The following is a 135,835-nucleotide window of genomic DNA, read 5'->3' on the forward strand; positions in this document are numbered from 1 at the left end:
AAAAAAAAAAAAAAAAAGTCATCCTCAGTCACTCAACCATTCAGTCAATCACTCCGGCCAACACTACAACTCCCTACTACGAAACTTTCAAACCATTCTAAAAATGCATTTCACTCAGGCTCTCGCTCCTCTGGCTTTCGCCACCGCCGCCTTCGGCCAAACCCTCAACATTCCCGCCCGAAACGGTGCTATTCAAGTCCTCAAAGGACCTAGAACTCTGTCCGGTGCCAACAATGACTTCAAGAACCAGGAGTTCGAGCTTAACCGCCCTTGCGACACTGATGAGGACCTCGGCAGTGAAGGTGCCGTTTTCATTCTCAACGACGGTGCTACTCTCAGCAACGTCATCATTGGAGTGAACCAACTTGAAGGTGTTCACTGTAAAGGAAAATGTACTCTCAAGAACGTTTGGTTCCGAGATGTATGCGAAGGTAAGCTTGCTATTGACGTTCCACTGTCGTTCCATAACTGATTGATATCTCAGATGCTATTTCCATCCTTGGCAACGGTGATGCCCTGATCGAGGGTGGTGGTGCTCAGGAGGCTAAGGACAAGGTCATCCAGCACAATGGCAAGGGCACTGTTACTATCAAGGGCTTTACTGTCGTCAACGCTGGCAAGCTCTACCGAGGATGTGGCGACTGCACCAACAACGGTGGCCCTCGAAACGTCATTGTTCAGAACGTCAAAGCCAGGGGTGTTTCTAACCTTGTTGGTATTAACTCCAACTACGGCGATACTGCCAATATCTCCGGTACCTGCGGAAGTGGCGTCAAGAAGGTCTGCCAGGAGTTCAAGGGTGTCAAGAAGGGTGACGGTAAGAGTGAAGAGGTTAGCACCACTGCCAACTGCAAGGGCCAGAGTTCTCTACCTGCTTGCTAGATACTTGACTACATCGGGGCATAAACCTGTATATTGATGGTAAAAAGAGAGGAGCGCTTATCGCATAGGCTCTCGACTACCTTTTTGAGAATAAGGTATTATCTAGAAAGTTTAAAAAACATAGCGGAGTATAGAATCAGTGAAATATCAAATACGAAGTTCATGCTCTCTGCCCTCAGGGCATCAGAAGAATTATCCCCAAGAGCAGAAGGGACGAAATAATTTAGTCATTTTATGTCAGCTTAAGACTAGCACTGAGGCTATTCTATTCTAGCAGCCTAAGCCTTGAGGACAATTCTTCATAAAGAATTTGAATAGGTGGCAGATTTTCGCTTCCACCTTCTAATGTAAATGCATCATTCTAACAGCATGCTCCGTCTGCTTGCCCAGATGATATCCCTCGAATGAGCACCGATAGCTCTCAAGGACCTCTGCAGGTAAACTCGATCCAGTGTTCTCCCACTTCGAAACCTGTCCAATGACCCTGCAATTATTCCCATGATCCGATCTTATTAAAAGCGGGACGGAAAGACCTTGAAACACACAGATCGCATCTCCAACAGCCGCAACACTCCCGTCGTGAAGAAGACTCCCTCCTGTTCCATCCTGCAGAACAAAACTACTGCACCCAATGAGGTTATGTTGAATAATAGGATCTGTAACCATTCCAAATGCCCCATGAAGTTGTTGCTTACTGCCATATCTTGTACCAAGCGCTGAAATCGGTTGGTCGTGCACCATGCATGTATACGCAAGCATAATCCTCTGCAAGATAGAGGGATCCTGGACTAACCGCTCCTCAGTATATATGTCTGCAAAATGGTGTTTGAGCCACTCAATCATAACCTCCATGCGCGTCACCTGTCTTATCGCTGCGACAGGGCTGATGATGTCCTGATCATATTTTAAAAAGGCTGAAGGCGGCATGATACCAGTTTCGGGGTCCGGCTTGACGGTGCTGCTGACAGAAACACACTGACCAAGGATAATAGCCGGCAGTGTAAGAGTATATCCATCTGGTGATAAGTGAAAATGTCCGCCAAGATTGTTCCCAAGATTAGACCTTGCCGTCCAACTATTGCGAATATCTGGAGTCCAAGAAGGCACACCCGTGAAACTGCCCACTGTACCCAAGTTCAAAGCTCGGATGTCGTTCGTTTGCTTGAGGATAAAGACAGTGAGGTCGTGGCACAAGTTCTCTAGAGGCTTGGTATAGTCGGGCTGTATAGCCTTTGGTAGAGCATCGCAAGCCAAGAGGCCAATCAGGGCGTACAGACGGTCGTGTGCAACGGTAGCTTCGAGTTCAGTCGCTTCGCTCAGTAGCTTGAAGATGTCAAGTGCGGACTGTTTTTTCTGGCTAATTTCACCTTGGCCGTTTGCACCTCTTTCTCGCAATATCTTTTTGTACGTGACCTCAATTGCTTTGAACCTGACAGGATTCTTCGCCATGAACGAGTAAAGAAGTTGCCCATCCTCAGAGGGATTCAGCATTAGAACCCAAGTTTTGAAGAAGATATCATATCCAAGCTCATACTGTCCACAGAGTAAAATGGGCGACTTTTGGGCTAGGACGGCTTCTTGAAGGATCCAGATGCGTCGGAACCAAGGACGATGACCGATGCTTTTCAGCGCTTTGCGAACCAGCTCGACTTCTGCTGCAGTTTCTTGATCTGCTTTTCCAAGCTTCATAAATGCCTTGATTCGCTCATCTTCTTCAAGATCTTCACCACCCGGTGACTTGAAGTCCTTCAATTTCTCAGACAACTTGGATATCGTGTCTTCATCCTTATTCTCAACGGGGCCCAGCCAAGCCAAGACGTGCTGACATTTCCCGTAGATATCCGACATGCGGGGAACCTGGACAGATTTCTCAACATTATCATTCTGATTGATGCAAATAGCATCGACCCATATCAATGCCTTTTCTTCAGTACCATTCTCGAACGTGTGACGCCTGTACTCAATCAGAGCATTGTACAAATTCCTCGTGATGCTGAACGGTTGTCCATTGAGGAGAATTACGGCGGGGTTTTCTCGAGCGCCCCAGACGTAGGATAACGCCCAGAAGGTTTGGTTTGCGGAGGTCTCGACAGTGTGAATATCAACGCTAATTGAATTGGATGTACCGGGATGGACGTGGAGGAGACGAATCGCGTCGGATTTGAGTGGCTGGTATGGAATGGGTTGTATGTTCATCGTGGTTGATGTTGAGGTTGCGTTTCCCCTGTTAACCCTATCTTCAGCCACTAAAATTGGTGCTGGTCAAACAATTCTCCACTGTGGGCTGCTGTCTACTGTAATCAGCCGAAATAATGCAAAATCTAGAACTTAGACCTCAGAAAAATCCATATTCTATTTGACGTGCCCAAGTCTGCTATCTACTTGCGATTCAATCTTATGTAAGTCCAAGTCAATTTCTCTTTGCGTCCTAGAGCGATGCGAACTTGAGTCCATGCTTACCACTGTCCGATAGACGGATATGGAGGATTACGCACACTTATCAGCACCAATGTCCAGTAATCCAATCCTCGCGCTCTACTTCCCATTCTTCTCGGCGATCTTTGATCTTGTCCATAAGGGCATCGACTGCATCAAAAGCTTCATCCCGTCTGAAGACGTTAGGCCATCCACAGTCCCGATATAGCTGTCTGATGTACTGAATATCCAGATCCGTTCCCCATTCGTCGTCCTGTGCAACGACTTCTCCCTCTGTGACCCTTTGTCCTTCGGGTAGCTCGTTGACGTCTATCACCTCGATCGTAAGTCTTCCTCGGCAGGGAATGAGGTCAAGGTTAATATAGGCTTGTTTCAACGCCTCCAGGTACTCTTTGAGATCAACTGGCTCAGAGTCGCCCTCCCTGTGAGCCTCCTCGATGATCTCTCCATCTCGAGCATTGAACCAAATATGACGGCTCCAGGTTTCATGACCAAGGGCAAGAGGGAAAAAGTCATAGAAGTCCACGATGGTATCTCGTCGGTTTGACCATGCCTCGTTGCTCCATTGAACTCTCCAATCCATTACACTTTTGAAGTAACGCTCAGGTAGTGTTGGAAAGTCGATGAAGCGAGATTTGAAGTGGATATACGATTTACAATCGTTGTCGAAGTAAGGAATGCGCTTCATAACTTCACGGACATGGTCTGACCTAGCTAGATAGTCCAGCAATGGATCCAGGCCGGGCCAGCCCTCAGGTGGCGGGGTCTTGAGATACTGTGCATCGTAGTGCAATGTTGTCAGAAATTGGTAAAAGTCCAGAAGGATCTCAGACACCTCTGTAGGGGAGTATGCCTCAGGTGAAACAGGCATTGTTGTTCCTGATTCCTTTGTTGCGCTTGCTGGTGTTCGTGGTTGAAACTAGGACAGATGGCCAATACCAAAAGGTGGGCAATGGCGGGGTTTTTATAGATGGTAAATTCTACCATTGCGGCCTCAGGTGTAAGTCGAGCAGAGTACTAGTGTATTGGCTTGTAGGGTAATGAGAGTCAAATGGAACTGGTAATTTTAATGGGATATTTCTTGCCACGCTGTCAAGTTGGATTGAGTTGAACTTTGCAACAGTGAAATTATGTCAAAGCGAACAATTATGCTTATTGTAGTCTTATGGGTGGCAGCGTGTGAAAAGCCAATCAATATGATAAGCACAATACGACTGCACAATTCCAACAGGCAGAATTTCTTAATGCACGGCGAAGCTGAATGTATTACATGGTACACAGTCCAAGTCTACTAGCGAAGGTCGACACAAAATGTCTAAAGTACCCAGCTAAGTGTGATCAAGGGTCACCGTTCTTGGTTTCCCCAGGGCCCGGTTTGGGTAAGTACTTCTGAGTATAGTCCCAAACCTTCGCCTTCGGATTCTTAATGTACCACTCGTCCAAAGACAACAGGGCGAATCCAGGGTCAGACTTGGCAGCCTTCTTTGGCCAACAACCATTGTCCCAAATGCCATCGTCCCTGAGTTTGTTACCGACAAATCCAGGCTGGTCGAACTCGTAGACCAAGTTGAACTGTGGCCGTATGTCGATCTCGACCTGTACATTTGTTTTCTTGTGGTTTCCGTTCGTCGCCCACTTTCCCTTCTTGCCTGCCATCACCATATCATGAAATTCCTTCTGAGTCAATCCTTTAATGGCGTCAACAAAGCAAAGACCTCTCCAATAAGAAGCAGCTCCTCTGTTGTGTCCTGCGTCCAGGAAACGCATTCGCTGTCCCTTCCTGTCCTTACCAGCTTGTTGATAAGTGTCCGAATCCTTTTCTATCAGATAAGCAGGGGGCCATTCGTCCATATCGCAGTCTTTGGTATCCCGAAGGCTTTCATCTTTCCAGCCTTCGCCTTTATGCTCCGCAACCCACGTTGAAGTTGCCTTAGGGCCCTTTCGGACCCTTGATGGTTTCGCTGCGCTCTGTGGGCATAGCAATGTTGACCAGTGTGGATTATTGCTGTTGGCGGAGCTGTAGTGGTAGCAGGCCTGCTCGTGCTCATTCCTACAGGTTCTCGTAATATCAGTGGTTTTGGCGTTTGCCACGTATGTCATGGTAGTGATAACCATGTCCGTAATCACTGTATTGTCGTTTTTATCGCATGAGACGAACCGAAGGGTGTTACATGGTACACCGATTTGTTGCGTTTCCAAGGCCTGAGGGACGGTGCACAACGGCTTGGGCTTGGGCGTCGGAGTTGGATTCGGTTTCCCACCGCCAGGAGGTTTATTACCGCCGATAGGTCGAGGAGCAGAGCGATCGGTTGGGTTCCCGTCGTCACCCTTTTTGCCGCTACCCTTCTTGATGTTCTTGGGAGTTCTATAACTGGAACGACCGGTCGGGACCAGACTGAGGATATCAAAGACTTGCTTGAACTCGTCAGGTACAAGGTCAGAACCTCCACAAGGACTCAGCCACCACTCAAAAGCTCCAGCAGGATCTTCGCCCTCAGGATAGACATAGTTGATTAACTCTGCCGCAGTAAGCAACATATCTGCTATCTGTCAGTACCTAGTTTGCCATTGAGGAGAGATAAAGACAGACCTGTTCCAGCGGTAAAAGCCCGACCAGCAGGAAAGAATTCCAGCCCGATGTCAAGAATCAACTTGACAGACGACATCAAGAGAAAACATCCAATCTACATCGCTGAGTGAGTTGCGCGTCCAGACACAGATATCATGACCCACCTGTCCAATAGCCGGAAGTGCTTCGACGATCATGTCCATACCCAGATTCAACAAATAGTTATCGCAACTGCATTGCCCACCGATGATATCCAAACCAGTTGCTGGTTGCCTCTGCCAGACGACGGGCTCATCCAAAGGCCTCCAAGAAACACAGCCGTAGTTAGAAGTCCGCCCTTCTTCTTTGGCTTTGTCGAGGGTCGGTTGGCACTGTCTCTTGCACGAATCCAAACCTTCTTCCCTGTCGTTTGGAACTCGATAAATGTAGCACATCCGGTCGTTCTCGTCTCGGGTCTTGACAGAATCCTCATCGTAGTCAGGTGGGACAGTGATCACTCCATTCGTTTCATCAACATCAACATCGACACTTCCGGAATTTGATGACTTCCTCTTGCAGACTTCGGAGGGGCAGTAACCGTATTTGCATGCAAACTTGCACAGCCGGTTCAGATCAACATTGAAAGGATCATCAGCCCACACCTCATCCTTATTCTTGACCTTGGGCAACTTCCGGATTTTGCCTTCTTCCTGGCACGAGCAGATCGACTCAGGACAGAAGCCATACCTACAAGTGAAGTAGCAAAGATCAAGAGAGTCGTCCAGCATATCATCGCCGCGTACGCATCCATACCCAGACTCTGGAATAGATGGGGCCGCATTGAAGTCCTCATTTCCGAACCTCTGCAGGTCTACCGCCCAATCGATAGTGCCAGCAAAATTGAAGTCGGTCCAGATTACTCGTCGCTCCAATTTGTCATTGTCTGTCATATAACTGACGTAGTCACCTGTAACTCGTTAGACCTTGGACAAAATCTTCATGGTGAGCTTCATACCTTTGTAGAGTAGGATATTCGACTCAGACGTCCGATCGTACATGGTCTCAACACCTTCGCCAGAAAGGAGGATCTCTTGGATCTCAGCGTTGGAAATGTAACCTCCTTCCTTAGTGCACCTGCCCGGAGTTGCGTCTGAGAGTGCCTTAGAACCAGTGAACTCGCATGTCGGCTTCCAACAGCCGGCCTTGGCCATGTGAAATGACCTTCCGTAGCTCGACTCGCCGACAAAGATCTTGTTGTTTGGCACACCAGCCTTCGTGACTGTACCGCCTTGTTAGCAAAATCTTCTCATAGTAAGAGCGATCATCATACTCATTGAGAGGGCGTTTCGGGTTTCGGTCATGTTAACTATCGAATGTTAGCCCCGGCCACTGAAACAGCAACTGGGAAGAGCTTACCATGGCTTCTTATACATTTGCCTGATGGACATTCATCAAAGGCGTTTGGATTGCCGTAGTCCCACTGTCCATGTAAATCATACGTCATATAGACGATGTAATCCACAACGCTAGAGATACGGTCAATCGGAAACGCCTTGAGATACCAATAGGATGCTGGAGCTGCAATGGACAGTGACATATCCGGATCAAGCTTCTGACGCAGGGTGGTAAGAAATCTCAGGTAGTTCAGGCCATCTGTCTTGGCCCCAATTGGCGACCCTCCGACCATAATATCCTCAGCCTGTTTTCGCCATTACATTAGACACCGTAGAGGATAGTAAGGGAAAAAGGAAAGAAGAATGAAGAAGCGAAAGTGTAGAGGGTGCAGACTTAACATGAGCAAACATAAGAGAGACTGAAATACTCACGCCTGGGTACTCCCAGTCAATGTCAACACCATCAATGCCCTCATCCTTGGCGAATTTGGCAAGGTTGGTAGCAAATGTCTCCCGGTTGGTGATGATAGCATTGCGAATAATAGCGTACTTGTCGGGGGCTGTTGAGTCAGCCCAACCGCCGAAGGAAATAATACGCTTCACTGGAAGCTTCTTGAAATCGGCCCACTGGTCTTTGCCCTGTTTAATCACAGGTTTCCAGGTCTGTGGGTCAATAGAAGCAAAGGCCCAATGAATATGCGTATAAGACCCGTCTGTGTTAGCGTTCCTTGCCTTTAGCCACAAACACTCACGATCAAAATTGAAGGCTTCATAATAACCAATCCTACCGAACTGCTTCGGGCGACCAGAGTTCTCCTTGATGTTGTGCCCGCAGTTGGAAACGCACGTGTTCTGAGACCCTTTGGCCTTACTTCCAGGGCCGCCCTTTTCGGGCTCATTGATAGTACAATGACCAGGAAAGACGCCGCAAAAGCCCCAGTTGCTACAACAGGCTTTCAAAGGACAGGGATTTAGATCAGCGAGCGATACTGAACTGTCGGTCGGTCGCTTTGTACCCGGAACCAAAGGACCACATGCAGCGCCTTCCTGAGGCAGAGGCATGGGAGGCAATCCTGAGCTAAGGCACATGTTGTAACCGACAAGGAGGTCGGTGCAGTCCGTCCAAGCCCAAGTGTTCTTGTTCCATTTCTCAAGGTCCTTGACAGAAACGCTGTGCTTCTTGGCCAAGGCAGCACAAGTATCCCGTTCTTTGATGAGGTGAGTAGCACAAGTTCCATCAGGATCAGGTTTGGGCCCAGAAGGTTTGTACGGATCACCGGCAGAGCAGCATACGTGATCCCCTTCTTCAAGAGAAGAACACAAGTCGGACTTGGGATTGAATTTTACAAAATCGGCTCCGCGGATACCGCAACGTCGTGTGAGTGCTGCGCAACTGTCCCCTGCTTCAACGGGAATGTGTTTACAGACAGCACGCTTTTGCAGGATGTTGGCATTGACGAAACTTGCAAGTCTCCTCGTGAGGCCTGTAGGCTCTTTTGAGACCGAGGTTGAGGGCATAGGTGTTGGTGTTGGTGTTGGCTCACCAGCAGCTGGGAAGTCCGTGATACCAGATATATCGTAGACCTTAGCATTTGACAGTGATCGAGAAAGGTCAAAGCCACTGCCGACAGCAGAAGATCCCTGACTCCATCGCAAGGTGGCCTTCTGAACAGCGGGAAGGTCACCAGTGGTATCCACAAAGATACCAAAGACACGATCAGGCTTGCGCCCAGAGTCATGGAGTTGGACCAACGTTTGATTGGAGATAGAGCCGATGCTTCCAAGATGCTGCGAAAGAGAGTCAAGCGCCAAGGAAGCCGTCCGTTTGCCAAGTCCGGCCCCAATATATAAGCCGGCGACAACTTCTTGATGATAAGCGAACAAGAAGTTCTCATCACAGTTGTCCTTCTCATCAAAGTACGCCTTCATACCCTGGAGAACACCCATGGTGTTGGCAATCAAAGTCTTATTGCCACTGGAGGTTCGGGTGGTACCAAGACTGAGCTTGTCTTTGACCAAGGTGCCACCGACAATGCAAGCTGCAGAGGTCTTCAGACTACCTCCCTCATAAAGGGTGGTGTCCTTTTTGGGGTTCTCAACAGTTGTGGTGATGTTCTTCCTGGTAGAACGCGACTTGGATTCGATGGTGCAGCTACGAATCAAGATGGTCGAATCCGCCCGGTCCAGTGGCTGCGAAACAGAGAGCTTAAGCAGCATTGGATCTGGGCAACGGTGAAGGCGTTCCACAGACAGATAAGGGATCCAACTGTGAATGTTGGAATAGTCTGCACAGACCAGAGGGCAGTCGTGTTGATCAGGATGATAGGTGTTGATGTCACTAATAGGTGACGGATCATCTTCGCCTGCTGGATCAACAGCCTGTGTGCCATCCAAGTTAATGGCACATTCGATCACCGTGGCAGCCCAAAGGAGCCACGCGAGAAACAATGAAGATCTTGCCCAACTCATGTTGTTAAAGGTAGCATCTATATGCAATGAAAAATAAAAGAATGACAGTAAATAACAGAAGCAAAGTCTGATAGAATAAGAGAGAATGATACAGTAAAAGAGTGTGTTACTATGACACAGTAAGAGATCGTGTTGAGAGTCGCAAAGAGTGACAGTTGTAAAGAGTGTATGCAAACATTGGTTAACACAAGACTAAGTTCTATGAAGGGGGATTTCGTCTGAGTTTAATACCGGATTGACAGTTCAGGATTAGCTGCAGAACATCTTTTGACTACAAGTCGATAGGTGGCAACCCGGAACTCCGCGACACAAAGCGGACGGCAATGAACGTGGAACTACCAACAGCTGCATCAATGTGGACCAGAAAGTATAATTTTGATAGCAAGCACACAATTTCATGTCGCTTAGGTTCAAGAGTCTAGAGAGAAGCCTATGCTCAGGCCTGCTTAACCGCTCGGCCTAGAACCCGTAGCTGTAGTATGTCGCGTGAAAGAGCATCGAGCGAATCCCGATGCCTCATAGCACAACGGAGTTCGATAATGCATCCCAGAATCATTATCCTCTCACTTACAACTATTCCCCCATGCAGGGTCGAGGAACAGAGCGTGACATTGATAGTGGCGTTAGCTTGGTGACTGTTGGTCCAGGGTGCTATATCCCTGGCCATGTCGTCCGGGCCCCATCTGTGCAGAGTCACACCAGAGTCAAAATGATGACCCGGAGTGTTAAAAACGGAAGTTTCTGCTCGGAGTGCTTATGCGAGTGAAATTCTGGACCATCCCGGTGACACATGGTACGTTACATTAAAGGGTAATTGGCTCTATGCTCCACTACTGTGGAGGAAACCCATGAACCAACAACATACTGCTGGCCAACATGTACCAAGAGGACCCTGACGGGTCTGAAGAATTGCATCTTTTGGTCTTTCTGTAAATGCCGCTTTACAGGAACTACTGGATAGGCTACTTGTGGAGGTGGAGACGCATTTAACTTGTTGGCGATTGGATACTAGGTGTGGATCAACCCTCGGAGTCGTGAATAAGAGCGAGTAGTTACTCGCGAGTAATTTTCACATGACAACGTGAGTAGACTCCTCGCATCTTCTCAATTTCTTTGTCAGGAGAACCTCTCAAGAAATTACTTCACTGCCCCTTTATCCTCAGCTCTCTATTCACATCAAGCACGGAATCTGCTACAAGCCAAGTCTACCAAACTTGAACACAATGAAGCTTTCTCTTGCTATCTTTCTCTTGCAAGGCTCGGCCACCAATGCCGCCATCTATGAGACCCTCTTCCCTTCGGCAAAGCCAACTACCTCGGACAACGACATCGATTGCATGTTCGAAGACTTTTATCCAATCTTCTCCGCTTTGACTCCCAACGGGAGCCTATCGACGGCTCTCCTGTCCTATGGCGATGAGTTACTCAAAGACTGTCCATTGACTGATGTGGACGTTATGGGCCTACCGACGTGCCCATATCCAGCACTGTCGGAGTGGTGCTCTTTTAGCAACCACGCACCCAAAACCCTATTGCCAGCTTGGTCATCCTATGGCAGCTCAGCTTCGTCGTGGTGGTCGGAACACAGTTCATACGCTGTGAAATATGCCCACGTCTGCAAAAAGAAGTGGTTCAATGCCATGATTGGGGTTGTCTATGGCTCGGCTCGCCTGAACAACACCATCCATTGGGGTGAATGTTACGCACAAGCCCATGCCACCGTGGACAGAGTTGCTGCTACACCAGCTTCAACTACAAAAGCAACGACTGGCATGAAGGTCACCCCAACAGCACCCAAAGAGACTCAGGTCTCATCGGATGTTACTGAAGGCAATTCAGAAGAGACTCAGGGAACCGCAAAGGAAGATCGCAGGGAAGAATCGAAGGGTACACAGATCCAAGCTCGAGGAGCTGATGTTTGGCTCATGGCTGGCGGTGGACTCGCCGCTGCTGTCGTCAACGACGCTATGTGAGGATCTTATTGAAGTCACATTCTAGCTTAATTACAATATCTCTTGCTTGCATGACACGTATACATCCATGAATAATGCCACTTAGATGGGTCTTTGGCACAATAACTCCCAATACTACGAGTGAAGCGAACGTTTGACTTAAATCTTACTTTCGGCGTGTGCCTTGCGCGCCTGCCGCATGGGGGAGTTTACGGTAAATCATAGCATTGTTCGAAAAGTCGTCGGAGCAGAAAATCCCCTGAATGTGCGTCCTGTTTGGGGACAAACAGGCTTGCCGAAATTCGCCATCGTAGCATGTGCTGAACCAGGTTTCAAGAAATCCCTGCACCTCGATTTTGCCGTACGGCCAGGGTACCGATTTTTACCTGTTAAATAGGTGGATCATCGGAACGACCAAGCGAGTGATGTACAAGACCTTTACAGGCCTTCAGAGTCGATAGTACAAGTTGAAATCTGCTGCCGAGATTGGAATTCAGTGCCAAGCCCGTCTAGCCGTTCGTTGCTCTGCCAAGACGGAGTTCACGACGTTGTTTCTCCTTCTTAAAAAGGTAAAAAGACTTAGAGCCAACACAAAAAAAAAAAGAAAACCCTGCAGTTCACAACCAACAACCACGATTTTTAAGCTTCTCCGGACTCTCCACTCATTGTAGATGATGATTGGTGTAACACGGACTTTTTTTTGAGGAGAAGGTTTTGCCCCTGATCAGTGGATCTCAAAACGAACCAATCGGAACTTTGGAGACGGATGAAGCCGACGCCACCTGAAGGGTGACATCTCTCGTAGACTAACAACCAACAGATTTGAAAAGAACCATCCTACGGTTCGATGAAACACCTGCCATTATGAGTAAGAGTCTCTCGTAAAGACTTCGGCGTGGAGATGTAATCTCCCACTGCAGCCCTCAGGCAACTTGGTGACATAGGCTAAATGAACTGTTGGTTGAACCACGAGGACCATGTACATGGTTCGTTGAAGCGGAGAGCAAGATTGCACGGGATCTTGTGATGTTTGCATCCACAAAGGTCCTTCAAACCACAGAGATTGCGAGATATATCGCTCAGTGGTCAAACTATCAGCAGACGCGCCAAGAAATGGCCAAAGAAAGATACGAAGTTACTTCTGTTCTGTGAAAGTTCATGTATTCAAAAGGTCGCTGAGATGCTTCAAACTCACTGATTTGTATCACAGACGCATCTTCAGTATCTCAGCTTAGACCATGAGAAGCCTCGCCCACCTCTTAACTTTCACTGCGTTTTTGCAGACAGGCACCAGTGCAGTGATCGACCGCCATTCTCGTCGGGACACTGCACCAGCCAACCCCTACGATGCGAACACTTCAGCAGACTGCACTTGGTGGTTTGATATGAATGGACCCATAAGTTGCGACGATCTGCTGGAAAACAACATGATCACCATTGATCAGTTCCGTCGATGGGTCAGTTAATTTCTTTTCTGCTGTCCGTAAACACACTATGTCTGACATATAGCGATTGTAGAATCCTTCCATCACGGCCAAGTGTGGCGGAATGACGGTGGGCAAGTCCTACTGTGTCGAAGCAATGTTTGAAAACGTTCCAGATCCTCAACCTGGAACTCCCACCAAGCCGAGCACTACGAAGCCTACCCAGAACACACCGGTCAAACCCTCCAATGGTAGGTCATAACACGGATACGAAACGACACCCAGAGCTGATGATTATAACAGGCGTCCAGACTCCACAGCCCCTGCAGCTTGAGGTTGTTGATAACTGCAAAACATTCCACCTGGTTGCAAAAGGCGAGACTTGCGCTGCAATCGCTGTGAAGTACAAGATTCCTGTTGAAAAAATCGTCGAATGGAATCCCAGCGTTCAAGACGGCTGCTCGGGTCTTTGGGCTGACGCATGGGCATGTGTCATGGCACTTGACTACGTCCCAGGTGGCGACTCACCTGCACCTTCACCCACCAAACCTTCCAACAGGTAGGCCACGGCCAGCTATTTTGACTTGATTCCCGGTCGCTAATTTGTAATACGCAGCATCAATACACCCGAACCGACACAGCTTATCATCGTTAATAACTGCAACAAATTCCACTTTGTCAAGTCAGGCGAAGGCTGTGCCTATATCGCCTCCAAGTATTCAATCACGGGCGCTGAGTTCCTGAAATGGAATCCGTCGATCGAAACCGGTTGTACTGGACTATGGGCCAACGCGTGGGCCTGTGTCTCCACAATCGACCATAAACCAAGCACACCTACCAAGCCTACAACCACCGCGAAGCCTTCAGCAACAGGCAACGTACCTTCACCGATCCAGGGTGGCATCGTCAAGAATTGCAACAAGTACCATCTTGTCTCGAAAACAACAACTTGCAATTCGATCGAGAAGTACTACAGCCTTCCTTTTACCACTTTCTACAAGTGGAATCCATCTGTTGGAGATAAGTGCCAATACCTTATGGCTGGATACCACGTTTGCGTAAGTGTCCCTGGCTGGACACCCACCCCTACGACTGGAAATAATGGCGTTGAGACACCTCTGCCTATCCAGAGTGGCATGACCAGCTCATGCAACAAATTCCACCTTGTTTCTAAAACGACGACCTGTTCCTCAATTGAGTCTTACTATAAGCTCGATATGTCGGACTTTCTGAAGTGGAACACTGCTATTGACAAGTCTTGCAACGGCCTCTGGGCTGGCTACAATGTGTGCATCGGGGTCATAGGCCAGAAGCCTAAACCGAGCCCAACCACGCCTGGTGGTGTGCAAACACCTTCGCCTATCCAGACAAACATGGTCAAGGGTTGCAAGAAGTTCCACCTTGTCCAATCAACTACTACGTGTGCTTCTATTCAGAATTACTACAAGATTTCCTGGGCTAACCTGTATAAATGGAATCCATCTATTGGGTCAGGCTGTAAAGCATTGTGGGCGAAGTACTGGGTCTGTGTAGCTGTTTGAAGAGAAGGAGTACCTATCATGGCGATGACTTGGCTGAGAGATATCTGAGAGATATGTGATTCTTAGAAACACATTCCTGGAAATCATAGATGTGCCAAAGCCTTGGAATAATGTATGCATATCTCTTCCAACAGTGTCCTCCGAGTGTCGTCGTCAGTAGTTTTCACTTATAAGTGTCGAATCGGATCCTTTATTTGTAGCGGTAACTCGGAATAGCCCCATCTGTTATGACTTACCACATTCTTTACGCTTGTAGGAAGCAATGTTTCTGGTGACTTGAACTACGCGCTTGCATGGGTGCCGACGACATTGTAACGACAACTCAAATGCTACCCCTCGCCGCACCCTTTGAAGAACATCGCTAGACTGGTGATCATAGCAACAAGGTGATCGTCAAGTACACCATCCCCCTTTATGATTATTTCCCCTTAACCAGGACTCTGTAGTCTTTAGCATAAGTCTAGTCCGGGCATGGCAACTTATGACTTACCTGTATTAAAAATCTTCGGGATGTAGGGTAGCTTCTGGGTGTCGGATATAGACTGTATCAATAGACGCGTCAGCCAATCATAAGCTTGATGTAAGCAGAACGCGTCATGCTACTCCAGCAAAAACAATCTTGACAACATAGCTGATAGGATGGTGGTCGATAACCGCGAAGACTGCATCAATGGTGAGAACATAGAGGAAGCGCCAGTGCATAACGACGGAGAGTTAAGGAACAGAGCTTAGTATACTCAATTAAAAGATGTGTTTGTGGATGTCGAACTGGACATCATCATCATGAAGCGAACCTTGAACAACCAATGAGTAACTAGAAGAATCCCCCGACGCCTCACCTCTCAGTGAAATGACGTACTCCGAGCTAACAGCTGCTGTTGAAGGCTTTACAGGTTTCATGGCTAGTAATCTTTGAAAACCACATGCCTGCCGGGCTGACTCGCTGAGGCTGACAGTATCCTGAAGCCCAAATTGTTCGAAAGCGACCATTTCCGACGCTTGAGGTTGAATATCTTTTGATAAGTCCTCGACTGATTTGCCCTTGTGAAAAAAAGATGTACCCTCACGACGACTAGGGCTATAGCGATCGCTGTCGTAGTGTCTAAACCTAGGACGGGGGCGTTGCGACCAGAGACAGAAGTTCTGAAGCACACGTCGTCTGTGTCGCGATGTCGAGCCATGAGAATTGTCCAGGCGGCTCGGATGATGGTGGCCATAGTGATGGGAGTCCCTGATGCCTGGGGAAAAGGAGAATCTTGAGACGCTGACTCACTGAAAGGATTGGTCTTCACCCTCTAAGATTCATGCTGTAGTCGGGGCGGTGGAAAGGTTGTCTAATTGAATTCTAAGAGCTGTTTGTTTCAGTACTTTTCACAGCTTCTCGTTCTACGGATGCAACGTATTTGGATAATCGGTTGTATAGTTTTAAGTTGAGGAGCTGTTCTATATAGAGAATGCAAATGCTATACACACAAGCTCAATAGCTTGTCCAGCCCAGAATAGTGGGAATTGTCATCCTAAGAATCAAGGGCTACCTTATCAGATTGGCGATTAGCCTACTCGCCGATAAGGTCATCGACACAAGTGTAAGCAAGCTTGAGAGGATCCTTCGCCTCAATCCGAGCAATTGGAAGCATCGGGCTGACTGCTTGGCATTGCCAGTCTCGGTCTCGGCACGGTAGCTTCCGAATAAGGGTCCGTGTTTTAGACTTCCATTCCGTGTTTTATCAGTATGGAGTAGATCCGTGCCCAATAAGCCTCCTCCCAAAGTACAATGCATCTAGCCATCTTCTTTACATTTTGCGAATCACATCTTTTAAAAGAGATCTTACACTATTAGTGTTTTGAAGTCAATATGCCAAGTGCTACATTTCTTTAGTTTAAACAGCTGTGTTTTGTAATGTTTTGCCCATCTGTAAGCTGCATTTTTAACCTGAAACGCATGATTCACAATCGCGCTATTCGCAATCATTTCCCCAATTGTTCCAGTCTGTTATTACCAATCGTCTTGATACACTTGAGGGTTTAGTTTCACTTGGCAGGGAAATGACAAGAGATGTTTCAGCTACCTGGATCTACCTGTGCCATATCTGGTGTTAAAATGCCCGGCAATGACTATTCAATGAATAACACTTTTGATCACGCGAACACAAACGATGCTTAAGAAGAAGACGAATAGTGGGAGCGCAATTATGACCAGCGAGCCGAGGCCCGTTTCAAAAAGACAGCGGTCAAGAATCCCCAGCTTTCAGCTCTCGGACGTGATGAAACTGCCGAGGTGACCGCCATGTTATCTTTATTGTCATTTATGATCAATAAGCTTATTTTACATATTCGTAAACTTTTCCACATTGGGACTAAGCGCCAAAGCGCTAGACGTTCTGAATACTGTCAGTAGTTACTGGTATTTATATAAGCCTGTCTCTACGTGTTCACAAATCTCGATACACAGGCATTATCATCAGGTTACATTTTCACTTCTATCTATATCGTCTGGCACGATATCCTTCATTCACTCTTTACTTCGTCATTCGCTTTTCTTCCGGAGCAGGTCTCCTTCTACGAACTATCAGAAGAACTTCCTGTTACTCATCTTTACACCAACTAAGAACCACTCAATCTCTGTTGCAACTATGAAGCATTTCCTTCAATTCTTCACTCTCGCCTCTCTGGCCCTGGCCTTTGACCACTCTGCGAGGGAGAGTAAACGTCAACTTGGCGACAGAGTCCGCAGCACGGCCAACGAGTTCAAGGACGATGGCTGCAACGACATCATTTTCGTCTGGGCTCGTGGCTCTACCGAGATCGGCAACATGGTACGTTTGATATTGATACGGAATGTACGACTCTCTTACAATGAAACAGGGAACTATTGTCGGTCCTGATGTCGCCAACAATCTCAAGGATGCGTTCCCAGGCCAGGTAGCCGTACAGGGTGTTGACTATGCTGCTCTTCTCTCAACCAACTTCGTCCCCGGAGGTGCTGATCCTGTCGGTATCCGCGAGATGAAATCAATTCTCGATGATGCTATGAGCCAATGTCCTGACTCCGTGATTGTCACTGGTGGCTACTCGTAAGTCACTCTGCTTTTATCGCTTTAGCAGCTTTTGCTAACCTCCCAAATAGCCAGGGCGCTGCCGTCAATCACCGTGTCATCGAGGATCTCCCTCAAGACCAACAGGATCGTATCGCTGGCGTCATCATGTTTGGCGACACACAAGATCGCGCTGATGGGGGCCAGATCCCCAACTTCGACCCAGCCAAAACGGAGATTATTTGTGCCTCTCTACCCCGGGACACGGTATGCGACGGTGTTCTCACTGCCGCTGTCCTACCGCCTCATCTTTCCTACGGTCGAAATGCTGACGAGGGTGCTGATTTCCTCATTGGTCAGGCTAGGGGCGTCTTGGGTGCCGGAGCGAAGTAAAGAGAGTCGCAAATGACACAAGCTTCTCTCATCGCTGGATTATGACCTTGTAGTTTCTTGTGAGCACTCAAACTACATTAGTTATGCAGATAGAGCACACTGAATTCAGCAATACCCAGCATAATATGAGCGTTTATTCTTTCAAAAGCCATTGCTGGTTTTCTCAGATTCTACGCGTTGAACCATTCCGTGATCAACCCCTGCTCTGCCTGTGGATTTGTGTGTATCGACGTCTCCTCCATCCTCATTGGCCTTCTCCCCGTGTCAGAGTCCTGAGTCTGAATTGGCCGATCTGAGTTTGCTTCTGGTAGTTCCTTCAAGCTCTCAGGAGGCGTTTCTGGTCGCAATGGAAGTTTGATCCCATGTCTCTCCGTACAATGCTGCAAAACAATCAATCACTGACGTCCTTACCAATAGCGACATACTTACAGTTCTCAAATCCCAATAGGTCTTTGCAAGATGCCCGCAAATTCCACACTTGCCATGGACTTTGGCATCATGCTTTGACAAGTCTTCCGTGTTGTTGTATGTAACTGCGCATACTGCACAAGTGGAATGCTCTTTCCAGCAGTGATTGTAGAACTCCCGATCGCTTCCAAATATAGCATCAGGGCCACAATCCTTGCATGCTAATGATTTTGGTTCGCGTTTGCCATGCCAGGATTCTTCCTCGGGGCATGCTTCTTGTAAATATCCGAAATGTGTTGACCAGGTCCTTTGGGAGAAATCGTCTTTACACAAGAAGCAATATCGCTCTTGATGCTCTTTCCACATGTGCTCATTCCATGTCCTCTGATCCTTAAAAACGTTGTCGCATGTGACGCACTCGATATGTGCGAGGATAGCTCTTTTCAACCTCAAGTAAAACATCTGCTTCACCGGCGTAAGCTTCTGCCATCCGTGTGTCCAGCACTTGCGCGACTCGTAGTGCTGTAGAAGAAGGCTTAAGCGTGGGAGTTCCTTTGAGCATACAGGGCAGAAGGAGAAGTATTCGGACAGCTTCTTGTAGTCTGTACTAAAACCTTTGGGATCCTTGAATGGATCTTTGATGGATTGTTTGATAAATTCGTGAGTTGCGCCTGAGTTGCAATTTCCGCTTTCCAAACGCTCCATCATGAGTGAATAGCTTCCGAAGGTCTTACTGCAACTAAGGCAGTCGATTGGCTCTGCAGGGTGAGTTGTTTTATGCTGTTGGACAGAATCAGATCAGCCAAACAGGAAACAAGACGGAGAAAAACACTTACCTCTTCAAGGGACCTGGTATCTGGGAACGTCAAGTCGCATGCTGTGCATGGTTCCGACCAATGATGAATCTCATTGTGTTCTTTAAGCTGTTCCCTGTCGGAGAGCGCGAGGTGGCTAACAAACCATCGATTACATGAAATACATGCGGCATGGCTTTCTCTCATATGAGTAGCCAAAGCCTCCCACGACACATATTGCAAAGTGTACGAGTTATGTTCCACCTCTCGTCGACCTTTTGTTGACATTTTCTCCACGCAAAGGTCACATGTGAAGTGTTTTGGCGAGTCTCTAACGTGCTGCAAGTAACATCTGGCGGAGCTGTATCGTTTTTTGCAAAGGTCACACCATGTGCGCTTCGTCTCAGAGTTGCAAAAGATGTTATGGATCCTCAACTGATCCTCATCGTCAGTCGTCCAGCTGCAGTAGAAGGATTGCAGATCCGGGTTCTTCTCGTTCTCCTGCGGATGTTGCTTCATCTGTTCTTTCGTAATTTGCACTGGAGGTGCTACAGCTGGAGGAGTTGAAAGTTCTGATTAGGACCGCATGTTCTATATGAGACTTGCCTGTGGTCATTGTCGTCTATCATTGACCGGCAATTCAAGCAATGGAAATGTTGCTTGTTGGCAGTACCTCGATGAACGGCGTTGTGTTCTCTGTCACCTGTCATCTCGAAAACTTCCAAGCAGCCAAAGCATTGGGTGAGTTTATGTTTGACCCGCAGATGCTGTTCGAGCGCATGGGCGTTGATGAATGTCATATGGCATACAGTACATCCGTTGATGTCCGCCTTTTGTTCCGCGATACGTTGCTGAAGAGCCTCGAACAAGGGTTTGTAATCATCTAGCCAGGCTCGCACTGAACACGTCCTGTTTTCCAAATGAGCAATGACTTGACTCATGGTGTTAGAAATAACCCCGCAACCTGAACAGGTAGGGTCCAATGTTGAACTGGAAGGCTTTTCCGACTTGAAGATGCGCTGGTTCATATAATCATCTGATGCTTTGGCGAGTAATTCGGCGTTCGCGCCCGAGGTGCATTTGCTACTTTCAAGGTGTTCCACCATCGCTGAGTGGACCTTGAACTTTTCCTTACAGCCCAAACACTTGATTGAGAAGCGGGGATGCGTCTTTCTATGCTATAAAAAGGCTTCAGCCAATGGGTCTTGTAACTCCAGAGTGGATACTCACGGCATCGAAGCTATGACGATCAGGGAATCCCTTGTCGCAGGCTTTACAAAGATGTGTATAGTGCCAATTTGAAATGTGAAATGCATGCTCGGCGTCGCTGTGGAAAATCAAGTTGCACTGGGAGCAGTGCGGTTTTAACTCTGCTTTCACCTCGAAAGACAGGTCCGCCTCGCAATTGCTGTTCGCAGATATGTCTACTGTGGGTAACGCTGACAGAGTGGGCTCAATGTCCGCTTCGAGCTTGATACGTTTAGCAGGAGGTTCCATGATGCCGATAATCTTGTGATGAAAAAGGTCACAATCTTATTGGATTGTAAGAAATGAGATGAGCTAAAACCCGGGTCCGGAGTCAACATTAGAATTGCTTTTGTTTCAGTAGTGTAGCGCGTACAGGCTGTATTTGGCTCTTGATTGGCCCACGCGTTAACTAATTTTGTTGAGCGGGCAATCTTGACGCGCTTGAGTTACCCTATACGTCGAAAATTACTTTAGAACGGATTCCGCAACTGACTTTTGATCAACTCAATTAAAAAATACGTTATCACAACAAAAACCTTGTTTGAAACATTAGTACAGGGCTAACCGGAGTTCTATGCTACGGACTGTTTCCATCTACAGGTTGTAGGATTGTGGAAGTATCGAATCGGGGTTCTCCATCATACTCACAGAATACAGTAATATTCCGATCCGATTACCACGCTGTCCATCCGAGTGACATAGCTATATTTTTGGCTTCTATCGCTCCCCTCCACAGCCGGCTGTCTCTCCGGTTTTCAAACCACCACCAAACCGCTTCATCCTCAGACCCTCTTTGCACTGGATCACTATCATAATCCAATCTTTCTCGCCTAGCTTTCTTAGCTCGGACCCGTGTTGTTTTGACAGGTTCTAGTATTGGAATCCTTTCTCCTGGCCCGAACTCCTCCAATATGAGCTTCGGATCAAACTGAACCATGTCCAACTTTTTGTCGTCTTCTTTGAGGTTCCAAGTTGCCTTCTTGAATACAAAGATCAGGCCGTGATAACCTGTACTTTCGCCCAGGCGAGACGTAAACAGGCCGGGAAGCTTTCCTTTCTTTCTTTCCTCGTGTACATATCCGTGATTGTTGTAGAAGTCCTTGTAAGCCTCCTGGACTTCCCGAATTTGCTCAAGGACGTCGCCGCGAGACTTAACCTCCTTGTGGTAATGCTCCACACACTCGGCGTCAGTGCCCCCAGGGATGAAGAATATGTTGACCCGAAGTTGAAGCGAATCCTCCGCGTTGTGTAGTACATCATTCCTGAATTTCCAAAAGTCGAAATCATTCACATCCAGATTTGGATGAACGAAGTAGAAGCAGATGCTTGCAAGAGGGAGAAGGACTTCGGTCGGGCTGCGTAACCAAAGGATCCTTGCTGTTCGGCCTGCATGGTCTGTGACGTGAAAAATTTCCCGTCTGCAAGCGTCTACTTTCCTTCGCACCATGACTTGAATTGAGTGGGTTGGTCAAGCTTTTCTCCTGGTCTCTAGTAGAAGGGCGTTGGTTAGATCTTTATAGAAGCCGCTGGTCACATGACAAGGTCAACAGTGGCGCTATGGCCTGTTGCAGCCTTGAGACGTTGCTGCTGCCTGGGATGGACCATAGAATTGTGTCCACAATTGCAGATCCGAAAATAGGGCGATATGGTAGTTTCCAGCACAGGATAGAGGAAAAATAAATTCGACTGTACATAGAATGATGGTTCCAAATTATACAAGTATTTCGAATCCGCGGGCATATAAATCGTTGCCTGCTCAAACTGCATGCGGTACACAATGCCTCAGGACCATTACCGTGAACTCCAACCAAGGTCCCTGGCATCAGTAGTAGCATACAGGACGTCATACCACCAGTTGCTAGGCTTATGATTCATGAATTGTGACCCGAACCCTTGATCCTCGGACCGTTCAATATCTTCCTTTGATGTTGCTAGCACCCGCGTTGTCGACAAAGGCTCTTGTACAATTTTCTTATCCCCGGGCTCAAAGTCCTCCGATGTCAGAGCGGGACCGAATTGAACAACATCAAATGTTTTTTTAATGTTCCCGATTCCAAGTCGCATCCTTGTATACAATAACAAGCCCGTGATAGGCCATGGCTCCCGGGTACCTGTGGGATGATACCAAGCCGGGAAGCTTGCCCTGAGCCTTTCGCGCGGCTGCATATTCGGGTTCTCTCTTGGCCCTGTCAACCTCTCGGACTTGTTCAAACACATCGCCACGAGCCTCAAGCTCTTCGCGATAATGCTGAGCACAGTCGGCGTTACTTCCCCCGAGGAATAGAGAATATTTCAAATCGAAAGGCCTCGTGGAGACACTCTCTTACATCCTGCCAGAAGAACCCAAGGTTAAGCTTTTCTAGATTGAAATCCGGATGAACGAAATAGAAGCATAAGCTTGGAAGAGGCGGTAAGACTTGATATTTGCGGCCAAACCAAGTTGCCTTCGCTGGTCGACCTGTGTGATCTTTAAAGTCGATGGTGTGCTGTATACCAGCATCCGCTTTCAGTCTGGGCATTTTGGATACGATTGAGCGGGTAGTTGGTAACGGTAAATTTCGTTGATCGCGGTCCGCTGGTGGGTTGTTGAGCCGTTGAGCACGTTTTATACGGATACTGAGTCACATGACGATGGAAACAGAAAACGCTTTGGCCACTGTTCATAAGAGAATGTGTCATTAAAGTTTCCAACTTGCGCATGCTCTGCCCGTTCGTTCAATTGCATCTATTATGTTGTCTACCGCCTCCACTGCGCTATCCTTGCGGAATGCATCCGGCCAACCGTGTTCTCGAAACAACTGTCTGAGATATTGTTTATCAAGATTCGTTAGAAACTGCTCGCTTTCTTTACAAACTTCTTCAAGGCTGATTGTATGTTCTGGTTCTGGAGCACCCTACGTGTCGATAATACGTCTGTTCGGAAGTCTAATAAGCTCTAACCTCCGGTATATGTCCTTCAATGAGTTGAAATAATGCTGTATGGGATGATTGCCTTCGTAGACGCTAATTTGTTTATAGATGATTTCTCCATCTCTAGTATTTAGGAATAGGTTATAAGTGCCTTGCTTACCGCTAAGAGATATAAGAAAGATATGCTTTGGATTAATCTCGCCTTTTGTGCCCCAATACTTGTTATTAAGCTCGTATGTAGCTACAGCGTTCTTGAACTCCTTATGGGTAAAAGCCGTATAGTCCAGCAAGGTTGATCTACGATGAATATGGACCTTCGTTCGCTGGTCAAAGTACGGTAGATGTCGCAGGACTTCAATTGTGTGATTGGCTTTAAAGTGAGCACAGAACTCTGGTGTTAAATGAGGCTAACCACCAGGAGGAGGCACTTTTAAGTTATTCTTGTCGAAATGCAAGGTAGTCAGAAAGTTGTAGAAGTCCAGAAATTGTTGCTTGATCTCCTGCGGATCACATGGTGTAGGCTCTTCGACACTCTCACAATCAGAGTCTGATGTCTCGTTTGAGTTGATGGACATTCCAAATTGTTTCGAAAGGTATTTATGCCAGTGATCTCTTAAAAGCGGGAAACGAAAACAAAGTATGAGAGTGATAACTCGGGACGCTGGTGACTAAAAGCGAAAGTCGCTCGGAAGTGTTCGAGTTGTGGGTAAAAGACTGCCACCTGTCAATTCGCGCATCGCCGGACCCGAAAGAGAAGGTAATTTCAAAGTGGGCGAGGGATAAAACGAGTGGTGGAGTATAACCCGACCGGGGTGAACCAACAGTTGAGCACGATTGGTACTTAGCGGTGATGTCTTTTTGGATGCTTTGTTGGTTGACAGGTCTCTTTCGGTTGCTTCGCCACACTCAGCCTTAGTCTGTGGGGATTTCAAGACAATTCCTACCGCTGCGAAGGATGTGGCTTTTGACTATAATCATCCGACTTGTCCTCACTCATGTTATCGAGATTATCATGAACCTGAAGTTGCCGACTTCGAACAGCAAAGAACACTAATTAAATCTGTGACACATTTCTAGACATATTCCTACTGATACAGTAACATGTAGCCTGGCTTTGGCTAGAAGATCAAGTCAATATCTAGCCGGTTCAACAGTGCCTGGATCCATCAGAGCAACTACAATCTGGCTGATTTCCAAACCTAACAGACACATGGACACGAAGCTCCGGATACTCAGTGTGTAAGACATATGTAAAGAGCCAGGGAACACAGTATGATACCCAAAACTACTCTGACATATTCCAGTATCTACTCCTCACATGCTTGAGCGGTAGCAAAGGCACAGGCTGCAACCAAAGGGCCTCTTCTTCTGAGTGTATTTGAACATACAGTTTCCTCGTACGTTGACCTTGCACTGTTTACTTCCAGGGCACTGCGAGTAGTAGCAGTTTTTGCCAGGGCGACCTTTGGTCAAGCACTTGACACGAGCTCGGTACTCCAGCTGAGCCAACAAAGTGACGCCGTAATTGCCTGTCAAGCCCTCATCGTCGTCGTCGTATTCAGCGTCGTCGTCCTGAGGCTGGAACGCTTGTAGTGGCTGTACATCGGCGCCTGATGGTGTTAGTGTGAATGGACCAGCATGGCATGTGGAGTAATATAGGAAACATATCGTTCGACTGAGCGACCTCAACTCCAGAGCTCTCAATACATGATGCAGCTGCAAGAACAGCAGGGGCTGCTCCCAGGACGCTGATCAGGAGGACCATATTTTGAAGGTAGCGCATATCGAATTATTGATCGATGAGTGAATGAGACAGTGGTGCTTGATTTTAAAACTGCTGGAATTGTAGCGGAACGTCAACATCTTATATGTATACAGCTTCCACCGATTTTACGTCCTTACATTCTCATTCTTCTCCTTCCTAAATCAATTCTGACAGCTTCATCATAAGAATCATTACTATAACGGGATCTGCAAGAGACCCAAGTGCTCAGGATACCACACTGCAAGCTACAAATGCGCTGAGGTAGAGACAGAGGAGCGTAGCTACGAAGCAAGTATCATCTGATGCTGACATTCACACGGTATCCCTTGCCGGCAAGATGCTATCCCAGCGTTGCGAAGCAAATTTTCTCAATTCAACCCAAGACTTTACAACACAAACTACATTTACACGAGACCGAATAAACAGAAAGTACCTTTTGGAACTGAACGGTGCTGGGTCCGTGAGCTTGCCTTCTCTTTCCTCCACTGTGTTTTCGACTTCGTTGAAGTTGTTGCTTCCAAGGAATACGCACTGATAGTCGCTGATATGCAGTACTACGAAGAACAAGGGTATCTCTAAATAGCAAGGCTAGGATAAGTTTTCTCTCTAAAGTATCATCAATAGCAACCTCCAGTAGGTCAAGTCTTAGTAAGGTTAGGTGTGCAAGGTTGCACTAGCCACTAAACTCTAATGATAATGAACACATGACTCAGTAAGGTTTGGTGGAAGGAATACGTGTTCAAAGTTAGAGTCGAGGTGGGCCGAAGCCAGAGGCTGACTTCGGTCGGCGTGTTCAATTGAATCAGATCACGTGATGTAATCTTCCTCTCAATTACACGTGCCGTGACACAACCCAATAGTATCATCAATAGTATCATCAATAGTATCATCTGTGGACGCAGTACTACGCAGTGATATGGAGCGTATCTGTGGCGTATCCTCGAAATAATCGTAATGTAAGTGGTTTCGTCGTAAAGACCCCTGTTGATTTAGCTGAGAGCTTACGTCAAGTACGTTTAGTTAGCTCGAACCTTATGCCAAGGCGGTTATATTGTCTCGGCTTTCCGGCATTGCTGACTACTGACTGTGTTGTTAACATGTCGAAATGGTCCGGCAACTACTGAAAGTAGATAGATTTGCGGCAACGATCTGCAGGTCCACAAAGGTCTAGCCTAGGCCCCTGGTTATGTAGAAATGCTCACGGGTACTTCCACCGCTACTCAGCCTCGGCATCGTCTTACCATACCATCATTCTGTCGGCTTTGATTGAATATGAGGGGTTGAGCAAGGTTCTTCAACTTGATCTCGCCAGCCCCGAAGGAAAATAGGATTGTTCTTTACTGCAAAATCACTGGTTCAAAATAGCGGGTTGCTGACAAACCTAGCGTTTTTGACCCTTCCTTGACTGCCCAGCCCCACCGTGAATGCGGTATATTACGATACCGCTCAACCAAGGATAGGGCCAGGGACGAGCACCAGCCATTAAAACCAGGTGCGTTTGTTTCTCTGCCATACCACCGAAGCCAAGACAAACTTCTCTATTCTCATAGCGATAGGAGAGTCGAGATGTCCATTAGCGAAAGAGATCAGTTACTCAGGAGACTCTGTCCCGGCGATCGATCAGAGAGCTGGCACAAACATCTCGAGCGCGCACGCATTCCAGAATCAGGCCAATGGATTCTCGATAACCCGAAGACAAAGGAGTGGCTTCACAACAACTCCCCGTCTCTGCTTTGGCTTCATGGACCATGTGAGCACAATGAGAAATCGAGTAATTGCCTTTGCTAATAAATTTTCAGCGGCGACTGGCAAGACGTTTCTGTGGTTAGTCTATCCTTCACACGCTGGAAGCTCCCTGCTAATTGAAAGTGCAGCTCCCGCCTCATCAAATACGTTCAAGAAACCAAGGGTTATGCAGTTGCTTGTGTCAAGTTCCAACAGAACCATAAACAGTACAACAAGGTCGATTTCAACCATGCGTTAGCCTCTGTTTTGAGACAGCTGGTATCGCAGCTCCCCACCACGTCAATCATTTGGGAACAACTAAAAGCTCTAGATGATACTCCATATCCAGACGATGACGAGTTCAATCAACTCCTTCACCTTGTTGCATCCGAGTTTGACAAGGCCTTCATCTTTTTTGATAATGCCAATAGTGTTACTGAGGCAGCTCTGAGGGATTTAATGCTTTCGTTAAATCCGAGTGAGTCTGACGCCGTCTTTCGGGTTATGTTCGCTGGCCGCAATGCGTGTACTGGTGCTTTCTCGATGCGGCCTGAAGTTCTTGAGATAATCTCTAGAGCGAGTGATAAGGACCTGGAAATGTACATTATTGAATTACTTCGAGATGTGTCAGGCAAGGACCTGTCCTCGGGTCATGATGAGTTAATCCACAACATGGTTAAGCTCTTTGATGGCCGGTAAGTATCTCGTGTACAAGGCGAAATGGGGTACTGACGAGCGACAGATTTCTCCCCATTCCGGCTTGGTCTACCGAATCACCCACGCCAGAGCTCCTAGCCAGTCTCGACCAACTTGTAACTTCCTGTGATGGAGCCTCTGTCTCGGATAAGATAGACGTCTTTTGCAAAGAGGCTATAAGGCAAATCACGACCTCACAGTGGAAAGACATGATCTTTTGCATTCTCTACCATATCATCAAAGCTTCTGAAGCAGGCTACAGCTTTACAATACCCATGGCACTCGAAGCCTTGAGCGCTTGGCAAATCAGTCACGATGAGAAGGACTTCAACAATTCTGAAGTTCTTCTAGGTTGCCGCGGCCTCATATACTATAGCGAAGAAGATAAGTCGATGCGGATCGCATCACCACTTCTTGGCGACTACCTGAGGCGTGTGATTTTCGATGTTGAATACGACAAGCGAAGCATCGTCGGCTTCATGCGATATCTATCGTCTGACGCCTTCGCGCAAGGTGCTTGCAAATCGTCAACCTCCCTCAAAGAGCGACTAGACAAGAACAGATATCTGTGGTTCGCGGCCAGACGGCTAAGCCCCAGTCTGACAACGGCCACCCCAGACACCTTCGTCGATGACTTTATTCGCCTCTCTTCCCGAAGAGGGTCAATCGAGTCGTACCTCCAAGCAGCTGAATCATGGCCGTACGAGAGCGCAGCCAGCTATGACGAGCTCGAAGAAGATCAAGAGCGTTGGCAATGTTTCACGACAGGTTATGGTCCACTGCATCTTGCTGCGCATGTAGTAGCCCCAAAGATGCTTATCGACTCACTAATAGCTAGTGGTGAAGATCTCAAAGCTCGGGACGACCACGGTCGCACAGCCTTGCATCTAGCTGCAGAGATTGACATGGAGAATTCGACACTGCAAGCTCTTGTTGATGCTGGTAGCAATGTACTGGCCGAGGATACAATGGGTAATACGCCTTTATCTAATGCTGTGGTCGACGGGAGCCTTGAGTCTGTCAAGATACTGCTAGCTAATGGAGCTGATGCAACTGTGCTTGATGAAGACATTCTGGAGCAATGCGGGCAGGAGAAACCAGAGATTGCAGAGTATCTGAGGGAGCTTGGCATCGATGTACCAGTTGAGAATGATAGTGATATGGAGGACTGAGCTTATCGTATTGAATTACAAGATCATATGTTAAAATACAAGTTCCTTTATTTGAGTCGTTGAGTATAGAATTTCTGAAGCTGAAAACGTGGTGACAGTACCAAGTTGTTTGCGTATCTCAAGACAATAGCATGCCCAAACCAGCAAGAACTCCCAATACCAAGCCGAGTTTACTAACAGTATTTTGTTTTGTAATAGTAGAAGCGGCACTCTCGGCAGTCGTTGGGTCAGTGAGAGACTCGGTCCCGGTGGCAGACGCAGTCTCAGTAGTGGACGCGGTCTCAGTTTCACCATCATCACCTTTCTTATCCATATCCGATTTCTTGTAGATCAAAGGCACCGCTTGGACCCAAGTAGCAACCGCAATATCAGCAAAGCCATTCGAAGTTTCTCCCAGATATTCTCCCAAGTCCATGGATGAGGTGATGCCTTCCTGGGTCCCAGTCGGGGTGAGGTACGACCATACACCGTGTGAATAGGACAGGCCGGAGACGGATGAAACTGAGGTGTAGAAATCGCGATTAGTGAACCATACCGCACACTGCTGAGAGTACGAGTAAGAGCTGACTGGGCCGAGCGTGGATACGCATGCTCCATTTGCATGGCCAACATAATCACTATCTCTATTAGTTTGACCACTTTATAGCTTATGAGGATATGTAGGATAGCCATACCTTGGACAGCAATATGCAAGAGTCTCAGATTTATGCAACATGTTCCTCCAAACGTCTGTAACCCAGACAGCTCGTGGAAATTCAAGATCAGCATCCGGCGGCTCTTGTGCAAGCGCACCAGATGCGCTCATCTTCCCACTCTCGGCATGTGCCAATGCTCCGACGGTCTTCCAACCCGCGGGACAAGCGAGGCCGGGGGAGAAGTAAAGAGAAGTGGTTCGAAAGAGAGTGGGGGAGGTTTGACTGATGAAAGAGTCCAGCTCGTCACCGCTGGGAAAGCAATCGGCATAAGTCGCAGAACCACATCGAGGACGACCTTCTTGATAATAAGGTGAAGTTGCGTTGACAAAGAGGACATGATTATCGTTGATACTGGTTGCGCATGATGATGGAGCGGTGAAGGTAGTTGTTAGAGGACCGAGATTATGGGCAGTGATGCCAAAGAATTCCGTAGCGGTAGGCATATTCTGCTGTAGGTAATTCTGTCAATGAGGTTTACGTTGATGGAACGAGAGTAGAGTGCTAGGAATAAACGATGAAAGTTGCCAACCTGACCTTTTTATCAGTTTATCGTGAAAGACACAGCCCTGAACAATTACAGTTGGGGAGAGGCACAGCTCATTTCGCTATGAAAAGAATGTGCTTGGCGCGCTTGGCGTCGCCTGTTGTCGCCTGGGCATTGTTGCATGATTCGTCACAGCGCTTAGTCGGAAGACAAGACTGACCCTTTGCGTAGCACTGAGCGTCGGTGATTTCTAGAAGCGGAAAAGCTTAATAAAACCCCTGTCAGGCGCAAAGAACGGAGTCGACAATTTAGGGTAACCTGTTCCTGAGGCATATTCTCAGCCCTGCGAGACGAGCAAGCAAGCAAAGAAAAGCCGTGAATATTTCAGAAGACTTACTAGCAATGGAAAAGGCTATATACAACATTGACCTGAATAGCTTCTAGGTATATAGTAGTTATTGTGGGAAATGAAAGAGACCATGGACTTCCCAGGCAGACTTTTCAACACTTCAGACGAGTCATTGGTTCCCAGCCGCAGTGAAACCGTGAAGAATTCTTTTCAGCTGCACCTTTGTGGTAACACAGATACGCCATTAACAGCGAACCGGCCAGTCAAGATAAAGCACGTAGAATGACTTTGCATATATTGATACGCCTTATGGTTCGCCTCTGCACTCATGCCTTTTAATTTCCCTAAGAGTAAGACCACATGATACCCCTTCCAGCTCAAATAGCTAAAGAAACGTGTTAGAGCCTCTTCGGAATGAATGTAAATGTACTCGAGAACAATCCTGATTGGCGCTGATATCTTCTTTTGTTAGGTACCCTGTTGCTACTCACCGTTGCTGTATGGCTACTGTTCAGATATGTCAAGGTATGTCGCCCCACAAATAATGGGGAACTACCTAATAAGACATTAGGTGGAGGAAAAGGTGAGAATATATTCCAACCAGTGGAAGACGGAAGTTAGTAAGAGGAAAGTGGAACAGAGAAATAAATCTATGGAAAGGCCTCCGGTCTAGAGCAGTTCTAGCCGTTCTCACCAAGCTCCATAGGAATTGAATGTGTTATCAAATAATATCTTGGGGTCTCATTAGAGTAAGCTGCTAGATATCAAGGGACCTTGTAGCGTAATATGTCAAGTTTCGTACAAATTGACTCCCAAAGAACTCTTCAGTCAACCAAGAATCGTAGCCACAGTGGAAGTAATAGGTGCGAGCCATAGCATAACCAGTGGCGAATACATCTTGAGCTTCCAGTAAGGTCATCCTGCGTAAAACCCAGCGACCATTGACAACCCCAGAATCATCTTATCTACGATCAATGCAGGTGGGCCGTACTTGGCCCATTTGTAGTTCAAAAGACCTATTACAAAATCAGACACCCCAGAGTACTGCACGAAAGAAGACGCTGGAAGGCATACCAAGGATAAGAACATCGGCATTCCCATGGTCCCAAACCGTTTTGAGGATGGATTTTGCAACAGTGTAGCAAGGTTGACCAGGAATGGTTGCGACGGCTTCTGTTATTGCAGTAGCTCCAACATAGATGTGCTTAGGAACAATGACTACGTGAGCAAGGGCGGCTGAATAGAACAGCGCAGCTTGGAAGGAGGGAAGGGATGACATTTTAGTGGCAAAAAGGTTTGACAGAATTGGACAAAGGAATAGATGAACTAGCCTCGAGAGCCGTCGGTTGTTCGAGTTATATAGATGTTCCAGGTCACCTTGTTTAGTCAAGGAAGGAAGAAACACTACGAGGTTACCCCACTGAAGATTCGGACCAAGTGGGAGGCTAGGGGGTTTGTCAGCAGACCGCGACTCAGGGAGCTTATACCTGCAGCAATGCTAGTCGACCTTTGAGCTTGGCTGCTTCACAAACCAACGCATCTCTTACTAGAATAAGTCTAGTCTCATGCTATATGGCTGCGTGATTGCATGAGCTAGGCGATCTAGAAAGACGTGGGGTCCGACACAGCCGCATACTCGTACAGAATGATGATGTTATGGATCCAAACAAGGATTCAGCTAACCAGGTCATAGGAATCGAGTTATGATTGTATCGATAACATTTGATTATCTTTAAACAGCACATGTAGGTGATAGTCTAAATGACCTGTACCTTTGAGCCTGAAGTCAACCACTTGACCTTATCAGAAATACCTCCAGCATCAAAAACCTCCTTCAAAGCTTTGCCATCCTGGGTGAAATGCGTCCACGACTCAAAATGCATCGGGACTACCAGGTCAGCCTCCAAAATCTCACACAACCGCACAGCGTCAGTTCCTCCCATGGTGATCTGGCTGAACCCAGTCAGGCTCTCGGGATTGGGCGACATGGCCTGTCCAAGGTTGACGAGGGCAACCACAACGTGATACTTCTCTCGCAGCTTCTTGAACTCATCCTCAAGAAGCACGGTGTCACCAGAGAAGTAAAAGACATTAGGTCGTCCATCAGGGCTTATGCCGAATGATTCCTTGTGCAAGAGGAAGCCTGTCACTTCTCCACCGGGTACGTGGACACAGGGAACGCCAGTGATGCTCCACTCCTCGCCGGCCAAGCGGAACTTCAATGTCTGCCATGGCTGAAGGGCAGATACACCGGGATAATCGGAGAGATTCTTGGCGCCATCCGGGGTAGTAATTACTCGGCGGCCAAGAAGCAGTTGGCGACCAGTATCATCGAGATTATCAACATGATCCTCGTGACTAAGCAAGATGCAGTCGATGATAGGGAGCTGTTTGATACTCAGATGAGGGCCGTCCTTGACAGTCAAGACGACCTCTCCAGGTTCCATACCGGCCAAGTGGGATAGGTCATAGTCGCGGGGGGCTTCGTCGAAAATGGGATCGGTGATGAACTTCACGTCATCAATTTCCACCACTGCAGTCGCCGTGGTGACATGAGTGATAGAGATTTTACTCTTGAATTCTTTGGGGAGAGAAGACATGTTGTGAGGCTTGTGTCTATCGGAGAGACAGGGTAGGTGATGCGAGAGGTGATTGGTTGAGTTTGAAGATGCTTATTTTCCAAGTGTCAAACAGCACAAGACGTCCTTGGAGCTGTTTAAGTATCTCTAGAACGCGGCTAACTAACATCTGATTTATCAGCAATTTAAACTTGAGAGATCTTAAAATAAATAAAAAAAGCCTTAATCCAGTAAGAAGATTCCTTTGCAATTGTTGGCGATTAATAAAGCAGTGGGATAGATCACAAAGCTGTAGGTGGCAAGTCCCGATCAAGTGGAGCAGCCTGGCAGAGTTACAGAGTAGTCTAGTCACAATTGGGAAACTCATTCCGCCAAGACGCTAGAGCAAGGTGTGTAAGCAAGGGATCGTGACGTAAAAACGACCTTACCCCCCGTGTTTTTCAGGACCCTTCTATAAACAGCAGTGTATTCCGCCAAGACTTCCCAACAACGTTGATCAACCTTTTCCTGACGAAATTACTTACCAATAATCAGGAAATGAAGCTGAAGCAAAAGAATGTTTGCCAGACGTGCCGGGAACACAAGATCGGTGTAGGTTTTACCTTTGCCATGCATCGATTTAGTCATTCTGGCTTCTGACTGGTGACGCCTAGTGTGACGGCAAGCGACCATCCTGTTCCCAGTGTCGACATACCGGTCGAGCATGCGCTGGATATCCATCCCATTTTGAGTTTATCATGACCGACGGGAATGGTCGGAAACGTCCCAGACACAAAGAATGCCATTCAAACAGCCAAGACATACGCTTGACAAGGACACCCGCACCGGCTGTCCAGGATGCGGCAAATCTCATTATCCGTAGCTATGTGCCAGAGGATGAGATAGCCTGGCTGGGCCAAGTCCAAGACGTGCAACCTCGTGTTTGCGGCGGTTGGGTGGCAACGCTCCCGGAGTTACTCACTTTCAGTGGCAGCAGTCGGATCCTGCCAGCTTCCGTCAAAACTCTCGCGTTGGCGATAGCCTCCAAATTTCCTTACCAGAGATCAACAAACCCGACAATATGGCAGTCCTATGGGTCCACAGTTAGGCTTCTGCAAGAAAGTCTTGGCAATCGTGTTGGTGTTTGTAATGGCCAATATCTAGCATCACTCATGTGCCTCACCTTGACTGAAGTAAGCTCAATTATCTTTTACCTAAACTGCTAGCGCTTGCTAACTCAATAAGTAAAGTTGATTCTCAGTGCCAGGAAGAATGACTGGATGCCCCATATCGATGGCATAAGCGCCATGTTCCAACATCTTCGCCCTGCATTCTTTAGTCAGGGTGTTCCACACAGGCTGTTCATTGGTTTTAGACCTCTTTTGGTATGTCCCTATCACATGCAAAAGTCTTTCGTCTGGTGACATACACTGATACTTAGGTAGGTGTTCAAGGCCATCATCAGTAGAACTTCTTCCTTCCTTTCGGATGAACAGTGGAGAGTTAGTCCTTTCCAAGATATCCCTGCTTCTCCAATGCAGCAGCTTCTAAGTGAAGCTATCTCCATTCCCTCTATCCTACAGCGATTTGATCTGTTGCAGTCCCGCACATCCCCCCTTGAAAACGAAAGCGAAGCCCTGGAGAATGCACTGAAAACAACCCTCCACCGACTTCTGGCGTGGGAAGAAGGGTACAGGAGCTCGCTGATTCAGCCGTTATACTGGGCCCACACAGTGGGCATCTCTGATTGTCAACAGACTTGCCTGTGGTTCAGAGATGTAACTGTGGCCAATGCCCTTACACACTACTGGGCATTAACTGCTATCTGTTTCATTCACGTCCAGGAACTAAGATTGGGGACTGAGGACCATGTCCTTGATGATACCCAGCGGCAGCAATATCTAGAACCCATTACCAAGATAAGTCAGAGCATTCCATATCTGTTCCAGGAAAACCTGAACTTGTACGGGCCATCTTCAGCAGCATTTCTCCTATCAACTGTTCGAGATATATCCAGATGGGATCAGCAGCATGACGGTGCAGAAATTACTTTACACAAAGATATGGTCGATTTTGCTATTTATCACGGGTTTTGCTTCAACTCTTGATGTCAATTATGCTTTTAAGAACCGAATGTTAGTTTGGATTCTGTCAGCAAACGTCTCGATGTGAGACATTCGCATTTCTGAAAGATCAAAATGAGACAAAGTCCGCGGAGGGAGAGGTCTTTGCTTATCGCATGCGGGGGATCTGTCATCTTTCTGGGAAACATTCCAAGATGAAGGAGAATTACAAAATGGGGAATGTTGCTACTTTGTGAAAGCGAAAGCTACCGTGCGAGGCTATATACAAGAGAAATATACACCAATAAACCAAAGCACCAGAACTACTCAGAACAAACATCGCTCTAAATACACAGTTTATCAGAAGATAGATTACAGAAAAATGGTTCTAGAGTCACTTACACCGAATCCATTGGGACACTTATATGGGATCCATTCGTCATTGTACCCATCACTCTCAATGCATCCCCATTCGCAATCACAGCCGTATGGATTACAAAATGTGCCACTGATAAGATAGGTACTGATCTTATCACAGCCTGCGGCTTTCGCATCCTTTATCGCATCGAATCGATCGTAACAGGTGGCGGATTGTTGTCGGATCTTGGAGCTGCGCGCAGAGACTAGACCCACAGAACAGGCGAGAAGGATGGTTGTGAATTTCATGATTGGGAAGTGAATGGGGAAAAGAATTGGAAGACGGGTTTCTGAATTTCGAGGTGCAATTGTTTATATGGGGACGGGAAATAAATATATCACCATGATCAAGGGAGAGGTGATATTACAGTGAGTCAACACGGCAAAAGCATTCCAACTCACGAGATCTTGAGACACATCTTGATTCCGATTGGGTTTGTACGAGTGAGGTATTGTGTGCCACAATGACTGTCGTGTTCTTGGCTGATGAAGCTACCCTAAATCCCATGACCGATTTAATGGGAATGTCGCGGATTAGCATGCTGAGGCACTGTCGGGTTTAATGTGGAAAAAATGGTACTTGACCCAAAATATCGTCAGCATCGTCAGATAAAATTCAGTTAACTATCTCAATTGCGCGCTATGAGTCGACAGTTCCAAGCGTTGCTGAGTGCAGTAACGGAAAAATGCAAACTGCTTCGATTGTATCTTCCGGCCTGCTGCCAATTCAACCCGCAGGTGGAAACAAACCGAGTATGGATAGCAAAAAATCGATGCTATTTCCAGACTCAGATTTCTCATTTGCTCTTAATCTGCTCTTCGCGAAATGAAGTTTATTAATCGCAAAATCTCAAGTACGGAGTGCAAGCTTAATAGTGACAAGCTCATGAGAAAATCTAATAGTCTGTGGCGCTTATACGCGCTATTGGCTTCCAGGCTCTTCTGAAGTTGGTAAGATCAGGGGTCAAGTGGTAGTGTCGCGCTGGAGCTAGCGCAATTGAGCACAGGCACCTATCCAAATGTCGGGATTACTGAGATTCCACGATGGGATGAGATTCACCATGGAACATAAAATTGAACGTATAAGACTTGGGAAAGTCGCGACAAAAGGCGATCAGATTACGATGATGTGCAGGCCATTTAATCGATGAGAAAAATTAAGCATACGCTTTTGGCTTCTCCGTTAGTGTAAGCTGTAATTACTTTCAGCTCGTAAAGAAACGAGGCGTTCACTAGTCAGGGCGAATTGAGTCTAAGGGTCCCACCTCCCATAGTATGAAGCTTCATAAACACCAGGACACCGCTTCCCAGAAATTTGATCATTGTCTTCTTTCCTATCTCTCAGCACCTTCCAGGCTACCGCACTCAGAGTCTTCAGCATGCGGTCGTTCGTCGCATTGGCAGCATTTGCTGCTTTGGGTAACTTCAATAGTGTTGAAGCCAGTCGATGCAAGCCTCATCCTAACCTTACCACGACCACTGCACTGCCATCTACTACCGAGACAGAGGCGCCATTCGCTGTCAAGAATGTCCTGAGCAATGGAAACTTCGCCACGAGAGACCCCAACGTACCAGTTCCTGGCTTCGTCGTCGAAGGTCAAGCTCAGATCGTTACCAACAAGGGCTATACCGGTGATGGAAGCAAGGAGCAAGGCTGCGTCGAGATGTCAGCTCGCAATGACCCATCCAAGCGCAAGCGAGGCATTGGAAACGTTGCGAGTATCTCACAGCAGCTGTTGGACCTGGACACGAAGAAGAAGTACACTGTTCGGTTCTTCTACGCCGTCGTCACTGCGAGCAGCGGCGTCAATATCTGTACTCTGAGCGCTTCCATCGGTGGCCTTCAATTCTTTACTTCGACCATTCTCAGCTTGGGACTGGCCATCGAGTGGAACACTGTTCTCGCACAGACCGACGTTCCCAATACTGAAGGTGCTTTTGCGGTGTCAATTAACTGTCCCATTGGTGGAGTGGCGGCTATTTATCTTGACTCGATCTTCATGTCCAACCAGGTCACGCCCGACACGATCGACACCGTCAAGCTTGACTTTGGCGACGGGGGTGATGTACCTCTTCCTACAACTACCAGCAAACTGCTGGTGGGAACGACATCTGCCGCGCTAGACACCACCGAGACCGCTCATGAACCATCAACACTTTCTGAGCGACTCTCGAGCACCGAAGACGCGGCAACGATCGTCTCTACGGCCTCTGACATTGATAGCTCCAGTCCGTCAACAGAGTCTCGGTCCTCTGATGAGGCTGTCACCCGTGATTCCACGACTGCTCAAACATCGCAATCCACTGGTGTCACCACCCTGTCGACCGTCTCAGGCGCTCCCACTCTTGACTCATCTACAGAATCAGAGGTGAAGACTGGAGTTCCTACTTCCGAGCCACCCACAAACATCTTGGACGCTCCTTCGACCGCTACATACAACCCTGCCTCAACGGAAAGCCCTTCATCCTCTAGGGACGCATCTACGAAGTCTCAGAGCAACACTGAAGTGCCCACTCTAGACCCGACCACAGCCACCATGGATGCTCCCACGACCGTAACACATGATCCTGCCTCATCTGCAACATCCTCACCCTCTGGCTCACGAGTCTGCCCCGCTGGATCACCCCCACCCGGATACTGCACACCAGTTCAACCCCAAGTAACCCAAATCGAGTCCATCCCTGGAATCCCAATCTTCTCAGACAACGACCAGCCCAACGCACCAAGAGCATGCTGGGCCACCGGAGTCCCAAAGAGTGGTACATGGGGTCGTTCAATAGAAAGCAATCCCCGACAGAACTCCATCGAAGACTGCGCCTTGCTATGCAAGCGAGAAGGTTCAGCGTGCAAGGCCTTTGCGCTGAACCCTCTTGGACAAGAGACTTCTTGTCGGATGCTTGGGGATAGACTGGGTGTTGTTGGTATTGATCTTGGCAAGCAAATGTCTTTGGTTTGGAATGACTTTGACTGTTTCGAGTGCCATGATTGCGACACCAAGAACCCGTTGGGTGTTGAGACCAGTACCTCCCAGATCGTGCCATCATCAACCGTCATTGCTTCAGCGTCTTCTGATATCACGACTCCTGCTGTGCCCTCAACTACAGTACCCAGCGATGTGACCACTAGCCAAGGCCCTACCTCTGACGGAACCACTTCTGAGCAAACGACCGAGCCTCCAACACGAACTGAGCTTACTACCTTCTCCTCCTCTTACCTCCCAACAACAACCGAGTCAATCATGGCTCAATGTACTCTCGCCCTCTCAGATGGTTGTCTCATTGATCCCAACGCCGACTACTCCGACTGCAACAAATCCGGCAAGTTCAAAAACACATTCACACTCCGTGACGAAGAGTATCCTTGGCAAATTGATACCCAGAACTGCGCTGCCCTCTGCTATCACATGCCAAGTCGCTGCAAGGCATCTGCCTATGACAACGACCAGCAAAAATGTGTCTTTTCGTCCCGCTCGATATATGATTCCTCTTTCACTCCTGGACAAGAAGAAGGCAGCATGTACTGGAGTGAGCAGAGCTGCAATAAGTGTTTCTGCCACGACTATGACCGTGATGACTACTATGCCTCGCTTGCGACTGCACTTCCTCAAGCAACCTGCGCCCCTAGCATTGCTAGCGCCGAAGCTGTTTGTCAGATCAAGAGCAGCCCTTCTAGTGACCTAGTCTGCCAACACAGTGGCTACTTTCCCTGGGCTTATGATACGGCGCCATCCAAGTTCCCCTACCAGGATTCTGAGGAGCGCTGTGCAGCGCTTTGCAACTCGAACCCGAATTGTGCTGCGTCGGCTTGGTCGGCAGAGTCTGGATGCGCTATTGGCTACCACCAGCTGGAATCCATACAATGGAGTCAGTTCGGTAACAACAAGATGAGTTGGAGCGATAAGGGGTGTTGGGATTGTTCTGATTGTATCAAGAGCCAGAAGTGGCGTATCATCAATTTCTAATCCAATAGGGATGCCTTACTGGCTCAAATTGGGCGATAGCTATGGGCGGTTGTGAACGAATTGCTCTTTGTACATATGTATTTATTTCTAAGAGGTACATAATAGATAAACAATGCAAGTGATCGGCGTAAGGTCCTAGCACTTATTCACTGTACCCCGTGTCTTTTGTGTCTACAAACTTGCATTTCCTTTGTCCTTTTAATCATACCTGGCGCGAAACTGTCTGTGAGGAAGGGCCAACCGAGCCATTCTGCTGATGGCGGTTCAATGGCGAGAAGCTTTGGTGAGATATGAAAGAGATTTCACCGAAACTAGTGAATCATTTATCAGTCAGATATAAAGCAAGCACTTGCGTCAGTGAGGGAAATAGGTGCAGAGTGCGGAAGCATACACACATTAATTACCGGTAATCAGCACCTGGTGGGTGGCACCCTGTACGACTTGGAAGAGATATCGGTGGAACGAAAGATATATCACGACGGACCTCAGCTTCTTGGTGAATCTCAAATCCTCAAAGTCATGAGCGAGGAGTTCCCTAATGATGATGGACCGACCAACGCGTCTGACGTTTGATGTTTATCGATGGAGTACCGTCCAAGCCAGGGGCTACTGCGATGGCAAGGAAGAAAAGTCTACTTTAATCTGGATCGCAGTTGTAACCAGACTAATAGAAATCAAAACAAATCTTGTAAAGCCTGAGTATACCAAACAGCCCGAAAGGAATCAAAATATCAATTAACCTAGCCGTTCATTTAGAAGTACGCTTTCAATGACTATCTGATATGTCGTTTGTTTTATATAGTTCCGTGCTCGGGGATACTTTATCTCGGTCCAAATGCTTTCATCATACATATGTCATAATAAAAGAATGTTATAGAAACAGCTTTAAGTGCTATAGCTCACGAACTTGAGAGCATATTTGTACAAGAAAGAGAAGAAAAAAAGAAAAAGAGTGACCAGGGATACAGATACAATTGTCGAAGTCATGAAAAGAAGGAAAACCGATATACGAAACGTCCATCCCATCAGCGATCTTCCGTTGGATCGCCACAAGCTTGTCCTCAGGCTCTGCCCTCACATGCGGTGTCTCGAAGCAAAGAGAGTCACTTAAGCCACCAGTAGCAATTTTTGTTACCTTCACTATTGCCCGGGCGTCGATCCTTTATATCTCATCAGTACCAGTGGCACCTGGCGCGGTCACACCATTCATGAGAGACATCATCGTCGCGAGCCCGATCAGGAGTCGTTGAGATTGAACAGAGTCTTGTACCTGGGCAAACCTCAATACATTTACAAACAAGCCTGCGTGTTGGATGGTATTCCAGGCGTAGAAACGCAGCAATGCTCTTCGTTCTCGGGTAGGTCAGAGGATTCATGCCATGAGCATCATCTCCAATCTGAAACAATCCTCCTGCATCTCTTATTGTGCTGCTCTCAGTCCCCACAGCAAACAGTGATAGATCTTGGTCACCAAAGCAAGTAGCTGGGTCAATTACATGCAACATGTAAATGTGAACAAGTCTATAAAACTCGATAGGGTATTGTTCGTCTCGCTTCACGCGGACCTGAATATCATAACTATCAACTTCATCCTGGAAGTCAGAGTTATTCCACATCTTGAACTCGTTAACGCCGTCTGTAACGGCCATGGATCCGTCCAACACCAACAGTAAATGATAATGCGACGTAGCATCCGCAGGTTTCTCCTTCCCTCCGAATACCTTGTACTTTCCTCTTACTCGAAGGGACTCGTAAAATTCCTGAGGATCATCGACCCGACTCCTCAAGAAAGATATAAAGTAAGCTTTTGTACCAGCGTTTGCGTCGGGACAATCTGCGTTCAGAAGTCGGCCAATGTTTGTACGACATAATTCCAACGAACTCATTATATCAGTGGGAATGGGAACAACAAAGTTAAGGTATGTATAGAGTGTGAAGTCGAAGCCAGAGTTGCTCTTCCACCATTTTCAACGCATTCATGCGCGTTTTATACCCAGAAGCGCGTCCTAGCTCGGTACGTCTTGGCATGGCCACAACGTTCGTAAATCGTGTGATCAGAAGACTTTTTAATTAAGTACGTATTGTCGGGCCTCCTACCTCCAGGAAACAAATAATAGTGTTTTGATTGGGGAACCATGAAATAGATGCCCGAGGTATCCATAGAGACGACCACAACGTTCCTAGGCAGCAACACGAAAGATACTCCTGCACAATTGCTGGCTAGTTGGATTTTGTGATTTGGATAAAGACTTGGATTTATACAGTCACAAATCGAAATCAGTGCGTGTGACCAGTCTGACCCCGCATTCGTGGGCACATCGTAAACTCTGTTTCAGCACGCGTTATTGAGATACGTGGGAATAAGGCCGGAGATACCGATTTCGGCCTAACTATTTCCCGCCCAGCTCTCGCGGTATGCGGCATACAGAGGCACAAACGGCGCAAACCCACGAATCTAGCTATTTTCCCCGAATAGAGCGTGCAGAAGAGCATTTCAAGCGCAATATGTCTTCTAACTAGAGGGGAAAGATGCGCAGTTTTGATCACATCGCGCGGGTTATCCACGTGATATCGGCTCAACCAATCACCGGACCGCATTTGCTGACACAAACTCCTGTGATTTAGTCTAGACCTTATCTAGAAAGCAAGGCTTTTTGAACACTCATTCGGCGCAACAAAACTAATCGTCACAAGGTACGAGCAAATGAATACAGGATTAAAGTCTTGATGAGCCAGAACAGGACTTCCTCCCATCTTACTCTATCTGTTAATCCTACCTTAAACCGTTTTTTTCTTCTTTTAATTAGAAAGAAAAGCATACTCAGATTAAACCTTCAAGGGGAAAGTAGATATAGCACAGTATCGAGCTAATGGAATTGAGCACTGTAATACGACCCCATTCACCCATGCTCAGAAGTGCGTCTTCACCAAGTCCCTCGCAGCACGAATCGTATACTCCACAAGTTCAAAACTGTTGAGCCCCGACGTGAAATAAGTGTGGTCCTTCCCTTGAAGACTATTAAACTTCTTATACCAACCATCTGCCAATGACTCCGGACTGACGTGAGGAAAATATGGGATCTCCCCACTGAATGCACGGATGTCTGCAGCATCTAATGCCTGAAATTTCGAATTAGGCTTTTGCAAGTCTCTGTTGATCTTGCTCAAATCCTGTACAAGAAGTTTCTTGACGCGGGCGGCATTAGGATGAGCGGGATTGTCTACAGAGTAAACGTTGACGATGTCGGAGTTTGCGTGAAGTGGAGTCAGATAGACGGGTTGACCTTCGGGCTTGAAAGGGACGAGTGGGTTTGGAAGTTCTTGGGAGACGCTGAGATTGTGGCCGAGATGACTCATGCGAACGGCTGACGAGAAGTAGCCATTGACGTCGACTTGAGAAAAGAGCGATTTCTCAGCGCCGGAAAGTGCTAGTCCTGACTGTTTGAGAGCTTCGGAAGTGGGAGGGAATGCGATGATGACGTCGGAGCAGAGCTGCGTCTTGCTTTGCTTTCCTCCAGCAGTACGGTATTGGATGCTTGGCTTCGATTTTCGTTCTATATGTATTAGCTCGGACCTCACGCAGGCGATAAATGACATACCGATGTGCTCAATTCTCGTCTTTAGATGCACTGGTCCTTTGAGATTACGAGATAATCGCTTCAGGACCTTATAAAAGTCTTGAGGGTGTTAGCCATCACCACAACAGATAACTTCGGATGTGGAGTTACCTGTTTTGTAGGGTTGAATCGCGCCGATAAAACTTCCAACGATATCCGGCGCGTAGAATTGTAAGTAGTAAAGCTAACGTAGCGTGAGCTTTGCAGATGAAGAAGTGAGGATGATGTTTGTAGCTTACTGCTGGAACTTGAGAATAGTCGCCGTATCCGTAGTTCCCGGCGCTTCGATTGATGACGGAAGCTATAATCGGAAACTTGTTTGCTAGAAGCCAGTCCTTTCCAGGAACCATAAACTCCTTCGGCACGCCATTCTAGAAGCCAAGGTCAATACTACATTATAACATGAGACCAATACTGAACACACCTTGTATCCTGGCACAGCATAAGGAGCAAATTTCTGCTGCCAAACTTGAGTATATCGCGACAACTCTTCCTGCAAGGCCTGAGCAGTAGCAGGAGAGGGAGGCTGCATCAAGGTTGCAGCTCCAGTTTTCGGGTTGTAGTTATAGCCAAATGCAGGATCGAACTCATCGAATGCGACACCAGAAGCCTTGACAAATGCGTAAGTTTGCGCGTAACTTGGACTTCCAGTAAAGAGCACAGCGCCAAGAGGAAAGTACTGGCCGCTACGCGGGTCAACGGAGGGTCTCGGAATTATGACTGACGAGGGAAATTTGACTTACTCTTCATAATGAGACTGACATTTCCCACCAATAGTATCGCGCTTCTCAAAAATAACAATCTTGTATCCCTTGTCTTCTAGTGCCTTTGCAGCCGTAAGGCCACTTACACCAGCGCCGACAATGCAAACCGGGGATTTGGACTTGGGTGTAGCCGCTGCGTTGGCCAGCGACGCCACAATCGATATCACAAAACAAACCTTCATGATTATTGTGTCAAATAATTAAAGAAGGATAAGCGGTCATGCAGTGTCGTGCACGCCTTGGGCTTTTATTGTATTGAGATCGTCCGCCAAAATTCGGAAGTAGCGGCTTTGGCCCGTCGGAGTAAACAAGCCACCACGGTCCAGAATTAGAACTATTGAACTAATGTCTCACTAGTCAGCATCACATGTCACAATTGTACCACCGTACGAGATACTATTGAATTCTATCTCCCTTGTTTACTCAGCCTCAAATTGGAGGCTTATCATGATATGTCAGTGGCGTCTCACAGGATCAGAGGCTGGCGCAGTTTGTCTCAGATTACGCCGTCAGCACGATGTCGTAACTCAACGAAGCATGGATGACCATGTATCAGAAAGCTGAAGTCTCAAGTCTCGCCGGCCCTCGTTTCTATCAAGTAGGCTGAGCTAATAAATTGGATTGGTATATGAGTAGATCATCACTTAGCGGTCCAGGGTACAATCTAGCTCTTGCTAACCCCTGCAAACCTAGTCGCCCTACCACAGTGGGCAGTGTCTCTCTCGCGATGTTTGTTACAACCGTCTATATTTCAGAAAGGCTCAACCAATATGGGCTGAGAAGCTATCCGTTGGGTACTGTGCAATATGATCTATTAGTGTCTATCTATATCTTATTTGCTCTTCACCCAAGCGCTTATCCCAACAGCCTCTCTTTAAGTGTTCTGGTTTGCTTAATCAGATCATCAAACCTGACAAGCTCGACAGCATCCTTTTTCGATACCTTAAAAGGTTTCGTTGCGATCCAAGCCCTATAAAGGAATTTATAATCCTCATAGTTGTGGTCGTTAACATAGCCCATATCTATGATACAGGTGGCATCCAATATCCTTTGAATCGCTTTGGTCCAATGACTAAAGTGATCATAGTTGTCGTTTCTACCTGCGTGTCGTGTCACTACTGTTTGAATTGGAACGTCTGCCGGGATGATATCCGATCTCGATCGACGAGTGCGATCCGTATCCGCACGAAGCTGTACTGTATACTATGTCCTTATCAGTTCTGCATTACAGTCAAAGATGGACAAGCGTTGACATACCTCCTGCATAGTGCCTTGGACCTTTCTACCCCCAACCTCCATTGTATCTTGCGTTAGCGCGGCGTCCATTCCCTGTTTCGTTACTACTGGGTTAGGAGGAATGCTGAAATCCTGGATTGCCCCAATTTTCTCCAGAAAGTCCAACTCATTCTTGGTTGTATAACGTCTAGAGTGAATGTGTACACGGAATTGTCTCCACGTATCCGGTCCAATCTTTCTTTCGGCATAGGCGATTGCATCATGTATGAGCTTCCATGTCTGTTTGATATGCATACTAACAGCAAAACTCATTTCCAGAGCTAGGATAAACTTTGTTACTGGTTTTGAAGTATAGAATGTGGGCCTTAGGCAGTACCTGTTGCCAGCCATGAAGTACGGCGAGCATGTGACAAAGGTAAATCTTGTCTCAGTGTATTCATCATGGTCGGTACGGGGTACAGCTTTCAGCATCGCTTCTGGGACAGGTAGTTTGAGAACGTAGTTGTCGAAAGACGTGCGGATACCGTACGCGATCATATACACTTCCTCTGGTGTGAGATCTTTGATTTGAACTGTTGGTCGGTCTTCTTCAGGCTGTTCACGAAGTAGGTTGGGCGAGTTGGCAGAATTGTTATCGCTGCTTGAATTGCTGTTTCCCAGACCTTGGTTTTCTTCAATTTCATGATTATGATTGAGGGATGTTGGCGTCGTAGGAAGCAAAGACTCTCTTCGTATCTTTTGAAGCTCCGGACTTGGTTTCGAATCGAGCTGCAAATTCTCAACGGTGACATCGGGGCAGGATAAGGTTTCCACACCCGATGCTTGTCTAGCCTTTTTATCATCCCCCTGAGGTTCCGGCAGCCGTTTCCAGACTGGCTGTTTTGGGAGGAAGTCATAAGGAAGACTAAGAGGATCTGAATTTATGGATATGGCTTCCACATGTGTGGATAATCGGTTGGAAACTTGGCTGACCTCGACTGGCTGCTCCGTCTCGGACTTCGAGATAGAAAGGTCAGACTGAATTCGGGCGTGCGAACTCTCCTCTCCCTCATCGATAAATGAAAGTGCCTTTGAGCTTGCGCGGTCACTGAAACCCCCATCGACATCGAGCGTCGATTCTGTGTAGGCTGCCATATCCTCAAGAAACCTTTGCAAGATATAATCATTGGATGCAGCGGCTGTTGCAGGTAGTCGTTCTTGCAGCCGCGCAATTTCTTCAAGAATCTGAGTCGTATCGTCTTTGATAGTAGCTGTATTATTGCGGATTTCTGTAGTATCTGCCTTGATGTCTTTGGTAGCAGATAAAGTGAGCATATCGAGTGCCAGTTCCAGCGCCGACTTATGAGCTTCTAGGCTGGATCTCAATTTCTGCATGTCACCTTGCCCATTGAGCGCCCACGCGGCCTTGCTTCTGGCCTTTCCGTCGCCATATTTCGTAATACACGTCTGGATTTCGACAACAACCGAATTGCAGTTTGTCACGATGTCAGAGACGTGGCGTTGAATTATGTCGGGAAACGGCTTTGTGTCATCTTTCGCGTCCTCTTGGATCAGCTCAAGCGCCGTTTGGAGGGAATGTAGCTCGCGCGATACGCGGTCTAAATCCGTGCGGGCTTCTCTACAGCCTCGGACAAATGAAGTGATGGATAAGGATAAGCTTCCGATGGTCGTTATGAGACTGGCGCATCCAGTAGCGATTGAGAGAGGGTCCATGATGAAGATTGAGAGGGGGGAAATGCAAGGTTAGCCCCGAAATGAAAGAAATCACGTTAATGAAGCCACATTCGACTAGTCTGCCTTACTGGTCATGTTGTTTGCGGCTGAGTCTAGACCTAACATCATTGGTTGTTGCTGTCACTCAACATTATTGGCTGTGGTCGAGGCTTAGCAACATGGGACGTCTATCTTGGAAGACAAAATATTGAAAATAGCACGTAGTATAAGTGCGATTGAAGTCAATGACGTAGGTTGAGCACCGGCTGACGTTCAATAACGTTAATGAAGATAAAGGTAGAATTTTCAACTCTAATCAATACGCGTATCTGCGCCAATTACTCAGCGCCCCGCGTAGAATATATTAGCGCACTCCCACTTCATACATATAAAGGTTGTTTTGTCGCACATCAATATGTACGTATGCCATCTATAAGAATTCAATCAAGGCTGCAAAAATGCCATTTACCTCGATTACCATCATTGTGGCGCCCTACCATGTTGGCATTTACGATCATCGCGTCGGCGGCGGCCCTCTTCGCATTCTCTCTCACGGCATAGATAGAGATCTCAGCAAACTAGCTCCAGTCTCATACATCAACATTGGTCCCGTCGACGAGTTTGAGGGGGAAATTGGAAGGACGTTCGAGATTCTTCGTCGTATATCAAATGCTGTGTCAACCGCCACCAAGAACAACTCGTTTCCTTTGGTACTCTCTGGCAATTGCTACGCTAGCGTCGGAACTATAGCCGGCCTGAATCAAGAAAATTTGATTGGCTCTAAGCACGGAGTTCTGTGGCTTGATGCTCATGACGACCTCGACACTCCCTCGACTCATGAGAATGGATATCTCGACGCTATGGCTGCCTCGATGTTGGTCGGTACCAGTTGGCATCAGCTGATGAAGACCGTCCCTGGTCATCGGCCCGTAAATGTCAAACAGGTTATATACTGTGGACTGCGGGATGTATCTGAATTACAGGCGCAAACTATCGAGAAAGCCGAAGTTGACGTTGTTTGGGGCAAGACAGATAAGAAAGTAAATTTTACCACTGATCTTGCTCAAATTCTGGATCGACGAAGAGGCGAGATTGAAGATGTCCATGTTCATCTCGATTTAGACGTTCTCGACGAGAGCCTAGGCCGTGCCAATGAATTCCCGTCGCCCGGTGGCTATCTCCCTGAGGACTTGCTTGGTGTGATGCAGATGATACCTACAAAAGTGAACCCGACTTCGCTTGTTGTTTGCTCCTTCAACCCTCGCCTAGAAGGAGGCGACACAGTGGCTAGACTTGCTTGTCAGGGAATCCTTAAGTTTATGAATAGGCTTAAAGAAAAGGGAATTCTCATTGCAGGAACTGAGGAAGAACCTCGATAGTCATTAAGAATACAAGAGTCTTGCATCAATATTACTACTTGATTGAATGCCATGTATGTAAACCTATGCACCAGAACAACTCAACCAGCACGGCGTTACAATCACTCAACTGTCAATTTGGTCCAGTACCTAAAACCTACTTCAACGTGAAATATCACAGCCAATTATTCAATCGCCTTCTTCCTTGTTTTATCATTCAATCATTCATCCTTGTCATTCTCATCCTCTTCCTCAGACTTCCCCTCGTCGTCTCGCGCTTCAATCTGAATCGTCTTCAACTCTGCCTGCTCCTCTTCCACGACACCATTCATTCTATCAGCCCCATAGAGCAACAACTCCTGCTCCAAAAGGGACCGAATCACGATCTGGGGCTTCAGCTCCTTGGTAAGCTTCTCATTCAGCTCATCGCCATGCTTCTGCCGACTAGCTCGCTCATCATCGCTCAAGGAAACAAGTGCCTGGCGGCCACGCCCCTTGCCCATGAAGCCAGGTGCCAGATACTTCCGATGTTTGTTTGAAGATCTCGTCACTTCATCCATAGCAGTTTGTTTGAGGCCGAGGATGTTGTCAATACTGAACGAATGAGGATCCTCCAGCGCCTGCACCGCGATGCCAAACGCAATCGATAAAAGAGGTCCAACGCCCGGGACCATGCCCAGAGCACTGTCAACAAGCCGAATGATGAGATCTCTAAGAAAGCGTGATGGCTCATAGGGTCGCCAGCCAACTTTGACTCCAAAGGTTGCGCTGAGGACTTTGGCTAAGTCAATCTCGCGAAAGAAATCGGGATGATGTATGACACGAGTAGTGCTGGTCCACGATAGCCGCGACGCAGCACTCACGACCAAGTCATCGCGTCGGTTCTTGGATTTGAACAACGAATAATCCGGGTTGCGAAGTTTATGAGGGATGGACAGGTAGGCAATGATGTCGGGCACATGGAAACCCCAAGTGGCACCATCTCTCCGACCAAGACCAGCGTGCGACGTCATGGAATAAAGGGTGGCGAAACCTCCAGCGTAATCCATGATCCAGGCACTCTCCCTGTGTCTGAAGTCGATGACAACATAGGTACACAGGTTGTCGAAAGCCTGGTCCGTTCGCTGGCTGACTGGGAAGTAGATGGCTCTAAGAGGGATCGTAGCATCGATCCAAACCCATTCGGTCTCACGGCTCTGGATTCGAATGGGACGAAGGATGTACTTACGCGGGCCACCTCCCCTGAGATCGCGACATTCATTCCAGTTGAGACTGTTAGGGTGACTATGCATGGCTACCATGCGTTGAGGGTTCTTTTCTTTGCTTTCACCCACCCAAAATCTATCCCAATCCCCGTAGCGGGTATTATTAAGTCCTGAAGCGGTTCCGTGTCTCCACTTCGACCTCGTGTGAGACCTGCTTTGACTGCCAGTTGTGACATGACCATTCCAGTAGTACTCCATCAGGATATGTCTGTAAAAGTGTCTCTCGTTATTGGCGTTCCGACCGTTGGGAAGTTGGAGGGAGCATCTAACAAAATAGCGCTCGCCTTCAGGGTAGTAGGATGCCACGATGATCGATGAAGGATACGCGAAGTTGGATGCTGATCATGAGAGACTTGTAAACCAGATGGAGAGAGGACCTGATATACTTAATCGATCATTGGGGAGATCACAACTGCCGAGGTGTTCCTTTTTCCGACCATCAACTTATGCATTTGGGGTGACTCAAACCCAGTCACTCCAAGGCGGGGAAAAAAATGATGACATCGCACTGCTTCTTGGTTGTTTTATGATGTGATTGCTTCCCCGCGCGTCCCGAAGGCGCATAACGCCTTTGTCGAACGTTGCAACAAACTCAGGTACATGTTGAGTAGCAGTTCAACGGGCTGGAATATCCGTATATGATTTGATCGGGCCGAAATATTATCACAGCCTTAAATTTTAATACAAACACGGCCATTGTTCTCCCGTTCGCGATGCTTAGTCTAAGTAAGGATTTGCAATCACTCTGTGGTTAAGTTGACGTAGTCATCGTTGTCCAATGATAAATTGGAACTGGACTACTTACATAAGGCAAAAAAAGAAGAGACAAGGGTCAACAGTTCCTCCTATGCCCCGTAATGTTAGAATGCAGTCCAGTGGCTCTGACCACCACCACGTTTCTTCCGATACTCTATTATCGCCCTCCTTTCCTAGCTTAGTTAGTAGCTAATAGTAACTCTACATTGTATATAAGTTCTGCTTTGTCCTATAATAACACTTTGTAAGTAGGCTGCCCAAAGCCCAGAGCATAAATATAATTCTACCTCTTATTGAAAATAAGTCAACTGCTCAGAGAATAGTATATAAAAAACAATTTTGATAGATTGTTTATTATTATATTTTTCATAGACGCTATGATACTATTATATTATCAGGGTAAAGAAGTGATCCTTAGAAGACCTTAGAAAGGTAGTTAACCTTCAGGATATCCCAGCTATCATTCCTCCATTTGCTAGCTAGTAATTGCACTGAAAGCTAAACCGTACTATCTACTACCGAATCTCGATAGACAAATCTTTTAGCACAATAGAGTTGCTCTCTAGAGTAAGTCCTTAGAGTTCTTAAGTCCCTTCTTTGGTGAGAAGAAATTTGCGGACGATCGCCTTACTAGAAGCTAAAATGAGAAGCCTTTGGGAGGCAAATAGAATATATTTTCGGAAGAAAACAGTAGAAAAGAACAACCCTTCTTGAAGTTTCCTCATCACCCTGCAATTGGGATCCAACGTCCTTGTCCGTCATTTTCAAGCCCGTGCGAGTTACTCATATGCCTTCTGAGGTTGTCCTTCCTGCTATTTGAGATGGGCTCACAGCAAATGGAACAACGCAAAACTTTGCCAGAGATACCCAGAAACGCTGCATGAGAGGGGTGATTAACTCGAACATGCCTTTCCATGTCACCTTGTTCTGCTCGTGTTTCTGGGCAACATGGGCATAAAACCGGCGTGTAGTGATTGCGAGCATGTTTCCTATATTGTCAACCTCCGTTCGTGAGAGATTGATAGTTGGACTCACGTTACACGGCTTGGTAGTTTATATGTCTTGCAAGGACTCTTACATTTTGGAAACTTGCAAAAGTATCCTGTAAGTGCACTGCCATAGAGGTAATGGTGCCTTGGAGGCATCTTATGTTCTTGAAAAAGCTGTGGATTTCTTCGTCGCTTTGATTTGCCTCTGCACAACGCTTTGTTGACCGAATCGGCCATGCACATGCTGTATTCAGTTGGTGTATTCTGATCAAAAGGTCCAATGTCAGATGAATCTGAGCTGTTTGGTACGACGGTTGGAGACTAATGCTCGCCGCATTGATCAGAATCAGCCGTGCAGGTGGGTAGAGCAGCTGCATCAACGTTTGAATGGAGCTCAAGTTCGCGCAACGATACGTACTGGGGCAATGCCCCTCCGGCGATAGATGGATGATTTTCCATCTTTTTCTCTTATAGTAGTCGCCAATAAGCATTCCTAGGACGTAGTAAGAACTAACTGAAGGACTGTCCTCTGTGAGGTAATATTAAAACATTAGTTCAACGATTTTGGTACTAGATCGTATTACTAAAGCAGATGTAGATACGGTATTGGAGTTTTGTAAACTTACTGTATTACTTTTTATTTCTGCTGTAAAAAGTCTACATAAACAAAATTTAACAAGTAGAAAAGTAAACTGCTGGGATAAAACAGCGTTTAAGTACAAATTTATACATCTCCCATCCTGCAGACTGAAATTGTGTGCATGCTTAACAACGTAAATTTGATTGGGCTGTTTCAAGGGCGACGGGATATCGATGACACAATCTCCGTTTGCGACTGCAGCTACAGAGTGTCAGCGCACCATTCCGTTGGCTGATATGCAGGAGGCATACCAATTTAGTTATGGGCATGATGTTATTCCAACCAACAGTTCGCTGTTCGTCCAATCAGCAGTTGCTTTTCAAGCCGCGATATGTCTGAGGCCTACCACGCTGCTCAGCTTGAATGCCTGAGGCTTCCTTCCTTTTTTTTCCTCTTCTTTTTTTTTCCTCCAGTTTTCTTTGAAATAGCACTGTTTATCTCAACACATTTCGTAGACCGGCTACAACGTGATCGGCAGATATTGTTGTATATTAGTTCTCAATAAACATATACTCTCTGTTCGACAACTTGCAGAGAATAACAATTACCCACGTTACAGCACATGGTATTTGCGGAAATGGGTGAGTATCCAGCGAAGCTATCATCCCTCTACGCCGGCTTATCATCAGAGTTAGAAGGAACTCAACAACTGATTTTGGTCGCTCCAAAGCGGGCTTTAGTCAGACGCTTCTACCCTCCCCTTTTGTTGTTAATCTGCTTGACATCCATGTGTCCGCAAAGAAGACCAGGAGAGGACCCAGAGTTCGATACTTTGACAGGTCTAGAGCCGCTTTTCCGCGCATTTGTCTCCAAAATCGCATTCCTCTGTTGCACTGAGATTGGTGGCGGAGCAATTTTGGCTTGTGCTGTATTACAGCTACCCGACTATATCCAGTACGTGATTGGTTTCAACGAAAGAAGTCCAGCGAGACGTGAAGAGATCCAAGTCAGCATATCTTCTATTCTACGAATGTTCTCTACTATTCCACCAGACCATAGTGCTGAACGAGAAACCCTTCGGCGGCAGGCCCTACATGCATCGCTTGAGCTGTGCAAAGGTCGGGTGATCGGATACTTGCGATCGCTCAAAGGCCATCTGCAACAGTGCATTGAGGCTTGTGAGCGTGAAAATACACCAGAAAGTAGGTTTGGCATGGTTGTTTTACTGTTAAGTCGTGGAGTTGACATGACCTAGGTAAAACGACTCGAAATAAGATGTCCCAAATCCTAGGCCTTTTACAAGCCTGTTTTGACACATGTAAATCCAAACCAGGTGAGTGTTGGCACTTTCTAACCCAAAGCCAATCGCCCATCTAGTACTCATTCATTCAAGTTGACTGTCTTGCCGTATGTGACCTGATTGCTTCTTTAAACGACTTTTTCAGGTGTCATATCTTTGTCGATGTCAGGCGTCGCCTGGCGCGTGAAGATAACATGATGTCGACGGCATACTGGTCAGACTTTGTCCATGTCGCGGGTCGACTACTTACTTATAAGCGTGCAGTGAGCTTAATGGATACAGTCGCAACAATCTGGCCTCAGCTCTTTTCAGGCTTTCAGGTCTGCACGATACAGTCGAGTTCAGCAGTGCCTGGTGTTCTTCCCACAAACCCTTGGACAGCTGCGGAGATTATGAACGGAATGTCTAGCGATGAGTCGTTATTGAGTCTCTTCACAGCACAGCTAGGCTCACTTTCTGTCCACGACATAGACACTAAGGTCTCTGAACTTCGGCGTCATGCACCTAAACCGACGGTGCATGCGGAAGTGCTGGTACATGATTGGCTAGAAAAGACCGAAGGTGGAATCCGTCCTGAACGTTTTTTCAATCGCTGGAAATTCATCGGGTCAAGCAAGCCGCCCTGCAAACTGTGCTCATACTTTTTTGATGAATACCCCACCGATGTTCAAGTTCGGCCCTCTCACCAAAATACGTATTTTGCCTGGCGGATGCCTGATGTATATATGCATCAAGGCGACGCAACAGACCGTAAGCGAATGCTTGTAATGGAAAGCATCAAGACTCGAATCAGAGCAGACGTTGTTCGAATGCTGTCCGAGAGGCTAGCCGACGGACGACCGCATGATTCGAGTGCATATATATCCTTTTGGCGGGGCACAGTGTCAGATCCTCGCAACAGGAGTGTGTCACTAGAAGAGACTGCTCAGTTGCTCGAATCTTCCACGGTTCCGACAACAGAGGAACCAGGTGCCACAAATCGAGAGTCGGCTGAGGGTGCGGTAAGATTGGTTGACGAAAAGGATGAAGAGGAAATACTTTTCAAAGGGAGATCAGCTGTCCGGAAACCTAGACGGCATCATCCAGACCAGTAGTCTAAGAAAAGAGAAGTGCAACTCTTTTTTTTTTCAAAGTATATCTAAGCTATGGAGATACTTGCAAGGTGCCCGGGTCACAGCATCTTGAGACAATGTCCATTCGTTCATGGCAGATCACTTACCCTTTTAGCGCATAATCTTGCTATCACGTCATTTCAGCAGCGGCCAAACAATCGTTATATCATGGATTTGACTTTAACCGACACAGACAAATGCTTGAATATCATCATATCATGCGCACGTTCCTCTTTCACACACAAGTCAGACGGAACTTCCTGTCCCTGCAACGAAGAATAGTTGATCACGCAAATGCAGAAGTCATCGAGGTGGTTCCAGTGAATGTCGTCGGCGTTTTTTTTTGGGGCATTGCGATTATCACACTTTCGACAGGCCCGCCACTCTCCTTCTTCACCCCCCATCTCTACGTTTTCTTTTCAGCGCCGATGGCCACCATGTCAAGCCAAACAACAACAGAACCCATCACTTTGAACCACGATGAGAATCCCCTAAACTTTTCCCCCGTATGTAGATGGACTTGTACTATCATTGGTTTGTTTGCCCAACGATTCATCGACGCCCAATTGGGTAGCTGACTCTCAATAGTGGTATTCATGACTGCTACCATTGCTTTTTGCTCATCAATCCACACAGCCGCCATTCCTGCCATCGCGAAGGACTTGAACTGTTCTTCTACCGTCGCAACTCTAGGCGTCACCACGTTTTTACTTGGCTTCGGTACAGGGCCACTCATCTTTGCACCGTTGTCAGAAATTTACGGGCGAAATCCTATTTATCGGAGCACGTTATTACTCTTTGTTTTATTCAATATTGGCTGCGCTCTGTCACCTAATATTGCTGCTCTTTTGTTCTTTCGCTTTCTGTGTGGTTTCTTCGGATCCCCTACAGGTAAGCTACGCTTTATTAGTGGAGACTTTTCTTGCTGACGAACAGTTACCAACTCTGGCGGCTCTTTAACAGACTTATGGCCATCAACCCATCGTTCTGTTCCTCTTGCGCTATTTACTGCGGCGAGCTTTTTAGGTCCGGTCATTGCGCCGATTGTCGGTGGCTTTCTGACTGAATATAAATCTGTAAGTGACTCCGACCATCTTATAGACGCTGTGCTGAGTGTAACTAACATGAGTCTTAAAAGTGGAGATGGTGAGCTTTCTCTTCGTGCTAGCATAAATCAAATACTAATTCACGTAGGGACTTCTGGCTGGTTTCCATACTGAGTGGTGTTATCTATACCACCATGGTTGTGTTTCTCCCCGAAACCTATGCTCCTCGGCTCTTACAGGCAAAACGACGGAAACATGGCATTCAAGAGCCACATCAGAAAGTAATCACGATGCTTCGGACTAACATTACTAGACCAAGCATCATGTTTCTTACCGAGCCAATTCTGTTTCTGCTCTCGCTTTACATGGCTTTTATCTATGGCATACTGTATCTGGATTTCACTGCCTATCCGTATGTCTTCCAGCAGACAAGGCATTGGGACGCCGGCATCTCTGGTCTGAGCTTCTTAGGTAACGATGCATTCCACCCCATCATAGAGGTCCTCTGCTAAGAACCGAACTTTAGGTATCGGGGCTGGAATGGCTATTGCGACTGCTGCATCACCATATATAAACCGCGTCTACGCCACCTGGGTCAAGAAGCTTGGTGGACCCAAACCAGAAGCTCGACTACCCCACCTGATCCTCCTCTCATGGCTCGTGCCAATAGGACTATTCTGGTTCGCGTGGACAGCCGATACATCCATCCACTGGGCAAGTTGTATCATATCGGGCATTCCCTTCGGCATAGGCTTCGTGGTACTATCGCTTGGTATCACATCATATCTCATCGACTGCTACGGAAAATATGCAGCCAGCGCACTGGCCGCCAATGCGATTCTCAGGTCTTGTTTTGGAGCAGGCTTCCCTCTGTTTTCTCATCAGATGTACGACAAACTAGGCGCTGCGTGGGCCACATCTATACTGGGCTTTATTTCAGTAGCTTTAGCGCCCTTGCCTTTTGTCTTTTACCGCTTCGGGCCACGAATCCGCGCACACTCTACATTTCACCAAAGAGCCATAGAGGAGGAGTTTGAAGTAGCTGCTACAGTGGACCACTCTAAGAAAGAAGGGTAGAAGCTTCTAGAGTATGCAAATGCTGAATTCAGATATAGATAGTCACCTGTAGTAGTGACTGCTTACCAGCCCGGACTCGGTCAAGTTTGACATTTTCACGCCAATATGTTACGTTGAAGATATACCCTGTCGCTGCATCGTCTGCTTGAACAGCTGAAGCGCAAGCTTAGGTTCTGTACACGTATTAGCATCGCAATCAACAGCCAACACAATTCCACTTACGGTAATACGAAACATAATGCCCAGCATTATTTACTTTGAGCCAGCTGAAGTTATCAACCGACTTGAATGTCCCATGAAATTTGCTGTCAACCGTAAAGTTCTTCGACTCAGCAGACGCGAATTCCTCACGTCCATGCCAATTAAGGGCGCTCACGGCTTCAAGAACGCCTGGCCAGCTGCAAGACCAGTCTGCTCCCCGTAGTCAGATACCTAAACCGAAAGACCAAAGAGAACGCTTACCAGCATCACCCACCCAGATGAGTGTAGTAACGTTGCGATTTATGGCATCTGCTAGTGCATTTGAGAACGAGCGCGCATCTATTTAGCTTGTCAGTATACTTCTCTATTGACAGATGGCTGAGGATTACCATCTCCCGTATCGCCAAACTTGTAAAAGGTTTCCAAATTGCACTCTTCAAACTCTTGACGAGCACCAATCTTCTGCCGAACTTCCGGTCGATTGAGGTAATCGACGTATGTCTCACTAGGATCAACATCCTCGCTACCGATTCGAAGATCGTTCACACCAAAGTCCACGCCACTCGCTTCGATCAATTCGTCATACATGATCGTATTGCACGTAAGACTGGCATTGGCACAAGCCTCCATTTGTCCTGTTGTTTCTGTGCATTTGTTCAGTAGAGGGACGCACCTCTCCTCATATAAGTTGAGGAAGTGCTCGTAAAGGCTCTCATTGATGAGCTGCTTGTAAGGGTTTTCATGGGCGTATGTAGCGTAAGCCTTGAACTGAGCAGTAGGGTCGATCCAAGGATTGTTGATACCTAAGGCGATCAAGTTGATCTGGTGGCCGGATATAAGCCCTTCTTGGATTTTGTCATTTTGTCTGAGGAAATAATCCGCAAATTCTGGACCATAGTGGCCGCCATAAGACTCGGTGAAGAGGCCAAAGTCCCGAGACGCATATTTCGGGAAATTTTCCAAGAAGGCTTGCATAAAGGTCCAGACATGAGGCGCTGCAGCGACAGTCGTATTGATACCGGTGCCCTCGCTGGAACCCGTACCAAATGGCTGATCGATATATATCATGTTGGCATATTCGTTCCACGAGTAAGGGTTAAGCGTCGGCTCGGTATTATTGCCAATAAAATGGCAAGGCCCGTTTTCCTGAAAAATCCCAATCTCGGAAGAGCACCCGGGACCACCATTGAGGTAGAGAGCTAGGGGAGCTTCTCTGGGCTTATTGCGGGCCTCGAAGAACCAAAACCACATGCTCGTATTCCGATCTTGAGACTGTCAATATCGATTGGTGATAGTGGCTTGTGGTATGCTCACCATAATTGTGATAGCCGGAGTACTGGTTCACTCCGGGTGTAGTTTCGCAGATTCCGGAGTTGGTAACATATTCGAGAGATGACTTGGTAGCGGCGTGCTCAAATTCGCCGACGGTTGGTGTAGTAAATCTCTTGTTGAGCCCTAAATGTGCTGCTGAAAAAGAAGCAAGCACGAACAGGATCACGGTGAAGGAATTGGTGGACCGCATTTCGATGGTGCTTCATCTGCTTTTCGCGATCGACAGTCTGGCATGTTCAGGACGGGAAACATTGCTTTTAAGTATAACCCTACTAATCATCTTTATTTTCTCTGGCGACGCGTACAGTGGGCCCCTCAACAGACGCTTGTTCCGCTGTCTTGCAAATTCGAGACTATTAAGACCAAAACCGGAAATGACCCATGGAAGATCACTCAGTGGTTGAGGCTCAATTCCCCACGTAGTACTCTGTCGGCACTCTCACACGGCTGATCAGATTTGACCCACATGACCCCTGCACCGGAAAATTTCTCGCAGATGTTGTTCCACAACAAGAGTTGTTGACGGGTTGTATCCAGATAACCCCAACATCGTGACAATGTCTTTGTATGGGATCTTTTCTACACAGTGGTTCTTCTGGAAAGCATAAGCGTTCTGCAGTGGACTGACTGTAGAAGGCGACAGGAGGCTGACAACGTTACTGGTAAGTTAACGATGATCTCTTATAGCCCATCTGATAACGCAAGTTAACCAGTCACGCGTTATAGAAATGGTGTTTTAGTCGCTGGGGCTGCGGCCCTTCTAATTTCGCTTGACCACACTAACGGTTATCTGATCGGATCTAACAGCCGGACCTTCGACTAGAATGGAAAGGCTGGCGTAAAATTGATTAGTGCGTATTTTGTCAGTGGAGTTGACAGACTGCCATTTTAACGTGATTACAGTCTACTAGAGGTAATGGCCTCAAGAAGATCTACATCGGAACACTTTCAAGTCCACCATACCTACCCAAAATCGAATGTCTAAATCAACTCAAGGCAAGCACATTGTCCGTCCCTTCGCATTGTCGGTGATGGCTTGGACTCAAGCCGTGTGTAGGTGTGCATGACATACGTCCTGTCGATGAAGCTGTTGTGCGTGTCACTCGGTCGCAGAGTAAATCCTGTCCCACTTATGACTATACCAAAACTACATACAACATCCTCGGAAGACACAGATAATGGTTTCATCGATGTGTGGCGGTAGCATTGCGCGGATTACATTTCATTCCTGTAAAGAATACTGGGGGCGGGTTGTTTTCATGTATTGCATGGATTTGCATGTTCGATGGCTTTCTGTGTTTGATGGCTTTGTGAAGAGTTATCACAGGGTTTCTGAATGCGCAAAAGCCTAAGACGTTACATACTTTGTGTACTTTATGGTTACTTAGATTCATTTTGGTCACTTTACTTTTAGTCGTAAATCTTGCAGAACGTCGTTAGATGTGGTATTATGACAGTCGCACAGTTACCCTAAGCCTCGAGACGGCTTTGCAGGCCACATCCCAGCGCCACGCCTGTCAAACCTTGCTAGATTGATAAGATAAGCGAAGATAAGATCCTCACCACCATTGTACCTTTTGCTTTGTCTCGATCGCTTGTAATCCGGGGTACAGGTTGCGACACCCACGTTTAGGGTAATAAAAGGTAAGGTTTTCTCACTAAATCTATGCATGCAGAGTGTTATGCCTACAATGCTTACTAGGAACCTTCTTGGTCCCTTGCTGTCACAAGGTTTGCGCAAGACAAAAAAATGCCGACCTTGATCGATTTAGACTTTTCCCGCGAAAATATAAGTAGACCTCCTCTTCCCACACTTGACTTAACTCTTTTAAGACCTAGATTAATCATTTTTGGGCAGATTCGCATCGCAGCATTGTCGACACCACAATCAAAATGGACTTTCACGACGCAGCAACGAGATCACAAGACCCCAACCTTCACGTTGCTATCGCTAGCTACCTACAGTCGTTCGACGGAGCTTACGATTTGCTTCTAAGACTGATCAAATACCGACGGCGAAATAAGTCACCAGAGGCGCCGCTTGATGACGAAGAGTATGACCTAAGATGCGAGTATATTCGGGCCATCATCGAGAAACAAAGAAAGGTCCGAGGCAACGAGCACTGGATGGTCAGTCATATCCAGTTCGCCTATCTATTACGTATGGATCCCAGAAAGCTAGAGGATTTTTCAATCACTTGCGGAAAACAGGGCTTTCTTCCCTGCCAGGGCCAGCCGATACTTGATAGCTGGGGAGCACTTACAAGGCACTGTAAGTAGATATCCCTTCCCTCGAGCCCTTTCACTCTTCTAACAAATGTTCTAGTTTTCGAACCATCAGAACTTTGGGACTGTGCCGGCTTTGAATTACCTTCTGAAATATTATACACTACCGACAAGATTAACGCAGAAGTACCTGGCAGCGAGGAAGAGCCCTCGATGAGTCATGCTCAAGGGTCAGAGGAACCCGATGACCCGATCGATCGGAGCCAAGAAACATTCAACCTGTGCTTGCAACTTGACAATGATACATGTGTCGTTACTGGGTACCCTCTGGCATTTGCCGGTTTCATAGTGCCAATCGAGTGGAACTGCACCAATGAGTACTTGGAATACACAAAGTCCCTGACATCTGCTTTGTCAGTGATAATCGATAACCCAGCTGGCGAGGAACCTCTCGAACACCTCAAAAGGCTATACGATCATAAGGGTTCCATTGACAAGTCATGGAATGTCATCTCCGTCAGTCGGGATTTATATCAACTTTGGAGACGAGGGTTGTGGGCTTTGAAGTGGTTGAGTGCAGTTGCCCTGCCGGAAGATCCTTTGAAATCGCGTATAACGCTTCAGTTTCACTGGTTGAAACCATGGAACACCATCCCGACGCTCAGCGCAACTTTGAAGGATGAGAATGAGGCCCTTGGGTCCGAATCGGCACTAACGGCGAGTGAGGACATTTACCCCCCTTCTGACGAGGTATATGTTATTGCACGAGATCACAAATCGCGGCAATCTATCAAAAGTGGAGATATCTGTACCATCATCCGATTCACTGAAGATATCGACAAATGCAAACAAATGTTTGATATCCAGTGGGAGATCTGCAATGCTGCTGCCGACTCGGGCTTTACTGGACATGCTAACATCGACGAGGAAGTGGAGTGGGACCTGGACGGTGAGGAGCTGCCCAGCGAGGATGAGGAATGGGTAATGACTGATGGATCGGAGGGTACTTGGCTCCCCGGAGGCCCTGAATGATGAGGGACCACAGTTACTTGATGCATGTTTAGAGTAAGACTTGGCATATTTTATTCTACTGCGCTAAGCATTAGACCCATTTTCTAGAAAATACTGTGGTTCCGCGTGAAAAGACCTGTACCTAATGTGAGTATGTACCTCACACTTCTCCCAAAAGCATGGATGAGACGTTCGAAACACAGGAATGGCCAAGGGAATGGCGTGACGACCATCGGGATAAAAGGTACAGCGCACCATTCCTTTGTTGGCACCGACGAGTCTCGCGAACCAACACTTCGTGCGAAGGCATACTTGCCACCTGGCCAGATTCGGGCAGGGTGGTATACGAAAATCGACCGCGACGACGATGACGATCCGGAGCTCAAGGCAATCAAGGGGGAAGAGTTGGCAGAATGGGAATCCGAGGGCTAGTGTCTCTGGGAACACCGGAACAAATCTCGCAACATCGAAAACAAAGGCCGCGACAAGCGCGAGATCAATCGAGTTAGCGACACTTTCAGTTGCGACGATCCTTTATGGGCCACCGACATGTTTCTACCCGGGCATTAAAGATGTGCAGATCCACTGATGGAATGAGGTTTGTCCGTTTCTATGGACATATTGTACTTACGATGACTCGTTAGTGGTCTAAATGTACTAACAGCTCGGGAGGAGGCCCATGCTACGTTTAACAAGCCCCACTTTGCCTGGAGAAACAGACTGAAGGTCATCGGATGACGGGCGGATTAAGTAGGCAAACTGAATCTTCTCCATCATTCTCCCTTCCTTATTGATGATTTCGTTAATATGATGCACTTTTATGTCAAGGTCTTCCATCGGAATAGTCTTATGCGTTGGCTCATTCTTTCGCAGGTATCGGAGGAAATGAAGGAGCTCATTGCGGTCTCCGGTATCAGAATGCAGGTAGTCGATGATAGCATGGTCGATCACAGAGTCTTTTTATGTCATCGCTGCCGTGTTCTGAGTGTTGGCACTAGGGAGTTTGGCGGTGGTATTCAATGTAGTGAACGTAACCGAGAACGATTCAGTTGACTTCGGACAGAAGACTAGACACCAATTTAAACATCGTCTCGTACCAACTTGGGTTTTGTGATAGAAGAAAGAACGCAACGAAGGTCTGCTACTCTGGGTTTGCTTGTGACACATCTGGTGATAAAGATGCCCGCAATGCGTACTTAATAAAACAACACTTTTGATCACACGAACTGTCATTCGACAGGCAACGAAGGTCTGGGATAAGCCTTCCCTGACATATTCAAGCTTGCGTTCAAACTTCGTGACTTTGAAGCTTACACGGAACCTCATTTCCGCTCTACCCCAACAAAAGGTCTTTCGCTTTTACATGACGTCTCAACTTCTTTTGGGCTACCCACATTTAAGATTTATCTCAGGCTGGTTACGGTCGCTAGTCCTTGTTCTCTTCTACAATACTAATTGGAGCTCGGTCTCGATGCCACTCATACTGATTGTGGACTTCGTACTTCGAAAGACACTCGAGCGGAATCCTTTCCCGCTCCCTGTCCTCATCATTGCTTTTCTGTGTGTACATCCAAGGCCTGAGAAAATCATCGTTCTCCGGCCTAGGAGAAGGTGCTGGTGTTACCCGCAAGGCTGCCATCCCCTTATTCTCGGTGGAAAAAGAGCGGGCGTCAAGTTCTTCATAGGCATTCTGAAGACTGGCGATTTCTGATACGCACGCCGCAGAGACACCTTCGGGACGAAGGAGTTCAAGACGGCATCTGGGATTAGAGTTCGCCAAGAGCCTAAGAGACGAAAGACTTTTCTTACTTCATGTGGACCTTAGACTAAATCTTACGATAGTTTATTCTTAGTGCCCTAAGACTTGAGGAAAGTTATTCCATCTACGGGGCCAGTTGCCCACGTAATGGGGGCTGAACCTGGCAAACAGGCCGAGAGCTACAGGTCAGTGGCGGTCCGAATCCGCAGCTTGTTGTCATGTCAGCCACTATATACAACGCCGAGTCCCCTCAATATCTGGGTACTGAAGAGGTTTTCCAAGCCTACTCTTCGTCCAACATGCTTTCGATTATGCATTTGGAAGGCCTTTGTTAAGCATCTATCACCGCAACTGTTCGTCACAACATCAGACACAAGCAGCCCATCCGTGCCGGTCACATCCTTGTTTTCGTGACCAAAGAGAGGGAAATCGAGGAGATGTTTGTCCGTCTGCGCAAACAACACCCAACCCAGCAGGTCATTGCCATGTACGCCTCTCTCCCCAAGGCTGACCGTGACGCGGTCACTCTTGGCTTTAACAAGCCGACCATCATCGTGAGCACGAATATTTGCGAAACTAGCGTCACGATTCCCAGCGTTGAATACGTCGATGGTAGGTCAACATGATATCTTGGATTGCCATCGCTTGCCTTTTTTGCTAGAGTGTGAGCTGAAGCTAGAGTCAGCTGTCGACCCTCGGCTGTCAATGACCTCTCTACTACCAGTCGCGATCCTGAAGGACTCTGCTCGTCAGCGGGCAGGCCGGGCAGGTCGCACGGCCGATGGTGAGGTGTACAGGATGTACAACAAGGAAACCCACGACCGCTACATGCTCGACCATGCACCCCGCAACTACGCCGTGACTGACTGTTTCAAGATTCCGTGGCTTCTTGTCTTGTGTGCGAGGGACTTCGTTGTGAAACGTAAATTCTCATTCGATGCGGCGAGATGAGTCCCGTTTGAACGTCCAGTTGACTTGCTGCTCGCTACCACAAGTTCTGCAGTGTCGACATCCTTGGCAGGTAGAGAGTCGCTTCTGTTGGTCTCATCATGGAGTGCTTCATCTTTTACTTTCTTTTAACAGAGGATTCCTGAGTAATGACTTATTAGCTTGACGTACATTGCGCAACCCACGTGAAGGGGAATTTGTTCCCTGTACGGGGAATCTTGATTGAATGAATGCCCTCTCGAGCCAACCTTTCGCTTTCAATGGCATGTTCGCAGACTCAGTTCCCCTTGACCAAGACTTCCAAACAAGCTGTATCATGCCCTTCCCCAAGTGGGAGGCTATTCAGGATTTTTACCTCGACGGAAAATCGGGAACCTGATGCCAGCTCGACAAATGAGTGTCTCGTAGGCAGCTCAGCGTGCGGACCGCCAGCGTGAAGCGTCTCTTCATAGCCAGCTGGGGGCTCAAGCTCCTCCCCTGCCAGGCCTGACGCCAGGAGGATTGTAAAGGTAACGCCAGGAACTTCATCAAGAACCGCCATGAGTAGAATGGTACAACGGGTTTGGTGCTTGTGTTGAAGATGTGCTGCAGTCGATGGGTGAGTATGTAGAGAATGGAAATTAACATGTAGGAAAGGAAATCAACCTTTCCGATGTGGCCTTGGAGCTTTATAAGAGTAATAGCCTAAGAATTTGGTAATATTAGACTAGTATTTAGGCTACTTTATTTCTGTGTCCTAAATCTTAGCGTATACTGCATTCGTCACTCGTCTGGTCATTTCACTTCTGTTCATTTTGGTGAGTGTCTGATCCTCGCCCCGGCCCTGTACTCCGTCGCCAACATTACGAAGAGGGCGATGACAGGAGACATCCTTGTTTTTATGTCCGCGATGGGGGACACCAACGTTCTCTGTGTTATCCTGAAAGAGAAACATGGTGAAAAGCTTCTTGTCGTCCCATTGCACGCTCCACAAACTCCTGCCGAGCAGAAAAAGGCTACATCTCGATCTCAGCCTGACGGTTCAGTCCGAAAATACGTCGTGGCAACCGACGTCGCTGAGGCCAGTCCCACCATTCCTGGTATTGTCTATGACATCGGTAAGTCAAAACCGCCAGGTCGAATTCCACATTCAGAGTAACCATCTCGTAGACACAGGAATCGAGAAGCGTCCAGGATACAACCCGAGGATTGACATGGATAGTCTAACGACTTATCATATAACTCAAGCCTCGGCAATGCGGTCGCACTCAGCCCGGTGTGTGCTTCCGTCTATACACGAAGAAGACATTCGACGAGGACTTCGCACCCGATGTGGAGCCGACTATTTTCTCCACCTGCTTCGTGGACCAGGCTCTGAAGATCATATCAATGGGATTCGATATCCTGGATTTCAATCTCATAGAACCTCCGGACACAGAGGTTTTTCTCCGGGCTATCTCTAGTCTGCACCACATGTACATTCATCGTTAATAACTTCCACTATGCCAACCATGTTATAGGGGTTATATCTCTCTTCAAGGCGCAATCACTGAGACGGGTCGCATGGCTGCCAAGCTGCCCATACACCCTATGTGGTGGAATGCCATCGCCGAGGGGGCGCGTCTCGGCTGCACAAGCGATATCATAATGCTTGCCGCCGTCGGCAGTGTCCAGGGGTCCATGTTCTCGCGCCCCTTCCATTACGGTACCGCTGCCCATGCCGCTCAGTAGCGGTTTTCCTGCCCGACGTCCGATCGCATTTCATCTCTTCATGCGCTGCACGCGTATTGCCGAACCAAAGCATTGCGTCCGAGTGTCAGTATGGACCAGTGGTGTTTGAACGCTTTCCTCGACGGCAATATCATCGAAGAGATTTTGCGGGCGCGCAGCCAGGTCATCAAAGTCTACAACAAAATGCCACAAAGCAACGCTCACGCCGCGACATTCGATGCCGAGTACGAGACCAAGGTCGCCAAGGCTCTTGCTAGGGACCTCTATCACAACATTGTCATCCGCAAGGACGGTCATGTTTAAAAAGCAGTGCACGACAATTACGATCTTCTGATTGATGCCTACAGCGACGTTGCTTTAATGCAGCACTCATGGGTCGCCTTTAACAAGATCCAACATCATGGTAAAGCGCAAATCCACACTGTCACACAAGTCAAGCCTGAATGGATCGTCGAATTTCCATTCTTCCAGGAAGACATGCTCGGACAAAAGCGAACCGGTGGACTGGTGCAACCTCAATTCAAGCCAGCACTTGACGCGCCCTACGCTTGTGTCGAGTCACACAGTCTTAGGCGAGAGCCTCTCTATTCAACTCTCTCATCGTCCAACATGAGCTTCTTAATCATCCTTCCTATTTCTTTCACGCGAGCGATTCAACTGGTCAGCGTCTTCCACCTACCCGGTCATTCGCGCTTCCCATGATAAATTAAAGATAGGTTGCAATAACCGAGAGATATTGTCTAAGCCTTAGTGCGCTAAATAAATAAAGCACCCTAAGTGTTAGTCTAAGCGAGCATAAAGTAACCAAAATATTTCATCCCTTAGGCTCTTGGTAAAGCTTGTGCTCACTCCTGGCAGCCATTGCAAAGAATATTGCGGTGTCTATGCGCCTGGCAGATACAGCTAAGCAAGGAACATCTCTGCAGTCGTAAAATCCCACTGCTTTGTCGTAGGGAAATTCCTATCGATGATCTTGTACAGAAAGCAGCGTGATAGCATATCGCCAATCCTTACTTACTGTAGTATCTTGGCGCGCTGAGGCAGACAAATGCTTGGCGAAGATCCTTGTAATATCCAATCACCGTCCGATGTACCTCTTTGCATAACGAATATGCAGCCAACACGAGAAAATCGCCGCTGCACCTTGATCCTTCGAATCAGCCCCCAACAAAGCCTGATGTCACTTCCCAGTATCTATGGATGCGGCCTTGGAAGAGGTGCATAAAGTGTTGCCCAACCCTCTCGTGGCTTGCTTCCATACATCTATTTTCTTCCAACCGCAACAGACAGCATGTTGCGCAATCTCACAGCGGCAATTGATTACTGGGGTTTCAAATGCCCAAAGGGTGGGGATTTTTATATTTGCGAAAATGCCTGGATCGAGTTCTTTGGTTGCTGCGATGATGATCCTTGCGCCGATGGCACCGGTATATGCCAAAGCGGCGTGAAACCTTTATCCCTTGATCCCGACAACGGTTACGAGATGCCCCTCCAAACTTGTTTATCGTCTTCGTCTAGTAACGACTATTATGTTTGCTGGGGAACAAGGCCACCGTTTGTGGGATGCTGTGGTCAACAGGCTTGTGGCAATGGCTGTCCCGCCTCGGAACTTGGCACCGCTTTATTATCTCCGAATGAAACGAGGCGACGCGATCTTTTCTATCCTCCAAGCATGAACTTAGGGGTATCGCCTTCGTTGAAGATACCTTTGGAGCCGCCTTCCACAATGCTTCCCTCCTCTTTCAGAAATGTAACATATGATGCAGAGTCCGGTCGAAATGGGTCCCTGATGACACCTTACGCGGTGGCAGGAATCTGTAGTGGTATTTTAATCGCTATCTTGATCTGCATTGGCTTGTTGGCAAGATTTTGGTAGGTGTACAAACCCATTGAACCCTCAATTCAATGCTAAATTTACCAAAGGAAGAAACGGCCTGCCAAACATGCAAACGCGCAGACCTATTCCCAGATCCGCAATCAAGGATCTGATGGGAACGTCGAGAATACGAGACCTTCTCCTACCCCGAGCAGAAACGAATCGATCATGGCAGACGTTAAATCACAAAGCCAGCCAAGAAAGCTTAAACAAGCAGATGTCACTACTTATTTTGTTTGGGGTTGGAACATTGTTCTGACGTTGGTGCCCCTGTGCTTCATTGGTAAGGCTCTTCCCTTGGTTTTCTTTCTTCGCAAAAGTGATTTGCTAAATAGATACCTAGCTCTCGCAGTAGTTGTGGTCAACTTGGACGGCCAAATGAGGTCAAGCTTCGGTCAACACGTATTGGAACTGACCAAACTAAGTCCTTCATTATATCCCATCTTATTCGCTGCCGTAGTAGGCCGATTTTACAAGAACCTTGCCCGTTATTGCCTGGAACAGTCAGGTGGTGTCCGACTTGCAGTCCTGGAGCAGATTTTCGGGAGCCAGAGCTTTGCTACGGCATTGGAACGCGTCTTTTTCGTCCACACGCACATTGTTCTCAGTGTTATTATACTTACGACGTGGGCCTTATCTCCCTTGGGCGGTCAGAGTTCATCAAGAATACTTGGGTTCGGGAATGCAACGGAAGTGGCGAATGGCACTATCAATTACTTGCACCCGGCATATCAGGTGTCCAGCTACCTGGCCCATCAATCTCTCGTGGCGACTAAAGGCAGTGTGGCAGCACTTTACTCATCCAATCTTCTCTCATCGCTCGAGCAAAAGCGCTCTCCAAGGGATATGTGGGAATTACCGAAGATTCCTCAGTTCAGAGGTGATATGGAGAAAATAGGAAAGACATATACGGTCGATCTAGAGGAACTCGAAATTGGTTACCACCATTATGCATCCCTACTCGGTGTTAAGCTACGAGGCCTGGGACCGCCGCAAGAAGCGACAGAGCATAACTTTACTGTGCAGACGTCATATATCGCTCTCGACTGCAGGTTGACGGATGAGAGATTCGATCTTGACACAAATTACTGGAAAAACAAGACCACATCCGACCGGAAAGGTGAAGGGGCTGATGTTCGTCTTCGGGCTCCAGTGGCGTGGGAGGAGTGGAACGAACTTGACGAACCACCTCCTCTAGAGCTTACTTATTTTATCAAATGGCAAATGAAGGCTAGGCCATCTGGCTACTGGTCAGCTATAAACTGCACTATGCAAACGATCTGGGTCGAGACAGATATTCACTGTGGCCCACGTCCAACTTCAACAAGTTGCTATGCATATCAACAACGACGAATCAACGGCACAGAACATGAAAATCGTCCTCCAAGATTGATGCGCAAGAGGTTTGGTGCGCTGCAACAGGCACTGGCATACTGGCCTGAGGCGTCAGGTGATAGCGGCTTCGATGGACCACTGGCCACGGAGAATTACATCATGGGTGAACTCCATCCATATTCCAGGCAGGACTACAGAGACTGGAGCGGCGTGAGCCAGCAGGAGTGGGACTTCTATAGTGAATCCAGAAGACTCACCACAGCCTTCAACACTTTCTGGGATGCAACTTTGAATCCTCTTGGACATACCAACGTCTCATTCGGCGCTCTCAACAGCAGTAACACAGCATATGAAGACGAGTTCAATCTTGAGCCTTTCATGAACGCAACTGTCGGAACCATGACTCGGACCTTTGAGGTATACCGTGCGAGCCAGCTTTGGGTCGCTATTCTCCTCACAGCGACAATATTTCTTCAAGTCCTTGCGATTCTAGGTCTTGTGTTAGAGGCTATCATAGTCGGGCCAGAGGTTCTCGGGTTCGCCAGCTCGTTAACACGCGACAATCTCTATGTACCTGTACCGCCTGTGAACTCTGCTCTCGATGGAGCGGAGAGGGCGAGAGCGTTGGGTGATATTCGTTTACAGCTCGCTGATGTGGGCCCTCGGGAGGAGAGTGGGTACATTGCTGTTCATACACTTCAGAACAACAAAGTGGAAAAGGTGTCGGCAGAAGATTCGGAACAGCAGGCGGGTGCTGATGAGGCTGTTGAACATCTTGATACGAGACCACTGAGTCGAGAGAGGTTGTATAGATAGTTTGGGATGCCTGTAAGGACGAAACGAATAAAACTATAATTGGCGGGTGTGCCAGACCGTGCTACCAGGGTCAGCTCTTCCTTGTGAAAGCTGCGATGATTCAAATCCCAGGAGAGCTACAAGCCCACCGAGTGGAAGGTCTACTGGGGATACATCAGCAATGACCTTGTTTTGGGCTGTCAGACTGCAGTCCAATTTTTATCTACGAGTAGTGCGATTCGATAAAAATACCGGGGATAAAACCAGTTCAAGTTTGTCCAAGTTGTAAGGTCTTCCAGGAAGAGTAACTTGTATCCACAAGGAATGTAATTTCCATCAGGACTTGGCGACGACAACAGTAGACTAGCTGCGGAAACTAGCCGATCTTTCGGAAATAATAGTGTCTTGGAAGAAGTGACCCACCTACTCCGGAACTTAGCCGCCCTGATGCGGAACTCGGAATTGCTCTTGTAGACCAGAGTCCAGGGTAAATATTCATGATAAATAGCAACGAAAAAGGATTCCACCACCAACCTGGGTACGGAGCGATGTATGTGCAAAAATAAAGAATAAAGTAATTTTGATTACTATACAAATCAAAGCAGTAAGAATTCGTCCTGAACCTTTTGATGAAACAGACGCGAGTCTTTTCGCTCCATGTTTTGTTTATGTCGATCATTACAGCAATGTTAGCAAATACGATTTTACAAGCTACTTTCCACATCTCACATAAATCTCAATATTCAGAGTAAGGCCGATCAGTCTTTTTGGACTTCTAGGTATCTACGCAAACGGAAACTTCTATCTGCAGAAGGATAGTATTTCGAGTCCTGCTGAGACAGTTTGTAACTTCGTTGGGCTGGAGACTCTTATCTATAGTCTTATCTAATCGGCTCTTATCGCATCTTATCTTATCACTAAGCGTATCTCTATTTTCAGAACCATATCATGAGCAGCCACATTACCACATCACCGGCCACACCTTGTCAAACTTATGACAAGTTCAATATGACCCAGACTATTTTGGAGCTATCAAATAACAGGCGAAGAGATATATGAAAAGGCAATTTTCTTCGTCGTGGTAGATAATTGCTCCCCCACGTGGTCACCTACCAGAAAAAATCACGATGTCCGAAAATTGATGTCAGAAAATGATGAAGATTGACCGGTCCCACTGATCGACTTGGTTCCCACGGAGATCTTTCCGGCTTGGTCAGTCCCAAACCAGTAGAAACGGGCCTTGGTCCCTCTGACTGGGCTGAAAAAGTCCACTATGCCCGACATAGATCGACTTACAGTCTTAGTGCGGCCCGTAAGCGGGTGATCAGATAACAAGCTATAGTAAGCCACATACTTAATCATTAACAATTTGACTGTAACCTGTATTTCAGACGAGCTGATAAGTCCTGAAGATGTCGATCATGTTGGTAAAGCGGGGTATCACTCCAATTTTCTCCCCAAGATTTCGCTTAAAGATCTGGTGTTCCCAGTCTGGGCGTAGGCGACACCCTAGATAGTCAGTTCATCGCTTGCAGTAATTTTGGGATGGCTACCATATCCTCGCAATCTGACCTGAGGGTGAACAGTCCAGAGGTCATCAATCCCGCTGGGAAGGCGACAATACAGGAGTCTGAGAGTCATGTTCCCGTCTGCGACTGGACTGAAAAGGGTGAGCGAAAACTGAGAAGAAAGTTAGTATCTCTTCACCCTAGTATTATCTGCCACCTACTGACATACCATGACAGAATTGACTTTACAGTCTTGCCAATTCTTATGCTTGGCCTCTTCGCATTGCAGCTCGACAGGGGAAATGTAGGCTACGCCATGACCACCAGCTTCACCGATGATCTCGGCATAACGAAAGACATCGTCAACTACGGCAACCAACTCATGCTAGCAGCCGTCGTTATCTTCGAGATCCCCTTCAATATGGTTCTATCGAGAATCGGACCTGCGCTCTGGCTTATTATACAAATATTCGCATGGGGAACAATTGCGACAGCCCAAGCAGCTGTACACAACAAATCAGCATTCTACGCGACGCGGTTTTTGCTGGGAATGTGGGAGGCTGGATACCTAGCCGCTGCGCTGACCATAATCGCATCATTTTACACCAGGAAGGAAATGGCTCTACGGGCAACGCTGGTTTATGTCGGAAACTACTGCTCTGCTGGCGTAAGTGGACTGCTCGCCGGTCTCATCTTCAGAATCCCAGAACACCACGGCTTGAAAAAGTGGCAATGGCTTTTTCTCATCGATGGTATCTTTACCATATTGGTTGGCGTTGTCTTCATCTTTATCATGCCTCGCTCGACGACCGACACGCTTCCACTCGCTGGTATCAAAAAGTTCGACGTTTTTACCGACAAAGAGAGAGATATCCTTGCCAAGCGCGTCGTTCTTGATGATCCGCGCAAGTCAGTCAAGCTTTCTGGTATCAGCCCCATGACTGCTTTGCGCATTTGCTTGACCAACTTTCCTATGTGGGGTCATTTTGCCATCAACGCTGTCAACATTACCCCTAAGGGAGGGTTGGTCTTTTACACACCCACCATCATAAAGAACCTCGGCTTTTCTCCCTCTACTGCCAGTTTCTTGTCAGCCGTTCATAATTTCGGAGTATGTATCTTGTCAATCTTTGTGTCTTGGGTCAGCGACAAGACATTGCTACGAGGTCCGGTCTGTCTACTATGCGGGGTGTATTCCCTTGTATTCGCCGGTGTCCAATATGCTGTTGTCGGAAGCAGTGATGTCTGGATGAAGTACGCTATCCTGACACTCCTCAATTCCGGTGTGGCAATTGCCCAGGCATTAAATGATGCGTGGTTTAGCATCAACACTCACGATCCTCAGATCCGATGTATTGGTATTGCTCTGGCTGTTACGGGTTCCAACGTTGGAGGACTCGCTGGACAAAACATCTTCCAAGAGAATGACGCTCCGTACTACCCCAAGGGCTTTCTGAAGATCCTGTGCCTTTATGCTGGAAGTATTGTGCTTATTGCTGGTATGATATTCTACTACTGGAATGATAATCGGATGATGAAGAAGGCGGGTGAATTGGATGATGTTGATGAGGCCGAGGGTTCGGATAGGGTACAGAGGAAGAGAGTTAGGAATCAGCTATGAGAAATACGAATGTTTCATTGCCAAGAGGCTGTTGGAAGGTATCTCGAATCAACAGGCCGCAGGTGATGTCGTTTCTCAGCTTATCCTTGCCCGACCAGGTAGATCCATCAGTCATTTTCAACCCCGCACACCACAACAATTTGGCTTGTCATGAGCTGCTGCACGTTCACAGAGAGGTGGACCTCTAGGCGATGGCCGATGTAACGCCCAACGAATTATGTCGCCCCACGTATTTCATCGGCGAGAGGCATGAGAAGGCTGCGTGACAGGCTACTTGACGCCTGTGGTTTCCGCGCCCCTAATCATCTGATGTATCGGTTTCACGGTAGCATACGATATCTAATCCGATGGTCGGAAGACAAGGACAGGTTTGAGCTTGAGAGGGCCATTGCGGGCTGGATGCCAAAGATAAAGACAGAGTTTGAGTGGAACGGTTAAATTCTGTACATTTGATGACATGTAAAATATCATTACGTTGCTATTACAATTGAATCGCAAGTACCCATAAGAAAGCTGTGGTATTTACAGATGTATCAGGATTCATGCTTGAAACTATAAACTAGGACTAATTACAACATCCTCAATTTCTACTCCACTTATTTCTGTCATTGCTGGTTAGAACTAACCTACTATTTAATACTTATCTGCTTAGACTCAATGGAGGTTGTAGAGCCTTAAGGTAACAAGAACTACCTGAACCTTACCAAGACTTATAGATGAGAGTAGGTATTCCTTAACAAATGTCAGGCCCAGAAGCCTTCCGGTGCCTAAAGAGATGTCAGAGTGTTTGGTGCCTAAACATTTAACGAAAAAGGTTTCTTGCAATGATCGTCTGCCACCTTGCTTTTCTCATCTTGGCACAGGTGGAATCTAGGGATTGCGAGCAGGGGTGATGTCGCATACCCTACCAACACATATCTCGAACTCGACAAGAAAGGATATATCTGCTTTAGGTATTCAAGAAATCTACTCACAGAGACATAGCTCAAAGAGAAAACCGAGCTGTTGATATAATGCCTGACAGCAAACGCTGTCGCTGTCTAATTGTTCGCAAAAGAATCAGGCAGAGTTGTTGAAGATTTGACACGTCAACCAAAGGTGGGCCCTAATTTCAGCTGACCTGAATATTGCAGGAGCTGAACGAAAATGGTTTACCAAAGGGCAGTGATCTTCGAGGGTCTGATCGCGTAAATCACCAACAAGTTCAACTCGGTTTCCTGACCAAATAATAACCCTTTCTCTCTACGTCCTTCATCGAGTTCCATACCAATTCTTTTTACAGGACACTTACTTTTCTCCCTACCAGAACGTCCCTAATGATCATGAGGCCCTCTAAGAAGTCAGACCATGAGAGCTTTTACAAGGCCATCAACGATAACAACGTTAAAAAAGTTAAATCGCTTCTGGCCTCGAATGCGGAATTGCAAAATGCCACAGGCGACCTCACGATAACCCTTGAGGACTCCGAGACCGCCGAATATTCTGCCTCTCCACTGGCTGTGGCGGTAGCATGCAACCGGATTCCAGTTGTCCGATTCTTTCTTAGTCATGCGCAGGCTGTTGGCATTGACTGGCCAACTCAGAACGAAGGCTGGTCGGCGCTGCATTTTACTGCTCGCTACAATTACCAAGCCAGCTTGGATCTGCTCCTAGCCAGCAACCTAAACGTCGACCTACCTGACAAAAAAGGACTGAGCCCGTTGCATCTAGCCTCTAGATATGGTCGCCTTGAAGTGGCCAAGCGTCTTATAGATGCAGGCGCGGACGTTAGCAGTCGCGATGCTGAAGGAAATACTCCGTTCCACATGGCTTCCATGTACGGTCAAGTGGACATTCTGAAGTTATTATGGGAGAAAGGGCCCTCAACTCAGATATCTGATGAGAACGGTTACTCCCTTCCAGCGTTACACCTGGCAGTCGTAAATGACAGGCGCGATGCAGTACCGTTGCTATTAGAGCTTGGTGCAGACATGTCGCAAGGAGTTGGCAAAGATAAAGACACAGCTCTACACCACGCCTGTTCACATCGTTTGTCAGAAATGGTCACGCTGCTAATTGGCAAGGGAGCGAATATTCATGCAAAGGATGCTCACCTCAATACACCCTTGATGCAGTCGTGTTGGGACCCGGACCCGGACATTTTCAACTTGCTCCGAAACGAAGGTGCATTAACAACAGACTTGAATATACATAGGCGTACCGGTTTTCATGCGGTGGTTTTGTCTCAGAGACCATTTGGCGAAGAACACCGGGATGTTGTTGCGCTTTTAGTAGGCTTAGGCGCTGACATCAATCAACGCGACATCTTTGGTTTCTCGCCCCTTTTCCTTGCCTGTAAGGAGCAATGCTCTAAGATGATCAATCTTCTACTCGACTTTGGCGCCGATATAGATCAGAAGACAAGTGCTGGAGATGGCCTCACCGCTCTCATGGAAGCATGCTGCAACCCAGCTAACGAACCCGTGGAGATACTACTTCGCAGAGGGGCCAAGTTGGACCCTGTCAACCCTCATGGTCTAACTGCCCTGAATCTGGCTTGCGTGAAAGGCCAACTCAAGCACCTCGACAAACTAATCAGCAATGGTGCGGATGTTGCAACCCCTGATCGACATGGCCACACAGCACTATGTGCCGCAGCTAACAAAGAGCACACAAATATCATGCTACGTCTCTTGGAATCCCCGCGATTCTATCCAGAATATCCAGCAGATCCAACATATTCCACAGACCAGAAGATCTTCATGGCGAAGGAGCAGCACGATAAAGAAGTTGAGGGGCACTTGATGCGCGTTGTTGAAAGCAATTTGCACAAGACGCTGTCGAAGCTTTATGTCATTATGTATTGGGCTGTTGCTCACGGTCGGATCAAACTGGTTCAAGAGTGTATTTCTCGCAACACAGAGGTGCTAAGTTGGGAAAGAGAGGGCTCTACTTGGCTCCACGTTGCTGCTCTGCATGCACAGTCTCGACTGATAACTGAGGTATTCTCCGATTTTCAAGCATCCAAGGAGGCCGCGGGTAAAGTGACACCTCTCCACCTGGCGGTAGGCAGTGCTAGTTTTGAGACCGTTTCATGTTTATTGAAGCAGATCGGGTCTCAATCTCCACAGCACACAGCCAAGGAGATTGCCACTACGATTTTCTTTCGCGATGGTCATGGTGCTTCGCCGCTTAGCATCTCCATCCATAGAAACCACACCAGGATTACTGAGCTGTTTTGGACCATGATACAGGAATTTGGAAGGGGCGAGACACTCTATTTGCGCGAATATCCGAGTGATGCCCTTCAAATTCTGGAGACCCTTGCTCAGTACGAAAAGCCTGGCAAAGAGAACGTCTTGAAGCACCTCCTGCGGCAATGGTGCACCAACCAATCCTTGACAGAGGTGGAGAAGGGGGAAAAGCTGCGTAACTCACTCGATTGGGCTATCTACTGTTCCCAGCCAGTTGTGGTCTGGTGGTTGTTATCTAAGGGAGGTTACTCATCCAGTCGCACTATTGACCATGCCCAGAAGCTTGTAGAACTTTCAGGCTCGGGAACCCAGGGAATCCTGAAAATGCTACTACACAATCCACTACCGGCCTTGAGCAATATTTCCAACCCAAATTCTGATCCGATACCTGAATTACCAAAGCCTAGGAATGCGGATAGCCCTAGCCTGGCACTAGAAGGCATTATTATCGAAATCTTCTTCGATGGTGAAGTCCGAAGTGCACGGTATTCAAATGCAACCAGCAAGAATATGATTTATGATTCCGGGCCAAACGAGATCACGAAGAACTCCGCCAACTTGGACGACTGGGATTTGAATTGCTTAAAGCGAAAAATTGGCTCACTGGTACAAGAGTCTGGAACTATGGGAGACTTACTCAAGGCTTGGTACTCTGATATCCCCCAGAGCACCAGTACCAACAATGGAAGACCTTTGACTCGCCTTGGCGAGAGTCTTGAACTTCGCTGGATCCACCTTCCCGTAACCGAGGTAAATACCATTCACTCCATCCAGAAGCTTGAGAAAATTGTCAGCTAACGAGTCTTCTACCCGTAGTTACAGTTCATGCGAGTAAGTCATCTAGTAATTCGCTCTATGTTTCCGAGCCTAATGAATTTTCGTCAAGGATCTACTTACGAGGTTGTCCTGCGACTCAGAACGCTCTGCGATGGACCATCAATCTTTGATGCGTCACTTTGAACGAAGTTGGACCCATCTAGCGGCTGGCGGAGGACAACATTACATGAAGCCGCAGTGTGTGGTATGTTGAGTGATACATAACCTGACAGGTTGACAATGTACTGACGTACGAATAGAGGAATGGCAGGACTTACTCTAAGAAGGACTCCAGTGCCATGTCCCAGGACCCCAGCGTTTGCACTGCCGTCTATGTATGTCCCTGATCGAAATTGACCGGGATGTATACTATAATGACAACGATGTAACATAGATGCCATACGTGAAGACAGGCTACTATCAACCTCCCACAAACCAAGAGAAAGACTGCTGCAACTATGATGGAAAGCCAGAGGGGTCAGGGCAGTGTCAAAAGCCAGCCAGCTCTCGTGAACCGATAGCAACGGCGCACGAGCCAATGACACTAGATCAGTACTACTACCCAACATTGATCGACACGGATTGGAGAGACAAAGATCAGGTCTTGTCAAAGTACCTGACCTGGAAGTCTAAGGAGCTGCGTGACAAACTTTCCAAAGGAGAGAGTGAAAGAACGGCCACTGAACCTGCAGACCAAACTGTAGAACAGAATCCGAGAAGGATTCTGATGGTTGATCAAGTATGGATGTGGATAATTGATGAGAGTATGGAACTGAGGCGAGTTCTATGTTTGAATCACGCTGACAAAATATCAGAGACAGTCATCACGGCTTCGACAGAAACAACGCCACTGGACGAGAGACAAAAAGATAGCCTTCTCCGAACCGTCCTAGATCACATGATATACGGCGAAAGTCACGACAATTCTGATCGTCCTAGATCAGTCCATTCAATCATGGAGTTGATACTTGGCGCTGCGACGGGCTTCTTCGATAGGAAGTTCATACCCTTGCCAGGTAACCCAAACTCGGTGTTTAAGACACCCTTGGAGGTGTTTAGAGAGTACTTACGACACGCTGTGAGTTAGCCGTTTAGGTATTATACCGTATACACCTAACCCATTCGAACAGGCGGATCGAGAAATATTTCTCTATCAAACCTTCCTCCAGGAGCTAAACAAAACAGACCGGCAAAGGAAACAGGATGAAACTGACGTTAACAGCGTCATTAAAAAGCTCCCGTTTCACCCCTTCAGTTCTCCATCAAATCCGCACAGCATCTCTCCCGAAGCTGCCCTTCTCAACATCACCCGTGACATCCACGATGAGCTACATATGCTCAAGTCCCTTGCGGAGGATCAAGAGCTAGTTTGGAAACGGGCTTTTGAAAACCGCCAACACTTCCAGTATCACCAGCCTTGCAGGCCAACAAACGTCAAGAAAGACATTGAAGATATGCTGGAAGAGGTAGAGAATATCAATGACTCGGTGAGAATACCTACTTGACGATCATTGCTGGTTTACAAAGCTGACTCAGGAACAGATCAACACACTGCTTGACTTACGACAAAAGCAGGCGAGTATCACGCAGGCCAATGATACAGCGAAACAGTCTAATACTATATTTGTGTTTACGATAATCACAATCGTGTTTGTGAGTGGTATCTACAAGGCACTAACACTGCCTGGAAACCTTCGAATAACCACTTACACATACGCAGCTCCCTCTCTCATTTTTATCATCATTGTTTGCCTTGGACGTGGCCAGCTTTCCGCACGAGTCTGGTGCTCTCAAGTATCAAGGGTGGTGGCTTTTCCCGATCCTCTGTGAGTCATCAGCGCCGCTTATGGGGATGAAACACTGAAGTATACAATTAGTCGGCGCATCGGCTGTTGTCTCCCTCCCCACCATCTTAATCGCTTGGAAGGTTAATGACATCTCGGAATGGTTCCGACTGCCACGAAAAAGAGTGTCGGAAAAGATCGATGACAAGAGTGAAGAACAGGAAATGGATGATCGAAGGACACGGGGTCTTAGAGACCTCGCTAGGCGGACTTTGAATCGGCGACGGAGAGCCCCTGGAAACCAGGAGCCTGGTTCACGGGTATGATAGACACATGGCCTTGAGCTCAGCGGCCGTATGTGATGATCGATAGTAGCGATGATGAAATAGCGAAGGCAAGCGAGAGGGATCTTGGGGTAAAAGCTAGAGCTGATTTGGAGAATTGTCAGGCCTAATTGTAGCTTCGAGATGCATTTCCGACTAATTGATGAAGCTATCTCAAGCTTGTCTGACAAACTGTGTCTTGTGGGATTTGAAAAGGTTAGATCGGTCCAACACTACGCCAGTAGATGGCCGAATGAAATCCACCTCAAGATTATTAGCATCTTTGAAGCGAATGGTCGCATAGCTAAAGTCATCTGCATATGCAAATGCATTTATAGGAGTTTTCTTCCCAACCGCACTCAGTCCCTCAATGTTTCCCGCACCTCCAGCCACGATATACATCGGAGCTTTTGGATCCTTCATTCCAGCAGGGTCAGCAGTCCCATTGTACGTGGGATAGAAGCGCTGTGAGTTGTGCACGTGGCCAAAGACGGCCAGATCAACGCCATACTTGTAGAGCAATCCCTCAAAAGCTTGCTGACAAGGCTTGCAGCCTTCATCGCCGGTAGTGTACCATGGGCGATGGCCTGCGACAATTACCCAGGGTGTGACTTTGCGGTCAACCGATGCCAGATCAGCTTCGAGGAACTGTATCTGTTGATCGGGCCTGCCGAATGGTCCGCTGTTGAGGTTCGCCGAGCCACCTGGCGCATCGGGTGCATTGGGGAAGTCGGTCTCAGTGTCAATCATGACTACATGCGCCATTCCGTACTCGAACGAAAACCAGAACGGAGGGTTAGAGAGCTCCTTAGCCTTATTAGCATTAACCCTTGCTGTGGTATCGGAGGATGTTGATGTGAAAGCGACAGGCATAGATTGGCCGAATCGGTGCATGAAATCGGTGAAATTCTTTTGGCCCTCAGGACAAAGTTTGTTAAGAATTGGAACTTCCTGGCATGCAGCCTCATGATTACCAGGGCTGACCATGTAAGGCTTCCGCCCAGATATGGGAGCCAGCTGGTCGTAGAAAGTCTCGAGGATTGCTTGATATGCTTTCTGGCCTTCAAGTAAGTTCTTTGGCTTGAGGAACCAATCATCAGCGTACGCCAGGTCTCCAGGGTGAATGATAAATTCATAGTCATCAGCTGTTGTGGCAAGGCGGCCAATAGTCGTGTGGTTCAGAGAAGGTTGAACGTTGGGGATGATATCACGCTTGGAAGCATCACCCTTGATGGTGAAACCGTCATCACCATAGACTCCGAGATCAATAATGGCGTTCACTGCAAACGGCGTTTTGTCACCGGCTAAACGAGGGCTGAGAAATTGATCGATGGTTGAGCTTTTGGACACAATCTTGTAGTAATAAGTTGTTGCTGGGGAGAGATTGTCAAGGGTGACGGTGTTGGCCCATGTACGGGACGTGGGATATGTCAAGGATACTTTAGAGCATGCTTGCTGGTTTAGTGCGTCTTTGGAAGTGCCATAGTTGACGCAGGACTTGTCTTGTTTGGCATATGTGTTCCAGCCGATGGTCACACCTAAGAGGTTTAAGCATAGGAACAGGTCATATATGAAAGTGAAACTGACTGTTTGGTCCGTTGAAAGCGAGCCGTTGTTGTACAGGTGTTGATAGGTCCGACGGGATAGGAGGAAGACTAGCTTTAGCGAGAGCGCCAGCCACAAAGAAAAGTAAACTGGCCATCGCGGTTTGCATATGAGCCATGTTTCTCTGATTAAAGTTCAAGTGATTGAGAAGCCCGGCTCGGTAGCGATACATTGGACTTCCTTTCTAGTGATATAGGCTTCATACACACATTTTATACTCCCGTGATACTTATCTCCAATGCAGTTCGTGTGCCGGATAGCCGGCTCGCTATCTTAGATATTCCCCATCGAGAAAGAGTACCGACGTGATGCAGATGTGATATATTGGGTGCAACTTATATTCCATGGTACCTTTTTCGCCCGTGGACATTTGGGGTCTTTTCATTGGTTCCTTGATTTGACTTTGTCTTTTGTTAGATATCCTCCCGATTCTCATTGGTGGAGGACCGCAGTTAGTCGGTCACCCAGAACGGTAGGTAATGGGTTCTGGTGGGACCTTTTGACAACAGTCTCGTGCCGAGGTTCCAGTGTTATATCTGTGAACCGAAACTATCCATAGCTGCTAGGTGTAATGCCCACATGCTCTGAGGTTTTGCCTCATTATAAATTACCAACCTGCCTGTTTAGAAACTAACTCCAAGGCCTATAGTGTACAACCCGTGAGGCCCATTAGGTAATCTTAATTAGGACGAGAGGCTTTGACTTTAGGAGTCATTGCACGGGGTTCTTCCAAGACAAGTCCAAACGTATTTACGTTCAGCACTGTTGAGGTGGGTCTGTCAGACCACCTTCGCGCAGATAACTTCGAGACAGTCCAATCCACGGAGGAAATGGACAATTCATCGAAAAGTCACGACCACATCAGTGGACAAAACTCCGAGACATGAAGCCATCAAGGCCCATCAAGCCTTTTTGGCATTCGATGTCAAATTAAAGATCCGGTATTGCCTCTTTCCAGAGAAAGTCTTGCATGTCTTGAACCTTATGGGGCTTGTGATGAAGGATGGAGACTTTATTGTAAGTCGATTATTGTTCAACCAGAGCTCGTCAGGCCCTGCCTTGGGATAGCGTGTGGACATTACTTGGTAGAGCCTTTATTGTAGACTTAGATTTAGATATAGTCTCTCTCCCATCGTTCCCTTTACAGTTCAACGGCAATACATCTGAAAATGCCCGCAACGCGTAGACAGGGAAAGCAACGGATCACCTTTGACGAAAGCTTAAATTCACCGAGATGTACCCATCACATCTATCTACCAATAAATTTAATTCGATGAACATTAAACATGCTCAGTTCAAGGTACCGCCTAAACGCCAATAACCGCAAAACAGAAAATACGCTTCGAGAATCGACCAACAGCGTCTCCACCTCACTGCATTCTCACCCATGCAGACACTTGCATATAAAGCCATTTCTTTGCGTACATTACACTTTCGCTTCCACATCGATAGTCAGACTTTTGCTAAGGAGGAATTCCTGCAAAGTATACAGATTAAACAACACAACATAACATTGATCTCTTCTCTCAATATGACTGCAGATAACCTTAATCTTCATTTCCTAGACCGAAACTGTAGAGAAGGCCTCCGAAACGACGTGCATCGTATCTACAGAATCTGTGCCGGCTAGCCCTACGATCCAATCCCATGTCACCTGCATGAACAGTGGATTGCAACACTCGTCGGATGCCTCACGTCAGCCATTGAAAGTTTCCATACGCCTGAATGCCCTCATAGAATTGACGACCTGGCGAATCATTTGGAAACAGAAACCGATCCTGTGCCAAGAGGAAGCGTGACTGTGGACGCAGTCAAAGCCCCATCCAGGAAGAGCTTTTCGTAATGGACTTAGACTTTCTTCAACTACCATAACTCTTCTGTGTACGTAACCTTGGCATCATATGTTCTCTGCTTACACGGAACCCTATAATGACGATTCCTCTGCATAGATAGAACCTTTTTCTACCTTACCGAAAGAAAGTATCTTAGCTGGATATAAATGCCTTCTTTACCCCTTCCAATTTCTTTCTTTTCTGACTACTAACATCGACGACCAACAAGAAGTATCAAGGACACTTCAAAATGACACTTCACAACAGCAACAGCAACAACAACTACGCTTCGGGTAACGGGAGGTGGCACAATATAATGGTTCGACCCTACATCGGCAATGCCACTATCAGCATCGCTCAACGTGAGCATCCCTATTATACATCAAGATTGCCGGGAGCATACCGACCAGAACAGAACGGTGTCCAACCTTCTGGACATACTGTCTCGTCTTCCGGTCCCGTGGACACCAGTTCAGTGCCAAATGAACGAACAGCTACCACGGCAGCACTCGTTGAGACCCCGGACGATGATGACGACGATGACGATGACGACTATGATTATGACTCCGGATTCTGCGAAGAGATGAGCGAGAACGACAGTGACAGCACAATGAACGATGACACCCCGGACTCGTCTGTCGACAGTGGTGAAGAAGCCAATGATGGAGACAAGACAACTGCAATTCCATCAGCCACCGACGCTCAACATGAGGACCTCGCCAGCCTCACCCAGCAGCTGAACTCCGCCAAGACTTACCTCGCCAAAGTAAAGAACCTGATGTCTAAGACCAGGGAAACCCTTGATCTTGTCGACGTCGATGAGGAAGCTGTGTTCGCTAATTACGCAAACCCCGATATCTCCGCTGCAGAAGCGGAAAGGTACTCCTTAGAAAAGAAGCTTGTGTTGGATATTCTCAAAAGAAAGTCAACCAGCATGTATGGTGCTGATCTTGATCCGGATTTCCAGCAGGCTTTGGACAACGCCGCGGCTACACTTGCTGAAGCAAGAGTGGACACCATCAAACAGCACGAAAAGTCTATGCAGCTCCATCATGCCCTCAATTACATCAAGTGGGAAAGGACATTGGCGGAGCTTGAGATCAAGGACTCCAACAGGTCTATTCATTCTATTCACAAGCAGATTAAGGAACTGAGTCAGAAGATCAAAGCTATCAAAATCATCGATCAAGTCAATGCACTTGGGGTCGAAGGGATCAAGACGCTGATGGCAACTGGGAATGAGACTCTGGAGTGGTCTTTCGGAATCAAATCTGACGTCAAGGACGAGGATGAAAAGTGCCCATGCTGTGATTCTGACATAGGGGAAGAGGACGAGTGTGATTCCTGTCATTGCGACTGCGAAGAAGAGGCCAACTAGGTGGAAATGTTGATGGAAATCGTTTGTGGGACATTAGGTCATGTTTCTTTTCATGTTAGATCTCGACCTGCTTAGCATAAATCTACCCAATCTCACCTCGCCCACTCTCAATGCTACAGTATTTCTCATCATTAGTGACCAGCTTCATAGGTAACCTTTTGGAGCCAGGCTCTCACCCTTGTCTGCTCAGCGTTTTACGCACGTGCTATTTGTCTGATCTCCCTCTACACAAACGTTCTGCTATTCGTGTTATCTTCAGTTGATCTTCTAATCTAAGTTTTTCCGAGGTGTAAGTCCAGGAACTCTCGTTTCCCATCCCGATGGAAACTGTGAGTCTATTTATCAGATGTTCCGCGACTCCTCTAGAACTTAGTATTATAAAAGATTATGTAGGTGAATATTTCAATGTTATATAATAATATTGAACCCATTTTGAACTAGATCGTTGCCATAGACCAGCTATGTAAGAAGGATAGGATTGCAATTCTCTGTCCACCAAACAGAGTCGAACCTGTAATCATCGACCGAATATTTCAGCACAGACAGAATCGGATTACCCACTGTCTTATGAGAATCTGACCTCCTCAAAGTTTGCGTTAAAGCGTCTAGCTGGAATAATGCTACAATCCTCTACGCCGGCGGCCGGCATCCTGTTTTAACCTTGTGAGCCTTGCGATGGGGTTTCTTGGTCATAGTTGGTTGAGCAACTGGAAGCTTGACGACATTAGATTCTTTTGGCAAATGTAAAGTAGTTGCCGTGGGAGAGGCCCTGGTTTGCGTGATGGGCTTGGACATAGTATCGGGACGAGCGAGAGATGCTGGGACTTGGGTGCCTTGGGCGACTGGATAGTGGATCTTGGACGACGCCACCGAGGGCAAGGCGGACGATTCCAGTGCCTGAACATCGGACTCGTCTAAGTGGTAGAGGAGAGAGCCCCAGCCGAGTCCATCATAATGACCCGAGCCCTCTCCCCAAGATCCAGCTCCACCTTCGAATCCACCGAAATATTCCAAGCTCTTGTTCAGATAGGCGGTAGTCCAGGGAGCGTCGAGACCTTTGATTTGGACATAGTGAGTGTAGAGCAGCTCCCATGCTGGCCGGATCGCACCGCGAGAGGCATCGCTTATAACATCGAAAGAAACAATTCCGTTGGTGTATGGCTCGAACGGCACATCGTTACCCAAATTGTATCGCGCAAAGTACTCGGCTCTGAAGAGATTTTAGTTAGCAGTGTTCAAATGAGTCAGTGAGGGACACCTTTCACATACCCGAGAAGAATTCGGCTGTCATTGTAAGAGAACAAGTCTTCGCCTTGATTCCACGCCTGCTGTCCAATGGCTCCCAAAAGCTGGAAGTTCATTCCCGAGTGACCTTGATCGCGACCAGACTCTTGACCTTGCCCAAGCGGCTTGCCAGTCCCCGGCTCCTTCACAATATTCGAGATGGCGTTGTTGATGGCTCCGTTACCAACACCGTTCTTGAAATAGTCAATGGTAAAGTCCCAGGTTGTCTGGTTGTCGGTGACAACAGCGATGGCAAGGGCAGATGCAATGTTGCACTGTTCCCAGTTTGCAAAGAAGTGTTTGACATTATGTTGCGATCCGAGTCTTTGATTGAGAAAGTCGAGGTTCATTGGCAAAAATACTTCGTCAAACATCTTGACAACCTTTGACCGACCTGTCTCGACAAAAGGCTTGTAGTCATGGAGAAGTTCGGCGGCGTTCGCAAGTTCATATCCCTGCAGACCTGCAGTAAGATACGCATCGTCGCCACCACTCAAGACTTCCAACTTGTCTGCCCAAGCGACAAGGATATCGGATGCAGCCTCGGCAAATCGCTCCTCTCCGGAAATCTTCCAGCGCAAAGCGAGGTTAAAGGCAGCTGCAGCGTCGTGCCAGAGGGCCTCTCCATTCTCACCTCGATTGACTTCTTTTACTGCATTGTTTTTGTACTCCGTGCTGGAGAATGGGATGCTGGTCAGCTTCTCCCAAGATGCCGTCCAGGGCTCTTTCCTGGCAGTAAGCTTAGTCTGGATACGATTGATATCCGATTGAGATACCAAGAGACCAGGGTGAGTAAAAGCGAAAATGAATGTAGGGAGGAAACAAATGAAGAAGAAATGAGCGAATGCCATGGCGAAGCGAAGTTTTGAAAGAGCGTAATTTGACAAACAGAAAGAGTGAAAGATAGAAGAATATCGCTGCTACCATGAGAGAAGGCCGCTGAATAAATATGTCCCATCTATGATCATCTTCAAGGTAACATCGTGACAATCACATTGCTATACGAGTAAAGATCCCTACTAGTTAAGCGCGTAAATGCCCCGCCTACCGGGCAGTAGAATGCTTGTCGTCTCATCTTCGGCCGCTAAAATGAACAGGCCTGTCTCCAGAACATTATTTTTTAGGTTGTGTGCAGCCAATTCATCGATTGTCTAATGCTTTTTGAGCTTTATTCCGGAACTTAAATACACGGACAGTACCCACATCCAATCAAATCTGGACGACAACGTAATCGTAGCATCTGAAACAAGCCACAACTGGAAAACCCCTGTGCATGTGCATGGAAATCTATTGTAAATCTTTTCCCGGGCGTAGCTAGTCATCGCGTTTAGCTTGAAGGCAAGGTGGGGTATCACTCCTGTCAAATATCGCTAACGCTAGGAACCCCAGCTCCCGTTGGAACATGCCTCCATTACATGAAAGTATAGTTTCTTTTCCAAGGAAGCCTATCCAATAGTACAGTACTCTAGTCTACAGGAGTCTCAACCATCAGAGGTTGAAATGTTGTTAAGTCCACCATCTGGATCCGTGATAGTTCCGAGAATTTCAGCAAGATCTTGAGGGTATGTAATGCGCTGAAAAGAGTCATGTTCTACGTTGAAGAAATAGTACGTTCCGCCGAGCTCGAACAATGTGTACGGCTTTCCTGATTCAGCGTCCAGTGCGAAAAGTGGTTTTACGTCGCCATTGAGCCCACGACTCTCCAGAATCTCGCCGACCTTGCCGCCTTCCCCCAGTGTTCATCGACGCCCATGTCTTGATAATTGTTGATTGATAGATACTACTGACGTCAAATATAAGACATTTGAGTGACGTGGCATTTGTCCTGTCAACTGATCGACCGAAGTAGATCAGCTTTCCTCGCTGACAAGGTATTTCAGCTCCACGCTAGTAGTTGGTCTGTCAAGAAGGACCAATTGACCTGTCGAGCCGTCTTCAGCGGGCTGTTCGCTTGATTTGATTGGCTGAAGAACGCCAGCCGTCGTCTGAAACAATATGCTTTGGGAATAGAAATAATCGCAGATGATCATCACAGCAACCACTTGAACATAGATAATAGAGCTGTGTCCATACTAGGGCAACTGTTTTCACGAGTTCATACTTTGCCTTTTACACATTTATCGGAAAGTTGCAAATATAATACGAAAGCTTCCCAGCAGATTAAATACCATCCCCTGACTCCCAAGCCCGCTTCTCTACAGCCAATTCATCGCTATAGTCCCCAAACTCACTGAACACGCCTTCTATCATGGTATTGTACCGTCTCGTCCACCGAAAAGACTCGAACATGCTCTTCGTATAGTCCCAGTAGTCAGGGTAATATCCTGCCGTTTCCCAGTCTATAATGCCACTCAACCGCCACCCCCGAGCTCCAGTAGAGTTTGTCGTCCTTTCTACCATAATATTGCGAGGGTTAAGATCTCCATGCGTGAAAACAATCTTGTGTCCACGCCGGCTGGGCTCGTCGGAAAAGCGTAGATGCTGGCTGAACGATGCTTCATCTGGACAAGGTCCGATGGGGGCCCAATCTCGAATTCGAGGATCACGGCAGGCTTCGCCCAAGGTATTGCAGATAGCCATCTTAGAAGGGTTGGGGATATCGCGCATCTGGGAAATGTAGTCTTTGAGCTGAGCGGAGACGGTTGCGCAGTCTTGGTCAGAGAGCGCATCCTGACATATCGCTAAGGATGTACCAGGGACACGAGTCATAAGGAGGTAGCTGAAATCATCATCGCCAGTGTTTTGGGAAACAATATCGATTGCTCGTGGGGCAAGAATGCTTGTCTTTCGCTCCAAAACCTTGAGAGCATTGTACTCGTTCCTGAGAGTGTCTGAGTCGGAATTGCACTTGAGGTATAGGCCAAAAGGCAACCTCTGAACTAGCGCATATCCATCTTTGTTGTAGAAGCGGTTTCCAATTTTCCGCAAAAGCTCGTATGTCATTATACGAAGCGCAGATGGGAATAAGCGCCACAAACACATCAGTGGGGGTAGAAATATGCGTCCCAGGTCGAGGCTATGAGAAGGAATCCGCACTGGCAACTGATGTCGAGCGGAACTCGTCATGGTTCTCGACTGAGAGAACAGACCAGGCGCAATGTCCCTAGCAAGCTTCACTAGCTGGATGCTTTTACAGAAGCGAGCATGTGAACCAATAAGTCGTGCATCGGCCTTTTCAATTCCCTGTCTTGAATGGTCGCCTAGCAGAGCAATGACGCCATTCACATCCACAGGTTGCTCATCGTCAATAAGAACATGCTCAACTCTAAACTAGACATCTAGGTCAAACAATATTCATTACAAATGGTTAGCGTTTCTTACCTCGATCATGGATGAAGGCAGTTTTTTCAACTTGACCATGCCGCACTGCAAGGCCTCATGAACGCTCTTTCGGACGAGCCAGTGAGTGTGGTATGGAGAATAGATCTCGGCCCTGTCGATGAAGTGACGCCACCAATCGAGGTACTGGCGGCCAAAGAATGCGTTGAGAAGCTCTATGACCCGGGGCTGGTGTGCAGAGTTAGATAAGAGGGAATAACAAAACAAAGAAGACCAACCTCGCCCTTGAGCCATCCAGATGGCACAGGTAAAATAGGAGCGACAATAACGGGGTCCCAGAGACTACCCTGTTTGCCCGTCACGCAACATATTCTACCGTCTCGGTTGGTGATGTTCTTTATCTCATCCGGTGAAGGAGCACGCGGCTGCACGCCAGAGATAACTGCGGGGACATGAAATTCAGTAAGTGAGAGATGATAAGTCGAACAAACATGGAATACTGACCTGAGTCAATCACATAAATCCAATTGGCGACAAGAGCATCAGCATGTCCATCGGCGCTTAGCCGGTGTTGTACGTAATCTGCGGCCGCTTGAGGCTGCACAGCCTCGAGAATGTAGGCGCGTAAGAGAGCCGGCGCGGGATGTGCAAGTTGGGCACGATCGACTGCGTCGACTGCATTGTAGACTTCTGGTGACAGTGGTATCATGCTCGATTCCATGACATGTTGTTTTTCGTTGTTGGGAAATAGTCGGCCACTCTCTCGTGTTATGAAACGTGGTGGGTTACAGTTGCGGCCTTAGGCAGATGATGACTAGGGTAAGCGGCAAAGATTCAACCAGCCAATTAAAGTCCGTCAATTCCCGCCCACTCGGTAGCGGCACCGCGGCAGTTCAGCGGGTAATCCACAACGGGCGCCTAAACTCATGATACCGACTAAATATAGTGACCTCCATGAGATCCCGTCATGGGTCGGCGGCTGGAATTGAAACGCTTCTCTCGGACCCAAGGCTACACTTGGTAATCTGCAGAGAGAATAGCCCTGGGAATGTCCTTGGACTGTTCTGGGGTCTTGTACTTGTAAAGGGAACCGTTAGCATAAATACAGGATCCCTCTTCCTCATTCCCATGGATATCTACATAGCTTCAAACAAAGTCGATTCTCTACATTCCATACAATCATCTACTGCCAGTTACCTCTTATACATAAGACCCAAGTTTAAATATTATTATTTTGCTTTTTTAGAACAATGAGTCAGCCCTACACTCTTTATCTTACCTTTCAGTGGCTCCGTCACAACGGAAAAGAGCATCAATATGTAAATCTTCCTTTCCCGGCTATATATATATATGTTTTAATCTAATGTACGGCAGCATTGGGGACTCTGGAGTACAGATGCCAAGCCTCCTGCGGGTCGTCTTTTTCATGCCACAGATGCTGGGCGTCAGGCACTTGACCTTTATTATGAGAACCGCAAGGTTCGCGACCCTTCCAAGTCTAAGAGTATGGTGGTCTGCCTCATGATCGCCAAATCTCCAAAGGCTGAGTATTTGGATCACTACGCCAGCCGGATTCCCTTGATGAATTGCTCCCATCTCCCTGCAGGGGAGCCACAATGGACCTGTCGAGTATGGGTCAAGGAGACCCTAAAGGCACTCCATGAGAAGGGTCAAATTGTATTGCCAGCCGATATTGGTCAGTTGTTTCCTTCCCTCATATTTATCTTAACGCTCACAATATCTTTTACGGGACTTTTAGACACCATTGAATCGTACGGTAAATACACTGCCGATCGTTACCTTTCGCAAATGGGCAACCCCATGATCTTCAACGACCTGGGTTGGCTCTCCCAGACCAGTGCGGGGAATACGCACCAGCAATACTATGGAGCCGAGCCCATGGAAACGGAAACCTACCAGCAGTATCAGCAGCAGAGATACTATGGGACTAAACCTATGCAAACGGAAACATATGGACAAAATGCTCGGCAGTATCAGCAGCAAACATACTATGGGACTAAACCTATGCAAACGGAAACCTACCAGTATAATACATATTACTAGGGTTATCATAGATACTGCATAAGGTGCCAGATTGGGGGATCCGCCCGAGGCTCACCCGACTGGCTAAGGATAAGCCAAACGGTACCGGACTATCTATCTAGCCGATGCCTTCGTACATTAAGAACATAATAAAAGCCTCTCCTCCTTCATCTCTCCCCAACTCTGTATTGAAATTATCTGCAACCTTCTTTCGATACTACTACCATGGACTCTCCTCCTCTACGCAGTGTCCAAGTACCCCCAGCCCAGGGCCAAACCCATTCGCACACCGTCGTCTTCCTACACGGCCGCGGAGATACCGCTGCCAACTTCCGCGACTCCCTCCAATATTCCCGCGACTCACAAGGCCGCACGCTTGCTGACGCTTTTCCTTCCTTCAAATGGGTGTTTCCTGAAGCACCCAAAAGACAATGTGCCAGTCTTCCCAACATCTGGAACCAGTGGTTCGATGTCTGGAATGTGAGCAATTTTGCTGAGAACGAACAGCTGCAGGCAGAAGGACTCAGAGAAGTGGTACCTAAGATCCGCAACATCCTTGCCGACGAGGCAAATCAACTGAACGGGAGGTGGGATAAAGTTATTCTAATGGGCATCAGCATGGGCTCTGCAACAAGCGTACACACATTATTCAACCTTGATATCCCAACCACGGATAAGCGACTGGGCGCCTTTATTGGCTTTAGCGGACGATGCCCATTTGCCGGCCAAACGTTTGATGAGATGCGCATGACGCTTCAAATTCCTTCATCCCCCACACACAGTGATGTCCTCAAGAATACGCCTATGCTCCTTGAGCATTGTCTTGACGACCCGTTGGTCTTAGTGGATTGGGGCAGGAAGCAATATGAGGTCTTGAAAGGGTTCGGAGCGAATGTGGCATGGAGGGAGTATAGGACTGGAGGACACTGGTTCAACTCACCCGATGGCATCGATGACGTGGTAGAGTTCCTAAAGGCTGTACTTTAGAGTAGTAATTATGGCCTTGTTTTTTGGTGGTTCTCAATTCTTGGATGTACCAAAAACAGCGACACTCGAATGGATTAACGCCCATTCGCTCTCCCATTGATGTTGAAACTTTGGCCGTTATTATCTGCGGCCACAGGCATCGATAGATGTTCTAGTCCAAGAAGTCTGCAATAAACCGGAACGTGAGACCGTTTATGAACTCATTTGGGCCCACCTCGATCTTGCATCGGACCACCTCATAGACATTCGTCTCATATGCTCGCAGGCGCTCCTCGTGTTCACGAGTTTGAACACGCATTGCCTTTCCATGAACCACGTTTGTACCGCTCTCATCATCCACCAAAGCATTGTAATTCCCCATAATCTTCACAATTCCACCTCGAATCTTGGCCTCACGGTAAGGAGCATGGAAGTCGGAGCCGAAGAGCCTCGCTAAGATGGCTTTGTCGAGAAGAGTTCCGTAGAAGAAGTACCACACAGGATACTCATTTTGTGAGGGGCGAGGGGGTTGGCGATAGGTTTTGTCTGATTCAGGTCGGTACTGAGGCAGTGTTGTGTCCAGGCCCAGGGTTGGGTAGAGAGAGGTGGACGAGAGATCCTTTCGTGCACTGTCTCGAACGTAGGTTGGCGAAAAAAGGTCAGGTTGGGGGTGTTTCTCCAACCATTCTTCAATGGCCAACTTGTCCATCATGTTGATCCTGTAAAAAGAGCACGGCTCTCCAAAGAGGTCGGTCGCCGGGATGACTTCGGTCGATGCGTCAAGTGATAGACCAGCTGCTTCGATAATTGATTTTACATTGCTGAAGGGCCCTTCAAGCTTGATCAAGAAGCCCAGAGCTCGAAGCATACGCCTCTCCTTTATAGAACGATTCTGGTTGTTGCTGACATTATGCGTGGCCCGGCGGTAATTGTAAAAATGTTCGTATGACTCACGGTCGTGTCCCTCGGCTTTCATCCGATCTCGAACGACGAACCAGTGATCATCAGAGATCGTAAAATCGAGCGCGTCCTTTCGATGATCTTTGATCTTGGACTCGGCAGTAGAGACTGAGTAGCCGAATAGTTTCTGCCACCGAGTGACAGTCGTTTGCATATCTTCGTCATTTTCCTGGAGCGCGGATGCGGCTTGCGCCATAAGTTCGAGTTCGTCCAGGAGTTCCATAGTTACTCAGTGAAGTATGACTCAGGTTTCTTTATAAAAAGAAGTCGGTGTAGTGTTCGTTGTCAGTATGAGTGACTGGAAGCCGACCGGGAGGGCGCAAGCAAGGGACTCTTATAGCATGTCGAAAACTCCGTGTAACGGAGTAGGCAAGAGAAGGTTATGTCTAAGTATTGAATTAAAATTCTCAAAACTTTACAATTTCTCCACGACTGCGATTCCGGTACATAACTCAAGGTGTTGAATTGACTTTGCTGTGACTCATGTTCCGACACCTTGTGACTCAATGCCCCCCAACCTTGACCAGACAAAAGATTCAGCCACGGTCGAGAACAACACAGTTGTAGGCTGAATGGGAATTAAACTGGCGTTTAGTACCTTTCTCGAACAAATTGACACATTCTTCAAATGCCATTTCTCACAGCCTTTTGCGTTGTGGATGGCCCTTGTGCTTCTCCATGCTCAGCCTGAGACATCTCGCCGGTCTTGAACCTTTCCTAGATACGTATTCTTAGCTTATATATAGCTCAATGTGCCTGTGGTAGCTGTCCCCTCCTTCTCCTTTGCTTGTTGTTTATCGTGTTGATTAAAACTGGTATTCGGAGATCTCACTATAAAAGGCTAATCAGAATCACATCTATCAGATAGATGCTAAGAGTTATCTTTCGAGGCTTAGAGTAGTACAGTAAGATTACCTAAGAACTGGTCTAAGCTAGCATAAGATGCCCAAATTCTTCCATCTCTTATGCGCAACATTACCCAACTCAGTCAATGGTCAGAGGATAATTCTATATCCATGTCACTTCGACGCTACACGACTACGCGTAGACGATTTCCATCGACCATAAAAAAAGAGAGGATCAAACGCGGGCAGTGGAGAATCGATGGAATCAAAACAGCGGTCGAGATTCAGCGTTCACCCATCCACCCGCCATCTAGCTCTTCCCACTCTATCTAGGCGCCCTGGCGATCTTTTCATCCCATCCGATGATATCGTCAACGACCTTTACCACCTAGCGAAATCTTTTCGTCGCTACAACACGGTCATATCGTGAAGACGGACCGTCCAAACCGTATAAAGGCAGCTAGCTGGAACTCGATTTACTTGGTAGATTCCACCTTCGTTCCTTGCTGTTTATCGTGTTTGACCCAGGCAAACTCAGAAGCATAGCTTACTAGAACTCAATTCACGAAGTGGGCCACACCCATCGTCTACAACTATAATTTTCGGAAATAAGCGAAATATCCAGGCAACTACTAAAATGAAATGGTCGAATATGCTAGCAGCAAGATGTGTTGCAGCTATGACGGATATCAATCGAGCAACTTCGACCGTGGTCGCCTGTATCTCAATGTGAAGATTCAGCAGCAAAAATAAACGAACCAAGAGGTTTATAAAAACCAAAGACCGGTACCCTGGTGCCCCCTTCAACACCGGCCAATTCTCTCCTCGCATACCCACAAAGATGTCATCATACACCCAAAACTTTTAGTCTGTTAGGTGATCTGCTACTCAAGGCCGAAGTAGTCAGTCCAGAGCTGCCCAACTGTCAGAAACTCTTCCATTGACCTCGCTGCAGCATTGCGTCAGAAGTCCATCCGTTACGGGACGAAATATCATATGCCTTGTTAAAACTGGATACGTCTGGTCGTTGTTGGTTATGTCTACAACAGAGGGCCGTGTCCAGTGGGTATATGACTCAATTGTGCAGGGTGCTGTTGGTTTCTTGTAGGTATAACCAACAAGAGAGGGCCGTGCATAGTTGGACATGACTGTATACCGAATTTTTGTTAGTTGTCTTTGGTTATATCTAGAAAGGGCCGGACATGTATAAATGTCACTCGTCTAGTGGAGAAAATAAAACAGGAGATTCCAAGAGGTACACACTACAAAGGTTTAGTAGGGGCAAAGTTGTGTTTTGCTTTTCCCCGAGGTCACTTATACAGGGCGCTGTTAGGTGTCAGTCATGTCCATGAGGGCTTTTACGTCACTGATACGTTCTAACAGAATTAGATCACATGACACAACAGCTGAAGGATCGGTGAGATTTGCCACATGCCGTTCTCTAAAGTATTAAGCTAAGGTATGTTACCCGCTACAGTAATCCCACATAATCTTAACAACTTCCTACCATTCTCACTTCCTTTTGTGCTACCACCCCTATCACCTTGACGACTTTACCGCCGCTTCCTCTCGCTAGACTTATCTCGCAAGATGGTAGCCACTGATTACTACTCCCTGATCGACGAGGGTGTCGACAGTGTCCCACCAGACTGGTTCGACAAACAGCGAGGCCGTCTTAAGAGTAAGAACGAAGCACTACGAGGGTATCTCTACACCGAGATCGATGTCCTGAAATCCTTTCACGACGGAGAGCTCGGATACGGTGAAGCTGCACATGCAATTACCAGGCCAGACTCCGACTCGCCTGTGCCAAAACTGGACACTTACGAGGATGAGATCCATGTTATCTGTCATCTATGGAGATTATTGAAAGACGCTCTTGTAGAGTGGCCATCTACCCGCACGCCTGGCGTAATAAAGCTTTGTCTTGCCATATCTCAAGTGCCAGACAAGATACACAACGGGGAAGCAACAGATGATGATTACCAACCACTGACATGGGATGATCTTCCCTATTTTGGTATGGTTTGGACTGATGCCCACTGGATGCTTCCAAAGAATATCCTGGAGACACAGAAGTATATGGATATCGCTGGTAGGCGCCAGGCACGCGATGTATATGTCAAGCAGCAGAATGTCGAGGCCCAGCTTGTCATGGCGGAGATACTATTATGGCGAACAGCCTGTTGGGCCATCACCTACGCCCTAGAACGGGAAGATGGTAAAGAGGAAGATTATGGACAGATGAAGGGAGATGAATCGGAATCGGCGGAGATGGAGGTTAAAGAGAAAGGGTTATTGGACGAGAAGGATTTCGAGATTCCAGCGGCAGCCTGCTGGATTGAACATGCTTGTAAGAAGCTGTATTCTAGGCTGGTGCAAGACGAACCTCGAAAAGAGCCTCGCGACTGGGAGCTATGGGACGGCATGCGCCAGCATCAGTTTAGTCAGTCGCTTGACCGATGGGATTACTGGATGGACCGTTTTCGGGTGGCAGCTAGAGACTTCTCCGACGACTACACACGGGAGAGAGCAAGGGCAGCGTTGCAGACGATGGAGAGAATTAAGAGGGACGCCATCGAAACTAGGGATTGAGTCATTGAATAAAAGAAGAAAAGGCTACTAAAGTCAGTTCTCTATTGCTATCCATGGCAGTCTCTTGCCTCTTGGTTAGTAGTTTTGACCGCTTTTCTCATGGCAGAGAATTGTCGAAAGCGAGCAGCCATGCTTGATGACAGTAGAGGATGAGAAGACACGAGAGCCCTACCGCAAGAGGGCTTGCTCTGTCGAAGTTCAATTTTTCTAAGGGACGTGGGCCATTCGCAGACGGTATCCGAAAGGCGCTCATATAACTCGTCCTCATACATCCAACGTGTGAAGGGGATAAAGTTCCAATCGAATGCTTTCAAGCGTGGTAGGCAGTTCATTGCAAAGATCGTTGAATGTAGGGATCAGCCCGTTTCGAATGACGACGCTACTGCTGTTGATGTAGGTATGGCCATGCGCTTGACTATACAAACGCGATCGCTTAACCTCCCTCCCAAGCAATTCTATACCATAACTGCCTTGTTTAAGGCTCTTATTGTTATCGTCCCAGCTCAAAGCTACCATATCTGCAGTTCTATCGCCAATATCTCTGCCATGACAGTATTGGTACTCTTTACTGGCGAGAATGATGGCCTGAGCAGCTCCATTACCTTCGACTCGATAAACGAGAAAGTTGAAAGAGTTACATTGCGTGGCATATCCGGAATCAGAACAAAATTCGAAGTTGCGGTGGATTTCATCATGTCCTTAGAGAAACGCGAGGTCGCTGCTTTGGGTCCACAACCGGATCCTGTTTCATTAACCGCCAGGGATTCCAGCAATAACTATGCAAGTCCTGATACAAACATGTACGAAAGCGAAGAACAGCGTGCGACGAGATTGGGCTGGAGATATGGGCCATTTGTTGGATCCAGCTCTAGATGGGTTTCCGTGGCAAGGTATCTCATGGACTGGATCCGGGGCCCATGCGGACGCTATGCTATCGACTCGAGAAAGAATGTTCTGGCGGACTCATATGAGTGTTTGTACTTGTTATAAATCCCAGGAGACTAAAGAAGAAATTGAGTAACGGGAGATTGTGTCTTTGAATACCATCAGCTCGATTCATTGGGTTTAGAAGGACATACAACGCCTACAAACCTATGTGCAAGGTTTTACAAATGCTTTAGATACTTACTGTTGTTCCGTCGATTAGAAAATGGATCATTAATCAAGATATCGGACTTTACTTGTCTACCTTGCACAGATTCTCCTCCAAGCGTGCACAGCGTCCTGCTCAAAAATACGTCATCGCCTCACGTTACTGCCGGTGCGCTTGGCCTTTCCTCTACCCTATAATTGTCACAATTTCAGATGATCCCGGTTACTCGTCGAAATCTTTATAATTTCTGCGGCACATGAAGCCGCCCGACCTAGCTTTGCCGTTTTCTGGCTCATCCTATCTAGTGCACTGACTATCTTCACACGGTCACACAAGGGTCTAAGCGCTGTTTTGGTTGGTAACTTATAACATGATCACGACATGGATATCGTCGTTGAGGTTCCAGAGTTTTGCGGGCAATCCGTGTCTGGTTGTTTATCGATGAAGGGTATGGCTGAGAAGAGCCTGAGTCGCTGAGTCCGCCAATATGATACGCAGAAGCGCTCGGGTACTTTGGAGCTCGTCACGCAAGTTCCCATGTCCATGATTTAGATCGATCGGCGTCGGTATCATCGGCTAGGGATAGTCGTGAGTTTCATGTTTAGAAGATAAAGCTCATTCATGAAGTACCAGTACACGGTGCATCCTTTGGCTTGAATAGTCAGGTGGAACAAGGGTTGTTAATCCAGCGTGCGTGTCAAAGGTTGCTGATGCCGTAGCTTAATCCACTAACGATCGCGATCACGCCAAAACAAAGGAATGTCACTTATCCTCTGTGATAATCACAACTACGTGTACGGTGACTGTGTCGTTGCGATCCAACTTCTCGCCTTGTACGATCACTTTGTAATCCGTACCGAAATCACCCCAACGGCGGCCGTGCTCGAGCTGAACATGTAAGCTTGAAGACAAAGAGAGACTTGACGGTCACTTTATCAACACTGGAGAAAGGCTGGGTCGGCGCATGTAAATAACGGCTCAATCGACTGACATTACCGCGCTCAGTGTCTAATCCATGCAGAGCATTTGTACTGCCATGAGCGTATCTAGAATGTGTTTTCACTGCTAATTAGCCGCCCTGAGAGGTACACTTGGATGATCATCACTGCACTGGTACCCTCCAATAACTGCTAGGCAACATCTTCAAGATAATCTTCAGTTTGTAGGCCCATCGGCAAAACATCATTTCAAATGGCTAGCAGGAGAAAGTACCCCGCTTAATTCAGGTATATCTCCACTAGACTTCTGCCAGTTCCGTGGCAGTTCCGTGCCAGTGATAGAGGTAATATACAATTAATCTATTGGTTGCCACAACTTTGCACTAACATTGGCATCCCATTTCTGCCTGGCGCCTTTTTTATTTGTTCTCCTCCTCACATCATCTGCTTTTCCTTCCCTCGCAACATCACCATCTGTCAGCGTTGAGACATCCTTCCAGCAACAAGACATGCCAGACACCACCGATCGATACCATCCCTGCAGTATGAGCATCGCTTTTTGTGCTACCTGACGACGTACTGATGCCTTTGTTTGCAGGGCCACGCGGAGAATCTTGATGCCCGCCGCGATGCGACCGACGATTTGGGCCTCCCACCAGCCCGAGCTGACAATTCGATGTCTGCCAACAGTGAGTTCAATTCTGCTTTTTATCGAGAAGCTGGCTAACCAAAACTTCCCAGACGGTCCCATCACACGAGGTGCCAGGCTTAACGACGAGGTCCTGCTCTTTGGGCCTATCAGGGTGCCTTATCAGTCAAGCCCTCACGACATCGCCCTCGATATCCGCAACCGAAGACTTATTGAGGCAATCAACCGACTTGAACTCGAAGGCCAGGACCTCGAACGGTCCACCGAATCCCTTGAAGTCGAAAGCGATCGTATGGAAGGTGACTACCGCCGTCTCAGAAACCAACTGGCTCGTTAGGAATCGAGAATGATGGTACTGACAGTCATGATGTTGGTCTTTTTCGTCTACATTCTCATCCGCCTGCTGTTGGATGTTTTTGTTGGTCGTACCATTGCCTGAAACGTCGGACGCGAGGAGGACTGGGGTTGCCACATTGTTCTTTCGGAGGATACTGGTGTGAATGAGCTTGCGCTTATGGGGCAATGATGGAACTTGGGACACAATCAATCGCATTTGGGGTGGATGGAATTGAGATTAGTCGCGTCCACATCAGGCATAGCACCTCACGACTCACGTCGTCCCAGGATCAGCTCTGATATATGGGGGCAGATGCGATATAGCAGTAGTAAAGAAATCTACTCTTCATGGACCCTGTTGACAGATCATTGACTTGCTTTCTGATTTGAGACAGCTCAATGTGACTGATGAACATAGGTCGAATATGAGTCGCAGGTGGAAGCCAAAATTATGGACAGAAGTGTAAAAAATGATCAAGATGAACCAAGAGTGTCCTAAGGTCGTAGGCAGTAGCCAGTTGGCAGGGTAAATGATGCTGTTGTTTGATGCCAATCTACCCACACCTCACGCGGCAGCGGACAAGCATGAGTTTTCCATCAATACCACTGCAAAAACGATAGCCAAGAAAGAGAGAAGGTTTCGGATGCTGATGCTGTCCGTGAATACTAGCGCTGGTCTCGCACCTGTCAACATCGGTTCGCTCTTGGCGATAGAGGACATGAGTGCACGTTCCACTCATGGCTTAGTACATTCCACCTGTGGCTCAGTGTGGGTTGTATTGACCGCTGGACCAAAATCGAGGGGCCCCTCTTGGGGACCTAAGCGACCAATAGCAATCAACCGGGCCTACTAACTGGTCGCCTTGTTCTCCTTAAACCAGATTTCAGTATTTACTTTTGGCCTCAGTGGCATGGATTCGTAGCTCGTACTCTTCAACGTGGGTCTATCTATCTGTTCAAGTTCTTTAAAAGTCAGTTATCGGGGGGTTTTCTGCTGCGTTGAGCTTTTGTACTTGACAAGAAGCGAGACAAGGCGATACGGGATGTGGGTGATGAATTCTGTATAGCACATTAGCGCCGTCGATTTATCTCACGCCTAGTCTAAGGTATATACTATTATACAGAGAAATACTTTTATACAGATGAGTCGGCATGCACAGACGCTTTGGACGCTCCGTTGCGATCACCGTACCAGGACCCGTTGTCAGTACGATTGTCGTGTGAGACATTGTACGACTTCGAGACAACAATATCAGCCAATTTCACGTGCTTTGGAACGATGGATTCCTGGCTTCCCCTATCACTCGGCTTGCCTCCCTCGTTGATGCTTGGTGTAAGCTCGTAGGGGCCCAAGTCTGTCGTCGCGTCGGCACGAGTACCCCTGGATCGACCTGTTGCTCGATACGAGGAACTGATTTCAGTTAACGACTGGCCCGTCCAGAAAGCTTTTGTGAATAGTGGTCGGAGGATCGGGATGTTGACAGTGAGGATTCCGACGATTGTCTCGCGTACACCCCATGAGTTGATCGTAAGAGCAGAAGGATTTGCGGACAGGGTGAGGACGACGCGAGTGATGGCTGCTGCAATTACGAAGGCGCCAGAGGACAGAAGAAGTCCGATGACAAATTTCCTATAACGTATTAGAATATTGAAAATAAATGACAATCAAGTGTTGATACTCACTTGCGCAAGGGAACTTGGAGTGTCCAAAGAAGAGGCAGAGGAATACAAAGAATTAGAGCGTCAGTCCTACAACGGTTAGAGGCTAGAAATGAAACGCATTGTGGTTATTACTAACAAGACGTTGAGTACAGTAGTGACCAAGAAGTTCTGCATCTTCAGGGTACATTTTGCTGTTCTGTGTGTCAGTGACCTGTCAAATAGAAGAGTTATTGTACGAACATGGGGGCTGTGGCAGAACCCTATAGCAAATTAGCAAAGAACGTAATATCTCGAGATTCAAACCTACTGCCAGTTATGTTGATATGGAAAACATCCAAAGGTAATCTAATATTGCATTAGCAAAGTCCACTGTGTCGTGGCTGAGAATCATACTGTAAGGAAGACAGCGGCATAAGAGACGGCAGAAATGATAGAGACTGATTTGACGAACACGTTGTGCCATGTACCGATCGTCATGCGAGAAAAGAAGCACAACATTGTACCCTTGAGGCACCAAATCAATGCCGTGTAGGCATACCAGGCTGCAAGTTGCAGTTTGGAACCCTTGATATATTGGTCGAGCTCGTCCGCGGTCAAGGCTGTAGATATCAGCATTGTCTTTTATAGTCATATCGCTCTCGGTTCAACGTACTGTGGTTCTGCGCTGCGACTCCGCCTTCGATATTCGTGCCTAAATAATCTAGAACGACTCAGTGTATGGCTCACCGAATTTGTTGATATACTCACAGATCATATGCACGGTAAAGGCATCTACTGTGTAGAAGAGCAGTACCAGAGCGGAGAAGAAATCATCGCCCTGTAATCCGCGAAATCCGACTGTCTTGAAACGCACTGCAAATCGGGCGAAGATGATGGAGGTACCAATGCCGTAGAGAGTCCAAGCCTCAATAAGGAATGACGGCCGGTCTTCGGAAACCGGCATGATGGTCAAAAGGGGTTACACAAAGAAAAGAAAAGAAGAAGAGAAAATTGATCAGCGGCTAACAGGACAGAAAGCGAAAGGAGGCAACCTCTCTTTATCCCGCGCAACACTTACTGAACTTTTGATTCAGGAAGATGCACTAACGCAAGCGTGTTCCATCGTCGCCTCCTAATGCTAGATGGCACTCAGTCTTTTCAATGGTGTGTGGACTAGTCCATGAGTAGACAAGGCCGATATTCTACCCAACCCGTGGCCTCGGAACTTTCCAGCGCTTATCTCATTAGATCGTAGTGTAACGCGGGTTCGGTTTAACGACTGGCTACCAGCCATTCACGTTGGACTAAACTGTCTAGCTTCTACACGGTAAGCCGATTGCCTTCGGTTCTCATCTCCCACTGACTCGCCAAGCCCATGCAGTCCCATCGATTATGGAGCAGAGATCTTGATCGATCTTTTTCGGAACCGATTAAGATTGATACAAATGACCTATCGTTTTTATTATGAATAGAAAGGCGGTTGTCACGATGCGACAAGTCATTTACAATCCTTCCCATACAACTTCGGTCCCGACAATTGAAAACAATTGATTCAGCATAATCACGATGCTTCGTTTCTCCAATCCTACTCACTGTCACTAGAAATGCCATCGCGATGGCTTCCAACACAGTTGCCTCTCTGTCCCTGATTCTTTCCCGTTTCGCTTTTATGTGTGGCTGAACTCTAATAGATTGCACCCACTAAACATTTCATTGCAAGTCACTGGTCTGCTGGTGTCAGCATCACTGGTGTCAGAACTCCCTTTCTCCGCCTCTTTATCGCGCTTGTATCCATCGTCTCAGTTTTAAGTGGCTACCCAGCAAATTGAGCCAGTGCTTTCGCCACTGCACATCCGGTCTCGACCGGCTAGGTTAGTTTGCGTACCCAGATATAGGCAGCTCTGGCTGGCTAAGGCCTGTGATGTGACGTGCTCCTTAGTTGTGAGCTTGTGGAGAGCCTTTGCGAGAGAGAGAAGTGACGTGGAGACGGTGATTCATATCAATATGAGGGTTATCAGACTTCATCTTGTCCGCATCGCCACATTGGAGACTCTTCTCAGCGAGCTCCTGCTGGATCGTGTCGAGTCTCTGAGACCTGGAAATAATCACACCATCCATTTCTCGCCGGTGTTCGACAGAAGTGGCCTTGACTTGAGGCGTTTCTTGTCAAAACCTTGATAGATGTCTTGGCTGGAGTTCGTGGCATTACACCAGCTGAGATAACCAGGGTAGCCGACTCAATCTGACATCGAACCCGAACAGATCATCTATTCGTCTTCCGCAGCCTTGCAACCTTCACGTCCGCCTCTGATATTGAAAGAGTCAAAGCCACTGCCTCCTGTTATTCTCCCAACAGTGCTAGTTTCTTTGCAGGATGTTATAATCAACACTAGCTTCTGAAGCTAGTCGCTCGTTTTTGACCACCAAGTCGACCTCTCTTGTCTTCACAGCTACCAAGCACATCGGAAAGTTAGAGACGTACACACATCATATTACCCTTGAGCTAAGCTGGGTAATGCAGGACGTAAAAGGAGAGTTCTGAGCGGCACGGTGAAAGAGGGAAAAGCAGAGAACGAATCTCTGTTTACTCTAACTAGATGCTTGAAGTTTGATGCAGCTATAAAGATTCAGAAGTTGACTTCAAGCGACTGTAGATTCAGCTTATGCCAACCAGTCCATTACCTCACTTAACGAACCAGTTTCTTAGCAGAGGCAAACCTGATAACCACAGACGGGAGCCTTTCCAATGTTACAGCAAGATCTCCATCCCCTTACTTTCCCTTTTTCCCCTTCCATGCAGGAAGCGCTCTCATTGGCATCGGACGTAGTAAAGTCGAGGATGCCACTTCCTTTCGACATATCTAGGATCCATCATCACTGGAACATGCACAGTTGGTCGATTCTCGCTGGCCGCCCGTGCAGATATCTGGCCTGTCGCTCGATTCGTAACCTTGGTTGGTCTCGCAGTCATATCTCATCGTCCTGAACAAACAACGACAACAGTCTCCCATCGAAGGGTGAGGTCGCACCTAACCCCAAGGTCGGTGTCTGGCCCCCAGGATCACCAGACACTGATGAATGACCTTTCCCTGGCCGACCTAGACTCTGGTTTGGTCTGCGTGCTAATTGTGGCTTTACTTGAATTGATTGTCGGGACTGTGAATTCCGGAACCGATTTCTTAGTAGCATGAAGATAGATGCAGCTTCCAGCGTGTTAGATTGTCACTGACGTTCAATGTTTGAGCTCTGATTGCGAAGCCTTTCTGGTTGTCTTGATAGTCTGGTTACACCCGAAAGATGACACTCTCTACTTCGAGAGGCTGTTTGCTTGTTGCTTGTGCTTCAATCGCATCAAGTGCTGGCTCGAAGTTGAAATTCCGATCAAAGGGTGTGAACACTGCGAGATACCGATTTAGAAAGGCGCTACTTAGATGAAACATCCAAGCGGAAGTTCTTTGCAACTAATTTAAATACCAAGTCTGCCTGCGCTGCAGTGCTTATAATGTATTTACAGATAATGATCCAACCACCAGTAAGAAGAGAACAACACCAGATATTTACATACTAGTATGGCATTTAAGCAACACCGAAACCCGCCTTGGTCATGGCATTCTTAGCGCTTGAAGCTGCAGCAGCAGAAGCAATAGTCTTGCCCTTGAAGTTGCCGAGGAAGCCAGTGTCGTCGCCAGGGAAAGTACCAGAGCTTCCAAAGGCGTTGATCTCACAAGCGCGGCCGAGGGCAGCTTTGCAGACACCAGCTGAGCCAACGGTAGGGACAGTGAAGAGACGACCCTTGGTGCCAGTCTTGAGAGGGTTCTTGACGTTCTGGAAGATGTTTCCTTCGGCGAGAACTTGGCCGTTCTCCTCAATCTCGAAAGCATGGTCGAAGATGTCGTAGAAGTAGTTGTTGACGACGTGAAGAAGGGTGTTGCCTGAAACTTTAGGAGCACGACCAGAGATGTGGTACATGTAGTTGCCCTTGAAGGTAACCATCTGCGGGTTGTTAGTAAGTTATTCAATTTTGTCGCTTATATGAAGGTTAGACTTACATCGCTCTTTCCAAGGAACAGGATAGCCCAGTAATGATAGGTGTTGCAGCTGGCAGACCAGTTGCTGAGGCCATCAATCTTGTTGTTAGTAATAGAAACGCGACCACTGGCACCAGTACCAAGAACAATGTGCTGACGACCAATGAGGGAGGTAGTGCAGTGATCAATCCAGATGTTATCCGTTCCATCGAGAGTAATGGCATCGCCACCCCAGACCAGAGATGGGTTGAGGTCGGTGATGTGGATGTTTTGGATAATGACATTCTTGACGCCATTGGCGAGACGAAGACCCTTGCCTTTGATAACACCCTCAGAGCCGACACCGATGATGCTCTTGTTTGAACCAACCATGAGAGGGTTCAGACCAGCCTTGTCATACTTGACAGTAACTTTCTTAGCACCTGGGTTGTAGTTGGTGCACCAGTCGTTCTTGTTGATAGACAGCTGGCAGTTGGCGCCTGTACCCCAAGGGGCGCAACCGGTCTCAGTCGCAGACCCTTCGGAGCCCTTGAAGTCAAAGGTTCGCTCCAAGTAAATGATACGAGCAGTGTTATCCTTCAGATAATTGGCAAGTTCCTGGTTGTTCTTGGGACGAACGACCTGGCCACCTTTGCCACCCGTGGTGCTGGAGGCGAATCCTTCAGCTACGGTAGGTAGAGCAGCGAAAGCTGATGGGATGATTGCCGCGATGGCTACAAAAGCGTTGAGCAGACGCATGACGGAGACTCACAATGGAAATAGTGGTGAAAAGAATGTGGTGAAGGAAAAGAATACCAGATCCCTTGTGAAGAAATTGGAAAATAAACAGGTGAGTAAAGAATGAATGAATGAGTGATACAGCTATAGCATGGACTGAGATATGTCCTAGTTATATAAAGCAAGAAAGCACCTGGTATGAACTTATCGTAAAGCTAATCTAAATTTCTACCGTTGAGAGTTGACAAACAATCTCGAATACAAGTGTCGAACATTCGAGACCTTGGTCCTTCTCTCATTTCGCTTTTATCTCTGATTCCTCCACGAATCAAGCTCGTTCCGATACAATGGATAATGGAGTAGTTCCAGAGGCACGGTTGCTCATCTGAAACAGCCATGCTGCTAGGTAAGTGCCGACAGCCGAGTACCAGGTTCGTCAAGGCGATCACAGGGTTTCAGTAAGGCTTTGGCTTGTGCCAAAGTCGAGTGAGTGGAAGTTAGGTGCTTATAGTAGCGACACAATGTGCATGTATGATATCCTTACAGAAGACATCACTTGGAACCTGTCACAAACTTGTGCAAACAGCCATTTCCCAGATGAAAAGTCCTCCCAACGGACTTGAAGAATTACCGGTAGACTGATGCTGATCCAGTCAGGTAACGTAACAACGGGAGATGACAAGGGTTGGCGCTTAAGTCCGATGCGCACTAAAGAAAGCCCCAAGTGCGGACATTTGATATGCCGCGGATTTCCTACGCTGAGAAGCACCTAGCGTAGCACTGCCCGAGCTAGTATGCGTGTAATGGCAGGGTTCAGGGTCTAGACAGCCTCGCACAATTAAGCCAATACGCGTATACAGTAAAAGAGTGACCGAAGCAATGAGCCACAACCCTTCAGCGCCACCCCAGCAGGGCCTTCCCCCATGACTCTCGAGTACAGCTCAGATGCGGACAAGCGTTGAGAACTCCTTTTGTTTCTGATCTCTCTCTTATCTTCTGCTTTTCTTCTGCCGGCATTGATCTCTGAACATCCTTAGCGAAAAATACCAGGCTAGGCAGTATTGTCGGTTGCAATTGCATTGCACTGGCAGCCAAGTGTAACTCGGTTATAATTTTATGATCTCCTTTGCTTTAGGTAAAAGTGGAGACAGGTTTAGAGAAGAGAGGCAAAATCTTTTCTCTCCTCTTCTCGATCTCTTCATTCTTTCATCTTCACACCTCATCAGCGATAATGCCCAGGTCACCATGAGTCAGACACCTACAATCATGAGCGACACGCCGTCCCGATGGGCACCCCGCCGTTTACTCGCGCTTGGTTGAACTACTTCACTTCGACACCCGGAGCACTGGGCACCCCGCCTCATCACTCGACCCAAATGTCTGCCCAACGAGTGCTCCCAGAGATGGATTTGGAGGGGAGATACAAGGATCTCAATGTCCAGCGACCTTTCATCCCGAACGATCTCCTCTGGATCCTGCTTTACCGAAACGCCTTCATCTAACGGCCCTATCTGACGAGGAGCATGCGGAATGGGTTTGGTGGAAGGAGCGTCTTATCACCGCTCCAACCACCCAGAAGCTTGCCAACCATGTTTCTGGCAAGGTTGGCACCGATCGTGGTCGCCCTATGTCTTGGGCCAACATCGTGGGGGTGATGGACAAAATTGAACGGTACGAATATCTCCCCTCCTGTCTTACGCCAAAAGCGCTCAACTAACCTTTCAACAAGCAGATACCAGCAGATCCAATACTCCGATCCCTCGATGACCGACACCGACACCGTCCTGGAAGCGCCATCGCGACATCGTGCCCGTTATCGCAAACCCACGATGGGCGTTCAAGGATGTCCATCTTACAAACTGGGCAAAGCGCGCCCAGTTGAAGTTCGAGAACGCTGATATCAGGGAGATGCGTCCTAACACCCTTGGCGAAGTTGTCCCGTTCAAGAACCGGCTTGCCGGCTCCCGGCAGCTCACGAACAATCCACCACCCCCATCTCCCACTGCCCGACGATCGAGAAGTAACACCCGATATAGCACCACCCCCTGTTCCTACTACAGCCCAGGACTCACTCCCTCTCGCTGCAAGGGCAATCCGTGAACCAAGCCAGGCACCAAGCCTCGCATTGACTGAGGAAACCATCATGCAGGAGTTTCCCACTCACGCCGGTCACATCAACCGGATTGAACACGACATCCGAATCAGGCATATCCGCGAGCGTCTTGAAGGGAGCATCGCAGAGCTCAGTGCGAGGGTTGCGGATCAGGAGGAGACGATCGCTGAGTTGGAGGCTCTCTTGAGGTTGGAGAACAACGGGCACTGACCAACCAATCTTTGTTTTTGGGCTCGAGCCGGACGTCCAAGTAGCCCGATCACAGGAAGGATCACGGATGTTGGGGTTTTTGTATCATACATTCTCGCATCTCTTCTTTCTCCCTCAACTTGCTACTTTATCACCAATTTGCCACATCAATATAAGTCGGCTCAACGCTCATGATGCTCAGCCTAGGTCCCTATAAACTTCATACTCTTAAGTCTTCTCGTACTGTGTACGTTCAGATCGAACTCTTTTGGAATTTATGAGCCATGTCGACAAAGGAAAAGGAAGTGAATAATTGATCTTGTTCTCGACGAGCGCCCGCCCAACAGCAGTCCGAGCGAACATGAGTACTCTCCTATCATGAGGTAACGAGATACTTCCCTCTTGGACTTTGCATTCTTTCTGTGGTCCGGTGTGTCTTCTTGTATTTCAGTGTGTATTTACTGTAACATAAAATGTTCCTCTAATGTGGAAATGAGGAGATCGCGACATTCTCTTTTTTGGAATGCGGGTGAGGCTGGTGACCTTTGCGTGGCTGGTGACCTTTGTGTGGCTGGCAGCCACCACGGGTGTCGGTCCGACAGGATCAGCGCCCGTCAGCCTGGTCCGTTTCACCTTTGATCTGCAACGACTGAGGTGCATAAAAGGAGAAGTGGCTTAGATTTGCAAATCTATCTGGTTCTAAGCTTCCTTGCACTACTGTATTATGATTCGCTTCATCTTATTCTTCCGCATGCGGATCATGGCGCCTTTTGGTAATGGTTGGTAATTAGATAAGACTCTGATAAGATAAGATATGATATGATATGATAGATATCTGTCTACAGCTTGGTTGACCCTGTAGCGTGGTTGATGGATTTTGTGTTAAATTTGACGTCCTTTGTCTTAGGTTTGAATACCAGAATGATTAAAATTGTTGGCTTTTTACCACTGGTATTTTAGACACGTTTTGGCAAGCTCAACACATCAGGGACCATAGATGTGGTGACAATGAACTGCTTCTCATTGTTCACTCGTCAACACACACTATCGATGATGCAACAAGCTTCCCGTCTGACTGAGAATCGCTTGTTTCAGCAATCAACCAGGGAATATTTTATTCGTATGCTAAGTATACGAATAATGTGTTGAACATACTGAGAGATAGTCCAAGCCTTCATTCTGTCTTCTGTTGCTCTGGATGTAGGGTAAGGTCCTCGGCTTGGGAAGTAGTCGCACAACGCGTCATGAGCGCGCTAAACCCACGTGTCAGGTGGAACCCATCGATACATTTTGTAACGTTACCCGACAAATACGTAGTCCTGATCGACGGGTTCCACCTCGCTTGGAGATGCTTGCTTGAACAGGAAGTGGGTTAGTCTTGCCGCTCCATGACCTGGAACATCTACCTCATCAAATTCCCGACGTTCCAGAACTCGTAGTCGATGGACTCCACTTGCTCTCATCCGAGCTGCGCCTTCTAGCATAGTGTCAGGTGGGTCGAAAAAAGATCAAGACTCAGTTAAGGATCATAAAGATTAGGATAGTCTACCCTAGGCCTTAGTGCCCAAGGATATCTAAGTTTTCTTGTCGCCAGGCTTCTGTGTCCTGTTTATTCTTCGGGCTGCCAGGGTGCCTGCGGACCGCAACTTCGCCTACGAGTCTAAAGACCCGACGCTAGGCTGGAAAAGTGTAGTGTCCGTGTTGGATCTGCGACAAGAAAATCAGGCAGCAGCTATTGGTCAAGCCTAAGAAAAATGGGACTCAAAAATCACCGTTGAGAGTCGACGTCATCTGGGAGCTCTGCGGATACTACAGGATACTTCAGGATGGGATGCCCCAGAGCTAAAAGGCCCCGTCGATTGATAAGATCAGATGAAAACTCCACTTGGTGCTCCGAGGAAATCCACAATCTCGACCTAATGACAGCCGCCGTTATCCGCCCAGTCTACCGGTGTGGGCGACAGAAAACTCATTCTCCATGACTTAGGGCGCCCTAGGACGCGTAGCCTCAATCCTAGTTCATACGATGATCAAATTATTTCATCTCTTAGGCTGCGTGCTCCACCTTTCACCTGTCCTCAAAGTCTGGGCATTCACCCCTTTCTCTTTGCAAGGGGTCTCCAAGCCACACCAACCACCTTACCAATTCAGGATGTAAGACGACATCGACGGCATATTCCGTGTCTGCTTGACGTGTTTGAAGGGGCTGGCTTGGAAGTCCAGGTAGTGCAAGTTGAGTAAATACAGGGCTTACATTGGCTGGGTTGTTCTGCCTCCCCAGTCCCAATTCCCCCCGAGATCCGAGGAACATCCCTCGAATGCAGTATTCACAGAGCTTCGGACTAGTGGAATGTCTAATGAGGCGCACCACACCAGTCTATGCATATGTCACCGAAGCTGTAAGGCCAAGAACACCTAGCATTATTACGAAATTACAGTGCCATTATGAAGTTGACCAACTGCTTTCATAGCAGACGGCGGGATGAGATGCAAGTGGGTAGATAATTAGGTATTTAGAGACGCAACAGCGACTTGGAACGCAACTATCAGTTGCGAGAAACATATCTACGAGGAACTCAAGATCCCCAGAGATCTGAACGCGTGCTTTAGATGCACTGCGAGTACCAGTCGTTGTGCTTGGTGCACTTGAAGCCAGAAGCGCACTTAGTAGGGCCAGTGTAGCTAGCTCCGCCCCCACACTGAGCATAAGCAGCGGCAGTGACGCCAGACTCAGCCTTTGGGTTAGCCTCGGCGGTGCTAGTCTGAATAGCGGGTTTCTTGACAGTGGTAGTAGGCTTGGCGGCAGCAGCCTCAGAGACGGCGGGCTTAGTAGCAGAAGTGGTGGGCTTAGCAGTGACAGCCTTAGTATCCGCACCGGATTGCCAGCCACGCTCCCGGGAGAGCTCGTACCACCAGTTGCGAAGCATCCAACCATCAAAGTCGGTGACCTCAGCAGCAGAACCAGCAAGCATGATGAACTTGTCCTGACCAGTGGGAGTCCAGTCATAGAAGTCATCAAGTGCAAAGGTATGACCGATCTCATGCTGCAAAATGTGGATGTTCTTGGAGCCAAGGAGTTCCATGAAGTATTCACGACCGATGCGCTGGCCCCAATCACCACCAGCACCACCCTGCATACCGTCGGTGAGCCAGAGAGAGTTATCGTAGTGTCGCTCAGCACCGCCGGGGCACTGACTATAGTCGCCGTCCTGGTGAAAGAAGCGACCACACTTCTCAGAGCATTGGGGAATGCCTTCAGCGTCGGTATCGGTGTAGATATCGATGCCGTCGGTAGAGCCTTGGAGGAGGCTCTTATCCTTGACAGCCCAACCGACGACATTGATCTTGACGTCCTCGTAAGGGAAGTTGTCCCAGCCAGAAACCCACTTCATCCAACTGGTGTAAGAGTCCTGCAGAGCAGCAGCAACCTTGGTACGCTGCTCAGCCGTGACAGAAGCACTGGACTCCCATCGGACACAGATATTAAGCTGGCCATTTCCAGCAATGACCTGGTCCCAGCCGTAGTTCTTGAAGCCCAGAACGTCAGTGTAGGTTTCGACTTCGTGGTCCCAAACTTCTTTGAGAGCACCGGCGAGGTTCGAAGGAGGGTTCCATCCTGATTGTCGCTTTGTGGGACGGTTACGGGGAACACTGGTCCAAGACCGAGCATTGAGCGGCGAGAGGGACTGCCAGACCGAGCCGTCGAGATCAGACTGGGCTGAGTCGAAGGAATGGGCTGCAGTAGCGGCAACGGCAGTTGCAAGATTAACGGTGGAAGCGAAACGCATGATGACGAACGAATCGAAGAAATTAACGAAAGTGGGTAACGAGTGAAAGTAGCGACGCGCAAAATAACGAATGGAAATGTCTACCAGAGACTTGTAGATAGTTGAAGCACTAAGAAAACACCATTCACTTGGCAGCCTATAAGTACGTTTGGCGCCATCGCAAAGTCATGAAAGATACGGAATAGCTCGGGGTCTAGAAAGGGACCGCTACTGGGTTCTTGATTGGCGGGATTAACCCACCGGAAACGACAGCTGTACTGTGAGCGCGGAGTCACTAGAAACATTTAAGTGGTCTGGGAACGAGGCTTAAATTTGAAGACCAAACATCCTGTTTCATGTGTCATCGGGCTACATCCCGGTGATCGGCGGTACGGCACCTCGGGACAGAAGAGCCCGAGCGCCAAGCGCGGAGCCAAGTGGGATAGACTTCTTTATCAATCTTGGAGACTTTTTATTATAGCACATTATCTGATGGACGTCAAGATGTTAGTCAAAAATTATAAAATGAGACAAACTTAAATAATGAGACCCATATATACTGAAATGGATATAATAAGTAGTTCCATCGTCGCTGTGTTATTGCTTTCATCGAGGCAGGAATCATGTATCCGACGACCCGTTTCTCCCACTCGGCTTCCTCAAGCACGCGATCCATTTCCCGTATGATTTTAAAATGAGTACCAGTTTCAGGCTGCGCCGAGCACTGAAATTCTTTCAATACGCGGTCTCTGTCCGCGTACTTTTTTGCTCGGAAGACCGGGGACATTATGTAATTGACTGGCGAGCGGCGAGCGGTAGAAGGGCTCAAAGATCAACATTCTGTCAAAAAGAATTGATCTCGCCCGAGAACGCAAAGGAAAGATACCTTCAACTTGATGCTGGTTTTGTTAGACTGACCTGGAGTCAAGTCCAATTACATTCGTTCTTTTTGCTTTCTACGCTCGTTTCTGCGCCAACTACATACATTCTTTCAATTACTATTCTAAAGACAATACTCTCGTTTAAAGCCAACATCACGATGTCGCGACTTCTAACCTTTGCTGCTGGGCTGGCTCTGGCAGCTGCTCAGCTCAGCTCTTCGTCGCTCGAGAATCACGTCGACACTCTCACTCTGGGAAGCTCCTTTAACCCCGTTAAGGAGGCCTACTGGACTGGTCTCCCCCACCATCGTCGAACTCCCTTTGCCGTCTCCCCAGATGGCAAGAACGCGTTCCTCGCCTACCTCGATGCCAGCGGTACTGGCGTACATATTCAGGGCGTCGATCCCAAGACCTTCGCTGCCGTTGGTACTCCTGTCACGATCAAGAATGGTAAAGAAGCTGGTGGTCTCGTTGCTCACAACGACGGTTTCGCCCTTCTTACCAACGAGGTCGTCTCTGGAGAGGCCAAGGATCCTCTTCCCGTGATCTACAAGTACACCAACGGCAAGCAAGCCTTCCGAACACTTCTGGGTGGCTCCGGCTTCTCGGCTGATGCTCTTGCCTCTCCTGATATCAACGGTGACCTTGTCTTCTCTGAGAAGGCTAGATACTACGCCGCTTATATCGTCGTTACTTCGTACAGCGGCTCTGCTTCTGGTCACTTTGGTGATGCTATCCGCTACATCAACCCGGATGGTAAGGTTGAGGAGATTCAGGGTGCTTCCTCCTCTTGGGGCTGTTCCCACAACACCGGTATCGCCTTCGAGGCTGCCGACGAACCTCCCTTCGCCTCCATTTGCGCTGAGGATCAGGGAGCCATCTGGTTGAACACTGAGACCCAGGGTATGAGTAACAACGGTGTCAAGATCTCTAACGAGCATGTCATCAACGGTGCCAGCAACGAGCCCATGGGCGGAATGGGTGGTTCCTACAGCTCTCTGGCTCGTTTTGTTGGCTCCGATTCTTACATCTTCTCCTGGGTCTCACGTGGCGCTATCGACCTTACTGCCAACGAGTGGATGGGTGACGGCTACACTCACTCTGAGCAGCGCACCACCAACCGAAATGTCGCTATCGCTGTCATGTCTGACAAGAAGACTCTTGTTGGTGAGCAGGCCACCTCTGAAGTCGGTGCCAAGGATGGCGACAGCCAGGTCAACTGGATCACCGACGGTGCAAACGATTGCTCCAATGCACACGCTGCTGCCTTCGACGCTTCCACTGCTCTTGTCTCATGGGAGGAGATCTCCAACCCTGTCTGCGAGAACGAGGCCATGGGCTGCAGTGGCAAGTTCGCCGGTACCAAGTTCCAAGCAGTTGACAGCAAGGGCAAGAAGATTGGCCAAGCCATCACTTCGGATGATACCTACGTTGCTGGTGACATGGTTACCATGTCTGATGGTCGTATCTGCTGGCCTTTCGTCAACATGGCTTGGTCTCTGGATGGTCCTGCTCAGGCTGCGGACGTGAAGAAGATCTCTTTCGCTTGTATGTCCAACGGTAGTGGCTCCGGCTCTGGTTCTTCAGCCTCCAAGGACTCCACTGGAGTTGCTCAGCCGGCTGCTACCAAGCCTGCCATTGCTGGTGCTTCCAAGCCCTCTGCTGCCAGCTCTACTGTTGCTGCTGCTAAGCCGACCACCGCCAAGGCAACTGAGGAGTCTGCCGAGGAGTCTGTCGCTCTTCCTGAGAGTGCTCCCCGTCCCTCTTTTGTCTCTGTCCCTGTTGCTGTCAGCGATATTCTCTCCGCTCCCACCAAGGCTGTCTCTTCTGCTGTTGCCGAGGAGCCCTCCTATGTTGTCAACAAACCCGCTGTGCCTACTACCACGAAGGGTGGCGAGATTGAGTCTCCCGCTGATGGTGACAGCGAGGACTGCGACGATAGTGCTTCCGACAATGTTGCCACTACCAAGCCTAGTAGTCGCAAGAACCGCACTCGTCGCCCCCGTCCGACCAACCTTCCCAAGGACCAGAGCGGAAAGAAGTGTGCAGTCAAGACTGTCTTCCGCACGGTCTATGTGACTGCTACCGCTACCGTTCCTGGATACTAAAATCTCAGCTGGCACATGGGAGCTAGCTTTTGCTGGGAAATTTTCATCACGGGTTTGCGTGAATCATAAACAGCCTGTTTCGTTGTAATTAGATGTAGCTATCATCCTGATGTTCTGCTACCTAAGTTGCAAGTACGTGTTGCAGCAGGGCGATACTGGAGAACTTGATGTTAAAACCTCACCAGTTGAGAACGGTAGCAAAGTTACTTAGTTCATTATAATTACAAGCCAGTTTCCAGCACACCAAGCAGCTTGTTTGTTTAACTTTCTTAAGTGGCAGAAACTTAAATAGAAAAGTTGCTTGGTTTGCTGGAGACTGGCTTGTAGTTGTAGTGAAGTAAAGCGAGAAGAGACTAGCTGTTTAAAGGCCAGTCCGAAGTAAATGACAAGGATAGATCTCTTAATGTGACCGTTGCGGATACAACCACAAATGCTCTAGCACGCCATATCAGGAAGTTCGCATACCTCGCTTCTCAGGCGACGACGCAACACTGGGTGACCTCATGCAATCTGACGAGTGACAGCGCAGACATCGACACGGCGTTACGGCCCAATCATGGACCTTCCTGACACGCTTCTTCTCCGAGTATTGACGAAAGCCAATGAAAAACAGGTCTATACGGACTCGAGATGGGGGTAGCGCGCGTCAGTGGCACCGCTAATTAGTTGAAACTGTTGCGGCTTGGCCGATCCAGTGTTCCCTTTCACCCTATCTTATATCACGTGCAAAAGAATGACTAGAATACGAGTATTCCCCTTTCCCCGGCACTAGACTTGCTTCCTTGAACAACCGCACTTCCCACTCGCTACTGTACGCTATCAATCAGTCAATTCTGCACCGTATATTCTTACCATGGCACCCCCTAAAAAGCCTTCCGTCGACAGTGATAGGCTTACTAAACCCCGCAGAACGCACCGCAAGTCTCGAAATGGCTGTCGTGCCTGCAAGGAACGCCACATGAAGTGTGACGAGTCTCGACCGATCTGCGCCAACTGCAAGATTTCGGATCGTGCTTCCATGTGTATCTACATCAACAATGGGTATCAACCGTCGACTTCCCACGCAGCATCCAGTGTCCACACGCCGTCGCCTTCCCGTCTTTCGCCTTATTCTTTTCAAACGGGCCCGGCATTCCCATCTTTTGGCCCTGGTAGCTCTGTCAGCTCCGCTTTAACGCCTTTCAGCGATACGCTAGGCAGGGGCGATCTATTCGATCTCAATCACTTCGCCCTTTATCATCACCTTGTGACAAATCGTTACGCCATCACATCGACCAATCCTTCCGATGACAGTGTTGTTTCCCAAGCATTGGACCATGCACTCAGAGTCCCCTACTTGATGAATCAGCTTCTCGCTCTCTCTGCTCTACATTTGAGCAAGCCTCCCTCCCTTCTGCAACCATATCATCAACTCGCCACCAATCTCCAAACAAGAGCGCTGACCTTGTTCTACGAGGAGAAGCAAGAGGTCTCAGAGGAGTCATGTGTACCGCTGTTCCTCTTCTCCTCTTTTGTTGGAGTTCATGTCCTCTGCGATAGTCTCCAAGGTCCCAGAGAGAGTTTCAGCGCCGTTCTTGACCGCTTTATCACCTATCTGTCCCTGCATCGTGATGTTCACGCTGTTACTAAACAGTCGTGGAGCACAGTCGAGCAATCAGGACTTGGGCATAACCTCCAACAAATTAAAGGTGCATTCCCCACGATTGAGAATGGAATACAAGCGACCGCTATGCTCGATAGAATGATCGATTTGAATGTCTCCTTATCATCAGCTACCAAATATTGCAACGCCGTATCCGCGCTGCAGCGGTCATTTTCCCTCCATTCAGCACTGAAACAGCAGAACGGACAGCGATTGGATGCTGCGATAGCATTCTGTCTTGATGTTGATGATGAATACCTGTATTTGCTGAAGCAACGACAGCCAGAAGCACTGGTGATCCTTGCATTCTTTGCAGTCCTGCTGCATTGGAATCGATCTACATGGATAATTGGCGATGGAGGACAGTATCTGATACAGTCCATTACGTCCCATCTCGGGAGTCATTGGGCAGAATGGCTGCAATGGCCTAACTCAATCCTACAGTTTACTGACCCTAGCCCGAGCTATTCATGATATCGAGCAGCATGAATAATATCAACACTCCTTGGGATATATATACCACTAACTCTCCGATGTGTACATCTGCTGTTGACCAACTGTACTTCACTTCATCCTACCATGTGACTGTTATCAGAAGGGATTATGCGAATTTCTCCATACTCATATTGACGGATCGGCGGTCGTTAGTCCTAGCTAGAGATCCTCCTTTGTTAGGGTCTATGGTATCAAGATCTGTGTTGAAAGTGTTCTACAAATTACTCAAGCCAGCCTTGACCGTGTCTTTCTACTGCGTTGTCCCCATTCACCTTTCCATGCGTCTGGAGATCTCCCCACCCGATCACCCCAATTCCCTGGTTATCGCCGACCTGACAGCTGTACCAGCATTATACGGCTTGACTATAGTGGAACGAGTGGGAACCTTAAATTCCTACGCTATACCTAGTTGTATGTACTCAAGGAAGGGTCTTTCGCTTCTGCAGCTATTGGCACGCGCACCTAAACGCTGTACCAAATGGGACTAGTGGAGCAAGGCAAAAACAAGGGTGACAAGGAAGGTAACTCTGAACAAACATTTCCATGTCAAGAATTATATAAAACAAGGTGGTTGTCTATCAATTTACATTAATCCCATTGATACCGCAATACACTGCATTTTGTTGACTTGACATCAAGGCTGAGCTAAAGTTTAACCATGGAGAGATACCATAAATTGGGAGAGCTGGGTATCTCCAAGTCTTTATGCAAGCTTCAGAATTGGCGACGAGCCTGTCAACTCAAAATAGAGCTCGATGATCATTATCACTCTAAGATATATTCGCCCGGCTCCATCGTTCGAGGCCGCCTCGTCATCTCAGCATCCAGTACTTTTAAAGCCGGCTCTATCAGGATCTCTCTCGACGGACTTGCAAGGATCCGCACAGTTGGTCAGTGCATTACAACGACTACTGTGCATCACTTTCTGAAGGTCGATTACTGTTCTCCAGGGATTGTAGAGTTAATGTCAGAAACATTGATCAAAGGACACGTTTATACCGCACCCTTTCATTTCACCTTCCCTGCTAAGTTAGACTCGACTACTTGTACGCACAAGGTCACATCAACAAATGTAAGGGAGCAGCACTCATGCCTTCCGTCCACAATTGGAGGATGGGATAATGGAGATATGAGCCCTGATACGGTTACCATCGAATACGCGATAAATGCATGTATTGAATCAATCTCTCCACTCGATTACCGTGCCTTGCGCGGTTTGACAGTCGAAAAGACGATCAAGTTCATTACAAAGTCGACAGAGTGCCCCCCACTACATGTCGCCTCGACGAGTCAACGATATGCGCTCCAGACGACACAGGTCCTTCGCCAACACCCATTCAAACGATCATCTGGGACTCTCAACGTAACAGCAACGCAGCCCGAAGCTCTGCGCCTTCATCCCTATGGGAAGGTCGTTACCCCATCTTTCATCGACGTCAGCCTTACCTTTGACCCTTCAGAAGATGCAATTCCACCTCCACAACCCGACGCTGTGTCTCTGTGCATTCGATCTTACACATGGTGTCAGGCAAATCCATGCTCGGGGTTTCCTGACCTGCATGAAGTGCCGAATATCAAGCAGCCATTTTCTGTTACACTTCTAGTTGAGGTTCAACCTTCAATGTTGGGGTGGTCAGAGCACGTTAACATTTCGCAGCAAGCCAAGACATCTACACCATTCTATAGCTCAACTATGAGGCTGCCTCTCTCTATTCTGGCGACTACAAAGACAGTTCTGCCGACATTTCATTCTTGCCTGGTATCTAGGACTTATGATGTCTTCCTACGTCTCACATTTGGGAAACGGAAATCGACAATTGTTACGCCTCTCCAGATTATAGCAGAGATCTGAGCTCAGGTATATACATACATTTGTATCATTGTCATCTCAAAGATTTCAATCAATAATAAAATAACAAGATGAAATAGATCTTTCAACAGAATTATAGGGAAATGTCCAATAGGTCGTTAGGTCTGTCCGACCTAATGACCTATTGTTTACTATCAAATAAAACCGAGAACTTGTAATGTGTGGGCGGTTGGGTGGCAGCCTTCAACGCAACAGTATACGTCTCAAGTCAATCCTTTACTTGCTTACTACAAATTTGTCAAGATAAACACCAAGCTCTTTTAAGCCACGAACCAAAACATCCGTTTCACAGACATAGCCCATTCGGATATATCCTTTAAAGTCCTCGCTCCCTCCAAAACATTGAGAGCCGGCAACAAAGAGGAGCTTGGCCTTCTCCAGCAGTTCCAAACAAAATTTGGTATCATCAACAGGTTGCCCGTTTTTACCGTTGAATCGGATGAAGGCTGTCGTTCCGGCCTTGGGCTGCACCCAAGAGCATACCGACTCATACTGCTTCATAAAGTCCTCGAGTATCTTTGCATTCGTCCTGGCAAGTGTGATATTCCGGTCCACCAGTGCAGGTCGTACTGCAGGAGAGAGTGCAAAACTGGCGATTTGATCATCGATTTGGGAAACACTGATGGTCGTGTAATCGCGAGCTTGCATTATAGCCGAAATGATGGACTGGTCTCTGGAGGCGATCCACCCAATGCAGATGCCGGCTAGTGCATAACCCTTTGACACAGAGCCTGTTGTGACTGTCTTCTGGTGTTGAATAGTCGACACTGGTTTGGGCACCTCGATGTCGCCTGAGGTACCTCCATGAAAGAGTGGACGGTACACCTCATCCGAGAAGAGGATCAGATCATGGTCAGCGGCTATCCTCGCGATGCTGTCGATAACGCTGTTGGGAATTGGGGCGCCAGTCGGGTTGTTCGGATTGTTAATAATAATCATCTACAGACGTTAGCTTCTGGTCAGATTGAGAGTCTGTATCTCACACCTTGGTGTTCTTCTTGATCAGACTAGGCAGTTCATTGACATCAGGGACGAACTGGTTCTCTTCCTTCAAATGCCATAGAGTAACCTCAGCACCAAGACTGCGAGGCGTGTCATAGAGTTGTTGGTATGTCGGGTAGACACAGATAACATGGTCACCAGGACCGACCAAAGTATACAGAGAGATGAAGTTGGCTGCAATAGCGCCTTGAGTGATTATAACATCCTCAGGTCTCAGTTGTACCTCTCCAGTGCTGCAGTGAGCAGCGACTCGCTCTCTTAGAATCCGAGACCCAGGGATGCAGCCGTATGTGAGCTTGATGCTTGTGTCGATTGGATTCTTGACAGGGCCTTTGGCCATGTTGACCAAATCGTCGATAGATACAGATGCAGCGCATGTCTCGGCAACATTGAGTACGCCGGGTGTCGTTTCATACTCATCCATCCATTGCTCCACAGCGAAGGGGGTAATACGGACCATTGTTGTTGAAGATTTACAAGAAGATCAATCAGATAAAAGTCAGATGTCGAACAGTAATTGCAAATTGATGATGTGTTGTTTAAATAGATACGTAGATAACATGCGTTGTGGAGGGCAGCTTAGAAGAAGTCACATTGTAGTTGGCGGACGCTTACTGTGTCGTTGGCTGGATTTCAATATCGGACGGTACAGTCTTGCGGCCCCCAGTCTTCTCCAAACCCATCTCGGAGTTTGTTGCCTTGCGTCATTATCATGACGGGCCCACCAACCTTTGCCCCTCCCGGCTAGAACAGTTATTCACGCAAGTGTGTCCCCGACCCACCCTCCAAACCACTACTGTACAAGTCAGAATGTCTGTGGATTCTTGTCTTCGGAGTCTCCTGCCAGGCCAGGCAGCCAGGCCATGCTGACCAGAAAGTCAACCGAAGCTAAGGAAGCACGAATAAATGAGCTTGATAGGCTAAGTCTTAATGGGGAATATCTTCATGAGAAGCCCAAAAGAGAAGTTAATACACATGACGGAACCTGGATTGAATTGATCCATTGATCTTCACAACACCTCGGTCACATGGCTCTAGTTATTGGATGTCTAATAGTCTTACTCAACTCCATCGGAAATGTTTCAATCAACTAATCAGTTCAATCCTGCAAAGAATAGGCGGACCAGCTTCTGATGTGTTTTCTTGTATTTCCTTGAAAGTACCAGCTGCGACTGGTGGCCCCAGAAAGTAATAATATTGTTGAGACTCTAATGCATCCTTATTCTTCAATAACGTTTTCTGGAGATGCACAATGTAATTTTACTCTCCGAACCCTTCAATAACTTGCTGTCATCTCGATTTCCACATCAGTATCCAAAAGCAATTGATGAACAGCAACACAAGTACGACACTCAAGTCCTTCAATGTTAGTTATTTACCTGACTCAAGAGGCATGTTGTAAAATCTACAGGCTTGGGGTCAATAGGGAAGAATTCATCCCATGCGACATTGAAAGCCACAAAATCCTTCATATCGGCAAGGAAGACGTTGGCTTTCACAACTCGGTCTAGACTACTACCAGCCGCCTCGAGAACATCTTTGAGGTTTTGGAGTGCAACGCGTGCGCGGTCCGTAACGGTACCAGGAATGAGATTATCTGTTGCAGGGTCGATGCCAATGGCGCCACTGCAGTAAACCGTGCCATTGTATTTGACGGCTTGCGAGAACTGAGGGAGAGGCGCACAGGCGGCAGTGGTGTGGACTGGTTCGCGGTACGACATAGTGTAAGAGGAATTATATCGGAGTAGGGTAAAGCTGAAGAGTGAAAAATTGGAACAGTAACGTACTGGGAAACTGATTCATTGTTAGTATTAATATTCTATGTATTCAACAGTTAGCTAACAACCAGCTCCTGAATAATACATCGGTATATTACGTTGTTTTTTAGTAATTTGTTTCATATCTAATCATATGTTATGTCGTTTATCGATGCAGGGCGATTGAGCCAAGTTGCTAGAGTTCAGAAGTGGAGGAACTTGAGGTAGGGGACTCCGAAATGCGGAGCCGGGTCGAGCCGGTCAGCTCCGATCCTCGCACAAGAATGATGCTGATCCAAGGAAATTCCTGATTGTGTATTTCAGAAACTTATTGAAGACGCAGGGAGATTGCTGATGGTGCAGTTTATTTTAAACATGTGCTTGGGATATCGAATGTATTAAGATATGGCAGATTCCCCAGCATCAAACAGGTAGGATATTGATGCCGACGATGTCGTATGCTTCTGTCCAACTCAGATGATTCCCTTGTCTCTCTGCAACATCAAGTATCTGCCAAATTTGTTGGACGATTTCCCACTGCTTGCTGACATTCTCCAATTTATAGCAGAGCATCCGCCCCCAACACTTTTTCCACACGTCGCGCCTATCGCTCGTAGCATTACAGGACGCAACAAACGCAGGCCAAGTGATTGGTGCCATGGACTCTCCTTGCCCGACGGTTTCAGATCTTGATTTAAACTCTTCAGCTGCTTGGACATATTCAGCGACGTGGTCGACTTCTGGGATGAGGTCCGCTCGCTGGACACGCTGTATGCGAGTGCAGTAGTAGATGAGTGCGGCAGCATGCCACGCCTTTGCATGTTGAGTGAACACCGCCATCCTGAAGTCACCACTGTCAGAAAAGGATGTGATATTCTCTGATTTGAATCGCCATGATTGGAGTTTGTTTCCAAGTTCTTCACACGTTTCTAAAAAGTCGTCGGGTAGACTTTCCTTGTTTTGCTTGAAGCGAATGAGATGCTCAGCCAGGTGGCAAGTCTCGTTGATAGCCGTGGCTATCGCTAGCGTGATTCCGTAAACATACTCGTAACATTGGCTCGACTGTAAAATCATGGTCTCTGCGGCATGGGTGTTGTCGCCGATAGTACCCCAAGAGATTGGGGATGGTTGGAAGAACATGGTCCGTGACATTAGTGACAAGAAAGCACCTAGTTCATTGAGCTGTCTGGATGGACGGCTCATTAAGTTCCATCGATTCCGCAAGCTACGAAGCTGAGCTGCCGCTTGTATATGCATAAGAAAGTCGTCACCCTCTCCTGTTAAGACCTATGACATGTCAGTGCTATTGGCAAATGATCAATTGGCAAATAACGGACGCTTATTGTCACGAGAGACAGGATCGCCATCATCAAGGTCTGGTAATTTGCTGTAAGTGGCGCTTCCTCAATCGTATCTCGTAAAGATTGAATGGCTCGGTATCTGTATTTCGCTCCGAAGTCTCGATATTCCATAAGTCGTGGGTCGCATTTCCAGCGATGAAATGCCGCCGATGCCAACAGAGACTGAGAGAGTGCCGTATAAGCCAGCCGTCTTGATTTCTCCATCTGTAAATTTTCTTGCAACATGCCCTCGATCGCTGTGGATAGGTAGAGGGTCCGAAATGGGTTCTCGGGGTGACTTATCGGAACGAGCACACCTGCCACGTGGATGTTATAATGTCTCACCAAGTAGTCGACTTGAGCATCTCCAAAGAGGGTTGTATGGACTCCCTGCACCATACTATAGTCGGTATCGGTTGAACCTAGTGATACTTCTAGCACTGGACGAGCTTGATCACCAACACCTAAAGCACTTTCCTCTGCCATTGATCCGGTTTTTCTGTCTTGATCTTCACTTGATACAAGTGTGCAAATTGTACTTGAATCATTTGGCGAATTCCTTACTGTGGAGACCAAGGAACATGAAGAAGTCACGGGGCTCGCTGGCCACCAGAGGGTAAGATCTGGTATTGACTCCAGGCCGATTGGTAGTAGTATCTCATCAGAAGGCTCATGAGTTGAGGGCTGCTGGCACTCGCTAACCTCAGATGAATGATATCCTGGCGCCATAGCAGCCTGCGACAAAGACTCATGTGGCGCGACCACTGTATCCACGGGGGCTGTCTCAGTCGGGGCTACTGAGAATACCGAGAACAGACCATGATGCCCTGATACCCCAAGCTCGGCATCTTGGTCAACATGCAACAAAAGCATGTCCACAGTCTCGGGCTTATAGGCAGGTAAGTTCTGGTCTGTAACACAATTAATAGATTGTTAAATTTCAGAGAGTGTTACACTTACCTAGCTTCATACTCATACGACCTTGTATGACAGAACTAAATTGGGTCTCTTCTAACGAATGGGTCACCCATTGCAGTCTGTTGTCGTAGCCGCTGCAGTTTACGCCACGCTTTTCGCAGTTTTTGCACCCTATCGGGCGTTCATCACATTTAACTTTTCGGCTTTTGCATGTCCAACAGCTATGGGAGTCAATGATCAATACAATAAAAATCATAAAGGTGTCAGGATCCATACCCAGTGAAAGTCATAGCACGTGATGCTTTTCGAGGCGGCATTGTTATCTAATGGTGTTCGTTTCGCTTATACGTGGTTTAATCAGTAGGTGATGGAAACGGTTGGAAATTAACCTACAGTAAGTACTGCACCGAACCAGAACGCTAGATAATTAATCCGACTCCGTCAACGCGCATCGATCGTTAGGAGACCATCTCCAAATAGGGGTTAGTCTGACCTAAGTTAACTAATGACAAGCGGAGAAAAAGAGCACAGACTACAAAGGGTCCACCCAGCTTTAAATCTTTAAATCCAATCCAATGAATTCGTCCTGCAAACCCGACTCGTCTTTGGCCCTCGATCTCCAACAAATGAGTATCGACACCATAGGAGAGTGATGAGATTACTACTGCATCTTATTTGTATTTGAAATGAATGATCTAGTTTAGTCTTGCAACAAACGCCTTTGCTTTATCCTAGGACATAAAGCTAATGAAAATCCATCTCAAGATCTCTCCTGCAACATCGCCCTTGCAACGAAAAGAGTCTTCCTCTGGAGAAACTCTCATTAAAAATGTCCCTTGGTTTTCATACTCGCCGTCGATAACTGTAAACATGTTGGGGTCCTGGTTGTTTTCTATCGTCCGGGTTCGATGAGAATCCCTGACATTAGACAGAGTTTGGATCTTTGGCTTGAAGGCTGCGTAACAGTGATCCCAACCCTCTTCATCCTCATCGTCGTCTTCCTTTTCATCCTCCCACTCATCATTATCACCCTGCTCGTTCATAGCAACATTGCCTTCGTCTTCCTCGCCACCAGAGTCAACAGCCATCTCCTTGTTCTCGTCAATCTGCTCATCTTGCACGTTGACCCCATTCGATGGTTCATGTGATGATCTTTCGTAATCCACCGGAACTATACAGCATGAGAGTGATAGTAGAACCTGGAGATTGAAACTGCGTTGTGCAGTCTTCTCGTCTTCCAGATGAGGATGATAACATATCAATTATTACATGCCAGATTTCTCCCCTTATGATTTGAATAAATAAGGTAGGGTAACACACAGTAAACCTAAGCTAGAATAATTAGATTGTTCTAATGTTCTGTTTGTAGTTTAGACTTGTGGCTGAGAGCTCATATCCCCAATCGAGATCTAGCATTCCATCTGCGCCACCGATCTTATATAGACCAGTTGTATGAAAGACATATGGAACTCACTAGCCTAAACTGTAATAGATAGCATCATTTCCTTCTGCGGCAAAGAAGACATTGCCGAAACAGCCGAGGACATGCTGGCTGAGCATTCCCGAATCGCGTCGGACACTGCACACGGTCTCGAATCTTTTCGTAAGCACCGTAAACGCACTGAACAGTCCCCTGACAATGCCACCCATTTCTACAGTCGACCGCATTGATTGGAGGCGCATGAGCTAAAACAAAATAAGTCCTGCCCATAGTGCCTCATGATGAAAGCCAGATATCAAGCTTGCTTTCTCAAATCACTCTGGCACTTTCAGTTACTCTGTGGCCTCTTATGTATCTCCTTCTCCCATCCCTTCCCCAGTCATTGTGTTTATTCAACAAAATATTTATTCATTTCTCTCATTATTCAGCCAGTTGATAACCCTATTTTCCTCTACACTCCTTTATCATGGCGCTTCGTCGCATAGTGGGCTTCTGGGCTCTGGTCCTAGGCACAGTATCCGATGCAACTTTGGTAGGCAAGCGCGCCATTCAGACACAGCCCATTGAGATCATCGTCGGATCGTCTACATTGTATGATACTTTAACCAGGTATGGGACGTACGGACTTCCGACCGGCTCTCTTTAGCTAAGAGGCTCAGTACATTTCTCATCCGAACTGATGCTACCTACACGGCCAATACTCCCGTTTATGGGCATGGTGAACCAAACACTACATACAACATTCCCCTCGATTCTCAGTGGCCATCATGCGGCACTGTAATGGTGGAGAGCCATGTGACTATACTATCGTCGACCGACCGTGTAATATCTGCGCCCGAGACAACCACTCTGCCGACCGAGAATCCGTGTGATATAGTAACCGTGATCGTCAGAATGCAAGGTTACAAGAAGGGTGATCCCAACGCTCCTTCTTCCCAGGCTCCGATCTCGGCTTTATCTCCTCCTGATGCGCAAAGCTCTGCTCCATCCGGGGCAGACAGTTCTCCCATTTCTCAAGGTGCCTCTGCGGTATCTTCAGATCCCACAGCGCCTGGGCAAGGTACAGATAGCACCGCTGTTAGCAACATGCAGTCTTCCCAGGGCGACTCTACAACGTCTTCAGATCCTGGAGTGCCGTGGACTACAATAACCTCGCAAGGAACTGGTACTGATCCCATGACCACCACTCAATCTCCAACTAGACCCGGCGAGACAGGAACAGTTTGGGTCATGGCCGCCAGGTCTCAAATGAGCTCAGACTCCCCGATTGAGTATACCACCGTCACAAGCACCGGCACCGACGCCAGTACTTACACAACCACGGAGGCCCCGTCAGGATCTGGCCCTGGTACGGTGGTAATTGTTGTACCAAGCCCATTGGCTCAATACACAACCGTGACATCCTATGATAGCTCGATTACAGCTGCAGCCACGAGCAAATTGACTCCTAGTGCCCCAGGAGGAACCGGTACTGTTGTTGTCTATGATCCGTATGATTGGGTGACCACCACCTCTTATGACGATGCCGCTTCGTCTGACCATATAACGACCATGTGGCCTTCGGCGTCTGGTCATGTAGGAACGGTAGTCATGGTTATGGCATATAAATGGGTGACAGTCAGCTCATATGACCAAACAATCACACCCGCATCTACAAAAACTATTTCCCCAGCGTCCCCTGACCAAACAGGTACCGTTGTGGTATATCAGCCTGATCCATGGATCACAGTGACTTCCTATGCAACTGTCACGGCAGCGTCAACAAACACTATATCTCCAACTGCTCCAGGCGCAACAGGCAAGGTTGTTATCTATCAGCCATACCAGCGGCAAGTAGTCACCTCTTACGATTCAAGCATCACAGCCGCATTCACGACCACTATGCCACCGCCTCCTGATGCACAGACAATCAGTGTTATTGTATACCAACCTTATAAGTGGGCCACCGTTACATCTTATGGAGAGTTTACATCTGACTCTACATCCACTATATCTGCAACTGCTCCAGATGAAACAGGCAGTGTTATTGTGTATCAGGCTAATCGGTGGACAACCTTCACTTCCTTTGGAGAATTTACAGCTGCATCGACATCTACGATATCACCATCTAATCCGGGTCAAACTGGCACTGTAATCATCTTCAATCCACAGCCATATACAACCATTACTTCTTACGGAGGTACTACAGCTGAATCGACAACAACTATAGCTCCGTCCACTCCAGGGGCGACAGGGATCGTGGTTGTCTTCAAATCGCAGCCATATACAACTATTACGTCGTACGCAGCTGTCTCAACCGATACCACACACACCTCGCCTCCTCCTGCTCCTGGCCAGACAGGCATTGTTTTGGTCTTGATGCGACAGGCGTATACGACTATTACTTCGTATGGAGACGACGTCACGGCTGAATCTACAACCACTATAGCACCATCTACTCCAGGGCAAACGGGTACTGTCGTTATCTTTGATCCACAGTTTTATGTGACCGTCACCCGATATGGAAGCGTCACGGCTGCCGCTACAACGACTGAAGGCGGTGACGGGCCCAGCCCAACTCGTACCGTCGTGGTTGATCTCCCTCAGCCCTACACTACAGTCACTAGCTATGGCGCTTTCACCGCAGCCACCACCAAAACATATCCGCCCTCCGAGGCAGGGATGACAGGCACTGTAGAAGTTGATCTTCCGCAACGTTTTACAACCGTTACGAGCTACAGAGATGGTCTGACTGCGGCTGAGACTACAACATACCCAGTAGTTGTGCAAGGACAGTTTGCTACTGTTGAGATTGATTTACCTCAGTCTTACACAACAGTCACAAGCTACATTGCAGGTCTCACAGGCCCGGCATCTACGACCTTACCAGCAACCAATCCAGGCGATGTGATGACTGTAGTCCTTAGCCTTCCTCAGCCTTATACAACTACCACGACATATGCCGACAGTCTGACCGCACCTTTGACTACAACAAACCAACCGGCTAGCCCTGGGGACCCTGCCACAGTTCCTATAAAGAGCCCTCAGTCTTATTTAACTGTCACGAGTTATGTTCAAGGCTTACCTGCTCCTATGACTACGACGAACCAGCCTGCTAATCCTGGAGATCCGGTCACTGTTCTTGTGCAAAGGCCTCAGGCATACACGACTGTTACCAGTTATGGTCCGTTTACAGCGGTAGCAACCACTACCATGGCACCAGCTTCACAGGGTGGTGTAGCCACTGTTGTGGTACAATCGCCTCAGCCATACACAACTGTAACCAGTTATGGTCAATTTGCAGCAGCATCAACTACTACAATGGCACCAGCGTACCAAGGTGGAGTAGCCACTGTCATCGTGGACTTGCCTCAGTCCTACACAACTACCACAAGCTGGGGTACTTTCGCAACAGTTGGTACTACCACCTGGTCGCCAGCTTCTCCGGGTGGCGTTGCTACAGTGGTTGTGCAAAAACCCCAACCATATACCACTGTAACTAGCTATACCACTGTCTCAAGCATCAGCACATCCACCGGTACACCTGCTGTCGCTGGGCAGACTGGCACTGTAGTTGTCATCGCTCCCGCAGTTGGAACCAAGGCTGCAGATCAAACATGTGGCAACGCTGGTCTGGAATACGCTATCTATACCAACTCGTACACGAACGCTGATGCGCCCAATTACTCTTCCCTCAACGTCGGATATTTTGCCACCGCTTCACCGACGTACACTGGTATTACTACCTCTATGGGCATCTTAGAACCAGGAGGAGTGACAGGAGGGAACTCCGGCCCCGCTCAGGCTATCTATCCTGGCTCACCGAGTCAGACGTGGCAGTACAAGGCTGTGAACCATCGCGCATTCTTATATGCGCCTATTACTGGTACTTATTCTGTTGTTGTCCCCTATTCAGATGAGATTACACTGGTTTGGTACGGTAATAAGGCCTTATCAACATGGACACGTGCCAATGCAGATCTGGAGCAGGGTTATTCATACGGGCCTTCCAGCTCTAAGACCCTTAAGATTCAATTGACAGCGGGTACTTACACGCCGTTCCGAGTTTTCTGGGCTAATGCTCAGGGAGATTATGCTATGGTAATTACGGTTACAGCTCCGGACGGGACTGTAATCGTTAACAACTCTGGGTCATCGAGCAGATACTTTGTTAGATTTGCTTGTGACTCTAGTACACCTACTTATCCTGCATTTGGACGTGGCGGTTAATTCTGTTGGTCTCTTACTTTCTCTCTCCTAACATCTCCTTTCCTTACTACCTTCTACGGGTAGCTAAATTAAGATTCATTAACTAGCTATGCTATATCTCCACCATTAAAATGCAATTCTGAGGTTTCGCGACTTTGTTTCGCGTTCCTCAAAATGCCAACGAAACAGAGTAACTGGAGTCGTATGGCGTTTGACCTGGATAAGCGAACTGAAAGTCATGTAATTACGCGAAGCCAGAGGGGAGGATGACTTGCATACGGTGATGTCAATCTGCCCAGTCGAGAACCCCAGGAACGAGCTGTCTTGCGGTATTGAGTTGTGCGCTATGTACAGTGTAGTCCCTCAGAGAATTTACTTTTGGACGCCCATTTTTCAAAGTCAATTGTTCGTGATTTGCCTATATAATCAACAGTCAGCTCCAGCTCGTTCGCAACGCACATCCCGCGCCCCAAGCGCCGCTATGGCCATCTTTCCCTCCTGGGTAAGAAAGCCTCCAACAGCAAATGTTTTGTGAAAATGACTTTCCTTTAAAGCAAGGCTTTGAATGGCTCTCAATGCCTAAAACGGGGAAACGGGAACACGCGAGCTCTTCGCCACTAGAGGAAGACAGCGAAGGACAGGGTGTTGGGGACTTGGTTGTTCCATTGACGGAGGAGATCCACGCAACCTACGTGCAAAGCGTTATAGGCTCGTTTCCCTCTTTAGTTATGGTCCTTGCGAAAGCATGCGCAGTAAGTAGGAATGCCAATGTTGGGGTTAGTCCAGCCACTAAGCCGTCATTCCAATCATGCCACACCATTCCACAGCAGCAGTTTTAAGTTTATCCAGATGTCCCAAACAACAAGGATACGCAGTTCAGTAATCGCTAAATTGATGCATCGCTATCTACATAGGTCCTAGCTTACATTATCCTCATCTGCTTTGGCTTTTCTACTTATACACATCTGGTGATGAGATGCCCCGCAATCTGTATCCTTATAATTAGTCTATCCACAACTTGTATCGTGCACAGCTAGTTGCCATCTGTCCCGATACACATTATGTCCAGGCATTCGTTGCTTACGTCGTGATCCTGGATGACTATAACTACATAGCGAATGTGCCTGAAGACGTGGACCATGCTACACTTACGCATCATTAGCGAGATGTGCTGGATTGACAATATGGGTGCCAAAATACCTCTACCTGAATTAATCACAACATTTCCTTCCAGAGCATCGATGTCCGGAGCGGGCTTACCCTTCACGGCATGATATGGTCTTCCAGGAACACCAGGTCCGCATATAAATTTTGGAGATCCGTTGAAGAGACTACGGACTGCCCAGGGTGATGCTAGAGGGCGACATGATCACTCAGTTCAGTGTTTTCATGGCGAAGGCGTCGACTTTAGGAGCAGGAACGGCAGTGTGGTAACAGATGCAACTCCAAGAACGGGGAAGGAATGCGCGATCGGTATTTCGCATGTCGTATCATGCCAACGATCTTCATTCTCTTGCTAATGTTGATTATGAACTTGGAGGAATTCGAAATACATTCGTCACATGACGCGGCGATGAACAAGGGGCTTAAAAAGCAGCCGAAGGCGAAGATAAACTGCTTAGAGCGCCTTTCGGTATATGATATGATGTGATAACTGACCTTCAAAAACCTTAAATAGAATGTTTACGGATGATAAACTTAGTATTTAGTCAGTTACACCCTCCTTGCTTTATACCTCAACAGCCAGAATAGATGCGCGCTCTGAAGCTATTAAGACAACCACATGCATTATAGTGTATATGCCACAGAGGCATTGAAAATGTTCAAATGGTAACTACAGCTAAGCGTTTGCCGTTGTCTACCAAGTTGCTAGAGCTGTAATGGAAGTATATACATGAAGTAATTTGCTTGATACAAGCAAGTCTATATCAACCTTGTCATTTGGAATCAGGGTAGCATTGAGAGTAGAACGGGTTCAGCGTCTTGCAGTAGAAGCCCTTGCTACACTGCATATTTCCAGTCCACTTACTGCCACCACATTGCTCGTACTGCCCCTGTGCCTTGGATACTGGTAGGGCCAGGATAGCGTCACTGGCCCTTTCGGCGACAGTGACAATGTAGGCACTGGGGTTAGCGGTGACCATGCCCGGGAAGATCGAAGCGTCACTGATGAAAAGGTTGTCAGTGCCGTAGACCTTGGTGTTAAGATCAACGACGGCAGTACCGCCTTGACGACCGTCATCCTTGCCGAGCTTATTGGTTCCGATCCAGTGATTGGCACGGCGGTTGCTCCACGAGACGACCATCTGTACGTACTATTAGACCAACCCTTGAACCATATAAAAGATTCATGAACCACTTACATCATCGACGTATTTCTGTGAGGTGACACCAGGAGCTGGTTGGAGCCACTCTAGACCCTGCACTCCGGAAAGAGCTTTACGAAGGTTGTCAAGCGCAGTCACAACAGCCTTCTTGTCATCTGCATCATTGAGGTAGGGGTTACCAGAGACAACGGTGTTGAGAGCACTGGTGATAGTCATGCGACCGCGTGACTTGGCACCTCGGCCCAGGTACTGGCTAATGGTGATGGACTCTGACTCGCGAGTTAGGAATAATTTGATCCGTTGCATCAACTGTCAAGTGGTACTTACTGTTGCTAGTCTCACCCAGGCTTGGCTCGACGCGAGCAGTCCACTGCATAGATCGGACGCGACCATCAGCACCATAGATCTCATCGAACATGACTGGGCCGATGTTGGGGGCAGCCTGGGCAAGGATGCCAGAGCGCCCATCTACCTCCAGATTAGTCTTCATTGCTGCGTTGCAGAAGATCGTGTATACTGACCCAGGTACTTATTCTTATCAGCGGCAATGGGATCATTATAGGCTTCGTAGAAGTCATAGAATTCAACGCTGGGGTGCTTGATGACTGTATCGGTCTACCATACAGTTAGGTCCATGGTCAGGTGATTATGTTGAATGCACTTACGTTGGTATGGTCCTCAAGGTTGTGACCAACAGGAAGGTCAATCCACTGGTCTTTATCGATCATGGAGCCACCATCGAGACTAGACTTGGCGACGACATTGAGCTGGTCTTCTGGACCAATACCACCTATAAAACATGATTAGAATCATGGAAGTCGACAGCATACAATGGGATGACACTTACTGCGAAGCAGAATCTTAGCACTACCAAAGGTACCCGCCGCAAGGACGACACGACCAGTCTCGGGAGTGAGCTTGACGGTACCGACATAACCAGCGCCAGCGAATGGCTCGACCTCAAGACCGGTAACGTGACCCCCAGAGCGAACGAGGCGTCTTACCTGGGTATTGGTCCAGTGTTTGAAATTGTTTCGCGCGTTGGCGGAGACCAGATATGTCGCCATTGGGCCTCCACGTTCACCTCCGGAAAACATGAAAGGCGGGTGGGTATAAGTCCGATTCTTGGCGGCCGGCTTCTCAAGAGCGTTCACTTCATTCCAACCAGCCTTCTTGAGTGCTCCAGCGACGACGTTGAAACCCTGGTCGAGGTATAGCTTGCCATCCTTCGAAGGGAAACGTGTACCAGGAATGCGACCAAAGACACGCTGCTCGTACTTGGCCATGTCTTTTGCCTTCCAACCATCGGGGAAATTGAAGTCCCAGTCTTGTGGATTGGGACGCCACCACAGACCAGCGTTGATAGCCGTGCCTCCCCCCAGAACACAACCAGCCATTTGATCAGTGTCAGGGCAGGCAATACCGGAGGAGTCGGCCCAGATCTGGTTGCATAGGCCGGGAACATCGAAGCGAGTCAGGTCGGTGTCTTTCAGCCAGTCTGGCTTCCGGGTACCGCCCCAGCGACCAGAGGATGGAGGCCCCTTCTCGATTAAAAGGACCTTCTTGCCAGCCTCGCTGAGACGGTCGGCGATGGGGAGACCGCCAGCGCCACCGCCGACTACAACGTAATCATATGTCTCGCTTGGGACGGGGCTTCCGGTGGGTGGTGCAGCGGTCACGGTAGGCTCACTGGTGGCGGTTGAAGTGGGCTTCCCACCACCGTCGCATTCACCCTCGACTACCTTAGTAGCAAGCTTAGCCCACTTCTCATAATCATCATTGAAACTGTTGCTAGTAAGCTCGCCACCAAAGATGCTCTGAGTGTCGTGTTGGAGCATCCGGGCCTCAATTGGGCATTCCGGGTTGATCACATCCGTGGTGCTATGAGCCCAACCGAGTACTGCGATCGGAGACGTGGTCGCCAATTGACCCGTGCTTCCGTCTTGTGACCAGGAAGTGCATCCCTGGCAGCGATAGATCAGAGTAAAGCCATCATCGGTGATGCTGGAAGATATTTGGGTCAGAACAGCGTCGCCCTTGTATGGGACAGGCTCGACTTGGGCAGTAGCCCATTGGAAGGCAGTGAGGATTTCGCCATCGTGAGGGTAGGCAAAGAGCAAGAGTGAGTTTGTCATGGGTCCGCCGTAGGAGAGACCGCACCATCCAGTGCCCTTCCCTTTTGGAGTAGCGCAATTCTGTTCAAATGGTCAAAATGGAGAGCTATCAATCTTGTGTATTGCCTTACGAGGTATCCAATGAACTCATCGGCGTCGGTGGTCTGTCCATCTTCGGGGAAGCTGAAACCAAAGGTCATGCTAGGTGCCTTCCATGTGTCGAACACGATCCCAGTGTTGGAATCGGTGTAAGGTGCAGGTGTTGCTTGCTGGGCAGATACAAACTGGGTGACTTGTCAAGATTAGCACTTTGTGGACTGTCAAAGCGGAATATGTTCTGACTCACGAGGCGCTATGGCCAGAAGCCATAACGAGCGATAGGAAACCATGATGATAAATTCCCAGTTAATGATTGGAAAACGGTAGGTAGAATCTCTGTAACTTTATATCAATAAACTCTTTTTTAACTTTAATTGTTGGAAACCCCTGAAGGCGACAGTTGCACTGTTGGTGGATCCTCGGAAGCTACTCGCCCGCAATTGGCAGTCTCCTTTCGGCATCCCTCGGAGGCTGTTTGCCCGCGAAGCAGTTTTCGTTTAGTGGTCTTCTGGTCATGGAACAATGTATCTGATAGATGACCATTCGCGGCACGTTTCTCCGTCGCTCAATAACGGTATCATGTACATTAACATTAAGGTTGTCTCAGTGTGTACCCTGTCCTGGATCCTGGGGTTGATTGGCTGTTTTGATCCAGGTTCGTATTAGCGTTGTTGAACGTTTCATGTGCTCTATTTCCCAGACGCTCCTACCAACGCTTATTGGACAAGAGTCTGGGTTTGGTCGCTCAAATGGCTTGGCTCTGTTGCTAAGGATCAAGTAGAAACAGACATTAAAGTGAAGGGCGGGATTGTTATGCATCATCTAATTTAAACGAGACGTCAACAGCAATAAATTGACTTCGAAGCATGGACTGACGGACGCTATGATCCTGGATGCGCTTTGACTTGCTTTTTAAAACACAGTTTCTGGAAGCTGTACGTGATAAAGCAACACAGTGGCCCTTGACGTATTACCGTATTATCCCAGGGTAGAGTACTTTTGTTATATGCCTAAGCAATCCGATATCGACAGCGCTTTATTTGTTTGCCGTCAATTGTAGACCATTCACTCCATGATGAGCTTGAGTAATTCACATGTTCGTTTCACCTAGAAATAGGTAACCCAAGCTGGAGTTCATAAGTGGGTTGTGTCATGCTTGTGCCAAGTGAGAGTCATCCGCATGCTTTGAATATGTCCGTTTATCGTCTGGGTAAAATTACCGGAGGCAACCGGTAGCATTTAAAGTATCTGAAAACTTGTATGACCATTTGCTTACTACGATTGATAAAACGCTAATTAAAACACTATGCTTTCTTATTGTAACATTATCAGAAGTAGGTGAGCGTTTTGATTTAAAGTAAATTCTGGAAGGACATTTATTTCTTTGAACATATGCTGCAGGGTGAGTTTGCTTGTCTCTTGTTAGTAAGCGGTCAACGGACTCACCTGACTGGTGAGTCTTGGCATTCTCCATGGCGACGACAGCGGGGTCACCGTTTCAGGAATAAGTGTGGCACAGCACCGTCAATTTAACGTTTTTCGTGGCGCCGGAGGTGATCCTCCGTGCATTCTTTTGTGGCGCCTGAATATCTAACCCACCAATATCATCAGTTTTCGCTTGGACAGAGGTGATAACACTGAACATTGGTTGTTACCAACCTCAGCACTTCAACACAGCACACTAACGTCAAGTTATTCCAGCATACGTCGTAGAATCTGGCGTCACATCTCGTTATCTTAGCGCAAGTCCACTGTATATTAACTTTCTATCGTGTATATAATATCTTATTAAACATCGTTTTAAAGAAACCTAACTGGGGAGAGCTCGTGACCTCCGATAGACAATAATTATCTAAGTTTATATTCCTTTAATTTTAAAGCAAAATATTCCCACCGGGACTTATAGACAAGTATTGTATTGGGTGGAAGATAAGTACACATGACATTATAATCAAGATCGTAGATAAGCGTCCTCTGAGCTCTAACAGCAATAAACCTTCAACCCAGTCCAACAGCAGACCCCATCCCCACATTGACTACGATCCATTTCCTCGTATCCATTTTCACATTCTCCCTAGCAGTAGGGAGCTCTGTTATCCCAATAGCAATCAGCCCGAGCATGTCCGTTGCGTTCATCTTGAATTCATCAGCTAAACATTGAACTCTCGCACAAAGGTATACATAAAGTTGCAGCTGCAGCTGCAGACACAAGAGCAAGAAGTACTTTGAGTTGCATGGCGCTGTCAGGTGGTAGATGTCACGAAGTAGCAGGACTGTATGGTCAGTGTTCAAGGCAGAACGTTATTGATATGGGGAGCGCAAGTTTTTATTTATACACTTATAGGCGTAGCAAGACTGTCGACGGCATGATCTTGACCGCTGTTTCTATTGACACTGAGCGCGCAACCTGACCGCAGTTCTTCAAATACTAAGGTATTGACTTTATGCAGTATTGTATCAATCGTAGCTGGCTGTAAATGTTTGATTCTGACGTATGTAGTAGTAATATACCTTGATCAAAGACTACGATGATAGTAAAACAGGATTCGTCAAGAAACAACTGGTATATGCAAGGGTTACAGATTTATAATTTACGCCACGTTGTACTACAAAGATAATTCGTTCCTACGAACAAAAGCGACCAGACTGGGCATGGCTCAATCCAGTATAAAGTGTCTCAGCATAGGATTAAAGCGCTTCCGAATGTGACAATAGAATGACCACGTGCAGGGCAACCAATTTCCAGCTCAGATTTCGGGCGTTTTCTATTGGTGACATTGTCAG

At 47.7% G+C, this 135,835-nt stretch overlaps 46 protein-coding genes across 46 annotated transcripts; 22 read left to right on the forward strand and 24 right to left on the reverse strand.

Annotated features, from left to right (window-relative positions):
- Window positions 1-103: 103 nt before the first annotated feature.
- Window positions 104-882, forward strand: FIESC28_00962 (uncharacterized protein; the record flags this gene model as incomplete). The annotated part of the gene is made up of 2 exons (XM_031155113.1): window positions 104-431; window positions 485-882. 2 exons carry the CDS (start codon window positions 104-106, stop codon window positions 880-882), a joined length of 726 nt encoding a protein of 241 aa, XP_031020770.1.
- A 342-nt stretch (window positions 883-1,224) lies between these two features.
- FIESC28_00963 (uncharacterized protein) lies at window positions 1,225-3,078 on the reverse strand (the record flags this gene model as incomplete). Its single annotated transcript, XM_031155114.1, has 1 exon — window positions 1,225-3,078. The coding sequence occupies one exon, from the start codon at window positions 3,076-3,078 to the stop codon at window positions 1,225-1,227; it is 1,854 nt and encodes a 617-aa protein (XP_031020771.1).
- A 304-nt stretch (window positions 3,079-3,382) lies between these two features.
- FIESC28_00964 (uncharacterized protein) lies at window positions 3,383-4,189 on the reverse strand (the record flags this gene model as incomplete). Its single annotated transcript, XM_031155115.1, has 1 exon — window positions 3,383-4,189. The coding sequence occupies one exon, from the start codon at window positions 4,187-4,189 to the stop codon at window positions 3,383-3,385; it is 807 nt and encodes a 268-aa protein (XP_031020772.1).
- A 467-nt stretch (window positions 4,190-4,656) lies between these two features.
- FIESC28_00965 (uncharacterized protein) lies at window positions 4,657-9,729 on the reverse strand (the record flags this gene model as incomplete). Its single annotated transcript, XM_031155116.1, has 8 exons — window positions 4,657-5,861; window positions 5,909-6,002; window positions 6,052-6,613; window positions 6,680-6,833; window positions 6,882-7,145; window positions 7,197-7,232; window positions 7,283-7,565; window positions 7,693-9,729. 8 exons carry the CDS (start codon window positions 9,727-9,729, stop codon window positions 4,657-4,659), a joined length of 4,635 nt encoding a protein of 1,544 aa, XP_031020773.1.
- A 1,223-nt stretch (window positions 9,730-10,952) lies between these two features.
- On the forward strand, window positions 10,953-11,702 carry FIESC28_00966 (uncharacterized protein; the record flags this gene model as incomplete). The annotated part of the gene is made up of 1 exon (XM_031155117.1): window positions 10,953-11,702. One exon carries the CDS (start codon window positions 10,953-10,955, stop codon window positions 11,700-11,702), a length of 750 nt encoding a protein of 249 aa, XP_031020774.1.
- Window positions 11,703-12,919: 1,217 nt separating this feature from the next.
- FIESC28_00967 (uncharacterized protein) lies at window positions 12,920-14,646 on the forward strand (the record flags this gene model as incomplete). The annotated part of the gene is made up of 4 exons (XM_031155118.1): window positions 12,920-13,138; window positions 13,200-13,356; window positions 13,409-13,664; window positions 13,722-14,646. The coding sequence occupies 4 exons, from the start codon at window positions 12,920-12,922 to the stop codon at window positions 14,644-14,646; spliced, it is 1,557 nt and encodes a 518-aa protein (XP_031020775.1).
- A 2,633-nt stretch (window positions 14,647-17,279) lies between these two features.
- FIESC28_00968 (uncharacterized protein) lies at window positions 17,280-18,074 on the forward strand (the record flags this gene model as incomplete). Its single annotated transcript, XM_031155119.1, has 3 exons — window positions 17,280-17,462; window positions 17,512-17,720; window positions 17,774-18,074. The coding sequence occupies 3 exons, from the start codon at window positions 17,280-17,282 to the stop codon at window positions 18,072-18,074; spliced, it is 693 nt and encodes a 230-aa protein (XP_031020776.1).
- Window positions 18,075-18,244: 170 nt separating this feature from the next.
- On the reverse strand, window positions 18,245-20,773 carry FIESC28_00969 (uncharacterized protein; the record flags this gene model as incomplete). The annotated part of the gene is made up of 5 exons (XM_031155120.1): window positions 18,245-18,454; window positions 18,504-19,262; window positions 19,319-19,830; window positions 19,950-20,454; window positions 20,507-20,773. The coding sequence occupies 5 exons, from the start codon at window positions 20,771-20,773 to the stop codon at window positions 18,245-18,247; spliced, it is 2,253 nt and encodes a 750-aa protein (XP_031020777.1).
- Window positions 20,774-21,197: 424 nt separating this feature from the next.
- FIESC28_00970 (uncharacterized protein) lies at window positions 21,198-21,971 on the reverse strand (the record flags this gene model as incomplete). Its single annotated transcript, XM_031155121.1, has 1 exon — window positions 21,198-21,971. One exon carries the CDS (start codon window positions 21,969-21,971, stop codon window positions 21,198-21,200), a length of 774 nt encoding a protein of 257 aa, XP_031020778.1.
- Window positions 21,972-24,748: 2,777 nt separating this feature from the next.
- On the reverse strand, window positions 24,749-25,217 carry FIESC28_00971 (uncharacterized protein; the record flags this gene model as incomplete). Its single annotated transcript, XM_031155122.1, has 2 exons — window positions 24,749-25,044; window positions 25,142-25,217. 2 exons carry the CDS (start codon window positions 25,215-25,217, stop codon window positions 24,749-24,751), a joined length of 372 nt encoding a protein of 123 aa, XP_031020779.1.
- Window positions 25,218-26,765: 1,548 nt separating this feature from the next.
- FIESC28_00972 (uncharacterized protein) lies at window positions 26,766-28,792 on the forward strand (the record flags this gene model as incomplete). Its single annotated transcript, XM_031155123.1, has 4 exons — window positions 26,766-26,949; window positions 26,999-27,023; window positions 27,074-27,619; window positions 27,667-28,792. The coding sequence occupies 4 exons, from the start codon at window positions 26,766-26,768 to the stop codon at window positions 28,790-28,792; spliced, it is 1,881 nt and encodes a 626-aa protein (XP_031020780.1).
- Window positions 28,793-28,910: 118 nt separating this feature from the next.
- Window positions 28,911-29,930, reverse strand: FIESC28_00973 (uncharacterized protein; the record flags this gene model as incomplete). Its single annotated transcript, XM_031155124.1, has 2 exons — window positions 28,911-29,409; window positions 29,467-29,930. The coding sequence occupies 2 exons, from the start codon at window positions 29,928-29,930 to the stop codon at window positions 28,911-28,913; spliced, it is 963 nt and encodes a 320-aa protein (XP_031020781.1).
- Window positions 29,931-32,077: 2,147 nt separating this feature from the next.
- Window positions 32,078-32,920, reverse strand: FIESC28_00974 (uncharacterized protein; the record flags this gene model as incomplete). The annotated part of the gene is made up of 1 exon (XM_031155125.1): window positions 32,078-32,920. One exon carries the CDS (start codon window positions 32,918-32,920, stop codon window positions 32,078-32,080), a length of 843 nt encoding a protein of 280 aa, XP_031020782.1.
- Window positions 32,921-35,264: 2,344 nt separating this feature from the next.
- FIESC28_00975 (uncharacterized protein) lies at window positions 35,265-35,607 on the reverse strand (the record flags this gene model as incomplete). Its single annotated transcript, XM_031155126.1, has 2 exons — window positions 35,265-35,285; window positions 35,344-35,607. The coding sequence occupies 2 exons, from the start codon at window positions 35,605-35,607 to the stop codon at window positions 35,265-35,267; spliced, it is 285 nt and encodes a 94-aa protein (XP_031020783.1).
- Window positions 35,608-36,737: 1,130 nt separating this feature from the next.
- On the forward strand, window positions 36,738-39,320 carry FIESC28_00976 (uncharacterized protein; the record flags this gene model as incomplete). Its single annotated transcript, XM_031155127.1, has 1 exon — window positions 36,738-39,320. The coding sequence occupies one exon, from the start codon at window positions 36,738-36,740 to the stop codon at window positions 39,318-39,320; it is 2,583 nt and encodes an 860-aa protein (XP_031020784.1).
- Window positions 39,321-42,230: 2,910 nt separating this feature from the next.
- On the reverse strand, window positions 42,231-43,883 carry FIESC28_00977 (uncharacterized protein; the record flags this gene model as incomplete). Its single annotated transcript, XM_031155128.1, has 6 exons — window positions 42,231-42,874; window positions 42,920-42,997; window positions 43,049-43,121; window positions 43,177-43,308; window positions 43,362-43,623; window positions 43,681-43,883. The coding sequence occupies 6 exons, from the start codon at window positions 43,881-43,883 to the stop codon at window positions 42,231-42,233; spliced, it is 1,392 nt and encodes a 463-aa protein (XP_031020785.1).
- A 673-nt stretch (window positions 43,884-44,556) lies between these two features.
- On the reverse strand, window positions 44,557-46,650 carry FIESC28_00978 (uncharacterized protein; the record flags this gene model as incomplete). The annotated part of the gene is made up of 2 exons (XM_031155129.1): window positions 44,557-44,904; window positions 44,959-46,650. The coding sequence occupies 2 exons, from the start codon at window positions 46,648-46,650 to the stop codon at window positions 44,557-44,559; spliced, it is 2,040 nt and encodes a 679-aa protein (XP_031020786.1).
- A 458-nt stretch (window positions 46,651-47,108) lies between these two features.
- FIESC28_00979 (uncharacterized protein) lies at window positions 47,109-48,029 on the forward strand (the record flags this gene model as incomplete). Its single annotated transcript, XM_031155130.1, has 1 exon — window positions 47,109-48,029. The coding sequence occupies one exon, from the start codon at window positions 47,109-47,111 to the stop codon at window positions 48,027-48,029; it is 921 nt and encodes a 306-aa protein (XP_031020787.1).
- A 200-nt stretch (window positions 48,030-48,229) lies between these two features.
- On the reverse strand, window positions 48,230-49,300 carry FIESC28_00980 (uncharacterized protein; the record flags this gene model as incomplete). Its single annotated transcript, XM_031155131.1, has 1 exon — window positions 48,230-49,300. One exon carries the CDS (start codon window positions 49,298-49,300, stop codon window positions 48,230-48,232), a length of 1,071 nt encoding a protein of 356 aa, XP_031020788.1.
- A 6,079-nt stretch (window positions 49,301-55,379) lies between these two features.
- On the forward strand, window positions 55,380-56,133 carry FIESC28_00981 (uncharacterized protein; the record flags this gene model as incomplete). The annotated part of the gene is made up of 2 exons (XM_031155132.1): window positions 55,380-55,527; window positions 55,583-56,133. The coding sequence occupies 2 exons, from the start codon at window positions 55,380-55,382 to the stop codon at window positions 56,131-56,133; spliced, it is 699 nt and encodes a 232-aa protein (XP_031020789.1).
- Window positions 56,134-56,241: 108 nt separating this feature from the next.
- On the reverse strand, window positions 56,242-57,856 carry FIESC28_00982 (uncharacterized protein; the record flags this gene model as incomplete). The annotated part of the gene is made up of 5 exons (XM_031155133.1): window positions 56,242-56,306; window positions 56,356-56,544; window positions 56,596-56,673; window positions 56,724-57,599; window positions 57,649-57,856. 5 exons carry the CDS (start codon window positions 57,854-57,856, stop codon window positions 56,242-56,244), a joined length of 1,416 nt encoding a protein of 471 aa, XP_031020790.1.
- A 1,703-nt stretch (window positions 57,857-59,559) lies between these two features.
- On the forward strand, window positions 59,560-60,924 carry FIESC28_00983 (uncharacterized protein; the record flags this gene model as incomplete). Its single annotated transcript, XM_031155134.1, has 2 exons — window positions 59,560-59,938; window positions 59,993-60,924. 2 exons carry the CDS (start codon window positions 59,560-59,562, stop codon window positions 60,922-60,924), a joined length of 1,311 nt encoding a protein of 436 aa, XP_031020791.1.
- Window positions 60,925-62,809: 1,885 nt separating this feature from the next.
- Window positions 62,810-65,623, forward strand: FIESC28_00984 (uncharacterized protein; the record flags this gene model as incomplete). Its single annotated transcript, XM_031155135.1, has 7 exons — window positions 62,810-62,847; window positions 63,033-63,274; window positions 63,324-63,558; window positions 64,358-64,707; window positions 64,760-64,865; window positions 65,110-65,265; window positions 65,410-65,623. 7 exons carry the CDS (start codon window positions 62,810-62,812, stop codon window positions 65,621-65,623), a joined length of 1,341 nt encoding a protein of 446 aa, XP_031020792.1.
- A 1,423-nt stretch (window positions 65,624-67,046) lies between these two features.
- On the forward strand, window positions 67,047-69,347 carry FIESC28_00985 (uncharacterized protein; the record flags this gene model as incomplete). Its single annotated transcript, XM_031155136.1, has 3 exons — window positions 67,047-67,192; window positions 67,244-67,479; window positions 67,540-69,347. The coding sequence occupies 3 exons, from the start codon at window positions 67,047-67,049 to the stop codon at window positions 69,345-69,347; spliced, it is 2,190 nt and encodes a 729-aa protein (XP_031020793.1).
- Window positions 69,348-70,871: 1,524 nt separating this feature from the next.
- FIESC28_00986 (uncharacterized protein) lies at window positions 70,872-72,455 on the forward strand (the record flags this gene model as incomplete). The annotated part of the gene is made up of 2 exons (XM_031155137.1): window positions 70,872-71,017; window positions 71,072-72,455. 2 exons carry the CDS (start codon window positions 70,872-70,874, stop codon window positions 72,453-72,455), a joined length of 1,530 nt encoding a protein of 509 aa, XP_031020794.1.
- Window positions 72,456-73,777: 1,322 nt separating this feature from the next.
- FIESC28_00987 (uncharacterized protein) lies at window positions 73,778-78,614 on the forward strand (the record flags this gene model as incomplete). The annotated part of the gene is made up of 10 exons (XM_031155138.1): window positions 73,778-76,438; window positions 76,511-76,519; window positions 76,575-76,709; window positions 76,765-76,839; window positions 76,899-77,268; window positions 77,320-77,582; window positions 77,635-77,991; window positions 78,047-78,157; window positions 78,225-78,330; window positions 78,382-78,614. 10 exons carry the CDS (start codon window positions 73,778-73,780, stop codon window positions 78,612-78,614), a joined length of 4,320 nt encoding a protein of 1,439 aa, XP_031020795.1.
- Window positions 78,615-78,785: 171 nt separating this feature from the next.
- On the reverse strand, window positions 78,786-80,313 carry FIESC28_00988 (uncharacterized protein; the record flags this gene model as incomplete). The annotated part of the gene is made up of 2 exons (XM_031155139.1): window positions 78,786-80,149; window positions 80,199-80,313. The coding sequence occupies 2 exons, from the start codon at window positions 80,311-80,313 to the stop codon at window positions 78,786-78,788; spliced, it is 1,479 nt and encodes a 492-aa protein (XP_031020796.1).
- Window positions 80,314-82,298: 1,985 nt separating this feature from the next.
- Window positions 82,299-83,426, forward strand: FIESC28_00989 (uncharacterized protein; the record flags this gene model as incomplete). The annotated part of the gene is made up of 1 exon (XM_031155140.1): window positions 82,299-83,426. One exon carries the CDS (start codon window positions 82,299-82,301, stop codon window positions 83,424-83,426), a length of 1,128 nt encoding a protein of 375 aa, XP_031020797.1.
- Window positions 83,427-84,056: 630 nt separating this feature from the next.
- Window positions 84,057-85,561, reverse strand: FIESC28_00990 (uncharacterized protein; the record flags this gene model as incomplete). Its single annotated transcript, XM_031155141.1, has 2 exons — window positions 84,057-84,636; window positions 84,696-85,561. The coding sequence occupies 2 exons, from the start codon at window positions 85,559-85,561 to the stop codon at window positions 84,057-84,059; spliced, it is 1,446 nt and encodes a 481-aa protein (XP_031020798.1).
- Window positions 85,562-86,870: 1,309 nt separating this feature from the next.
- FIESC28_00991 (uncharacterized protein) lies at window positions 86,871-88,710 on the reverse strand (the record flags this gene model as incomplete). Its single annotated transcript, XM_031155142.1, has 4 exons — window positions 86,871-87,980; window positions 88,032-88,217; window positions 88,268-88,431; window positions 88,494-88,710. 4 exons carry the CDS (start codon window positions 88,708-88,710, stop codon window positions 86,871-86,873), a joined length of 1,677 nt encoding a protein of 558 aa, XP_031020799.1.
- A 529-nt stretch (window positions 88,711-89,239) lies between these two features.
- Window positions 89,240-90,053, forward strand: FIESC28_00992 (uncharacterized protein; the record flags this gene model as incomplete). The annotated part of the gene is made up of 3 exons (XM_031155143.1): window positions 89,240-89,308; window positions 89,364-89,685; window positions 89,749-90,053. The coding sequence occupies 3 exons, from the start codon at window positions 89,240-89,242 to the stop codon at window positions 90,051-90,053; spliced, it is 696 nt and encodes a 231-aa protein (XP_031020800.1).
- A 204-nt stretch (window positions 90,054-90,257) lies between these two features.
- On the forward strand, window positions 90,258-91,019 carry FIESC28_00993 (uncharacterized protein; the record flags this gene model as incomplete). Its single annotated transcript, XM_031155144.1, has 1 exon — window positions 90,258-91,019. One exon carries the CDS (start codon window positions 90,258-90,260, stop codon window positions 91,017-91,019), a length of 762 nt encoding a protein of 253 aa, XP_031020801.1.
- Window positions 91,020-91,170: 151 nt separating this feature from the next.
- On the reverse strand, window positions 91,171-92,181 carry FIESC28_00994 (uncharacterized protein; the record flags this gene model as incomplete). Its single annotated transcript, XM_031155145.1, has 1 exon — window positions 91,171-92,181. One exon carries the CDS (start codon window positions 92,179-92,181, stop codon window positions 91,171-91,173), a length of 1,011 nt encoding a protein of 336 aa, XP_031020802.1.
- Window positions 92,182-94,393: 2,212 nt separating this feature from the next.
- Window positions 94,394-95,398, forward strand: FIESC28_00995 (uncharacterized protein; the record flags this gene model as incomplete). Its single annotated transcript, XM_031155146.1, has 1 exon — window positions 94,394-95,398. The coding sequence occupies one exon, from the start codon at window positions 94,394-94,396 to the stop codon at window positions 95,396-95,398; it is 1,005 nt and encodes a 334-aa protein (XP_031020803.1).
- A 1,852-nt stretch (window positions 95,399-97,250) lies between these two features.
- On the forward strand, window positions 97,251-98,415 carry FIESC28_00996 (uncharacterized protein; the record flags this gene model as incomplete). The annotated part of the gene is made up of 4 exons (XM_031155147.1): window positions 97,251-97,387; window positions 97,930-97,972; window positions 98,028-98,118; window positions 98,171-98,415. 4 exons carry the CDS (start codon window positions 97,251-97,253, stop codon window positions 98,413-98,415), a joined length of 516 nt encoding a protein of 171 aa, XP_031020804.1.
- A 1,133-nt stretch (window positions 98,416-99,548) lies between these two features.
- Window positions 99,549-101,019, reverse strand: FIESC28_00997 (uncharacterized protein; the record flags this gene model as incomplete). The annotated part of the gene is made up of 8 exons (XM_031155148.1): window positions 99,549-100,044; window positions 100,098-100,163; window positions 100,213-100,267; window positions 100,317-100,336; window positions 100,384-100,421; window positions 100,470-100,675; window positions 100,729-100,776; window positions 100,824-101,019. The coding sequence occupies 8 exons, from the start codon at window positions 101,017-101,019 to the stop codon at window positions 99,549-99,551; spliced, it is 1,125 nt and encodes a 374-aa protein (XP_031020805.1).
- A 2,612-nt stretch (window positions 101,020-103,631) lies between these two features.
- FIESC28_00998 (uncharacterized protein) lies at window positions 103,632-104,821 on the reverse strand (the record flags this gene model as incomplete). Its single annotated transcript, XM_031155149.1, has 2 exons — window positions 103,632-104,048; window positions 104,105-104,821. 2 exons carry the CDS (start codon window positions 104,819-104,821, stop codon window positions 103,632-103,634), a joined length of 1,134 nt encoding a protein of 377 aa, XP_031020806.1.
- A 1,245-nt stretch (window positions 104,822-106,066) lies between these two features.
- Window positions 106,067-107,123, forward strand: FIESC28_00999 (uncharacterized protein; the record flags this gene model as incomplete). The annotated part of the gene is made up of 4 exons (XM_031155150.1): window positions 106,067-106,080; window positions 106,145-106,471; window positions 106,530-106,683; window positions 106,734-107,123. The coding sequence occupies 4 exons, from the start codon at window positions 106,067-106,069 to the stop codon at window positions 107,121-107,123; spliced, it is 885 nt and encodes a 294-aa protein (XP_031020807.1).
- Window positions 107,124-109,708: 2,585 nt separating this feature from the next.
- Window positions 109,709-110,890, reverse strand: FIESC28_01000 (uncharacterized protein; the record flags this gene model as incomplete). Its single annotated transcript, XM_031155151.1, has 1 exon — window positions 109,709-110,890. The coding sequence occupies one exon, from the start codon at window positions 110,888-110,890 to the stop codon at window positions 109,709-109,711; it is 1,182 nt and encodes a 393-aa protein (XP_031020808.1).
- Window positions 110,891-111,908: 1,018 nt separating this feature from the next.
- On the forward strand, window positions 111,909-113,858 carry FIESC28_01001 (uncharacterized protein; the record flags this gene model as incomplete). The annotated part of the gene is made up of 1 exon (XM_031155152.1): window positions 111,909-113,858. One exon carries the CDS (start codon window positions 111,909-111,911, stop codon window positions 113,856-113,858), a length of 1,950 nt encoding a protein of 649 aa, XP_031020809.1.
- An 853-nt stretch (window positions 113,859-114,711) lies between these two features.
- FIESC28_01002 (uncharacterized protein) lies at window positions 114,712-115,974 on the forward strand (the record flags this gene model as incomplete). Its single annotated transcript, XM_031155153.1, has 1 exon — window positions 114,712-115,974. One exon carries the CDS (start codon window positions 114,712-114,714, stop codon window positions 115,972-115,974), a length of 1,263 nt encoding a protein of 420 aa, XP_031020810.1.
- A 2,107-nt stretch (window positions 115,975-118,081) lies between these two features.
- Window positions 118,082-119,327, reverse strand: FIESC28_01003 (uncharacterized protein; the record flags this gene model as incomplete). Its single annotated transcript, XM_031155154.1, has 2 exons — window positions 118,082-118,804; window positions 118,851-119,327. 2 exons carry the CDS (start codon window positions 119,325-119,327, stop codon window positions 118,082-118,084), a joined length of 1,200 nt encoding a protein of 399 aa, XP_031020811.1.
- Window positions 119,328-120,234: 907 nt separating this feature from the next.
- Window positions 120,235-120,588, reverse strand: FIESC28_01004 (uncharacterized protein; the record flags this gene model as incomplete). Its single annotated transcript, XM_031155155.1, has 1 exon — window positions 120,235-120,588. One exon carries the CDS (start codon window positions 120,586-120,588, stop codon window positions 120,235-120,237), a length of 354 nt encoding a protein of 117 aa, XP_031020812.1.
- Window positions 120,589-121,047: 459 nt separating this feature from the next.
- Window positions 121,048-124,532, reverse strand: FIESC28_01005 (uncharacterized protein; the record flags this gene model as incomplete). Its single annotated transcript, XM_031155156.1, has 6 exons — window positions 121,048-121,911; window positions 121,962-122,875; window positions 122,925-123,016; window positions 123,732-124,053; window positions 124,210-124,214; window positions 124,357-124,532. 6 exons carry the CDS (start codon window positions 124,530-124,532, stop codon window positions 121,048-121,050), a joined length of 2,373 nt encoding a protein of 790 aa, XP_031020813.1.
- Window positions 124,533-124,789: 257 nt separating this feature from the next.
- Window positions 124,790-129,673, forward strand: FIESC28_01006 (uncharacterized protein; the record flags this gene model as incomplete). Its single annotated transcript, XM_031155157.1, has 5 exons — window positions 124,790-124,932; window positions 124,983-128,403; window positions 128,945-129,013; window positions 129,066-129,263; window positions 129,545-129,673. The coding sequence occupies 5 exons, from the start codon at window positions 124,790-124,792 to the stop codon at window positions 129,671-129,673; spliced, it is 3,960 nt and encodes a 1,319-aa protein (XP_031020814.1).
- A 775-nt stretch (window positions 129,674-130,448) lies between these two features.
- On the reverse strand, window positions 130,449-133,341 carry FIESC28_01007 (uncharacterized protein; the record flags this gene model as incomplete). The annotated part of the gene is made up of 8 exons (XM_031155158.1): window positions 130,449-130,817; window positions 130,875-131,107; window positions 131,166-131,306; window positions 131,360-131,453; window positions 131,504-131,628; window positions 131,686-133,033; window positions 133,084-133,244; window positions 133,299-133,341. The coding sequence occupies 8 exons, from the start codon at window positions 133,339-133,341 to the stop codon at window positions 130,449-130,451; spliced, it is 2,514 nt and encodes an 837-aa protein (XP_031020815.1).
- Window positions 133,342-135,835: the final 2,494 nt, after the last annotated feature.

This window comes from Fusarium coffeatum (genome assembly GCF_003316985.1).
Source record: "Fusarium coffeatum strain FIESC_28 chromosome Unknown BRIP53273_contig_27, whole genome shotgun sequence".
Lineage (NCBI taxonomy): Eukaryota > Fungi > Ascomycota > Sordariomycetes > Hypocreales > Nectriaceae > Fusarium > Fusarium coffeatum.